The sequence below is a fragment of the Vipera berus genome, assembly GCF_964194415.1.
Source record: "Vipera berus genome assembly, chromosome: W".
Taxonomy (NCBI): domain Eukaryota; kingdom Metazoa; phylum Chordata; class Lepidosauria; order Squamata; family Viperidae; genus Vipera; species Vipera berus.
In genome coordinates, this window is record NC_138210.1 from 55476659 (window position 1) to 55620837 (window position 144179).

Here is a 144179-nt window from a genome sequence, read left to right on the forward strand (position 1 = left end):
CAGTGCCATTGTAACATCAAACGGTCCCTAAATGAACTGTTGTATGACCTGTAATTGGTAGCTCTAGTTCAGGGGGACTCTAACCTTGAAAGCTTTATGACTGGTGGACTTCAACTCCCAGAATTCCTCAGCCAGTTTGGCTGGCTGAGGAAATTGGGGAGTTGAAGTCCACAAGTCTTAAAGTTGCCAAGGTCGGAGACCCCAGCTCTAATTCATCCATAGCCTTCTTCTGCTCCATTCTTTCTCTGCCAGTGGTCAAGCATCCGAATGTAAATCATGTAGCCCTAGGGATGCTGCAACAGTTGTGTGAAAAATGGTCATAAGCCACTTTTTTCAGCGCTCTTGTAACTTCGAAAGGTCACTAAATGAGCTGTTGTAAAGTCGAAGACTACCTGTATCTGGTTTGTCTCTCTCTCTGTAAACTCCAAACAACCTTATGACTTTTTTCCCTCATGAACATCTTAAATTTTATGCCCTTGCTTTCGTCAGACCTCATTTAAATAGACATACATGTAACATGTTTGACTACATGTAACTGGTTTCCTAGGCAAAGAAGGTACTTTTGTCCTGTGCAATCAACTGTTCTCTTGAGTTTTATTTAATATGTTAACTGTAAAACAGAATGCAAACTGAGAATCAAGGTTCTCTCTTTGAGTGAGGGGAATCTTTTTTAATCAGAGTGCTTTGAATAAATCGTAATGAAATGATTTTCCTGTCTCGATCTGTTTCACTGGAAAATATGCATACCAGGGCATGAGGCTAGGAAGTCATATTTGGCCTTCAGCGGCCTCCAAAAATCAAGAACAGCTGTTGTTGGGTGTTGATGTTCACTGGCATGTCACCCAAAATGTTGCACACACGTCATAGGTTCATCATTACGGGCATAAGTTTACAAGAATTAGAACAAACATTGAGTGAAGTAAAGGAGAAATATGGAACAGACTGAAGTTTAAATAACAATAGATGCATATACAATATGCAGTATATACATCTCTACATATCAATTGTATACAGGTACTCTCTTTCTCTTTCTGAAAATAAATTCAATTCTATTTTGTATGATTTTCTGTTAACCTATCACAAATATAAACACTGAGAATAATGATAATAATAAAGATTGGATCCACCCTGCACTGTAACGAAGTTACTGGGTTTAACTGGACTTTTCCTAAGTAACATGGGATAACTAGATTTACTGAACGTCCAGCAAAAGGAGAATATGTCTTCCATTTTGCCTCCATGTCCTCCATCCAGCCGGCATAAATTTAAAATTAAATGTTAGCTCTTTTAGTGTTTTGCTTTTTTAAAATTTTGGAACTATTTTCACAGTTGTAGTCATTCAAACGTTCATGTTTGGTGTCCTTCTAAATTATCTACTGCTTTCTTTCTTTCTGTTGTCCATTGACAGATTTGGCACCCTAGATTTACAGGTACTTTGACTTACAGCCTGTCTCTTGATGGCCATTCAAAATTATGAGAGACCCCAAAAGCTACTTATGCCCCATTTTCAAAGTTACGATGCCCACACAGACACCTACATGTGTGATCACATTTTGGGTGCTTGCAACAAGTTCCCCTTTACAGCCATTTACACTCATGTCCTGCAGTCACGTCGCCACGATTTGTAACGTTTTTTATGGGTTTCTGGCAAAAATGCCCATTGGGGAAAATTGATTTGCTTAACAACTGTGGTATTTGCTTAACAAATGCCGCAAAAGTTATCAAAAAAATCTGGTTGTCATGTGATGGCTTCACTTATAACTGCAATAACTTACAACTGTAATTCCAGGCTCAATTACAGTCATAAGTCAAGGACTACTTATATTTAATTTATTTCCTTCAATCCAACCCTTTTAAATCTAAAATGTGATCAGTTGCGAGTCAGAGGTAGCTTGTAAGCAGTCTGGCAGATAAGTGTCTGCTGCCAGGTTTGGGGTGTGTGTGCTAGGGGTTGCACAAGTACGCAAGGGAGGTGTGGCCTTATGGCTCAGGGAGGGTTCACAGGGGTGTGCAAGCAGCTGCCCTGATGTAAGCACAGAGGGTCTGGGGCAGGGGTAGGCAACCTTGGCTCTTTTATGACTCGTGGACTTCAACTCCCAGAATTCCTGAGCCAGCCATGAAGTCCACGAGTCATAAAAGAGCCAAGGTTGCCTACCCCTGGTCTGGGGGAAGGTATGTGGATAGGGAAGATTTATTGCAGCGATCTGCAGCCTTTCCCTGCTGGCTTCCCCATTTACTTTCTGGAGAAGACAGCTGGGAAATGACAGTCACCTGATCATGGGGCACCGCAACCAATAGTGTGAGCCAGTTGCCAAGTGCCCAGATTGCATTCCCACGACCACTGGGGTGTTGGGATGGCTGGAACTCTGAGGACCAGTCATAACCATCTATCATTTGGCAATCTCCTAACTTCAAATGGTCACTGAATGACCATTTGTTGCTGAGCCAAAGGTGATTTGATGGTGACTAGCATGGAAAGAGATCTTTAAGTTATACCTTCAATTATATATTTCTGTATTTGCATGAATTAAGGCTAATCATTTTTCCCATGCTAGCCGTACACTCCTAAATGAGATCAGTGAGAACCTTGAATCAATTCTCCATCCCTTCATCTATCTATCTATCTATCTATCTATCTATCTATCTATCTATCTATCTATCTATCATCTATCTATCTACCTACCTACCTACCTATCTATCTGTCAAATGTTGCTATATGGTATGTTCAGTTTATAGTTTCAGGTATCTTGAAATCACCCTTTCATGGAACCTCAATTTTTTTCCCTTCCATACACACACACACACACACACACACTTTTCCGTTTACTCTCGTCACCAATATTCTGGGGCTAGAGAGCTTATTGAATTATTCGTGGACCTCTGCTAACCCAGGGTTTATTCAAGCCTGTTAATACCGAACTTTCTTTCTGCATTTGGATGGTGCCACTCTGCAAAAGGTTACCCACCACAAATTAGATGCTAGCGGTGGTGGTTTTATATAGCTGCTTTGCCTTTTTACAGTAGCCGTAACATAACAAACTAAAACACTAAGATAACATAAATAAGATGTTAAAAGTAAAAATCAAGCACTTTTATTAAAGAAAAGCCTGGAACAATGCACAACAAAACAGAATAAATACCTCTGCGGCTTCTTTTCTCTTTTTAAATTCTGGTAGCCAAAACTGTTACAGCGAAAAGGGCAAGGCAAAATAAAAAGAGGATGAAATTAAAAAGTAAAAATTCTTCTCCAAGGAGAAACTTTTTTTAGCGGGTGGAGGGGGGGGGACAGGCACTCTCCCTTACATCCTGTGTTACACATGAGCATTAAGACACATATACAGTATTTGCAACTACAAATAAAGGAACAGGAAAAAGGAAAGATCTGGGAAAGAGGAAAAACAGCAGCTGACATTTGGTGAAAAGATACAATGAACTTTCAAGATGACTGCAAGGCAGAAATACCCCTGTTTTTCTTTTTTTATTTCTCTTTCATCTTTGCACTATTGTTCGATTCAATTCAACCTAAAAATCTAGGCCACCAATTTTACTAAAGTTGCTGGAAGGAAGAACCTCTCTTTTCTTCTTAACGTACAAACATATTTAAATCCAAACACACATGTAATACTGAACTTAAGAATAAGAACAAGTTCCTGAATTTAGAGTTTGGGTACTTAGTATTAGATGCAAAAGCTAGATGTTATGTAGCAAGAAACCTGTATTGGATTGGCTAGGGAAATCAAGAAGCCTGCATTAGATAGTTAGTTTGGTCCAGTGGTTAAGCTACCAGGATAGAAACTGGGAGGCTGTGAGTTTTAGTTCTGCCTTAAACCTGAAAAACCAGCTGAGTGACTTTGGACTAGTCACTGTCTCTCAGCCCAACCCACCTCACAGGGTTGTTGTGAAGCAGGAAACAGGAGGAGGAAGGAGTATTAGGTATGTTTTCCCCTTTGAGTTATTTATAAAAATAACAAAAGGCAGGATAACAAAAACTAAGAAATAAAATACAGTACAAATCCACCGTCTTCGAGATGAGTTATTCACTAATCCAGCTAAATCACTTTCCCCTAATTTGATGCTTTATAAGTATACATTGGACTATCATTGTCATATGATACAAATTTCTGAACTGGGACAACTGGATCAGATGTTAGAAAATGTAAGACATTAGTCTAATAATATTCTGTATTTATGTAGGAATGGAGAATGGAAGAGAACGGAGAAGGATTGTCTCAACATCTTTTTTTACATCGTGGTGACCAAAACTGGGTGCAGTATTCCAAGTGTGGGATTGTAAAGGCATTGTAAAGTGGTATTAACACTTCACGTGATCTTGATTCTATCCCTCTGTTAATGCAGCCTAGCACTGTGTTGGCTTTTTTGGCAGCTGCAGCACACTGCTGGCTCATATTTAAGTGATTGTCCACTAGGACTCCGAGATCCCTCTCACAGTTGCTACTGTTGAGCAAGGTACCCCCTATACTATACCTGTGCATTTGGTTTTTCCTGCCTAAATGTAGAACCTTACTTTTTTCACCATTGAATTTCATTTTGTTAGATAGCACCCAGTGTTCAAGATCCTCCTGTATCTTGTTACTGGAGAACAGTAACAAGAGAGAACCAGCTCCATTAAATGTTGTCTTTCCCCGGAAGTTGGGGTTTGGTTCAAAATTTAATTATATTTGGAAGAGACCAAAGGAAATCAAGAAGAGTTAAGCTTATCCCCATATCTGAAATGATATAGATTGATAATGCTCTTGCTTAATCTTATTTCTGCCACTTTTGGAATAACGAACCTGAATCACGTGTTTTTGGAAATCAGAGGCAGGGGTTGTTTTAAAAAACTAGACATTAATTTAATTATTTTATGAAATACCTTAAGGTGGTCCTCCAGCAGACTCTGGGCAGCTCATAAAATATGAATTTCACATGAATTTCATTTCAATTTAAAATCAAGTTACTACAACTGAAAATGTAGCGGATACCCCAGAAAACATGCAATTATGATTGATTACATTGTCTCACTGTTCGGAATGCAATTCATGAATTGTAATATTAATTCATGTGGTCTCAGTCACCATATTTGGTACCAAACCTGGGAGATGAGTTGGGCTTGAGAGAATGAGTGACTGAACTAACGTTACTCAGCTGGCTTTCATGTCTTAGGTGGGACTAGAACTCACAGTCTCTAAACTGGTGAGTTCTCACAGTTTCTAAACTGGTGCCTTAATCCACTAGACTAGACCAATGGTTCTCAACCTTTTCTTCAATCAATCAAAATAGAGCTGGAAGGGACCCTGGAGATATTCCAGTCCATTCACCCTGCTCTAGCAGGAGACCCTATACAATTTGAGACAAATGGCTGTCCAGTCTCTTCTTAAAAACCTCCAGCGATGGAACTTCCACAATTTCTGGAGGCAAGCTGTTCCACTGGTTAATGGTCCTCACTGTTAGGAAGTTTCTTCTTAATTCCAGGTTGCTTCTCTCCTTGGTTAGTTTCCATTCCTTGATTCTTGTCTTGCCTTCTAGTGCTTTGGAAAATAAGTTGACCCCCTCCTTTTTGTGGCAGCACCATGGATTCCCTTTCAATATTTTTTGTGGCCACAGACCATAGCCACGGACCACCAAGATGTAACTCAAGATTTAAATCATAAAATGTCTTCAAGCCTTCAGGGAGCCCCTGTGACATTGTGCTCCCCCCCAGGGGGGTCCACGGAGTACAGGTGGAGAACCACCGCACTAGACCAAACATGTACAGGGGGGAACTGATTTTCTTCAGCGAGTTACAGGAGTGGAACTGAAATCCTGAAGATTGACCTTCCAACTCTTACTTATGCTTAGGTAAAGGTAAAGGTTCCCCCGCATATGCGTGCTAGTCGTTTCCGACTCTAGGGGCTGGTGCTCATCTCTGTTTCAAAGCCAAAGAGCCAGCACTTGTCCGAGGACGTCTCCGTGGTCATGTGGCTGGCATGACTAGACGCCAAAGGCGCATGGAACTCTGTTACCTTCCCACGGGAGTGGTCCCTATTTTTCTACTTGCATTTTTACGTGCTTTCGAACTGCTAGGTTGGCAGAAGCTGGGATGAGTAACAGGCGCTCACTCTGCTATGCGGCACTCGAGATTCGACCCGCCAAACTGCCGACCAACTGTCCTAACCCACTGAGCCACCGCGTCCCTTTACTTATGCTTACCTCTCTTCTATTAGCTTCCCAGCTTCTTTACAATCTGTGTTATCCCCAAGATCTTCACCCCACGTGAGTGTCTTGGGAACACAGCTGCTATTACCAGTCTTCCCCCACGCAGGCAGGACCACTGTACAGGTTAGGGTTAGGGTTGACTTACAACCACGGTTGGGACCAGAATTTCCATAGCTAAGCAAGATGGCGGCTAAGTGAATCACGCAGTTCTTAAATGCATCTGGCTTCCCCCACTGAGTTTACTTGTCGGAAGCCAACTGGGAAGATCACCTATGCCAGGGGTGTCAAACTCAATTTCATTGAGGGCCGCATCAGCATTGCGGTTGCCCTCAGGGGGCCGGGTGGGTATGGTCTGGGTGGGCGTGGCCTACTGGGTGGGCGTGGCTAGAGTGCGTATGGCCTGCTGGGTGGGCGTGGCCAGCTCTACATCGTTGGCATCAAGGGTGCCTATGGGGGCCTGGGCAGGAGTGGGACAGATCTGAGGGTCTCTGGCAGAAGAAGGGTCTCTGGGCCAGGGCCAAGGCAGTGGGGGCCGTTCCCTCACTCTTTCCAGGATGGCTTTGCGGGCCACATGAAACCACTTCGCGGGCCGGATCTGGCCCCCGGGCCTTGTGTTTGACATGTCTGACCTATGCAATCACATGACCCCAGGATGCCACAACTCTTGTATATATACGCTAGTTGCCAAGCACTCAGATTTTGATCACATGATGGTAGGGATTCTGCAATGGTCACAAGTGTGAGGACTGGTTGTAAGTCACTTTTGTCAACACCATCATGACTTCAAGAAGTCACTAAACAAATGGTTGTAAGTCAAGGACTATCTGTGCTACAGCTAGCTAATATGCCGTGCTTTCTAAACAATACCTGTTGAAGGCTCCCACATTATGGGAAATTTTTTAAAAAATAGCACCAATCAGAGGCAAGATGCTTTTGTCTTAATGTGTTGCAATACTCACCTTGCAAGGGATAGCCATGGAAATCTACATAGCTTCTGGCTTGGGGGCCCAACGAGGCATCAGATCTGGGGAGGGGGGATTGCCAAAGCATAGGGCTCCAATCTATGAGCCAGTTGGACAAATATTAATCAGACTTTATGAGCAGTGGAAATAAGAAATATAAGTTGAAAATAGGAGGAAAAATAAATATTGTGCACATTTGCTGTCGAGTTATTTATAAAAACAATAAAAGGGGGATACATATCTAATAAATATTGTGTTTGCTATGGTACTTATCTTCTAGGGCTGCTTTCAGAAACTGTTATAACACTGTCCTCATGCTCTTTCACTCACACCAAGTAAGTAGGATTTCCAAAATGTGATGAACTCCAATGCTCTCCTGCTTGAGCAGGGGGTTGGACGCGAAGACCTCCAGAATCCCTTCCAACTCTGTTACAGGTAGTCCTCGACTTACGACCACAATTGAGCCCCACATTTCTCTTGCTAAGTGAGAAATCTGTTAAGTGAGTTTTGCCCCATCTTACGACTTTTCTTGCCACAGCTGTCAAGTGACTTGCTGCGGTTGTTAAATTAGTAACCATTAGTAACGGTTAAGTGAATCGGATCTTCCCATTTCCCATTTGCTTGTCAGAAGGTTGGAAAAGAGGACCACGCGACGCGTCATCCATGCAAGTCAGCTGTCAGAACATCCGAAGGTAAATCGTGTGACCACAGGGATGCGGATGTCATCCATGTGAAAAATGGTCACGGGTCACTTTTTTTCCCCCAGTGCTGTTGTAACCGGTCACTAAGCGAACTGCTGTAAGTCGAGGACTCCCTGTATTCTGAAGCTAGTAAAGGTAAAGGTTCCCCCTCTCCGTTTCAAAGCCGAAGAGCCAGCGCTTGTCCGAGGACGTCTCCGTGGCCGGCACGACTAGAGCCAAAGGCACACAGAACGCTGTTACGCGGCACTCGGGATTCGACCCGCCAAACTGCCGACCTTCTGATCAACAAGCTCAGCCTCCTAACCCACTGAGCCACCGCGTCCCATATGCTGAAGCTAAGGAAGCTTTAAAAAAAGCGTCTCAACTCGGGACCCCTTGGAACTTGAGGGACCCCCACCGGGCGCGTCCGCTCACCCTCCGCCTTCTTAGCCTCCGGAGCTCCGGCTTTCCTCGTGGGCGGGAGTCCGCGGAGAGCCTTCGTCACACGCCAGGAGAGCGCCGCTTGCGAAAGCAGAAAGCGGGGGGGGGGGGGCGCGCCTTGGTGTAATCCCCCAAAGCCGCCACTAGGGGCTCCCGAGTCTTTTTTTCCCCCGGCCCAGTCTCCGCCCTTTCCCCTCGCACGTGGTTGCCGATGGCCGCTTGCAGAAGCTGGGCTGGCGAGAGGAGACGCGCGTCCTTTGCAGGGCGAAACGCGGCCAGGGCCGGCGGGAAGGGAGCAGATCGGCGTGGGGAACGGCCATCCCCGAGAGGTACCGGGACAAGGGGAGGGCGGGGCCAAGTAAGACAGGCAGGGGAGGAAGGGCCACCCCTAGAAAAGGGGGGAGGCTTGAAGGAAGGGGGGGGTTGAAAGAGAATGAAGGGAATAGAGAGATGCCCCCCCCAGGAGAAAAGGGGTTCATCGTGGGCTGTAGAAAAGCGAGAAAGAAGGCAGGGAAATTGGGGCCGCCCCGAGCTAAATCCGTCAATTACTTGGAAACCTGTAGCTGGTTGTAACCTATATCTGGCCTTTAGGGAAATGCCAGTCCCGCTTCTCAAAAAGGCAAATCGCCATTCCTCTGTCACACTGCCTTTAGCTTCTCCAGAAAAAAATCATGTAGTCCTCAATTACTTCCTGAAAGCCTCTGCCACCCCACCTGCCCCCCGACCCCCATGCCTGGCTTTAAATGGGTGTCGGCCTTCCCAACGTTCAGAGCGATTATTATCTATTTGTAAACATCACAACAGCCCTGCACTGTAGATCAGTACCGTAATAATAACACGTCGCCTGGGGCAGGAGTAGGCAACCTCGGCTCTTTTGTGACTCGTGGACTTCAACTCCCAGGATTCCTGAGCCAGCCATGCTGAGGGGAAAGGGAGAGGTTTCCAAGCTGAGCCGTGCTGGCTCAGGAATTCTGGGAGTTGAAGTCCATGAGTCATAAAAGAGCTGAGGTTGCCTACCCCTGGCCTAGGCCGCTTTATGACTCGTGGACTTCAACTCCCAGAATTCCTGAGCCAGCCATGCTGAGGTGAAAGGGAGAGGTTTCCAAGCTGAGCCATGCTGGCTCAGGAATTCTGGGAGTTGAAGTCCACGAGTCATAAACGAGCCGAGGTTGCCTACCCCTGGCCTAGGCCACTTTATGACTCGTGGACTTCAACTCCCAGAATTCCTGAGCCAGCCATGCTGAGGGGAAAGGGAGAGGTTTCCAAGCTGAGCCATGCTGGCTCAGGAATTCTGGGAGTTGAAGTCCTACAACATTTGCGGGGCATCAGTACAGGGAGCTTCTGTACAAATGGAAGAAGCTGACCTAAGCTGGGAGCTGCCTAGGCCAGGGGTAGGCAACCTTGGCTCTTTTATGACTCGTGGACTTCAACTCCCAGAATTCCTGAGCCAGCCATGCTGAGGGGAAAGGGAGAGGTTTCCAAGCTGAGCCATGCTGGCTCAGGGATTCTGGGAATTGAAGTCCACGAATCATAAAAGAGCCAAGGTTGCCTACCCCTGGCCTGGGGGAGACGAGGGTAGCAAGGAGAGAAAGGCCTGAGGCCCATCTAGTTATTTCGTAGCAGGTTGGCTCAGAGCTGTGGACTTTTCTGATTTGTGGCTTTTGACTCCTAGAGCTTCAGGAGAGAAAGATTTCTGGAGACTTTTGGAAAAGGGGAGCAAGAACTCGGGAGTCCTTGGTGCTCTCCGAGCTTGCTTGTTTTCTTGCAGACGTTTCATTACCAAACTAGGTAACATCATCAGTGTCAGTATGGAGTGGGGTTAGCTGTCAGTTTATATTCTATAGAACAGAATTATGTTCTATAGAATTAGAATATAAACTGACAGCAAGCTGCACCGGTGAAGTTATCTAGTTTAGGTAACAAAATGTCTGCAAGAAAACAAGCAAGCACAGAGAGCAACAAGGACCCCCTCATGTCAACTCTGAGCTACAAATATTCTCCTTTATTAGGAGCGAGAACTGCGTAGGATGAGTTATTGCTTTTGTTTATTTTTATTTTTTTTCATTAAACAGCCTGCCCTCTTCCGTATGTGGTTCTTCTATTTCCTTATTTCAGCCTTGAAACAACAGTCTTGTAAGGTAGATTAAGCTGAGAGGGAGGGGCATGCCCAAAGTACAGGTAGTCCTGAACTTACAACAGTTCATTTAGTGACCAAAGTTACAACAGCACTGAAAAAAGTGACTTACGACCGTTTTTCAAACTTACAACCGTTGCAGCATGCCCTTGGTCACGTGATCTAAATTCAGACACTAACTCATGCTTATGATTAGTTGGCAGTGTCCTGGGGTTGTGTGATCACCTTTTGACAAGCAGAGTCGATGGGGGAAGCCAGATTCACTTCGCAATGGTATTACTAACTTAGCAACGGCAGTCCTTCACTTAACAACTGTGGCAAGGAAGGTCGTAAGATGGGGCAAAATTCATTTAATAAATTTCTCACTTGGCAACAGAAATGTGGGGCTCAGTTGTGGTCGTAAGTTGAGGACTACCTGTAATTTTGAGATTATGCTACACCAGGTACATAAAATAGTGGCCTTGGCAGGGGTAGGCAACCTTGGCTCTTTTATGACTCATAAAAGAGCCAAGGTTGCCTACCCCTGGCCTTGGGATTCATTGTGGTGATTCTACAATAATTCCCAAATCTTAGTTCAGAGTTTACACTTATTAGGTTGGATCCACGCATGACTTAGGAACCAAAGTAGCATAATTTGTCGGTCTACATTTGGAGACAATTAATATTCCTATTATATGATGCTGTACTGGGGACAGGAACTAGTTTACACTTGACCTGATTTATCCCAGACTTTGGTCTGGTGGTTAAAGCACCAGGCTAGAAACCAAGAAATAGTGAGTTCGAGTCCTGCCCTTAGGTATGAAAGCTGGCTGGGTGACTTTGGGCCCAATCTACCTCACAGGGTTGTTATAGAGAAAAGAGGAAGAGGAAGGAGGATTAGGTATATTTGCTACCTTGAATTATTTATAAAAGAAAGGATAAATAATGAATCAATGGATAGAATAAATGAGCTGAGTTCTTCACTGGTGTTATATACATAAATAGGGTGGAGCTTGTGGGATGGCACATTTTCCAGAACGGGCTTTCTCATCGGTGTTGTGTTCTTCTTCCTATTCTCATATCTTCCAAAGTGTGACTTCTGTGTATGGACAGTATCCTGTTCTCATCCCTTTTCCCATGAAAGAAATCCTAACAATCTTTAGCGAAGTCTGCACAGCTGACATCTAGTGGGGAAAGGCTAGTTACGATTCTCTAAGCAATAGAAAATTAGAGGAGTTAAAGATGTGTAACTTCTGACTCAAAAATCCAGCCAAAAAATGGAGTTGCTACCTATTCAGAGAAGTGGTGGCTTCGTTTCCCTCTTTGGGATTATTTAATTTGGATTCCTGTATTGAGCAGGAAATTGGTCTTCCGTGATCACTTTTGTGTCATAGTTGATTAAGGGCTGAGTTTGTTCAGTGGCCATGAAGTAAGTACTAGGTGTACCATGAGATTGTTGGCAGAGTTGTCTGCAGGGGAAGGTCAAAAAAGTTAAGATGGTGCATCACACAACATACATAAGAAGAGATGGGGCTTTGATTTTATGGCTATGGTTGTGGCTTTTTTGACTCCCTAACACAGGGGTAGGCAACCTCGGCTCTTTTATGACTCAGGGACTTCAACTCCCAGAATTCCTGAGCCAGCTGGCTCAGGAATTCTGGGAGTTGAAGTCCATGAGTCATAAAAGAGCCGAGGTTGCCTACCCCTGCCCTAACACAAGGGTTCCCAATCTTGGCAGCTTTAAGATGCATAGACTTCAGCTTCCAGAATTTTCCAGCCAGCCATGCTGGCTGGGGAATTCTGGAAATTGAAGTCCATGTGTCATTTCTCTCATTTTAAAGTTGCCTAGAGCTTGGGAATCTCTGCCCTAGCTGACAGCTTGGATTGTTGTGTGGGACAAGTAGGAATGGAATTGTGTCTTCTGACTCGAGAGAGAAATTAAGGCTGGTAAATTGGCACTCTGGTGAAGAACACGTGTATTGCAATACTTGGGTGAAGGTTTCACTTATAAAGAGAACAGTGGTATTTCTGAAAAATAAGGACCGGAGCAAAGATATGGCTCATCCTGTAAAAGCGTGGTTGGGCTCCCAGTGTTGTTTTTTTCCCCCCTCCCTTCTACTTACTCTTCTTTCTGTTTGTTTCTTTATAGTTTCTTTACAGTTTTGGTGACTTGCCTCCACGTTCTCCAACCATGGCTGAAGGGGGTGCAGATGGGAACCAGCCACCGCGCGAGCATCCCCGCAATTTGCAGGGGCTGCTACAGATGGCAGTCATGGCGGGCAACGATGAACCCAATGAGATGGAACCCATGTCTGATGAGGTGTGCAGCTGGGCTCATCAAGAGAGGGAATTCAAGTCCAACCTTTAGACATAAGGGATTCCTGATTACCCAAGCAGGAACTGGGGATGTGAGCAACTGAAGCAGAGGTTCTAGATTTCTAGTAGGAAGTTGGACAAGGACAATGGACGCATGGATTCAAGTCCATCCTTAGACAGGGAAGCTTGCTGGAAGGCTTCAGGTAGTTAGCGGAATCTACATCATGTGTTTTGTGTTGTTTGTTGAAAACATAGAGAAGAGAATGTATGAGTTTCTGGAGGAAAGTCTACCTTTTAAATTTAGATCAGTGTCTCCCAACCTTAGCCGTTTTAAGACACGTGGACTTCAACTCCCAGAATTCTGGGAGTTGGAAGTCCACACGTCTTAAAACGGCTAAGGTTGAGAAGCATTTATCTAGATCAGGGATCTTCAAACTTGGCCCTTTTATGACTTGTGGACTTCAACTCCCAGAATTCCTCAGCCAGCATGCCTGGCTGAGGGATTCTGGGAGTTGAAGTCCACAAGTCATAAAAGGGCCAAGTTTGAAGACCCCTGATCTAGATGATGATGGTAATGTTGATTATCAGAGTATATTATTACAGAAAGATTAATTAAAGTATGCATATCTAACAAACCTTGCCTATGCATTAATGGCAGAATTACATTTAATAGAATTCATTGAGGGAAAGGGGAAAGCTAAACATATAAACACTTCTGATGCCCTCAGCAAGGAAATGAGATGTTATCATCCTAAATTAAGCACTGAGACTTCCTAGCAATTAGGAAAAGATGGGTTTAATCTGTTCATAGACATGGTAATTTTGGACCTGTTGGACTCTCTCTCAAATCAAGTTAGATGATAGGATTATTGTTGATTTTTTTCCTGGTTCTTATTTAGTTGTATTATAGTTTCGTTAAAGTTTATTTGGGGTTTGTTTTTGGTTTTTTTTGTAATTTACTGATTAGTTGATTGTGTTGTTATATTGCCTTTGGGATAACTGTTTATGCCACCACCATATTGCATGGTGCTCTGAGGGAAAAAATAAGTTCTAATGTGGCATTTAAGGCATCCTAAGCAGGAAAAGAGAAGATTACTTACCGATTTTCATTCCTCTCCTCTTCTTCTCTCCACTCCATCTAACGGCCAATTTCCCAGAGGAGACAGTGGTTGCAGGAAGCCATGGTTGAGGCGTTTCGTGGGCAGATGGATGAAGTAGAGCGAATGAAGGAATGTTTGCGTATTTTGGAAGTGTTGAGCCCAGGAGCAGAACGTGGAGAAAGTTCCGAGGAGACGCATTCAGACCTTGAGCGAAGGGAAAGTGCCCTCGATGTACTGGCAGAGTTGTGCGAAAACTTGGATAACGCTGCAGGTACAGAAACAACCTCATATATATGTATGTGTGTGTTTGTGTGTGTGTGTGTGTGTAGTGAGAAATGGTTGTTTGAGCATAAGAGGTCCATACTGCAGTACTATTTTCCCGATTCCAACTCAGCTATTTAAGGCAAAGGAAGGATATATCTTTCTAAAAGGTAGTTCACTTAGCACAGGGTTTCCCCAACCTTGGCAACTTTAAGACGTGTAGACTTCAACTCCCAGAATTCCCCCAGCCAGCACTTCTGGCTGAAGAATTCTAGTAGTTGCAATCTACACGTCTTCTTAAAAGTTTGGGAAAGTTTTGACTTAACCTCATGCTTGCAACCAAGCCAAGCTATCACAAGATAAGGAATTCAAAGCCAGCTGAGCTGAAGAAAATTCTTCCCCCCCCCATCCCATCCAATGGTCACTTCTCCAAGAAAAAAAACCTTCCATCAGCATCTCCCAAAGAAAATGTAACAGGAGGCTTCATTCAAAAGGGAGTAACTTTTTGAAAGCCAGCCTCTACACTGATTTTATGGCTACCGGGGGGGGGGGGGGGGCATGACTATGCCGTTAATGCAAATTGAAAAGGCCAGTTTGGGAAAGGTGTTTTTAAAGAGATGTGTTTTTAATAGTTTTGCGCGTATAAAATCAAATCAAAGACTTGCTTTTGTTTTGTTTTGTTTCTGAGAAATTGCACTTTGCAAATGGACAATCTACTGCCAGTTTGGGGCAATATAATCTGGGTGGGCTTCAAAGGACTTTGGGATGGGAAGTACACATGGGTGCTCTTCATTGACTGGCAGATATAATCCTTAATATGCAAAAATATGTTAGTGGACATCACTGGGGAATCACAAAATTATTCCTGTTACTTGAACTTCAGATTCCCAGAATTCTCAGCATGGGCATATTTACTGTGGAATTCTGGGAGTTGAAGTCCACCTATCTGGAGGTCATTCAAGTTGAGAAAGCAGTTGTATCCTTTCTCCTTGTGCTACGACAGAGTGAGTAGGGCCAGGAGAAGTTAGCAGGTATTTTGCTAGTATCACTGTTTTGGTTGGAGGGATTCATTCCTTAGGCCCAGAATTACTGTTATAAGTCATGTTGGTCTTTAAGCGGCTCAGAAAAGTGACTGACCTAATTTTACAACTCTTTTGTTTCAGTTGTTAAGTGAATCACTATGGTCATCCAGCAAATCTGAGGTTAAACAAACCCATTGTCCACAATGGCTGTTTTTTTTTGCTAGAAACTGGAAGAAAACAGCAATTTCTGGCAAAAAAAACGCAAATTTTGAACACATGAGCATCAGATGCTCCAAATGGCCATAAATGCAGTCTGGTTGCCAAGCACCAAAATGCAATCATGTAACCGTGGGGGTGGGGAGGGTGTCAGAACTTTTCATTTAGGTCCTAAGTACTTTTTTTGTGGACCGTCATAATTTTGAACTGTTGCTAAGTGATTGTAAGTCAAGGACCACCTGTCAATCTTTCAATCATCTTCCAGATTTCTGCAAACTGGAGGGCATGCGGCTCTTGGCCCACCGATACTTGGAACACGAAGAGCAGGAATTGCGCTGGCGAGCTGCCCATCTGGTGGGCACCTGTGCCCAGAATGTGCCCAAGGTCCAAGAGCAGGCCCTGGCGCTGGGCTGCATGAGGAAGCTGCTACGGCTGCTGGATCATGATCCCAGCGAGGCTGTTCGGATCAAGGCGCTCTTTGCTATTTCTTGTGAGTGGAAAACGGTGGCTGCTTTAGTCCACGAAGAGCAAAGCTGAGAGCAATACAGGAGATTTCTCCAAGTTAGCTCTACAGCAGGGAAAAACATGGCGGCGGAGACCTAAAGCAAAAAGGGTTTATAAAACTCAGCTGAAGGCCTAGGACTGGGGCGACAGCGCACGTGCCCATAGAGAGGGCTCTGCGTGCCACCTGTGGCACCCATGCCATAGGTTCACCACCATGGGCCTATACCCTACAATGAGCGTCTGTGCATTTGCAGAGCGGCAGAGGTAGAAGACCTGGCTCAATCCTATTTGATAGTTGCCTGTAGATTGGGGTAGATTGCAAGAGGGTGAGAGACAGGTATCTTGGTCTATATATCAAACGAATGACCCATTGGGATCCCCATATCAAAACAACTTACCTTATGTCCAGCCAAAACCTGAAAATAACATTTAACACAGCACAGTACTTAAACAAAATGGTTCAGTTGAGATCTGCATATGTGGGACTGATTGGGGTAGATTGCAAGGGTGACTCCAAAACATAATTTTATCCTATTTTATCTATTATCTTAAATTATTGTACTCTATTCCAATTTCATTTTAGATTGTCTTTTATTCCAATTGCATTTTAAATCATATTTTATGCCAATTCCGTTTTAAATTGTATTTTATCAAATTCCATTTTAAATTGCTTTTAACAAATTTTAGTAATGATTTGTTGCTGGAACTTTGCACTTTGATATGGCCCAAGGGCTAATCAATAAAGACTTATTATTATAAATGAGCCAGTGCCTCTCCACTTCGAGGGCACATCAGGAGTGGACACACCAAAGTTTTGGTTAATTGTATATTGTCGGCAGTTTGGCGGGTCGAATCCCGAGTGCCGTGTAACAGAGTGAGCACCTGTTACTCGTCCCAGCTTCTGCCAACCTAGCAGTTCGAAAGCACGTAAAAATGCAAGTCGAAATATAGGGACCACTACGGTGGGAAGGTAACAGCGTTCCATGCGCCTTTGGCGCCTAGTCGGCCACATGACCATGGAGACGTCCTCGGACAAGCGCTGGCTTTTCGGCTTTGAAACAGAGATGAGCACTGGCCCCTAGAGTCGGAAATGACTAGCACACATGTGCGGGGGAACCTTTACCTTTACCTTTATGGCCATTTTGGTATTTAACGAATAATTGTAAAGGTATAGATATTGAGCCTGATTCTTGAGTAATAGGATTCTTGTTCCGGGTTATACTCTCAGGGGATGAAATAAGTGGATGGGATGTGAATCTTGAGATGAACTGGGAACCGCTTGGGATCATCCACATCTTGCTCCACCGTTGTCCAGTTGACTGTTCAGTCTGCATTTGCTCATTCTCATCCTTTTTCCATATTTCCTTCTGCTCCCAGGCTTAGTAAGAGCCCAAGAAGCTGGCCTACAGCAATTCTTACGCCTTGACGGCTTCTCTGTACTCATGAGGGCCATGCAGAGTAACGTACAGAAACTGAAGGTGAAGTCGGCCTTCCTCCTCCAGAATCTTCTCATAAACCACCCAGAGCAGAAAGGTGAATGTCTTTTTTATTGGGATATGGGTGACAAAGAGCAGGGAGGGAGTAGCTGTCCTTAGCAGGAATCATGTCGATCTAACCGATCTTTAAATATTTAATCCTTCATTGCCTCTTTTGTGATCTCCTTAACCTACCTGTCTGAAAATTCGCATCTTTGGTGCTCTGTTTTGTTTTTTATGGTCATGACTGTTGGAAGTTTCTTGTTCTGATAGCCCATAGTTTCTAATCAGGATTGCTCCCAACAACAAAACCAGCCATCACCAGAAAATCAGTCCTTCGCTCTTGGTGGGACTAAAGTCTGTTTTATTTCCTTTGGAGTGTGTTACCTCTGTTTCTTCCTGGAACAGAGCAGCTTCTTGGAGGTTACAGGCAATCCCCATTTAGTGACTGCCTCATTTAGCAACCGTTCACAGTTGACGACGATGATGAACAAGTGACGACCAATCCTCCCATTTACAACCTTTGCAGTCTGTGAAGCAAAGGAAAGCTGAAGATCGTAAATGCTGTCATAGTTTCACTTAGCAACCACGTCACTTATGGCCCAAGTTACTGGCCATAGTTAAAGGAGGACTACCTTTGTGAAGACCCTCTAGAGCAGACATGTCAAACACAAGGCCCGGGGGCCAGATCCGGCCCGCGAAGTGGTTTCATGTGGCCCCCGAAGCCATCCTGGAAACAGTGAGGGAACGGTCCCCGCTGCCTTGGCCCTGGCCCAGAGACCCTCCTTCTGCCAGAGACCCCCAGATCTGTCCCACTCCTGCCCAGGCCCCCATAGGCACCCTTGATGCCAATGATGTAGAGCTGGCCATGCCCACCCAGTAGGCCATACGCACTCCAGCCGCGCCCACCCAGTAGGCCGCGCCCACCCTGGCCATACCCACCCATCCCCCCGAGGGCAACCACAATGCTGATGTGGCCCTCAATGAAATTGAATTTGACACCCCTGGTTTAGACAATATATTTAACCTGTGCTGAATTAACCCATTTTAAAGTTCACGCAATAAGATGAATACACAAAAACGATGGAGCTTGGCACAACACAGTAGACCACATAGGTACACTTTAAAAAAAACTGATCTGCTTATACGTAAGTGTGGGGAACCAGCTTCTCTTTTCTAATAGGTTTCTATTTTCCAGAAATAAAAATAATCCAGCACAAACATATTCTAGCAACATTCATTTTTTCCTGCCACGTCCCCATGACAGCATCTTTATGTCATCCTCAACGTCTTTACGTCATCCCCAACGCTTGAGGGAGACCTAAGGAGTCTTGACCAGTGTGAAAGCAGCATTTCTCTCCTGATTTTCACACCATCCAAGGGCCACTTCAAGGTGTCCAAAATCCACTGGGCTCAATGACCCATTACCAAACACGAAAGGCTGATCACTGCGGTGATTGGGGACAGAAGCACAAGAAATGGGGCAGGAATTGGCAACCAGAGAAGCACAATGCTTGCTGCCTTACTTTCCCACTCACCAAGGGAAAGCATTTTATTTATTTATTTTGCTCAGAGCTGGGAAAGACCCTCAGCCTCATATTTCAAAACTCTATTTATAAACAAGTTATTCTAGGAACAGCCAAAGATTGATCCAAACATAGTTTCCCCACCCATGTCTTTCTTTATTAACAAGCTCTGTATATGAGAGAGACAAGAGTTGAAAACTACTCAGTCATGAAATTCACGAACTCTCCGACGCTGAGCCTATACTACTCTTACCAATTGCAGTGAGGACACAAAGAAGTATCTGAATCTAATGTGTACTGTGCTTGCTGATATCAGAGCAAAGGAATAAAATATGAAGGAATATTGACAATGATGCTCATTGGTTTGGAGAAGCAGGAGGACTTCCTAATGCATCCAACAACTGCTAACAGGGCTCATTGAGGGCCGCATCAGCATTGCGGTTGCCCTCAGGGGGCCGGGTGGGTATGGCCTGGGTGGGCGTGGCCTACTGGGTGGGCGTGGCTAGAGTGCATATGGCCTACTGGGTGGGCATGGCCAGCTCTACATCGTTCACATCAAGGGTGCCTATGGGGGCCTGGGCAGGAGTGGGACAGATCTGAGGGTCTCTGGCAGAAGGAGGGTCTCTGGGCCAGGGCCAAGGTAGTGGGGGCCATTCCCTCACTGTTTCCAGGATGGCTTCACGGGCCACATGAAACCACTTCATGGGCCAGATCTGGCCCCCGGGCCTTGTGTTTGACATGTCTGGGGTAGCGGAACTGTCATACATACGTGCCAGTCGCCGAGTGCCTGAATTTTGATCACGTGAGCACGATCGACAGTTTGTGTGAAAGACGGCCATAAGTCCCCCCCTTTTTTTTAGTGCCGTTGTAACTTCAAACAATCACTGAGCAAATGGTTCTGTGCCGAGGACTACCTATAAATTGGACCGGGTTTGGCCTAGTTTGCTGTAAAGGAACCTTTACTTTCATTTGAGGAGTTACAGCTTCTGCATTTGTCCCCCTGCAGAGACTCTCTGTTCCATGGGCATGGTTCAGCAGCTGGTGGCTCTGGTCCGATCTGAACACAGTACCTTCCATGAGCACGTCCTGGGAGCCCTGTGCAGGTATCAACAGGAGTGAGGTTCAGCGAACTAGAAGTGGGATTTGGATGTGGGGAAAATGTATTTGGCAGAACCGGTGAAGGACTATCTTGTGTAAAAGAGGTAGCTCAAGGAAGAGGGCCGAAAAAAGCCACAAGGATAAAATTGCCAGAGCTGCAGTTATTAGGGTGATCGTCATCAAGGGGGAACCACTGAGATTTGCCCAAGTCCAGATATTGCTCTAATCGTTGTTTTCAAACTTGGCAACTTTTAAGGTGTGTGGACTTTCAAAACTCCCAGAATTCCACAGCCAGGTTGCTGGTTGGTGCCTTCTGGGAGTTGAGGTCCACACATTTGAAAAGTCGCCAAGTTTGAAAAACGCTGCTCTTAAATAATAAAACCTAAGTGGACTAGAGGGCTGAGAACTAAATTACTGTTTTTATTGTTTTAATAAATGTTTTTAATATATGGAATGGTAATATATTTCTTGTATTGTAAGCCACCCAGAATCATTGACTGAGACTGGGAAGCTATAGAAATAAATTTATTCCATTCATCCATTCATTCATTCATCCATTCATGCATTACGCTTTTATTATTTTTAGAAATAACTCAGCAGCTGACATATCCAACATACTTTTCCTCCTCCCCTTTTCCCCACAACAACAACAACCCTGTGAGGTGGGTTGTGTTGAGAGAGAGTGACTGGCTCAAAATCATCCAGCTGGCTCTCATTGGCCAATGAGGACTTGAATTCACAGTCTCCTGCTTCCTAACCTAGTGCCTTCATCACTAGACCCAATTGGCTCTTTATTTAAATTTATTGTAGCTGCACACGCCAGTGGACACCGGATGGCTTACAAATGCAATACATACATACATACATTTAAAAACATGCAATTGCACAATTATAAAATACTGCTTACCATTTGAGTAGGAGAAAGACTAGAATGGCTGGCAGAAGCATTGAGTGGAAACCGTTCTTTCTCCATTCTTTGAGGCCCTGATTGCGTTTGTTAATTTATTACGTGGATATTAGGCTTTTTTTATCCAAGATTAGCTCACAGGGATCTTTCATCATGTTAACATTATTTTATGAAGAACCTGCTAAATGCAACAGACAATATTGTGAATATGTAGCTTTGTCCTTGGTGTTTTCTTGGGCTCCAGATTTCATTTTAAATAAAACCCAAGATTCGGCTGGCCCAGCCCTGCTAGCTTACAAGCCTTTTGAGTCACCCCGAGATTTGACTGGCCCTGATCCTGTTAAACTTTTAAGAAGACTCTGAAGAAGTGGCTATTCCCTCCGCCATCAGGGCCCAAGATGTTTTAGGAGCTCACCCCGGAAAGTGGAATACACATTGATGAGCTCTGACTGTTTCTTATTTCAAGTTTTGTTTTTATCATTGTATGCCGCCCAGACTCCCATTTTTTGCGAGTCGGCAGGTCATATGAAGCCGTAAACAAATAAATGGCAAAATAAAATAAAAAAAGTTTGGTTATCTCCCAGCCAACAAAAAAAACATGGCTGCTTATCCATGTCTGTACCATATATGTGGTGGCTCAGTGGGTTAGGACGCTGAGCTTGTCGATCGGAAGGTCGGCAGTTTGGCGGGTCAAATCCCTAGTGCCGCATAGCAGAGTGAGCGCCTGTTACTCGTCCCAGCTTCTGCCAACCCAGCAGTTCGAAAGCACGTAAAAATGCAAGTAGAAAAATAGGGACCACTACAATGGGAAGGTAAGCGTTCTGTGCGCCTTTGGCATCTAGTCATCCCGGCCACATGACCATGGAGACGTCCTCGGACAAGCGTTGGCTCTTCGGCTTTGAAACGGAGATGAGCACCGGCCCCTAGAGTCGGAAACGACTAGCACGCATGTGCGGGGGAACCTTTACCTTTTACCTTTTACCATATATGCATATGATCAATATACACCATGATACAGTATGCTGTATTCCTTTCTCTGTTTTTCTTCTATTTCTTTTACTCTTTCCCCCCCCCCTCCTTCGTTAACTTATTAAATGAATAAAGGACACCCGGGGGGGGTTGGTTGTTCTTTTTTTTTTAACAGATTGTTAACTTCCCATTTGCCCACCTCTAAACCTTGCTTATTTCTTTCCCTCTGTTTGACTGGTATCCCACCTCAAACTTTCCAGCCTGGTAACAGATTTCCCCCAAGGTGTGCGAGAGTGCCAAGAGCCGGAATTAGCGCTGGAGGAACTGCTAAGGGAACGATGTCAGCTGCTTAAAAATCAAGAAGAATTCCAGGTAGGCCTGGGTCAAGCTATTCCTACCGTCCCCTCCACTTCTTCAGTTACCTGATGCTGTTCTTATGCTCAAGAAAGACTTTGTCTCTGCTATTTTTTTAGCATCTTGAGGTACGTTTTGATAAAGAGTGGCAAAGCAGGGTAAGGTAACGTGGGCCAGAAAGGTGATTGTTCAAGAAACGGGGAGGGGCTAGCTAGCCTGAAGAAATCTGAGAAAAAGAAATGAGGAGGAAACATAAACATCTATACCAGACTGAAAATTATGAAAACAACAGGTTCCAAGGAAGTATAATGTAGCAAAGACACTGATTTGTAGGGCGTATGTCAGGACCCACCCCAATCCACGTCTTAGGAAGATAAAAACTCTTGGAGTCAGTTCTAGTCCAAAAGGAATCTTTACTAGGACATGTTTGGTTGTGGGAATACAAGACAGGACTTAGTATTGTTTTACAAATTGAAATTTTATAAAGGGTACCCGGTTCAACCCCCCCCCCTTCCCTCAACCCCATTTGGTCAGCCCCCATCCTTCTACTTCGTGTCATCCCTTTTGTGGGGGGGAAAAAGAACTTCAAATCTTTATGGTTATTGCCTTCTTCCTCTCCAGAATTTAAAGAAGACACAAGCCAGATGCCTTCTTCTCTAACCCTCCCTTTTTTTGTTCCCCCCAGTTCAAAAGGTTCCCTTGGTCTTTGAAATAACCTAAGGCAGGCTGAATCCACATCCGCTCCTCCTTCCTCGGGAGATGGCAGAATCCATAGGGGGGGAATAATGTTTTAAACATACATTTATGAATGTGATATAAATGGATTCTGACAGTGTATATGTTTAATATTTTTAAGAAAAAAAATAGACCAAATAATAGGTGAATAGGAACCTTGGAATCTCTTTGGGATAAGGTTAGGACAGGAGCAGAACAGAATAACAGAGTTGGAAAGGATCTTGGAGGTCATCTAGTCCAGCCCCCTGCTCAGGCAGGAAAACCCTATACCATTTCAGACAAATGGCTGTCCAGTCTTTTCTTAAAAAACCTCCAGTGTTGGAGCATCCACCACTTCTGGAGGCAAGTCGTTGACTGATTAATTGTTCTAAATGTCATGAAATTTCTCCTAAGTTCTAGGTTGTTTTTCTCCTTAGTTCTAGGTTGTTTTTCTCCTTGATTACTGTCCACCCGTTGCTTCTTGTCCTGCCTTCAGGTGCTTTGGAGAATAGACAAGTGATTGTCCTCTGAATGGCTGCTTCCGGTGAGGTCACTGCAGAACAGCGGTTTCTGTGGGTTTGAGTGTTGAGAGACAAAGGGATCAGCCATCTTGCTTGCAACTGTTGCACAGCCTTTTAAAGAACACCATATGTGCAAGCCTCACTTTCTAATCACTTTTAGAAATTGGTTATTGACCATTTTAAAGTTATTAGAGATCTTTGGAACAATAGATTTGAAAAGTTATGCGTAAGAGCTTAAAAGACTTTGAAATGAAGAGTAAAAGACCTAAGAATTTGATCTAAGAAAGTTATAAATGGATTAACGATTCAGATAAATTTGGAATATTGCTAAGATTTTGGAATTGACTATAAAAAATTAGTTTCACATGGGAAACTTGACTTATTTTGGCTATTCTGGCTATTGTAAGTCATAACTTACATAAGTTACTTTAGGACAGGGGTCTTCAAACTTGGCCCTTTTATGACTTGTGGACTTCAACTCCCAGAATTCCTTAGCCAGCGTCCAGAAGTCATAAAAGGGCCAAGTTTGAAGACTTCTGCTGTAGGATTTTAGAAGCTGGACATCAGTTTAAAGGGGGCTTACAGATTCTGAACAGAAGGAAAAAAATACCAGCCTGTTACTGATGTCAGTTAATCCTGGAATTTATGAAATGACACAAAATATTATAATATCAAAAACAGTAAAGGAGAGATCTTTGAAGAACAAAGCCAGAAGTTAGTAGCTACAAAATCAACAATGTCAGTAATAATGTCTCATTCTATGGATTATGTCCAAAAGATGTCAGTGAAAAAATGACAGTTGTGGAGCAAATTTTATCTGACAAGACAGAAAAAGTACTGAAAGTGGACCTACAAATAACAGGCCAAGAAAATAATGTGGGAAAAGATGCTTTATTGGGTATACAAAAGAAACTGAGGTTTTAAAACTTAAAAGGGAAGTATAAATAATAAACCAAGAGAATGACCTGGAAAACATTTTCTTATTAAATGAACAAAAGAGGCTTAAAACCCTTGAAGGATTTTTGTGCAATGGGACAAAGAAAAAATGAAGAGAAATTAACAATATTTGATTGCATTAGAATAAGACCATTAGAAGCAAAAGGAAGAAATATAAAGTTGTCTTATTTGATCAAGACCCAGTTTGGTCTCGAGCATGGGCATTCAACCTTTTGGCTTACCTCAGCCACACTGAGTAAAGAGGAATTGTCTTGGGCCACATATAAAATGCATAATAAAGTCTATGTAAATTACATAATAAATAAAAGTTTACAATCTTGTAGGGATGTGCTAGCTGCCCAGGGCTGCATGTGGCTCATGGACCACAAGTTGAACATGCCCGATCTAGTAGTTAAGGCACCAGGCTAGAAAGCAAGAGTCCATGAGTTCAAATCCCTCCCTAGTCGTGAAAGCCATCTGGGTGTCTGGGCCAGTCACTTACAGTTACTAAACTTGTTGATATTTGTTGTGATAAAGATTGGGTGTCACTACAGTACTTCATAGGGACACAGTGGGTTAGGACGCTGAGCTTGTCGATCAGAAAGTTGCTTAGTTGCTTAGTGATGGAAATTTCCAGTCCTGATTACCTTAGGACGACCTGTATAACAAAAGTCGTTTCAGTATTCATATCTCTGGTGTTCAAGTCGGGTCTGCCTTGGGCTGACAGGCTGTTGGTTATTCTCCGCTTCCATGCAGGCTTTGATCAAAGAGGTGCTGCTTTTTTCATGATGGCCCCAGATTTGTATATTTGCTCTTACAAACTGCATTGGCCTCTCCTTTCAAAAACTCTCTGGAAGATGACAAAAGACAGAGCTGTCCTGGAGAGATCACGCCGATGAAGATTAAAAATTAATTATGTAACTAACGAGGATGATAATGTATTCTTACTGGATTAGTTGACAGCTTGCTTAGTAATTTAAGAAGCCTACTAATTAATTTAAGAACATAAACAGTGCCTGCTGGATTGGACTCTCTCCTGTCTAGTCCAGCAGTCAGTTCTCACAGTGGTCAATCAATTGCACAAAACCATCCAGGGAAAAAAATCTTTACTTTTGTCTAAAAATAACAAGTCATTCAGAAATCAAAATTGGAAGGTTTTTTTTGGGGAGGGCAGGTACTATTATTATTAGAATAGAGCTGGAGGTGACCTTAGAGGTCTTCTAGTCCAACCCCCTGTACCATTTCAGACAAGTGGCTGTTCAGTCTCTTCATAAAAACCTCCAGTGATAAAGCACCCACAGCTCTTCAAGGCAAGCCTGGTTTATTGTTCTCACTTTTAGGAAGTTTCTCCTTAATTCCAGGTTGCTTCTCTCCTTGATTAAGTTTCCTCCGTTGCTTCTTGTCTTGTCTGCTGGTGCTTTGGAAAATAAGTTGACCCCCTCCTCTTTGTCACCTCAGATATTGGAATACTGCTATCATGTCTCCCCTGGTTCTTTTTTCTGTAGACGAGTCATAACCAATTCCTGCAATCGTTCTTCATATGTTTTTGTCTCCAGGCCTTTAGTCATCTTAATTTGCACTGTTGGATGATGAATTTTTCACTAAAAATCCACTAATTCACCTCCAAGGCCAGTACGGTAACCCATAGCTAACCATCACCTGAGCAGAAAATGGTTGCCGATTCTCTGCTGTCAGCCCCACAGACTAGTTTTTGTCTTTATGCAGGAATATGACTTTTATGGACTTATGCATCACAGACTATATTAAATGTTTTATAATGCAAACAATATGGTGCTGTTAAGATAAAGGTAGTCCTCGACTTAGACCAGACATGTCAAACACAAGGCCCGGGGGCCAGATCCGGCCCGCGAAGTGGTTTCATGTGGCCCGCGAAGCCATCCTGGAAACAGTGAGGGAACGGCCCCCACTGCCTTGGCCCTGGCCCAGAGACCCTCCTTCTGCCAGAGACCCTCAGATCTGTCCCACTCCTGCCCAGGCCCCCATAGGCACCCTTGATGCGAACGATGTAGAGCTGGCCATGCCCACCGAGTAGGCCATATGCACTCTAGCCACGCCCACCCAGTAGGCCACGCCCACCCTGGCCATACCCACCCGGCCCCCTAAGGGCAACCGCGATGCTGATGCGGCCCTCAATGAAATTGAGTTTGACACCCCTGACTTAGACCATAGAACATAGAATAATAGGGTTGCAAGAAACCTTACAGCCGTGGTGGTGAACTTATGGCACACGTGCCACAGGTGGCACAGAGCCCTCTCTGTGGGCACGCACACTGTCACCCCAGTCCTAGGCCTTCAGCTGGGTTTTATAAAACCTTTTTGCTTTAGGCCTCCACCACCGTGTTCCAAAGAAAAAAACAGAAGGTTCAATCAATTTCAACTTCTTGCAGGGAAAAAAAGATCTCGCAAAGTTGGAATTGACTGATTGAACTTTTTAGTCCCACCTAGTCTGCCATTACTACCACAGCCATGCCCACCCAATGGGCCACGCCTACCCAATGGGCCACACCCACCCAATGGGCCACACCCATTAATGGGCCACGCCCACCAGGCACCCGACGATATATAAGTGGGTTTGGGGTTGCAGTTTGGGCATTCAGTCTCTAAAAGGTTTGCCATCACTGCCTTAGAGCCAAAAGCTGGACAGGGATAGCCGAAGGACCAGATGTGGCTCACGGCTGTAAAATGCCCAAGTCTGGTCAAGATCCTTCTGTATCTTGAGTCTATTTTCTATAGTGTTGCCTTTTTTTTCCCCAAGTTGGTGTCATCTGGAAATGTGATGAGTTCCCCTTCTAACCCCTCATCTAAACCTCATCTAAGTTTTTGAAGAGGTCTGGGCCTAAGACAGAACCTGCATGGTTCCCTCCATTTTGATGTAGTTCCATTGAGAGCTTCACGTTGAGTGCGATTGGTCTGCCATTGTGAAGCCATCTGGCGGTGGCATTATCTATCCCACATTATTCCGTCTTATCAAGAAGTAGGCCATGATCTACTTTGTCAAGTGCCCTACTGAAGTCTAAGTAAAACATGTCTGGATGACAAAGTTATTTGGTAGATTTGTCAGGAACAAATTTGTTTGATATTCCACTTGATGCCCAGTTTGTCTTCCAGTTGATGTCAGAGTAGTTAAAAGTCCCCCCATTACTACGGCGGTGTGCTTCCTCCACACCTCAGCTGATTAGCAAAAAGGTCACCTATTTCCTGTCCACGCTGCTAACATCGAATGTTATTGCTTGACAAGAGATGAAGAAGTAGCCATTTCATATGTTAAACTTGGGTATTGCTTTAAGAGATTGCGTTAAGGTTGGGAGGGGGGAAGAGGAGGACTGTACCTTCAAGGCCATCTGAAATTGGACGGAAGGGAAACTGATTCTTTAAATTAATTGGAGAATATGATTAATGACAACATTAGAAAGGTGGAGAATTGTGTTTTAATATATTGTGCAAAGGGACACGGTGGCTCAGTGGGTTAGGACGCTGAGCTTCTCGATCAAATGGTCAGCAGTTTGGCGGGTCGAATCCCGAGTGCCGCGTAGCAGAGTGAGCGCCTGTTACTCGTCCCAGCTTCTGCCAACCTAGCAGTTCGAAACCAGGAAAAAATGCAAGTAGAAAAATAGGGACCACTACGGTGGGAAGGTAACAGCGTTCTGTGCGCCTTTGACGTCTAGTCATGCCGGCCACATGACCACGGAGATGTCCTCGGACAAGCGCTGGCTCTTCGGCTTTGAAACGGAGATGAGCACCGGCCCCTAGAGTTGGAAACGACTAGCACGCATGTGCGGGGGAACCTTTACCTTTACCTTTTTTATATTGTGCAAGGGGTGGAGATTTCAGATCCCAGCTTCCTTCGAGCAAGTGTATGAGGCTAAATAAAGGACTTTTAAGGTAAACAATGCCTCAGAGTCACTTGAAAAGCCCATACGTCGGAAACTTGACATTTCTTCTGTTTGTTTGGGTGGTAAGTAGTATACATCTATGGCAACATCATTCCTTTTTTTTTCTTTTATATTAGCCTAACTGTATTCAAGAAGGTTTTCATTCTTGGAGTTGTTGGGGTTTTTTTGTTTTTTGTTTTTTGCATTTCTGTAGAGGTGTAGTTATTTCTTACGTATAATGCAATTCCACGTGCTCTTTTATTAGGTCGGTTTCTTTTGAACAATTTAAATCCTTCTAGCAGTACCTTCCAGTGGGTCTCAACCCACCAAGTTTCGTTGATGGCAACAGTATTGTACCTGCCTTTGTATACTAGCACAGGGCTTCCCAACTATGAGCTGTTTGCAACCAGGCTGTGGAAATGGAGAGTGAGTGCACATCTTCATCCCCACTTGCGTGAGCAGCGAACAAGTACATCCATGCGTGTTCCATTTGGGCTCGCGTGTATGCCGCTCATGCAAATGGAGCTGCACACACACACGCTTGCTGGCCACTCGTGTGGAATTATCCCCTCTCCCCCACTCCCTCCAGTCCGCAAACCTGGAAAGGTTGGGTAAATCTGTATTAGAACTTCAGGTTTGCCCTGTTTGTTCCTCATGCTTCGAGTATTAAATGTATAGATATCTGAGTCCTTTTTGACTAACACCAGGGTTAGGCAACCTTGGCTCTTTTATGACTCGTGGACTTCAACTCCCAGATTTCCTGAGCCAGCATGGCTCAGCTTGGAAACCTCTTCCTTTCCCCTCAGCATGGCTGGCTCAGGAATTCTGGGAGTTGAAGTCCACGAGTCATAAAAGAGCCAAGGTTGCCTACCCCTGGATTAACCCTTCATTTACTTCCTACGTCTCCTGTTTTATATTTCCTTATTTCTCATCACCTGATTGGTTGTCTTGAGGTTTGTGCTTGTCTTGAAGTTCATGCTTGGGATTAGATCCCAAAGACTTAGTGCCATTCGTTTAGCAACTGTTCAAAGTTACAGTCGTCCTGAAAAAAGTGATTTATGGCCATCGCAGCATTCCCCAGGGTCTCGTGATCAAAATTTGGGTGCTTGGCAACTGGCATGTATTTATTTCTATAGCTGCAGAGTCCTGGAGTCATGTGATTGCCATCTGCAGTCTTCCCAGCTGGCTTCCACCAGTGGGGAAAGCTGGATTTCATTTAATGACTGGGTGATTCGCTTGACAAGTGCTGTGGTTCGCTTAATAGCTGGCTGAGGAATTCTGGGAGCTGAAGTCCACAAGTCTTTAAAAGTTGTCAAGGTTGCAGATCCCTGCTGTATATGCCAAATGTAGGATCCCATTGTTCAGCACCCAAAAGGGTATGTGGGAGATGGTGCCTTTCCATGCAATACAAGCTGCGTTTGTGAATTTCTTTTTGTAACTGAGACAGGCAGTCTGGTACTCTGTAGATGTTTGGGACTTCAGCTATCATCAGTCCTACCCAGTATGGCCGCCGGCAAAAAAATTCTGGGAGTTGTCATCCAGAGCAACCAGAGGGCACCAGATTGCCAATCATGGTTCTAGCTGCCGTCTCTGCTTTAGCATGAATTGAGGATTGGGGAGGGGGAGGAAGAGAGCGATGTTACTTTGGTGCAAGTGGCTCTCTTGCATTTTCCTGGAACAGACAATTTCCCCACCCCTGCTGTTAGCAGCCGACAGTTTTCAACGAACATAGCAATTAGGTTGCACCGGGCTTGATAATTAAACAATTGGCATAATGGAGTAAGTGGAGGGGATGAGAAAAGCAACTTCACGGTTCTGTCTTTTAACTACCACCTTTCCTATTTCTCTTGCCAGGCCCCATAACGTTGCCAGATGGAAACATGATGGTCCCTTTCTTACGCACAAGTAGCTATGGGGCCATGTTTGCAACAGACTCAGGAAGACTGTTTTGGGTTTTTCTCTGGCCCATCCTTAGTATAAGGGAGGCAGCTGGGCACGTATCGGTCCGAGTCATCATCATCATCATCATCATCATCATCATCATAATAATAATAATAATAATAATAATTTAATTTAATTTAATTTCTATACCACCCTTCTCCCGAAGGACTCAGGGCGGTGTACAGGGCAAATACAATAAAAATACAGTATACAAAAGTTAAGAAAGAATTAAATAATGTCGCCCAATTACAATAAAAATTAATACAATTAATATTAAAATGATTAATATTAAAATACCCCATACGTATGCTTTTGAGTTACTGTGATCAGCTATGTACTAGGATGCCCACCCTGCTTATTTCTAGTACAGATGGAATCATTTATTGCATATTCAGTTCTTTCTTTCTTGGGAAGACAAAAAAAAAGTGGGGTTTGATGTAGTGGTTAAAGCACCAGATTGTTGTTGTTAGCTGCGAAGCCGTGTCTGACCCATCGCGACCCTATGGACAACGTTCCTCCAGGCCTTCTTGTCCTCTACCATCTTCTGGAGTCCATTTAAGCTCATGCCTACTGCTTCAGTGACTCCATCCAGCCGCCTCATTCTCTGTCGTCCCCTTCTTCTCTTGCCCTCCACCTTTCCCAGCATTAGGCTCTTCTCCAGTGAGTCCTTCCTTCTCATTAGGTGGCCAAAGTATTTGAGTTTTAGCTTCAGGATCTGGCCTTCTAAACAGCAGTCAGGGTTGATCTCCTCTAGGACTGACCGGTTTGATTGCCTTGCAGTCCAAGGGATTCACAGGAGTCTTCTCCAGCACCATAGTTCAAAGGCCTCAATTCTTTGGCACTCAGCCTTTTTTATGGTCCAACTTTCACTGCCATACATTGCAACTGGGAAGACCATAGCCTTGACTATACCGCACTTTTGTTGGCAGGGTGATGTCTCTGCTTTTTAGTGTGCTGTCTAGATTTGCCATGGCACCAGATTAGACACTGAGAAAGCATGAGTTCTAGTCCTGTTTTAGGCACAAAGCCATCTGGGAGACTTGGGGGCCAGTCATTATCTGTCAGTCCTGGGAAGAAGAAGGCATGAGAAACCACTTCAAACACCTTGCCAGGGAAACCAGTCCAGACAGTTGCCAGGAGTCAAAACTGACTGGAAGGCATTTAAAACAAAAACACACACAAACAAATAGACAATATTCTACACTTAGAAAACTGCTGTGTTGGCATTCAGCTGACATCTGATTCTCTGCTCATTGCTGTAGGGCAGGGGTAGGCAACCTCGGCTCTTTTATGACTCATGGACTTCAACTCCCAGAATTCCTGAGTCAGCTGACTCAGGAATTCTGGGAGTTGGGAAGTCCATGAGTTATAAAAGAGCCGAGGTTGCCTACCCCTGCTGTAGGGTGATCACTCTTCCACCCATCCAAGCTTCAAACCTCAAAGGCATTCTTAAAAACAACAAGAAGAACAACAACCCAGCCTCTTGAGGCATGTTCCATGGATCTCAGGGACCAGCTTCCTCATTCTTCCTCACCTTTGGGAAATCAGTCTGTCTCTCTGGTTCTGTTTGTTCCGTATCTTGCCCAATTTCTTTCTTCTAAATCAGGGGGTCTTCAAACTTGGCCCTTTTATGACTTGTGGACTTCAACTCCCAGAATTCCTCAGCCGGCATAAATAAACCCTAATTGATTTGTTCTTTTCCGATACCCAGGGAAAACGGTTCCCCAATATATTTGTTCTTTTGATTAGCCGGACAGTCCCTATTCTAGAAGATGTGTTTGTATGCTCATATGTGTGTGTATATATAAATACAAATTTAATGAAACGGTGTAATTGAAATAAGCCTATTTACTTTCTTAATTTACCCCTGCTTTCAATTTCCCCCCCTTTCTTTTGTTGTATCCTGTAGGTCAGTTGTTGAATCGTTAGCTGTTTTGATTCTATAGATTGTGCGGGTTAGATTGTATTGTATATAGACAATATGACATTGATAAAGCCATGGATCAGGGTTTTATGATTCGTCACTAAATTGATTCTGTTTCATTTCATTCCATTCATTGTTTGGTTTTTGGTTTTAATTTTCTCTATATCCTTTCTTTTCAATCACTACCGATGGTAATCTTGCCAGCAGGAAGTATATTGTTTATATTCATTTCAGGCAGGTGACACTGCGAGGACTTTTGACTAAAGAGCTTGGTTAAAACATTTGAGGTATAACACATATCAATCCTGTCTTACTTTCAGCATTTTAAAACAGCAGCCATAGCTTTATATTGTAATGCTTAAATACTTGATTTCTTTTTTTATGCTTACAAGTGCTAGAAGCTAGTTTGAAATGAAATGTTTTTTAAGATACAAGATACTCAAAATTGGTCTTTAATGGATGTTGAAGAGGAAAAAAAAAAGACAGCCAGTACACGTGAGGTAGATTTGATGCTACCTTTATCCTTATAGGTAGTCCTCATTTAGCAACCACAATTGGGACTGGCAACTTGGTTAAGTGAAATGGTGGTTAAGCGAAACCACGACTGTGTTTATGCTTACTTCAGCTCTCCTTTGGTCTACAGACCTGCAAAATGTGAGGCTTGGTCATAAAGATACTTTTTCATAGCCATAAATGGTTGCTGAATGAGGCAGTTGCTAAACGAGGACCGTCTGTAATGGTATGTGGGAATGGCCCTGGGAACAAGGTGACACTGCCTAGGAAACAGAGAAGTGACAATATAGCCTGCAGCTGGATAATGGGCAGGGAAAGAGAAGGGACCCGAGTTTCCCTGGGCTGTAAAACAGATGGTGGGAGAATTATACTCTCATAATTGAGGAGATTCTATTACTGTAGCTTTACGGTGAAGTAGATTTAGCTTATCTGGTCATGTTTCCCACCTGGGTGGCTGACACTACTAGTGTCATGCTTATTAGTCACGCTTCAAAGGATTGCATTCACATTTTTTTGAGTCTGAAGGTCATGGAAATACTTTGGGCAAGGGTGGATAAGGACAGTCACCTGCTCCCCTGCAGAGATTTTGGTCTACTTTCCCACACTTTCCCTAGCTAGACATTGGTCACACCAGTGGGGACTGATGGACGTTAGGGCTTTGCAGGGGGCTGGGGTTGCCTAAGGCTCCTGCAAGTCATTAACTCAGTTCATGTGGACTGCAGCCTAATTGTAAAAGCTTTTCCAGATAGTTATTTTAGATGCCTGGAACAATTTCCCCGTCGCTTTCTCCTGCAGCCTCTTCTGTGAAGGAAGAGAAAATGGGCAACGCGATCCAGGTTTTGTTCCAGTTTACACTAACTGCTGAGTTCTCTCTTTGGCATGGAATGGGTCCTCCCACCCTCAATTAATCCTGCTGGAATACAGCTCTTGGAAGAAGAAAAAGAAGAAGAAATCTTTTTCCACTCACAATTAAGGAAAGCTAATAAATTATGGAGACATATCGTTCATTCTCGTTGGACATGGAAGCTTTCCAAATAAAAATGCCTTACCTTTCTTTCCCCCCTGAAATGCACTCTGAAATGGTCCCGTCAGAGATCTGAGTCGGGACTTGCCTACAAGTAGTCCTTGATTTATGAGTGTAATTGAGAATTATAGCTCAGTTAAAGTTGCACCAGTTGTTAAAAAACAGGTCATCATGGCGTCACAGCCAGTTTTGTGACTTTTTTTTTTTGGGTGGTGGTGGTGGTCATAAAGTGAATGCCGCAGTTGTTAAGCGAATCCATTGCGACAGGCTTTTTTTTTGGGACAGAAACTGGAAGTGCCAGTTCCCAGCAAAAATTGTAAATCATGATCACGTGATTTGGGGATGCTGCAAATGGCCGTAAATGTGGGCCAATTGCCGAGGACCCAAAATGTGATCGCTGCAGGGTGGGTGGGTGGGGGGAAATCTGGATGTCAGAATTTCCCAGGTCATAGGTAGCCCTGGGAAAGTCCATCATAACTTCATTAAGCACCAGTTGTAAGTCAAGGACTGCCTGTATGAGCTGTAGTGGCCTAACGATAGATAACTACAGGAATTAACACAAAAGTCATTTATTGGGCAGAATGGTGGGGGGTGAAGCAACAGTACTGAGACGGAAGGTTTGTCAGCAAGGCAGATGTTCCTGATTGCTGTCTGCAATGCAAGTTGTCATTAGTTGAGCATTTATTAGTAGTTGTATAAAGTTGCACAAATCTCAAGCGTTTGCCTGATCACCTATTCTTTTTTTTCTTTTCTTTTAAATTTGCAAAAAAAAAAAAAAGGAAGAGCTGGATTTCTGTGAGACTTTGCTGCGTCTTTGCTTCCATAGTCAACCTGATGAAAACAACATGGACCGGTAGCTTGGCTGTTTGACACGGTGGAAGTTCACACCCATATCTGGATCTCTGCCGGTTGGCGGCCTCTGACGGAAACGCCCCCATTTGTCCTACGTCCGCTGAACCAGCGGTAAGCTGGAGTAAACAGAAGATCTCTTTGGAAACTGCAATATGCTGCTGTTAAGCTGAATGATCAGCAGGAAGACTTTCGTAAGCTGTTGCTGCATAACTTCCTTTCCATCCTCCTGCAAAACGCATCTATTACTAGTAGCTTTCCCCCATCTCAGTGTAGCTTCCCTAGCCTAAAAAAAACATCGTTTTTAAAGGATTCTTTCGATCTTCAACTTCAACTGGGAAATGAGCCCTATTTTCTATTGCGCTTTCCTTGTCTTCATAGTTGCAGTGCTGAGAAGGGAGAGGCGAGGTTGAGTACCTTTGAATGGCTTGGCCATTAAAGCTTTGGAAGAGAAGTCGGTTGGCAGTTCTTTTTCGTTAGGATAGTATTCACAAGCGTGTGCCTTCCAGATGTTCAAATTCCCATCATCCCTAAGCTATCAGTAATGGTGTATGATGCTTTATCTGAGTTCTCGCAGGTAAGAATTGTAGTCCCAACAGGTACGGAAAACAAAATCTGGCGGAAAACTCTCTTCTAGCTATAACTGAAAGGCAGGAATATTAGCACACTGCTCTTGAACACCGAAGTGCTTTCAACACCTCAGATGTTTTTTTAAAAAAAACATTCAAAATCATTTGGCAATCATTCTCTCTCTCTCTCTCTCTCTCTCTCTCTCTCACACACACACACACACACACACACACACACACGATTACTGCGTTTTTGTGCAGAACGTTGGGCAGTCTGGTGAGAGCCATATTTTAATCACTATTAGTTCAGGATGCTGCTTACAACAATGGCTAAGTCTTGGGGGATGATGGGAAGTAAAGAGAATCCACAACTTTCTTTTCCAAATAAGTAATCCAGTACATTTGTTCAGCAAAATGAGCTTTTTTTTTGCCTGTGTAGGAATGCAGGATCTGTCTGATAATTTATTTTTAAAAGTGTTTCAAATATGGGAAACTGGAAAAAAAGGTATGTCAGATTGGCAAACTTGAAAAGCAGACAGGCTGTTGCTTCAGTAGGGTTGAGGAATGGGTCAGCATACACAGAGGCACGATGAAATTCCATTTTCTTTGCAAGTCTTGGGACCCTGCCTTTTTTTTTCCAGCCTTGGAAATGGCTCTCCTGGTTAGGAATGGTGATTGCAGATCTTTGGATATATTTTTTTCATTGGCTTATGTGATGTACACTATTCAAGCAGTTTGTATCTTCTATTACCATGCCTTGCTATTGCTGTATTCTCAACTTAGTTTATTTTTTTTTAACAAGTTTCTCTTTCAGGTGATAAGTCTGTCATGTTTTTGTTTTTCCTATCAGCAGAAGCTTGCAAAACGCACGTCTCTCTCACCTTTCGACATAAATAAACACAAGAGGGAAGATGCTAGATCCTGCAAGGGAAGGGGCTGCAGACTAGAAGCCCCTCAGTCCTAAATGCCCTCCTTTGTATCGGCTAATGCCTACCTTAGTGCAATCCCAGAGGCAGGACTGGTAGATTATACAGGCAGTCCTCGACTTACTACCGTAATTGAGCCCAAAGTTTCAGTTGCTAAGCCAGACAGCTGTTAAGTGAGCTGTGCCCCGTTTTATGACCTTTTCTCCCAGAGTTGTTAAAACAAATTGCTACAATTTTAAGTGAATCATGTGGTTGTTAAGCGAATCTGGCCTCCCCGTTGACTTTGCTTGTCAGAAGGTTACAAAAGGGGATCACATGACCCTGGGAACACTGCAACCGTCATAAATACATGCCAGTTGCCGAGTGCCCAAATTTTGATCACGTGTCCATGGGGATGCTGCAATGGTCATAAGTGTACAAACCAATCACAACTCACTTTTTCAATGCCATTGTAACTTTGAATGGTCATAAGTTGAGGACTTCATGGATTGGGAAATAAAGCAATGAAATTTGCTCCCACTCACTTACATATAACTTGAGACTAACCAGATTTAAGAATGTATGAAACTGGAAATCAGAGTCAGAACAGCCAAGAACTAAAAAAGTGGACATCAAGTAAACAAGAAGGCTTATTTCTTAGTTTCCAAAATGCTGAGGATGCTCTTGTAGTAACACACATCTTTTTTCTTAGATGTGTGATTATAGGGGTTTGGGTCCAGGGTCCTGAATAAAAACCATTCGCCACATGTAGCATCTCAACTACTGTGAAGATTATGTTAGTGGGTATTTCATATTCCATTACAATCAGCTAAATAAAATTTAAACATCAAAAGAAAACTACATTTCACCAAATAGCTATGATTAAAACAGGTTTTAAAATGGTTAGTAATTCAAAGAATTACCTCAGGCGTTTTAACCAAATCTCTGGTTGAGGTTGGACCTGAACTCTGGTGTAAGCTTGAAACCAAGCTGCTTCGGCTATACCAGGGGTAGGCAACCTTGGCTCTTTTATGACTCATGGACTTCAAGTCCCAGAATGCCTGAGCCAGCTGGCTCAGGAATTCTGGGAGTTGAAGTCCATGAGTCATAAAAGAGCCAAGGTTGCCTACCCCTGGGCTATACAGTATGTGAATTGGTTTATGCTCCAATTCTGATTGCCTTTATCCTTAAAGTAATTCCATGGATTTATTAGGGTGAAAATGTTGCACTTTGAAGTGTTTTATATATATATTCTTTGGTATTATTTCTCAACCTTCCCCAACCAGCATGGATTCTGGGAGTTGCATCTTAAAGTTGCCAAGGTTGAGGAACACCGCTCTATAGGAGTTACTTCTGTAAATTTGTGTATAAAAATATAGATGTCTGTAAACTTAGCTGCGTTGTCAAGAAAGAAGTGCTCTGCCATTATAATATACAGGCAGTCCTTGATTTACCACCACAGTTGGGATCACAAATTCCATTGCTAACCAAGGCAGCTATGGAGTGAGTTGTGCTCAATTTTACAACCTTTTTTTTTGCTATAGTTGTTAAGCGCATCACTGTGAGTGTTAAATGAATCTGGCTTCCCCCTTGGACTTTGCTTGTAGGAAGCTGGCTGGGAAAGTCACAGATGATGACCACATGACCCTGGGATGCTGCAACTGGCATAAATAAATGCCAACTGCAAAGCTGAATTTTAATTATGTGAGGGGGGGTGCTGCAATGGTTGTAAGTGTGAGGACTGATTATAAGGCATTTTTTTCAACGCTGCTGTAACTTTCAAATGTTTGCTAAACAAATGGCTGTGAGTACATGTTTTAAGAAAGGAGACTTATATTAAGAAAGGTTCTGCTTACAGAATTTTAAGAGTACAGTAGTCATTATTTTGTACTTAACAGAGTACTTCGAACACAAAATATGTAAAATTTAACAACAGCAGTTTCAATGAATCTTATGTTCAAAGTCAAGTTGCCATCACATTTGTATATATAGGTCTCAGCCATGATGTCGCTTGTTGGCTTTTAGCTTAGAACAGGGGTTTCAAACTCGCAACATCATGTGACATGTCATGACTTCCCCCCCCCCATTGCTGGCAATGGGGTGGGCATGGTTTCACCATGATGCATCCTGCCCACGAGCCAGCAGTTTGACACCACTAGCTTAGAACAAGTTTTATAAACTTCAGTTATTTTGGTTCCTAAACTTTATGGCATAATACAAAATAATAACTTGTAGAAGTTGCAGGTTTTTAAATCAATAACCATTCCCCCCCCCTTATTCCAAACCACCCTGACAAAAGTACCATTTGGGGGAGGGTTCCTATGCTTAATCCATCAACTCCCAGCTGCCAACTTTGATTATTGCAGCACTATAGGCAGCCATCATACAGTTATGGTAGGGGTTCTACTATCCCAGGTGATTGCAAAACACAGACCTACTTCTCTTTGACAATGAGACCCCTCAGATTCATGAAATCACAGCTGGCACAGCATCCCAGATGCAGTTTTGTGCTAGCCTTAAACCAGGGGTCAGCAACCTGAAACAGTGAAAGAGCCACTCAGAACCGGTTCCCTCACACAAGGAAAAACTGGGAGCCGCAAAAATTGTGTGCACATGCGCATACATGCACACATGCGCAGAACAGGGTTTGACTGAAGAGTGGAGCCAAGGCGAGATATGTGTTCTGAACCAGCCTGCTACCGGCCTTGCAATAAGGCAAACCCCTGTTCAAACAGTAGAGACTGGAGAGCGTCTAAGGCTGGAAAGCGTCTGCCAAGATTTATTACTCAAATAACAGAACAAGAAACAAAAACACTGGAACTTGAATCCTCAAACGGAAGGGTTGCTTTCAGCAACCAGCCCTTCCCCAAACACTCCTTTTATTTAGAGATCAGGGCGTGGCCTCCCTGTGCCTCCTCCCGAGGAGTCCCACAGCCTTTCTCTGTTTGGTCCTGCTCGACTGCCTCCTGCGTCGGGCGTCCTTGAACAGGGCCAGCTGTGGGTCATCATCATCCGCACTATCGGGCTCACGCAGCTGAGAAGAGGGCCCCGGCTGGGGGCTCTGCGAAGCCTCCAAACCATCATCAGCCGGTTCGTCTTCCACACACTCCTCCTCCCCCTCATCTGAGTCATCCGAGACATCTGAGCCGGCTGCCGGACCCACAGGCTGGCCCTGAGTCACAACAATATGCACCTACCCTGCATATTTGAATTGATTGGTTGAACTTTTTTAGTCCCACTTTTTTTTTTTGGACTACACATAGCAGAAGACTGGGAGCCGCAGGAGACAGCTGAAAGAGCTGCATGCGGCTCTGGAGTGGCGGGTTGCAGACCTGTGCCTTAGACCAACAACCACAGAATTGGTTACATTCATGACAGAGTTGTTAGGCTGGTGTAATCCCTGGTAATGTCCCCTTCAACTGGGAGGGAAATAATTTGCAATACATGATCATTTTTTTAAAATGCACCAAGAACCTGGTTTAAGTCGGTACTCATGAGAATCAGATTAATGTGATAGCTCTGGACTGCATAAGAAAAAATATTAGTCCCTGATTAGCAGAGTATGTTGCTGGAAAAAAGAAAAAAGAACACGGTTATGATGGGATCATTTGTTTGTGGAATAGAAATCTCCACCAAATCGCGTGTATAAAATGCGGTACGGACGTGAGAATGGGCATGGGGCAAAAAGACCATGATATGGCAGCGATACAGCAGCCCATGGGGTTGATGGTTAAAATCGCGATTACAGAACACGTAAGCGGAGTACAATGTGAGGTGTGCATATTTTAGTAAAAAAAAATATAGGTTGGAAACATGCGGAAGAAGCCTTCATCCTGCAGCGGATAGGCAATGGCTAAAATGATAAAATGTATTTCAGCGCCTCGTCAATAAAACTTGCTTAAAAGAAATAGCAATAAGAATAAAACAAGTGAAGGCAGGTGTGCCAACTCGGGGAGTCACACTCAAGTCCAACGGGTCTTCAAAAAAACACACAAAAACGCGCAGGTAAAAAACAGCCTCCAGAATCTCGATTCTGCGCATGCGCACTGTCGGCAGGCTCCAGGCGGCGCCTGCGCCGTTCGCGTTTTTCTTCTCCCTTTGAAGCCGAATGGGAGGAGCCGGGGAAGCTTGCTTGCGGGGGGCAAGTTGAGGAATCAGTGAGAAGGGAAGGAGGAGCGCGCGCACGAGAAGGTAGAGAAGAAGAAGCACCAGCAGCAGCAGCAACAACAAAAAGAAGGAAGGAAGGAAGGACCAAGCGGAAGGAAAAGCCGTCCCCGGCTATAAGGGGCGGGGTTTAACCGGAGGAGGAGAAGGCGGAGAAGGAAATGGCAAGTCGGCCGCTGGAGGCGCGCGCGGTGGCTTCTGGGATCGTGGCGGTGAAGGCAAAGGGGGGGGAAAAAAAGAGCGGCGAGGGAGCGAGCTTTCCCATATTTTTTTTCCGCTAGCGAAGATAAGGGCAGGAAGGAGCGCGGTGGACCTTAAGGGTGAGGAGAAGGGAAGGGGGAAGAGGGACTATGTCTAGGACGGGGTGAGGGTGGGGAGTGGAGAGAGAGAGAGAGAGAAGTGGGAGCCCTGTGGGAAAGGAAGCTGCCGCCATTTTAGAGAACCCTGTGGGAGACCCTTTCCCCCCCCATGCCCCCCCTCAGTTATATTCGCCCCCCCGCTCCGTTCGTACGCTGCCTTCCCTCTTCCCGCCTGAGGAGTCCTTGCTGGGCCCTCCTCCCTCGCTCCCTCAGGTAACAATCCGGCTTTCCTTCCGCTGCTTCCTCGCCAGCATCCACCCACACGCTTCCATATCCTCCCCCGCCAGAATCGCGACGCTTCGTCCGGATTCTTCACGCAGTGCTAGGCGGCGAAGGGATTTTTTTTTGGGGGGGAGGGGGGGTCGTCAAGTCTTTTCGGTCCTCAGCGTTGTTAGCGACCTTTTATGACACCTTTAAATTTAAGTAGTTGGAAAGGGAGGGACAGCTTTCCCCTCCAACCCGACTGCCCCCTCCCCTCCGTTTCTTCTGAAAGTTCTGGGGACGCGAGTCTGAAAACCGTAAACTTGAATGTAATTATATATATATATATATATATATATATATATATATATATATATATATATATATATATATATATATATATATATATATATATATATATATATATATATATATATATATATATATATATATATATATATATATATATATATATATATATATATATATATATATATATATATATATGTGTGTGTGTGTGTGTGTGTAAATTTTAAATTGCTAACAAAGAATTAAGGGATTTAAATTGTTAGCAATTTAAAATTTACACAAATATGAGCTGTCACCGGTGTGACTACTGCCTGTCGATGGCCTTCAGGTTAGGCTGAAACAGGAAATAAAGATTTGTCCCATGTTTGGGGCCTAGCAAGGTAATCTAAAATAGTTAACAAGCATTTGACATATATATATATATATATATATATATATATATATATATATATATATATATATACATACATACATACATACATACACACACACACCCCTGCACGAATAGCATATTCCGGTTGGCAGAATTGAAATTGACTTGACCAGAGTGGTAGGATTTACAAAACGGTGGGTTGTTTTTTTTAAAAAACAACAACAACACACAACTAGAAAAGTAATGCCTAAATTGTGTGCTTGTATCTATACTTAAATAAACGAAGCTTGCAACTAAGAGGAGCAGGTGTCAGAAAATTTTGAGCTCCCGGTTTGTTTTGTTTTGTGTGTCTTTGGTGAGAGTGGCAACTTCTGAGTGGGTGGGAAGGTGGTGCTGATATGTATAAATAGCTGCACTGTTTGGGGTTTGATCTTCTCTGAGAAAAAAAGCCTGCTCCTTCGAATTCAGTGCCCAGCATGCACGGTTCACATTTGCATATGCATTTTTCTTCCAAATTCTTTCTCCTTATAATTCCTTTTTTTTTAAAAAAAAGTATAAAGTTTTTTATTGTTATTTTTTCCCTCTACATACATATGTATCTCCTTATAATTCCTAATTAAAATATTCACCAGGACACATTGTAGATAATTGATGCCTTGGGTACTCCTCAAAGTCACTCGCACAGCTTAGAATTGTCACATGCCGGTGCAGAAGGAAACATCCACCCTAACTATATAACATGCTTTAACCACCTTTTGGACACAGCTGAAAAGTTAAAGTGTCTTAATGGATAAATTGAGCTCTGATTAAACTGCATGCACAGTATTTTGCTTGGTGACTCTGAATAATGGCAGTCATTACTTGTGATATGTGGCAAGTAGTATTCAGTACTGTATTTGGTAAGTCAGATAAATAATTCATCTTATTTGTGGATAGAAGCTGTCTTTTGTCCCTTTTAAGAGTTGGGCCTTTTCAATTAAGATTAAAGATAAATGTTTGAAAATTTGTGTAAGTCTAGGCAGTTTCAATAGGTATTCCACTTAAGTTGAAATCTTTAAAAAATCATATTTTAAGGGAATCAGGCAATATATTATTGATTTAATGTGGTTTTTTTAATGATCTCAGTTTCTGAAACAGGTGAATCTGTTTTGCTATTTGGAAGTTGAAAGAATAGATGATAAGAGTATTTTTACATTATGAGAATGAAGAAGGAATTTGTAAATTTGGTGTTTCACTTGGCACATATTGAATCTTTTGATTTGTTAAGCCTTTATGCTCTGTACTTAAAAATAAAATGTAGACTTCTTTAAAAAAATTGAGTTATTGGCAAATGCCTACTTTTTTTGTGAACTTTTAAAGCAAGAGTTCAGAACAGCTGATACTTTTACTAGTATGTACATCTTAATTCAGGTCCACATTTACTATGGACCTGATATTTTCTTAGTTGCATTTTATTGTGGCAATAAAATAATAAAACTAGAAAGTGATGATTCATGGAAGTAGGGCTGTGGAAATGTATATTGACAAGCATATTGACAAGGCCAGATTACAAATGATTTATAAACATGACATATTTTCATGATATCAGGCACTATGTTGAGACAACCTGCTGCAGCTAACTAAATGATTGTACAGTGCTTATATTTTTAATGGTCCTGAACTGAACATTTGATTTCCTAATGCAAAGAACTTGCCCTAAACTGGGAAGTGAACCCAAAAAAGGCTTGCCAGGGGAAAAACTGATTTTCACCAGAAAAACTTTAATCTTCAGAGCTAGCTTGAAAGCAAATTCAGTTCATACTTAGCTTGTTTGTAGAATTCACTAAGGATCCCTAGGTGCCATGTATTTTGTTCTTTTTTCATTGTTTAAAACTGAGAATGAGAGCATTAATTAATGTGCGGTATGTTTTACTTTGGCTACTGTCCATTGGGGACATTAAAATATAGACAAAGTGATCGGTGATGGCAACTCCTCTTTTCCATTGATCTGTCTGCTGTTAAGGAAAAGAAAGGAATCACAGTAGGCTGTCTGATGTGTCTTGTTTAAACTTGAAGAAAGTGTAAATCTTATCTGAAAGAGCGCCAAACAAAAGTGAGCCATAGAGATTGTTATTATGTATAGTTTGTCCTATTCTAATGATTCAAGCTGCTTTGGCTATCCTAGTTAAATCTAGGAAGTATACAGCTGCAGATTGTTTTGACAGTTTTGGCAAGAAGAGGCATAAAGTTAACCCCACTGCTACAATCAGCACATAAGGAAGCAATTGAAATGAAAGACAACATTTGAACAAAGCTTTTCTTCTGATATTTTTTTGACCAGATAGCCAGGTATTTCAATTCCTTTTCTTGTTTTCTATAGAAGCATTGGTTTGAAGGAGTCGTGTGTTTCTTGTACTTGATTGAGCAGAGAGAATATTATCTTTCTGCACACAGACTAGATATGAGGAATTCTGCTACAGTAAATAACCTCAAAGGAAGAGCTTTACTGCTCCATAATAAATTTATATGCAGCTCCAGGGAAAGGAGACCCTGGTTCATATTGCAAAGTTCAAATGACTTTTCCATGACATATGGGGGAAAAATATGGCGTCTATTTTTTTTAATGGAAGATTGAAAGGCTTTTCTCCCAGAGAAAATAGAATTAGCTCACTTGGTAAGAGAGCCTTAGTTTGACTGCATAGCATGGATTTCTCCAAGCTGAAATTACCACTTATCTTTGCCTTGCATTACTATGGGGGCTCAGATTCCTGGCTCTCTGTCTCTCTTTTTTGGCCTTTGAAATTTAGAAAATCTACAGTATAAATATAGACTAAGCTTTGGCTTTCTTGGAAAAGGAATGCATTGCAGAATGTAGGTTACTAGCCATAAAGTACAGCTCTGTAGCAGCAAAGGAAAGCAGAGCTTGAGAGATTAGCGGATTCGTTTTGCTATTCAAAAACTTAAGTACAGTACTTTCCAGGTTAACAAATGGCCTTGGGGGTGGGGGAATACCCTCTGTTCCAAATATAAGAATTGAGTATTCAGGGCTAGACTGATGAATAAATAAGGGTAGTTTTTGAATAAGAGTAAGTTCTTAGTGTGTAACCACTAGGAGTAATGAAATTGACAAACCTGGGGAGTAATAACTTTATGAAGTTACGCATATATCTGAAGAATCAGTAAAGCCTGCATTCCTTTAAAATGTAGTTTGCTAAAAGGTAAAAGTTGATGCAGTAACTTGGTGAACCCAAAGGCTTGCCAATAAATACTAGTCTGGTTGCTACTAGTGACTTAATAGGAATGCACATGTATTAGCTGACCTGTAGAGGTAAAGAAAGCCTGGTAATATTTTTTCCCTGGCAGAAGGAGGGAATGTGTGCTTCATAACCTAATGCTCCCAACAATGTGTGTTTAAGCTATGGTAACCAACATTACCTCCTGTCTGCCTTTCCTCCTTTGAAATTTTCATTTGGCTCTCATTACTCCACTTTGGCCACAGAGAGCTAAATAATTTCCAGACTTCCTGTTAATTTAAAACTGCGAATGGCAGCAACTATGATAGTTTAACAGCTCAAATTATCTCCATTCCTTTCTCTGGAATTGGGATGCAGTCTGCTTGCTCATCATTTCCCTATGGTAAATGGATTTTTTAAAAAAAGTAGGAGTAAAGTTTCCCAACAAACAATCTGGGAAATGTTTTGCAATTTGGAAGAAAACAAGTTTCCTCTTGTAGTGTTGCTAGGGTCCCTAAAGTAGTTAACATAAATATACCAGTATGTTGTAAACAAGTATAAATGTTTGTGATTACTTATTTTGATCTCATTTCTAAAGCTGTTGAATTTTCTCTTGGAAAGGATCTACAACTAGTAGATTTTCTATGCCTCTTAGCATATTTGTTGTACTATGAGGCCCTCTAGGTATTGCCAACACCATTATTTGACCATTTGAGAGGGTAAGATTCTTCCTCCTATATTACTTGTTAAATGCTTTTTTGTTTTGTTTCATATTCTGAAGTATAAGCTTCCTATTAGAGAATTTGGCAAGTTTGTTGCTCTTTTTGAGGGGAAAATGGTGATCTTGGCCCTAGTACACCTTGGGCTATAATTCTCTGATCATACTTGTAAATAGTTTGAGTAAGGACATGACATGTGTGCCCACATCATAGCTGGACTGAAACAGATGGAGTATGCTGGGCAGTATACTGGGTAAAAATAGAGCAGAATAGCATGGCAGTACCTCCCAAAGAGTTGAACCGCCTTTGCACAAGGTCAATAGAGCTGCGCATATCTGTCTTAGATCTTTGGTGTAGGTGTTCAGTTGAACCTTTCAAACACACCAATCTCATTTTTAGCCGTTTTCTCATTGGCTCTTCAATTCTTCTTTTGTTCTGAGAAATCGTTAGTTGCGGCTGGGCAAGAGTTCCTGTTGAAAGGTTATATCCCTCTAGCTCTGAAACTGCTCTCTGGTATTGATATACTGTGTGCATTGCTTGTTATAGCCTTTTAGCATCCTGTGTGTGGTCAATGGTCTTCATGATTTCTTTTTATGTTCACACTACTTTTGTGTGCGTGTGGAATGTCTCAGGTGGAGAGGATAAAAAGTCTTGAAACCAAAATGTAAAATGTTGTAATAGTGTAGGTGAGAAAGGGGGAATTAAATATGGTAATGAGGTAGATATGTTGCTGGCCTAGAAACCAGATGACAGTGACTTCTAGGGCTCCCTTAGACTTGAAGCCCAGTTGGGTGACTTTAGGCCAGGGGTGTCAAACTCAACTTCATTGAGGGCCGCATCAGCATTGCGGTTGCCCTCAGGGGGCCAGGTGGGTGTGGCCTACTGGGTGGGCGTGGCCAGCTCTACATCGTTCGCATCAAGGGTGCCTATGGGGGCCTGGGCAGGAGTGGGACAGATCTGAGGGTCTCTGGCAGAAGGAGGGTCTCTGGGCCAGGGCCAAGGCAGTGGGGGCCGTTCCCTCACTGTTTCCAGGATGGCTTTCCGGGCCGCATGAAACCACTAGGCGGGCCAGATTTGGCCCCCAGGCCTTGTGTTTGACATGTCTGCTTTAGGCATTCTCTCAGTTCAGTGTTTTTGTAAGGAAAATAGGAGTTCACCACCTTGAGTTGACCAAATAAATAAATACATATATCAGTATGAAATAGGATAATACTAATTATAATTGTGATGTGAAAGAAAGAATATCTACTGGTGATAAGTATTCTTGTAGATGATTTGAGATATTGGCCTCAGTAGGCCCTGTAAATGTTTAGCAATAAGTCCTGCCCAGGTTCATTTAGTTAATCTAATGCATCCCTCCTTTTTAACAAATGCCTTGAAGTCCTTCTAAATAAAACGGATTAAAAAGCATTGTGTTAAAAAAATGACAGCTCAGAAAAAGATGAAACAATAAAGTATTGAATTAGAGAGCACCATGGTCAATCCAGGGCAAGGAAATATTATTAAAAATGGATGGGCCTCACTTGATGCCCAGAAGGTATCATAAAAATGCCAGCTGAAAATGGCTGGGAAAGGAGTTTCATAATTTGAGTCCTACCAAGGATGAAACTTTTGTTCTAATGCTGTAGATACTTGTTAGTCCTATTAGTAGACTAAATGCTGTCTTTTCCATTTGCCCTGCCTCTTGTTTTTCTCAGAATTTTGGTCAATATTGACCATTATCTTTATATCACCAGATTTAGCCTACAACCATATGATGAGGAAACCCCACTTCTATGAATGTTTTTTTTAAAAAAAAATCATGGGGAAAATCCCTCCACTGAATGGTGAAATACAGCCAAGTCAGCTGTGGGCAGAGTCAAGCATTGGTACATTTCATTGCACAGAAGAAAACAAAGTTTCCTCTGTGCAGTTCCCAAGAGAATCATCTAAAAAGCAAGGGAAGTCCTTCAGCATCTGGAAGGCAGCATGAAATTAAACCAGAGGCAACAGGTTCCCCACTCTTGTAATCATCCTGATCGTGACAGGGAGTCAAACATGGTAAGAGCCATAGTTTGCCCATTTGTACGTGATCTCAGTTCTTTTTCAATTCTCACTATTCCTTCTGCCTGTTCTACTTTAGAATTCTGCACACATCCTAGTTTTTTGACAGACTATTCAGAGATTTACATATGACCAGTCATATAGTTCTTTAACTGTCATGTTGCATGACTGCTTCAGAGTGTGGTAAATTTGAAACCAGTACAAATTGCTTTCACTTTTACCTCATCTGAACTTTGGTGCCTGTTTTTATGATCATGCTGACAGGCCTTGGGGCCTGTTACTTACAAAGAGCTCATTAAGAGATTGTGACTAAGTGGCCAAGTTCCAATGAAGTTGTGCAAGTGACCCTGACTGATCCTGCTAATAAGAGAGGGAAGGGGATGGAGGATTATTTGGAACTTGTTTAGTTATGGGTGAATATTAGCAAAACCACTGTGAAATTATTAATGGCATTCAAATGAATTCTGAAGAACTGAAGAAGCTTCTTGGATAAGAAGCGAAACGTCTTCAGAGAAAAAGAAAGCCCAGTTGCCTTTTGAAAAAGCACCTTTGGAACTGCTGGACAGGATGGTTGTGGTTTATGGAGAGTATCTGGAGATATCAGGTTGCTTATTGCAGTATTAAGTGTAATTGTGCATACATGTATATATTTTAAGACCATGTTGCCCATCATGCAGTTTTGTGAGTCATGATTTGCTTCTATTTCTTGTAAATAAAGTTTTAAAAAATAGAAGCTTTTAAGTTCATTATTTGGTTTTCCAAAATCTTGAACATATTTGATTTTAAAAGGCATTATCTGGCTACTGTAGCTGGAAAAAGTCTTTTGAAAAATGCTAATCAATTCAGCAAAGCTTTTAAACTAGCTCAGTTCTCTACCATGCCACACCTTAGACACTACTGCTTTGCTTTCTTTTTCAGAATGAAACATGCAGTTGGAGAATGACTACAAAACTTAAGCTTGTACAAAAGCTCTTTTGCTTGCATAGTGTATTTTAGTATTTCTGATTGAGTTAGTTTTGTTGGCTGATACCTAGACACTGTAGGATAGTATTCAAACTCCATCTTGTACAAAACAGAAAAATATAAAATGCTTTTTAGCACTGAGGTATAATGACAGAAGCTTGAATCTAAATCTCAGCACATAATATAGTACATTTTAAACCGAATACTATGTCAGTTTGATTAAATATGTTTTATTTATTTTTTTATATTTATTAGTGGATAATATAAAATACAAAAAATATAAAAGCAAATAATAGGAGGAAAGGGGAAGGGAAAAGTATAGAAAAGAAGGTGAAAAGAAAAGGTGTTGACTTCCGACTCTGGTTTTAGTAGACTAAGATAACATCAAACCTCAACTTTTTACTTAATAGTATAAACTAGCCATTTCTATAACAAATCTATCTAATCAGTAAAAGCCAAAACCAAAATTTCATTTTTTCCACCTCAAGCACAAAGTGCAGAAGTAGAAACAAAAGTAGTTGTGTTTTTTTTCTTTAATCAAAGAAGTCAATTTAGCCATCTCTGGGTTTGATTAAATGTATTTTGAAGATCAGAGAGTTACTAGTGAGATTAGAATTCTAATCAAACTTTGGGACAATTTTTATTGGCAACGTATTTGGACAACTGTCTTATTTGCTTGCATTTATTTGTTGCATTGCTGTGTATATCCCAAAATTGATTAGTTTAATAGAGAAGTCATTTGTATCAGTAGCATGTGGATCTTTTCTCAAAATCTTGAGAGTTCACACATTGCAGCAGGCAAACTACTGTACTTAAAGCTGAACGCAGGGAATGAACCCAGGCAAGTGAAGATTAAGGATTTGTGCTGTTCTCCAGAAACAGAGAAGTTACTAACATTCTAAACTGGAGTTTTCTCTTGCCTTTTTCCCTGTAAGCATATGCAGAAGAATTACAGAAGCTCTCCATAATTCCTAAACTGCAGTTTTTATTATTTTTATCAAGTTTTTTTTTAAAAAAAAATTTAAGTTCTTTGAAAAGAAGTTAAAGTTATAACAGTAAGTAGCACTTACAATAAAAAGAGTTGAATTGAGAAAAATATAGTACAGACTTTTCTATTAAAATGCATGACTATTTGCATTATCTGTAACAAACAATGCCTTAGTTTAAAATTCTTTATTCTCGCTCTTTATCCCAATTCTGCCATTTTTTTAGGTTTTGCTGATTCCTCAGATGTATTGAAAAAGATCCTTAGTTTAACCCAGTGTTTCTCAAACTTGATAAGTTTTTAAATATAGTGACTTCAGTTCCCAGAATCCTCAGCAATAGCTATATTGATTGGAGAATTCTAGGATTTGAAATCCATACATTCGGAAGATGCCAAGATTGAGAAACAGTAGTCTGACCTCTCAATTTACTGCATTCCTGTGACTGACTGATGCAGTGAAGCTTTAAATGATGTCAGTACTTCAGCACTATGTTGTTGCTTCAGGTAAGTTCTAGCTGTTATCTTGAAATCTTGCAAAATGATAATCTGAGCCTTGCCTGGTGGTTAAGATGTTTAAAGAGTTGTCTTGCCTCTCTTTACATGAAGTAATACTGGTAGCTGTATCAGAGAGGAGTAATGATAGAACATTCTTTCCTGTTTGCATAATGACCAGACTAGCTGGTTTCTTTGGTTCTAATGAGTTTTAAATTTATACTGGTAGTCTTGCCTTTTTGCTTTGAAAGGACATTTGACATTTGATGATCTTGTGGTTGCAGTTAAACATGAACTTGTAAGCCACCAAAGAACTGCTGGGGTATAAAATATTTTAGATAACTGTTTTCTTTCAATGGCATTGATAAAGAAGCTGAACACATTTTCAAATGAAAATGCTACTGTCTTTTTAACTGTTATCAATCAGAACATCAAGAAAATAAGTCTGTAGAACGGACAGGAATAATTATTTGAACTTGTCTTAAATGTTGGTCTTGCGTGTTTTCTAATTTAGACCATTTCTTGCGTTTGTAAACATGAGTTCATATTTTATTTAAATATTCCCTAAATTAGAGCCCTTGCAAATGCCTGAAATGCTCCAAGCTGGTTTAGAATCATTCAGAGTGGATTTATCACATTTTCTTTCAATTGAAAACTATTTGCAGAGTTTTGTTTTTGTACTTCTACCGGTAGTACCTCCATGGATAGAGCTTGTCTTTGTGATGTTCTATATAATATGGCAGTGGGAGATATTTATTTTGAACCCTGCCATTCATAAAAAAGTAAAGATTCCTTCTAGATGAGCTGAAGACCTGCTAACAAGACCTGCTAACATCTCCTGTAGTTTTATTCACAGTAATTAGAAATTGATTTGTCATTGTCTTCTTCTAGCATATGTTTTGACATCTCATTCCATTTCCTGGTGGACTTCCTCTTAAGTACTATTCAGATTCAGCCTCCCCAAGTTAACTAAATGCCACTTACCTGCTGTGACATATCCCCAATCGCATCAATAAGATTTAAAATCATATAATAAAAAATCTATTATTTAATTATTAAATGTATATGCTGCTTGTCTCGCAGTCAAACAACTCTATTAGGTGTTTATAATTTTTGCTTAGAAATTAAATACAAAGTTGGAAATTTAATTTGGCAATTTGTAAACTAATAAGCTGTGCATGTCATCTGTTATACAATTGGATCTAGATTGATTAACCCTAAACCCTTTGAGACCATCATTAAAATATTGCTGTTTTCAGTGAGAAAGTAGTCTGAATTTCAATTTGAGTTCATCAAATTACTCATGTGTATGCATTTAAATAATTGAAGGGAAATGTGCCGATTATAACTACGAATGTTAATGGTATATATTAGTGTAGCAACATTATTGTTGCTACAGATTTTGTTTTACTGTAATATAATCACTTTGGTTGTGGAAACTACTTTGGTGGTACAGAAGCAGCCTTGGTTGCACTTATGGATGATCTTTGGCAAGAGCAGAATGTGGGTGGTGCATCCATCCATCCTTGCTGTCCTTGACCTCTCAGTGTCCCAAAGGTGCTTTTTCATGAGGCAACTGGATTTTCTTGTTTTTCTTTGAAGACACTGCGCTTCTCATCCAAGAAGCTTCTTCAGCTCTGACTGGGTGGTGGGGAATGGAAAGATTTATACTCCTGCAGACAGCTATTCATTTGCATTCTTTTAGTGAGCTACCTGGAGGCTTATCTGTGTCTTAAGGTCACCTGAGTGGTGCAAATGGGTGTGGAGCCGCCTTGGAACTGCTGAAAGGACTGTGTTGTAGACTGGAGATAGATGATGTCGGGTCCCTCCCCCTCTGTGGAGAGAGGGCTGTTCAGTTTTGACCTAGATGGCCCCTTGGACCCCTCTTTCAAGCCAGCGGTCCTCTCTGTCCAAAATGTGGACTTTGCTGTCTTTGAAAGGGTGGCCTTTGTCTTTTAGATGCAGATCGGATTGCTGACTCTTGTCAGCCATTCCTCACCATCCAGTCAGAGCTGAAGAAGCTCCTTGGATGAGAAGCGAAACATCTTCAAAGAAAAACAAGGAAGTCCAGTTGCCTTGTGAAAAAGCATCTTTGGGATAACTATGACCTGGATGACTAAGAATCTCCATAGACATTGAACTCTTTCAGTACCATTGACCATGGTATCCTTTGGGGGACATCTGCGGGGTTTGGGGACGGGTGGCACAGTATGGTGCTGGGTTCAGCTCTTTTCTCCAAGGCCAGTCCCAATCGGTGTTAATAGACAAGGAGAGGTCCAATCCACAGCCACTCCTTTGTGGGCTGCCAAAGGGTTAGTACTCTTTTCTGCTCCTTTTTAGCATCTACGTGAAAGCACTGTGCAAGATCATCTGACACCGTGGGATGAGATGTCATCAATAGGCTTTACATCTCCATCCTGGTGATCCAAGCAATGCTGTGGCTGCCTTTTCTCAGTGCCGGGGCAGCTGTAGGTGTCTGGATGGGGGCCAACAGGCTTCAGCTGAACCCCCTGGCAAGACAGAAATCATGAAGCTGCAGAGAAAAAAAAATCTGAGTCTGAATTTGGATCTAATGGCCTATATAAAACCTGGAGTGTTAGAAAGATAATTTAAGAATATAGTTGTTCAGACTGAACTGAAAATAATTCCAAATATTTCTCCTGGAAATCCTGGAGATTAGCATTTTCAGTCGGAATAAACTGTTGTGTCAAGAGATGTTAATCCAGGGGTAGGCAACCTTGGCTCTTTTACGACTTGTGGACTTCAACTCCCAGAATTCCTGAGCCAGCGTGGCTCAGCTTGGACACACTCTCTTTCCCCTCAGCATGGCTGGCTCAGGAATTCTGGGAGTTGAAGTCCACGAGTCGCAAAAGAGCCAAGGTTGCCTATCCCTGTGTTAATCCAATAAAATACAGCACTGTATTCCTTGAGACATAGTGAGGTAGTTTCAGTAGTAGAAGGTTCTCTGCTCCACTGTTTTCCTTGCATTCCTAATCTTTAATTTGGGGTCCTCCTTGCTATTACTGTTTAGTAGGAAGAATTAAATACCAGCTTCCGTTTGATGGTTTTCATGCCACTGCCAGTGTACGTGGAACAGCCCAGGACATATAGAAAAATTTAGATAATTTATTGTGCCGCCTCCTCAAAGGATATTAAAATTATACAAAAAGTATGGGATAGTACTAGCCACGTTGGAGATAACTTTGAAAGCACACCAAGTTAACAGTGCATTTATATCAGATCTAATAATGTTAAACTCCACAGCTTTCTAGCAATTCAGTGGGTTGAATAAAAGTGGGTTGTTAACCTCATAACAACAGAAAGGTTTCTACACCATTGTGATGCTTTTCCTGCTCTAAATATCTTTTAAGGATTTGAATTGCATAAAATGTATATTAATCTTTTGCTCTTCAACTGTGCAGTTGCTTCTAATCTCCTCCCTGGTGTCAAAGGACATTTTGTTTGCAATCACTGGGGATTTTTCAAAACCATTTTGCAAATCACTAGGGATTTCTGAAAACCATTAAATCAATTTTTGCAAAAAGATTTATTTTTAAACATTTGCTTTTATTTTCAAGTAAGCCTGTGATGAAGTGGGAATTAAGAGAGCAAATCTCTTATTCGTTAAGTTACATGTGAGGCTTGCATATACCGTATATACTTGAGTATAAGCCGACTCGAGTATAAGCCGAGACCCCCCAATTTTACCCCCAAAAACTGGAAAAAGTTATTGACTCGAGTATAAGCCGATCCGCCGTTCTGCAAGCCTGAATACACAGGAATACCCTGTGTGGCCGCGGCTCGTCGGCAGGTCTCCGTTCCTCCTGCCGACCTTTGGGGAGGTTTGGGCGCCTCCCCAAACCTCCCCAAACCTCGGCAGGTCTCCGTTCCTCCTGCCGACCTTTGGGGAGGTTTGGGCGCCTCCCCAAACCTCCCCAAACCTCGGCAGGTCTCCGTTCCTCCTGCCGACCTTTGGGGAGGTTTGGGCGCCTCCCCAAACCTCGGCAGGTCTCCGTTCCTCCTGCCGACCTTTGGGGAGGTTTGGGCGCCTCCCCAAACCTCTGCAGGTCTCCGTTCCTCCGCGCAGACCTGCCGACCTTTGGGGAGGTTTGGGCGCCTCCCCAAACCTCGGCAGGTCTCCGTTCCTCCTGCCGACCTTTGGGGAGGTTTGGGCGCCTCCCCAAACCTCGGCAGGTCTCCGTTCCTCCTGCCGACCTTTGGGGAGGTTTGGGCGCCTCCCCAAACCTCGGCAGGTCTCCGTTCCTCCTGCCGACCTTTGGGGAGGTTTGGGCGCCTCCCCAAACCTCGGCAGGTCTCCGTTCCTCCTGCCGACCTTTGGGGAGGTTTGGGCGCCTCCCCAAACCTCGGCAGGTCTCCGTTCCTCCTGCCGACCTTTGGGGAGGTTTGGGCGCCTCCCCAAACCTCCCCAAACCTCGGCAGGTCTCCGTTCCTCCTGCCGACCTTTGGGGAGGTTTGGGCGCCTCCCCAAACCTCGGCAGGTCTCCGTTCCTCCGCGCAGACCTGCCGACCTTTGGGGAGGTTTGGGCGCCTCCCCAAACGTCCCCAAACCTCGGCAGGTCTCCGTTCCTGTTTGGGGAGGTTTGGGCGCCTCCCCAAACCTCCCCAAACCTCGGCAGGTCTCCGTTCCTCCGCGCAGACCTGCCGACGTTTGGGGAGGTTTGGGCGCCTCCCCAAACCTCCCCAAACCTCGGCAGGTCTCCGTTCCTGTTTGGGGAGGTTTGGGCGCCTCCCCAAACCTCCCCAAACCTCGGCAGGTCTCCGTTCCTCCGCGCAGACCTGCCGACCTTTGGGGAGGTTTGGGCGCCTCCCCAAACCTCCCCAAACCTCGGCAGGTCTCCGTTCCTGTTTGGGGAGGTTTGGGCGCCTCCCCAAACCTCCCCAAACCTCGGCAGGTCTCCGTTCCTCCGCGCAGACCTGCCGACCTTTGGGGAGGTTTGGGCGCCTCCCCAAACGTCCCCAAACCTCGGCAGGTCTCCGTTCCTGTTTGGGGAGGTTTGGGCGCCTCCCCAAACCTCCCCAAACCTCGGCAGGTCTCCGTTCCTCCGCGCAGACCTGCCGACCTTTGGGGAGGTTTGGGCGCCTCCCCAAACCTCCCCAAACCTCGGCAGGTCTCCGTTCCTGTTTGGGGAGGTTTGGGCGCCTCCCCAAACCTCGGCAGGTCTCCGTTCCTCCGCGCAGACCTGCCGACCTTTGGGGAGGTTTGGGGAGGCGCCCAAACCTCCCCAAAGGTCGGCAGGAAGAACGGAGACCTGCCGAGGTTTGGGGAGGTTTGGGGAGGCGCCCAAACCTCCCCAAAGGTCGGCAGGTCTGCGCGGAGGAACGGAGACCTGCCGAGGTTTGGGGAGGTTTGGGGAGGCGCCCAAACCTCCCCAAACAGGAACGGAGACCTGCCGAGGTTTGGGGAGGTTTGGGGAGGCGCCCAAACCTCCCCAAAGGTCGGCAGGTCTGCGCGGAGGAACGGAGACCTGCCGAGGTTTGGGGAGGTTTGGGGAGGCGCCCAAACCTCCCCAAACAGGAACGGAGACCTGCCGAGGTTTGGGGACGTTTGGGGAGGCGCCCAAACCTCCCCAAAGGTCGGCAGGTCTGCGCGGAGGAACGGAGACCTGCCGAGGTTTGGGGAGGCGCCCAAACCTCCCCAAACAGGAACGGAGACCTGCCGAGGTTTGGGGACGTTTGGGGAGGCGCCCAAACCTCCCCAAAGGTCGGCAGGTCTGCGCGGAGGAACGGAGACCTGCCGAGGTTTGGGGAGGCGCCCAAACCTCCCCAAACAGGAACGGAGACCTGCCGAGGTTTGGGGAGGTTTGGGGAGGCGCCCAAACCTCCCCAAACGTCGGCAGGTCTGCGCGGAGGAACGGAGACCTGCCGAGGTTTGGGGAGGTTTGGGGAGGCGCCCAAACCTCCCCAAACAGGAACGGAGACCTGCCGAGGTTTGGGGACGTTTGGGGAGGCGCCCAAACCTCCCCAAAGGTCGGCAGGTCTGCGCGGAGGAACGGAGACCTGCCGAGGTTTGGGGAGGCGCCCAAACCTCCCCAAAGGTCGGCAGGAGGAACGGAGACCTGCCGAGGTTTGGGGAGGTTTGGGGAGGCGCCCAAACCTCCCCAAAGGTCGGCAGGAGGAATGGAGACCTGCCGAGGTTTGGGGAGGTTTGGGGAGGCGCCCAAACCTCCCCAAAGGTCGGCAGGAGGAACGGAGACCTGCCGAGGTTTGGGGAGGCGCCCAAACCTCCCCAAAGGTCGGCAGGAGGAACGGAGACCTGGGGAGGTTTGGGGAGGCGCCCAAACCTCCCCAAAGGTCGGCAGGAGGAACGGAGACCTGCCGAGGTTTGGGGAGGCGCCCAAACCTCCCCAAAGGTCGGCAGGAGGAACGGAGACCTGGGGAGGTTTGGGGAGGCGCCCAAACCTCCCCAAAGGTCGGCAGGAGGAACGGAGACCTGCCGAGGTTTGGGGAGGCGCCCAAACCTCCCCAAAGGTCGGCAGGAGGAACGGAGACCTGCCGAGGTTTGGGGAGGTTTGGGGAGGCGCCCAAACCTCCCCAAAGGTCGGCAGGAGGAACGGAGACCTGCCGAGGTTTGGGGAGGCGCCCAAACCTCCCCAAACGTCGGCAGGTCTGCGCGGAGGAACGGAGACCTGCCGAGGTTTGGGGAGGCGCCCAAACCTCCCCAAACGTCGGCAAGTCTCCGTTCCTCCGCGCCCTGCCTGCCTGCTTCTTTCCGCTGCGGAAAGAAGCAGGCAGGCAAGGCGCGGAGTTTGGGGAGGTGCGCGCGCACCTCCCCAAACCTCCCCAAACTTCGGCAGGTCTCGGACGGCGGTGGCTTGGGAGAGGTGCGGGCGATCCCGGAAGCACCAAAGCCTCGGCCGCGCACAAGTCCTCGGTAAGTTTTTTTGTTGACTGGAGTATAAGCCGAAGTGGAATTTTTCAGCCCAAAAAGTGGGCTGAAAAATTCGGCTTATACTCAAGTATATACGGTAAGCAGCTTTGGCCTTAAATTAATGGAGCTCCTTTCCAGCTCCTCTGAGCAAGTATCAAATTTGGCCTTTTAGAATTACTACATTTTCAGGACCAGAATATTCCCTTTGATACAAGAGTTTGGGCTACTGATTTCAGAACTTTTTTTTTTGCACTGCTGTTTAAAAAATCATTGGTTTAGGGTTCCTGGTAGATAATATGTTTTCTCTGCTATTCAAACTAGGAATTGTAACAAATTGGGGAGAACCTGGGTTTTTACAAGCATGAGCCGGCTGCTTGGAAATTCAAACTACTACACTCTGTCCTCTTTAAGTCTGGCATCAAAATGCCCTGTATAATTGAATACCTTGCCTCTTGGGATCCAGATGGTGCATCTCTTGCAGTTTTCTAGAGGGCAACCCAATATAAACAGAGTAAAAGCAATTACACACACACACACACACACACACACACACACACACACACGCAAGTAAACTTGATGAGCTCCATCCCACTCTGGGTTCCCCAGGCTCATTGGCAAAACCAGGTCTTCAGGGCCTTGTGAAAGAGTGTTAAAATTGTTTTATATTTTCTGGGTTTTACATGAATCTGAATCTATATGAAGATGATAGTGTAAATCACTAAATACATGCTTAAGAAAATCAAAACGCCATGCATAAAGTGGTCCTAACTGGGAGCAGAATTTTGATCACTAAGCAATGTGGTCATTAAGCGAATCATGACATGACCGGATCCAAACTTAAAACCAGTTTCCCTGCGGTCACTAAGCAAACCACTCTGTCTGTTAAACAAATCATGTAGTTGTGAAATGAATCGCGCAGTTGTTTCCCAGTTGACACTGCTTGTCGGAAACTGGCTGGGAAGGTCGCAAGCTGCAATTCCACGACTGCAAGATGCTGCAGCAGTAGTAAAAGTGAGCTGGTTACCAAGCGGGCAGATTTGCAACCAGATGACCGTAGAGGTACTGCAATGATTGTAACTTCTAGGGCAGTTTTTTTCCAAGGCTGTCATAACTTTGAACCACTGTTAAGTGTATGCTTATAAGTTAAGGACTGCCTGTACGTAAGATTGCCTTGCAAAGCTGTTTTTGCTGTTTTCATTATCGTTCTAATCTGGACAATGTTTTTATTTGTATATCAGCCATTTGCTTAGCTTGTGTGTTTATTCTAAGCTAAAGCAAATCTTTTTAAACAGTATCAGAAAAACGGTTTCTCTGGGTGCGAAAATGCCGAAGCTTAGGCGCGGTAAAATACAGCACACACCACTTCACAGATCCCGTCTTTACTTTTTTCCTCCCTCCTTTCATTTCCTGCCCTTCTACATTCGTACTTTCTGAAAACTGCTCTGCTGTATTGCACAAGTCTTGTATAGAGGTTGCCTGGATACCAGATGAAAACGTCTGGCCTTTACAGTTGTGGTGGCAACAAGGTTGAAAAGGGAAGCGGGGCGTCACCAAGTTACTGTTTGTTTTTCTCTAGGTTTCTTTCCTTCTCTTCCCCACCTCAGCGGTACAGAGAACCTTTGCCACTTCGAATTACAGCGGTGGCTAGGGAACCTTGCAAACATAAATGTGATCTATCTCACTCACCAAAGTTTACCCAATGCAGGGGAGGGGAGTGGAGTGGAGAAGAGAGAGAAGACCGATGCCTTACTTATAGGCAAATTCAGTTGTACTGTTGTTCTGCCACATTTATTCTCATCTTCTTGATTAAGCTTGCAGTTTGTAATGCGACTGAGGATCCACTTTTCTCCTAAGCATGGTTTGAGAAGAAGGGAGAAAAATTGCCCAGTCGGCTGTTCTTTAACATTATGGATTGCAATAATGGATTGCAGTAATTCTGCAGAGAGAGTGACATGTCAAAAAGCGCCAAGCCCCGAGGCAAGTAGTTCTTTCAACAAAAAACAACAGCTAAGTTCTGAGTAGACTGATCAGTTCCTGGGAACGTCAAGAATGAACTGGTTTCCCAGTGTGATTTGGGAACAGTAGCTCTCAAAAAATCACAGCTGCATGATTTATATGCCCCTGCTTGTGACTTTAAACAACTCTATTTACTTCGATGCCCATATGAGATTGCTACACCAATCTATATATCTTCACACATGAACCGTGCAGATATTCCACCTACCTTGCATATTATAAGACAGGCATTGTTGAGAGTTTGGAAGAAGTATAGACATAAGTTAGATTGTAAGATACCATTGTGGGCAATCCCAAAACACGCAATAGAAAATATAAATGTTGGTTTTAAACATGATGTGACTACGTATAAGGAGATTTTAAGTTTGGAAAGAAATGTCTGGTGTCTGAAACCGTACAGCCTTTTGCGAGATGAGGAGATTGTTCAAACTTGGTTTCAATATATACAGCTACGGGCCAGGTGGAAAGAAGATCAGAAAACTGGTTTTACAATGACTGATGAAAATTTGATAAAGCAAATTAGAAATCAGGGTCCAGCACATATCAAACGGATATATCTTGCATTGATAGAAATTGACTCAGAAACAGAACTTGTTAAAGATTGCATGATAAAATGGGCCCAAAATATCCAAGAAGTTATTACAATGGATACGTGGGAAAAGATTTGGGTGAGGAACGTAAAGTTTACACAAGCTCAAAACTTAAGAGAGAACTTTTATAAAATGTTTTATAGATGGCATTTAGATCCTAAAAAGCTTGCAAGTATGTATCCGAATTATCAGCCTAAATGCTGGAGGTGTGGTGATGAAGATGCAACATATTTTCACATATGGTGGACATGTAAAAAGGTTAAGGCATTTTGGATAAAAATTTGGTGGAACATGCAGAAGATTTTCAAGCAAAGGATAAAGTTTTGTCCGCAACTGTTTTTGTTGGGTATAATTACAGATGCTACGGTTGTGGACACTAAGTTGATGTTGAACCTAATTACGGCAGCAAGACTCTTAATAGGTCAATATTGGAAGAAGGAGGAACTGCTGACTATAGAAGAATGGACTTTAAAGGTTTCTGACCTGGCAGAGATGGCAAAGATCTCGGCTTACTTGAAAGATCACTCGCAAGAACGTTATATTATGGAGTGGAGAAAATGGATTGAGTATATCCAGAACAAATATGGGACTAAAAAGTTTCATGTAGCGTTTGAATAAGTCTTCCCTTCTTTTTTCTTTTTTCTTTTTTTCCTCACATTTAATATTAATAATGCTTGTAGTTATCCTATATGAGCTAGAGAGCGATAGATTTTAGAGTTTATGATTGTTAGCATATGGGTGTTTATGATTGTTTTTTTTTTGTTTTTATACCTTGTACTTAGCTCTGGGAAGTGGGGGGGGAGGGGGGGAGGGTTAGGGAGGGATGGGTAGGGGAGGGGGAGGGGGAGGGGGGATTGTTAAAGATAAAATGTATGTTAAAACTTTTCAATAAAAAAAAATATATTGGAACCTCTGTAGATTCTCTTGTGGAAAGGCACCAAATGAACAGTATCCTAACGCAAAATCAAACTATACCAACTGCAAGAGGTACATTGTTGTATAAATTCCAGTGTGTTTTGTATACTAAATTCTTCTAATTAAAAAGGTAAAGGTTCCCCTGCACATGCGTGCTAGTCATTTCTGACTCTAGGGGCTGGTGCTCATCTCCGTTTCAAAGCCGAAGAGCCAGCGTTTGTCCGAGGACGTCTCCGTGGCCATGTGGCCGGCATGATTAGACGCCAAAGGTGCATGGAACGCTGTTACCTTCCCACCGGAGTGGTCCCTATTTTTCTACTAGCATTTTTATGTGCTTTCGAACTGCTGGGTTGTCAGAAGCTGGGACGAGTAACAGGCGCTCACTCTGCTACGCGGCACTCGGGATTCGACCCGCCAAACTGCCGATCTTCTGATCGACAAGCTCAGCGTCCTAACCCACTGAGCCATCGTGTCCCTAAATTCTTCTAATTAGGAGCATATTATTTGGATTAGAACACATTGGAATTTTTGCTACTGGAGTTAATGCATTTCTTGTAATCTCCTTAGGATAGTTGTTTTGTTGAGGTTAAGGAGGTTACTTACGTTAGTGTACGTTTTGGAGCATTGAACTAAGTTGGACAACTCAATTGTAGAATAATTGGTACAAACAACCATATAATTAATCTGTACAAATAGCCTCTCTAGAATGATCAGTCTCAATAAAGTCATTTCACATTGATTGGAAACTCGATTACACATTTCTGATAATAGCTTTCCATACCAGTTCTACCTAACTTTACTAACATCCTTGTTAAAATACTCAGATTACAACTCTCCAAAAGCTTGCAATTGCTCCAATACATCCTATTGATCCTGCTCCACTGACAGTAATCTGCAGGATTGTTTTCATCACTCTTGGCAGGATTGCCTTCCTTCTTGTATAACTGATTTTTTGTTTCATGTGTGGATTATATTAGTATTTAATCAAACGTGGATTTGATGCTACTTTGTTGGGGTCTACTAAGTTTGTGAAACTCCTAAAATTGTTATTATGTACCTTTACACCCTTAAATCTGGATATGCTCACCATTTATTTCATGTCTTAATTTTTCCTAAATAAGCCTAAACTTCCCCCTCCCTCCCCCTTTATAGCAAGCTCATAATTCCTCAATATTAGCTAGTATTTTCAGCTGTGGCCTTTGTTTCTTCCTCCTAGTCTGGATCCATAATGTAGTTTTTAAACAGAAGAAGCTTTGTGCTTTGGCCCTTCATACAGAAATACTCTTTGTAGTTGAAAAAGCTCTTGTACAATTTTATTTGGAAAGACTCGTTTAATGTGGATGAAAATGTATGTATTTTGGAACAATTATAACGTGTGCACACATCCACCTACTCTTCTCCTTTTAGTGATGGCTTTTATTCTTCCTTCACTTTCTTTAGGAAGCCATGTTCTGGAAGTTTGATCTCCACACAACTTCTCATATTGACACACTTTTGGAGCGTGGGAATGTGACCCTCTTTGAACTTTTGGATGAGGAAGATGTGTTGCAAGAATGCAAGGTGGTCAACCGAAAGCTTGTGGACTTCCTGGTACAGCCAGAACATATGGAAACTCTAGTCACCTGTGTGACTGAGGAACCCCCTGGAGATGTGGATGAAAGAGTGCGCTATAAGTAAGTAGATCTTCAGACCTCAAGGAGAGGCATGAATACATGAGACTTCTGCTGATAGAATTCAGTTCTTCAAAGTGTCCAGAACCAGGGAGATTTGTGTGTCAGACTCTTCCCCAGTTCTACTGCGGAGAGTCATATTTTTGCATCCTCTCCACACAAATACTTAGCTAGTGGGCACGGAGGGGGAGGTAGCGTGTTTAACTGGAGTATTGTCCTCAAAGCTGCCTGTAAAAATGGGGCTGTTCTAAGTACTAGATGTTCTGGTTTTCACCCCCACATCGTGATTGCGCAAGAAGGTATAAAAGAGCATAAATGAGTGGGGATGGGTATGTCCCTGTCTTCCTGTCCATAGCAGCCTTGCGCTCAATGATGCTACTCTAGACTCCTCCCCTCCCACCTGTAACATGCCATGAAGTGGGCAATGAAATGATAGCTGGAAAAACAGAATATATTTCTACTGAACTCATCGAATTACCCGCTGTCATGTGCTACTAGCATACAGAGATTGGTTAGTTGTCTGGAGGGGCAGATTATTCATTCAGCTGTAATTTGTGAACAAAGCCAGTGTGGAAAATAATAGGTCAGTGGTCAAACCTTCTGCTTAACGATGTTCTGTGTGTAAATTGGGGGGGGGAATGCTGTGTGCAACAGTTAACAAACCAAAGCAATGGGGTTCAATATGTACAGAAGGAGAGTAATGTAGCAGCAATCTGGAAAACATAATTTGAATTTAAACTGAATTGGTCTGAGTGAGAAAAAGATCCCAGATGCCACAGATCCAACATGTCAAACTTGCGACATCACGTGATGTTGTGCAACGTATCAAAGCTTTTTCTCCATTGCCGGCGATGGGGTGGGCGCAGTTTCCTGATGATGAGTCCCGCCCAAAGACTGGCAGTTTGACACCCCTGCCATAGATGGTTACTGAATCACCAACTCAGTGATCCTAGCAGAAGTACAGTATACAGAATAACTAGATAATTCTAGAAATTATGGACAGTTGCCTGGGTTGTGTAGGACCTCCATCAGCCTTTCTACCCATGGTTGTTCTAATCATGCCTTGAATGAGTAAGCACTAAAATAGCACAGCAGCAGAAAATAAGCATAGCTCCTTAATTCAACAGCAAAATTATGTATGAATCCTCTATTGTGTACTCTTTGGATTTTCATGACAGAGTCTTTCAGAATTGGGTGGCATACAAGTTTAATGTGTATGGTTGCACAGTCAGACAGATGTTTAGATTGGATTTCTCATTTTTATCCACCTAGCAATTATTATATACATAAACATGTAAAGCCACAGTTGCCAGTTCTTTAACTGGTGTTGGCTTTTATATGCATTAAGTTTTTCTCAAGATCCTAGGACCGTGGTGGCGAACCTATTGCACGCATGCCACAGGTGGCATGCAGAGCCCTCTCTGTGAGCATGCACGCCATCGCCCCAGTCCTAGCTGGGTTTTATAAAACCTTTTTGCTTTAGGCCTCCACTGCCGTGTGCAAAAAAAAAAAGTTCAATCAATCAATTTCATCTTATCATGGGGGAAAAAAAAAGATCTCGCAAAGTTGAAATTGTTTGATTGAACTTTGGTGGAACAGTGGGCTAATGCCTCCTTAAGTAACACCAGCTGCCTGCAATTAGTGCAGGTTCGAGTCCCACCAGGCTCAAGGTTGACTCAGCCTTCCATCCTTCCGAGGTAGGTAAAATGAGGACCCAGATTGTTGGGGGCAATTAAGCTGACTTTGTAATAATGCCGCTTGGGGTGTGTGTGAAAGCCCTAATAAGCAGGCATATACATAGAATGAAGGCTACTGCTAAGCTTGTAAGCCGCCCTGAGTCTTCGGAGAAGGGCGGGATATAAATGGAATTAAAAAAAAACTTTTTAGTCCCACCCAGTCTGCCGTTACCACTGTAGCCACGCCCACCCAATTGGCCACACCCATCCAACGGGCCATGCCCACCCGGCACCCAACGATACATAAATGGGTTTTGGGTTGCAGGTTGGGCACTCGGTCTCTAAAAGGTTCGCCATCGCTATCCTAGGATGTTGTAATGTGTTGGCATAGTATATATATATGGAGCCAAGCAGCCTTTTGCAATTGACAGATGGAAGTTTTGTCAACACGCAGGTTTTCCAAGTGCCAAACAAGAATTCTTGGTATGGCATCCGTTATTGTGATTGATCGCACAGCCAGATGATTAGACTGGTATTTTTATCCAGCTATTGGAGTCCTTCCCAAGGACCTGAGATAGGTAGGCGTTGCAGTTTAATAATATTAAAAGTGTTGTCACAGAATGCAGGCAGTTCCACGTAAAGCTGCCTTTCGCAATTGACGGATGGAGAATTTGCCAGTGCTGATGGTGTTCAAGTGATGCTCTCATTGTTCTGGGATTCCACCCAAAGCAAATATTACAAACTTTTTACTATTGGTACTATTTTTGCTTTCTTTTGCCACAGCCGTCCTTCTTCTCCTTTGTATTTTGCTATGCTCCTTAGTTCTTTCTCTTCTATTCTGCTTTCTCCAGATACTGCATTGTCCACTATCCAGACTTTTTTTGTCTTATTTTATCAACAATTGTTAAGTTTGGGGGTGTTATGTGGCAGGCACTTATTTGTTTGAATTCTAAAATCCCAGAGCACTTTAGTTTCTTCATTTTCTATTCCTTTGTCTATTTTGTAATCCCACCAATTCTTGCTTGCAGACAAATGGTATTTCTTTCAAATATTCCAACGCAAGATTGTTGCTACTTGTCCTGCTGTTGTTTTTGTCAGACTGTGTGATCTTCTTGCAGCAGCTAATCAGGTGGTCCTGATTAGCAGTTGTAGAGGCGGCATTTCCTTCCTGTTGCTGTCTTCTCAATTCTGGCTTTGTATATAGGTAATTCTCAATTTACAACCACAGTTGAGCCCAAAATTTCTGTTGCTAAGTGAGAGATATCTGTTAAATGGGTTTTGCCCCAATTTGCAACTTTTCTTGCTACAGTTGTTAAGCGAGTCACTGCAGTTGTTAAATTAATTAACACGACTGTAAAGTGAATCTGGCTTCCCCATTGACTTTGGTTGTCAGAAGGTCACAAAAGGTGATCACATGACCCCAGGAACTCTGCAACCGTCATAAATATAAAGAGCCTTGGTGGAGCAGTGGGCTAATGCCTCCTTAAGTATCACCAGCTGCCTGCAATTAGTGCAGGTTCGAGTCCCACCAGGCTCAAGGTTGACTCAGCCTTCCATCCTTCCGAGGTAGGTAAAATGAGGACCCAGATTGTTGGGGGCAATAAGCTGACTTTGTAATAATGCCGCTTGGGGTTTGTGTGAAAGCCCTAATAAGCAGGCATATACATAGAATGAAGGCTACTGCTAAGCTTGTAAGCCGCCCTGAGTCTTCAGAGAAGGGCGGGATATAAATGGAATTAAAATAAAAAATAAAATAAAATAAATATGAGTCAGTAGCCAAGCATCTGACGTGTGATCATGTCTCCATGGGAGTGCTGCCATGGTCCTGTGAAAAATGCTCATAGGTTACTTTTTTCCAGTGCTGTTGCAACTTTGCAGGGTCACTAAACAAACTGTTGTTAGTCAAAAACTACCTGTACATTTTTTCTTAAGGTTTGGTCTTGTGCAGCCTGAATTAGAACCTCTTGTCTCTTTCTTCTCTTTCCTGCTTTTGGTCATTGCCAGGTCTGGTTGTTATTTGCTTTGCCTTGTTTTTTTTTTAATTAACACTTTGCCTTGCCCTGTCTCATTTCTACTGTATTTTGCATTTGGAATTATTATTATTATTATTATTATTATTATTATTATTATTATTATTATTATTATTATTATTATTATTATTATTATTCTTCACACAGTCAGCCAAATGTACAGATTGGATTTGGCATTTTTATCTACCCGTTGCCCATCCCAGGGACCTGGGATAGGCAAATGAGGATTTTTGATGGTGTTAAAAGATATTGTAGCAGGACATAAGCTGTTCTGAGTAAAGCTGCCTTTTCTAATTAACTGATGGTGATTTTGTCAGTGCCTCAGGTGTTAAAAGTGGTGCTCCAGTTATTTTGAAATTACACCCCAAGCGCTGTTACTATTGATACTACCTTTGTTTTCTTTTGCCACAGTTGTTCTGTTTCTGTTTGCAGGTTCTATCTTGTTGTCTTCTGTAGTTCTTTGGCTTGTATTCTGCTGTCTTTGGGTACTACCATGCCCCCTATCCAGACTTTTTTGTCTTTCTTCTGCACAATTGCTACGTCTAGGACAGGGATAGGCAACCTTGGCTCTTTGATGACTCATAGACTTCAACTCCCAGAATTCCTGAGCCAGCCATGCTGACTCAGGAATTCTGGGAGTTGAAGTCCACAAGTCATCAAAGAGCCAAGGTTGCCTACCCCTGGTCTAGGATGTTATGTGGCAGGTGCCTATCAGTTTGAATTGCAAAGTCCCAGAACAATTTAGCTTCTTTTATTATTTTTTCTTATATATGCACATATGTGGGGATTATTATTTTATTTTTATCTTTTATTCTTTTTCATTTTTTTTCTTTTATATTGAGCTTTTATGTCCTGTAAGCCGCCTTGAGTCGCCATATGTGAGGAGGTAGCAGTATAAATTTTCTAAATAAATACATAAATGTGAAATCATAGCTGCAAATTCTTTAGCTGGTGTTGGCATTCATATGTATCAAGTTCTTCTGAACAATCTAGGATGTTATAATCTATCAGTGTAGTAGATGTGCAGATCCAAACAACATAGCCTTTGTAATTAACAGGTGGAAATTTTGTCAATGTGCATTTCTTCTAAGTGCCATCCAAAAACTTTTGATATAGTACCCAGTGTTCCAGTAACCAGAATCCTCCTGGCGAGATGGACAGCAGTTAAATTTTATAAATAAACAAAACAAGCTCTGGGACTACCATGATTGGATTATGCCATAATCTTTCAACTTTGATTTTCAGATTTTGTTACTTTGTGAATTTCCCCATTTTTTTTGTTTTTTATTATACTATCCCCTGATATTGTCACATCAATTATCCACACTTCTTTTTTTCAACCACAATTAAATTTGGTATGTTATGGACCAAGACTTCATCAGTTGATGTTTTGATATCTCACAATATATTATCCTCCTTTACGACTACTTTTTCAACTATATGTTCCTACCATTTTTTTATTACTGGCACATAATAATTTTTACAGATTATAATTATATAATTTTTATTATTCAAAGGTTCACACTAGTTTCTTACTATAATTTCACATCATTAGAATTCAAAGAAAAGTGGTGACACTTGCATTGGGCAATTGATGAATATATAGTGTTCTGGAAATATCCCACTGCTATAATCAATGCAATGAGCTGGACAAATTAAGGAAATACCAATATCCACTCAGAGCAGAATGTAAATTAGAAGCACAGAACTTCAGATTCTGAATAAATTCTGTTAACATTTTACTGTGCAGATCATTTTTCTTCATCTTCTTAATTTTGAGTCAGTAGTCAAGCTTGGGAGAGATATTTGTGCTGTGCACCAGGGTTGGGCTACATCTGCTTTTAACAATCGCCCGTTTTTAGATATCCAAGTGTTTCTTGCGAGATCTTGACATCAGACGTCACACAGATAAATGACGCACTGGGTGAGGATGAATCTCTCCTGCGACGTCTCTATGGCTTCCTTCAGACTGGTGGAATCCTCAATCCTCTGTTGGCCAGCTTCTTCAGCAAGGTTATGGGGATTCTTATCAACCGTAAGACTGATCAGGTAATGTCTTAAAGCTTTTTTGGACTGCTAAAGAAAGAAATAAAGCTTCATCATAAATTGATAATTCCCTTCCTCACTAATCATATGGTTCGTCTCAAAGGATTTCTATCATTTTCCTTTCTAGTTTGCTCATTCATACACACAAATAGCAAAGACTCAATTGAAATAGCATCAGCTCATGGTGACTTTGTGGGTGTGTTCACCTAGCTTTGTTGACACAGTATGGTAGCAGTTTCTTACTTCCTTCTTCCAGGATATATTTTTAACTTCTCGGCCTGGTTGGTTCTTCTTGTATTCTCCCATCAAATGCTAACCGGGTTACAGTGGATTAGCTTTTCAAGTTCATTGAAGGTCAGCTAGGGGCAGCTACCTAGCCAAGCTGGTGTAGTCACATAGAGCTTTGAAAAAAACTTGTAGAAGACCTAGAATATAGCTTGTCATGAATGTAATTGAACCAATTATTTAGTGGATCTTCAGTAGGGTAAATACTATAGCACCTACATGAAAACATCCTAAAATATTGATTATCACATACAAATAATATACGTTTCAGTAATAAATATTTTATTGAGAATAATTAAAGGTAAAGATTCCCCCACACATGCGTGCTAGTCGTTTCCGACTCTAGGGGCCGGTGCTCATCTCCGTTTCAAAGCCGAAGAGCCAGCGCTTGTCCGAGGACGTCTCCGTGGTCATGTGGCCGGCATGACTAGACGCCAAAGGCGCACAGAACGCTGTTACCTTCCCACTGTAGTGGTCCCTATTTTTCTACTTGCATTTTTACGTGCTTTCGAACTGCTAGGTTGGCAGAAGCTGGGACGAGTAACAGGCGCTTACTGTGCTACGCGGCACTCGGGATTCGACCTGCCAAACTGCCGATCTTCTGATCGACAAGCTCAGCGTCCTAACCCACTGAGCCACCGCGTCCCTTTTGAGAATAATTATTGCTTATCAAATGACCAAGTTCCTTAAAGCACATGATTGACTAATTTGTAAAACAAGGTAATGTTCAAAATGGAGATTCTCTGTAATCTAGCTGCTACGGTATTTGTTTTATCCTGCCCATCCTTTAAGGAACTATATCCCTTTTATCTTTATAACATTCCTGCATGCTAAGCTAAACAGTGGTGACTCATTTGAACTTCATGACTGAGTAGGAATTTGAACCTGGGGATACCTAATCACAGTTACATGGTCTAACTATTATATTGCCCAAGGATTGCAAAAAAAATGTGTACTTCACGATTAGGCTGATATGCGGGATGGCCCATTTCTGTGCAAGATTGTTAACAAATGAACTATAGACTCAGCTATATAGAATACATATTATTTTCCCCTGGTGTGGGAGTTGTCCATTCTACTCCCATATTCAGGATGGAACTTTGTAGGGCCATTTGTTTCCAGAGTGGCTTTTACCCGCTTTCCCTCAACCCTAATTTGTTTTTTTTTGTCCAGATAGTTGCCTTCTTGCGTAAGAAGGATGACTTTGTCAATCTGCTGCTACATCACATTGGTACCTCAGCCATCATGGACCTCCTGCTGCGACTCCTAACCTGTGTAGAGCAATCACAGCTCAGGCAAGATGTATTCAATGTAAGGATCCAGCTGCAGGCATTCTTGCCTACTCCCCTTTGCTTCCTTGGAAGAGCAAACAATATAGGTTTCTATACAGCCTTTGTTATTTTGGTCAGTTTGTCTAGAAATACAATAACCAGTTTTGAAATGGTATTATTTCCTTGTTCTGTGGAGATACATAATTAAGTAAAAGATCTGATGTGTTAGTCAAGCCAAACCATACTATAACTCTGTCATGCCCCAGTTTTCTTTCTTATGAGCAATAGCCATTTAAAAGACTTAAATGGATTAAATGGATTATTATAGGTATCACAATGTTCTGCTGCATCTTTGCCAAGCAAGAACCATTTCCTGCCCATCAAGGATTAGGGATAAAAGCTCTAAAGTCAGTGAATACCTTATTAACCTATTTATTCTAGAATAACCACCACTTGAATCTTCTGAAATCTTGATAATTATTTTTTACATGTATGTTCCATTTCTTTTGACCCTTTTCACTGGTCAAATGTTATTATGAAGTTGTTGTTTTTTACTGTTACACTAGTAAACATAGCTCAGTGATGGACTTTGGGGAAAAGGTGACGCATCACTGGAACTGCATTTATTTGTCCCTGAATTAGTTTCAATGTATAAGTGGGGTAGATCTGAGACATCTTTCTTTAGTCTTACCATTGTTTTCTTTTCATTATCCAAAGTGGCTTAATGAGGAAAAAATTGTGCAGAGGCTTATTGGGATGATCCACCCTTCAAAAGATGACAATGTAAGTAGCAATTACAACTATGGAGGTACCTGTTTGTATATACTTGTGTGCAGTGTTGGACATGCCGTTGGATTGCTTTCTTCTGATCGATAACAGCCAATGGAAACTAAAACAAGCAGTTGCTTTGCTGTAGTTCTGGTGCATTCAGGTGCTGTTCCAACTAGAAGAGATTTTTTTAAAAATAATAATGAAGTTGGAAGGGACCGTGGAGGTCGTCTAGTCCAGGGCTTTTCAACCAGTGGCACGGGTACCACCTGTGGTACATTGGCACCTGGCAGGTGGTACATGACCATCCTAGAAAAGTGGTAGCGGGGGAGGGGAATGAGCTGAACCGGTGGCAGCACCGCACAAGCCTGAGCAAGAAATGGCTGGAGCTGCAGGGCTGTCAGGGCTCAGCGGAAGCACCAGGATCAGCGTTTCTTCGGGGCTGTCAGGGCTCAGCGGAAACGCCAGCATCAGCGCCAGGCTCCAGCTGGAGCTCAGCACTGATCCTGGCGCTTCTGCTGAGCCCAGAAGAAACGCCGGTCAACTGGAATGTACGGTCACAGTGTCCCAGGATCATGTGAAGTGACCAAAACCTGCTGCGACCACCCAGCAGCGGGGGGAATAAAAACCAAACACCCACCCCCACCTCACCCCGGTGCCAATCCTCAACAGAAATGCTGACAAAAATGAAAACCTCAGACAGGAGGAAGAGCGCCACCGGGCGGACAGGCAGGTGTCTTGCTCGGCTGTGGCTTGGGGGTGGGGGGCACTTTTTTCAGTGCCATTTTAACTTCGAACAGTCACTAAGAGAACTGTTGTAAGTCGAAGACTACCTGTACTTCATCACTTTTTTCCTTTTTTTTTTTTTTTGGTCATCACATTTTTGACACCTTGCTAGGTGTCATTTTTGACACCTTGCAAGGTACTGGTGGTACTCGGATGTTGCCATATCCTAAAAGTGGTGCAATGGGTGAAAAGGTTGAAAAGCCCGGTTCTAGTCCAACCCCCTGCTCAGGCAGGAAACCCTATACCATTTCAGACAAATGGCTGTCCGATCTCTTCTTAAAAACTTCCAGTGTTGGAGCATTCACAGCTTCTGGAGGCAGGTTGTTCCACTGGTTAATTGTTCTAACTGTCAGGAAGTTTCTCCTTAGTTCTAGGTTGCTTCTCTCCTTGACTATTTTCCATCCGTTGCTTCTTGTCCTGCCTTCGGGTGCTTTGGAGAATAGCTTGACTGCCTCTTTTTTGTGGCAGCCCCTGAGATACTGGAACACTGCTATTGTTGTGACTCAGGGCCAGCCGGTGGGTCCGGCAGCCGGCTCAGATGTATCGGATGACTCAGATGAGGGGGAGGAGGAGGGTGTGGAAGACGAACCGGCTGATGATGGCTTGGAGGCTTCGCAGAGCCCTCAGCCGGGGCCCTCTTCTCAGCTGCGTGAGCCCGATAGTGCGGAGGATGATGACCCACAGCTGGCCCTGTTCAAGGACGCCCGACGCAGGAGGCAGTCGAGCAGGAACAAACAAAGAAAGGCTGTGGGACTCCTCGGGAGGAGGCACAGGGAGACCACGCCCTGAACTCTAAATAAAAGGAGTGTTTGGGGAGGGGCTGGTTGCTGAAAGCAACCCTTCCGCTTGAGGATTCAAGTTCCTGTGTTTCTTGTTCTGTTGTTTTGCTTGTGAATTAAACTTGGCAGACGCTTTGCAGCCTCAGACGCTCTCCAGTCTCTACTGCTTGAACAGGGGTTTGCCTTATTACAAGGCCGGTAGTTGGCTGGTTCAGAACAGCTATCATGTCCCCCCTCGTCCTTCTCTTCATTAAACTAGGTAAAGGTAGTGCTAGTCGTTTCCGACTCTAGGGGCCGGTGCTCATCTCCGTTTCAGAGCCGAAAAGCCAGCGCTTGTCCGAAGACATCTCCGTGGTCATGTGGCCAGCATGACTAGACGCCAAAGGCGCACGGAACGCTGTTACCTTCCCACCGTAGTGGTCCCTATTTTTCTACTTGCATTTTTACGTGCTTTCGAAATGCTAGGTTGGCAGAAGCTGGGACGAGTAACAGGCGCTCACTCTGTTACACGGCACTCGGGATTCGACCCGCCAAACTGCCGACCATCTGATCAACAAGCTCAGCGTCCTAACCCACTGAGCCACTGCGTCCCTCTTCATTAAACTAGACATACCTAATTACAGCAACCGTTCCTTATATGTTTTAGCCTCCAGTCCCCTGATCCTCTTTGTTGCTCTTCTCTGCCTTCTTTCTAGATGTTTCTTTTTTTTACATCTGGGCGACCAAAACTGGATGGAGTATTCCATTATGCTTTTATCTTTATAAAGCTTCTTTTTTTTCTCATTCCCTCTTCCCAGCAACATTCCAATGCTTCGCAATCTTTATGTGACATTATCCGGCTGAGCCGTGAACAGATGATCCAAATCCAGGATAGTCCTGAGCCGGACCAGTTACTGGCCACGCTTGAGAAGTGAGTGCTAAGCACCGGCAGCAGGGAACAAAAGAGGCACCATTGCCCTTAGGTTAGAAATAAGCGTCACTCTCTAACGCTGAAATGAATTTGAAAGAGGAAATGCCTGTTTTATCAAAAATCCACCTCATTTTTTTTTAATATGACTGCTGTCTATATAGTACTAAGCTCTTGTGGTCGTGACCTTTGATTGGGCGAAACGGTGCGTCGTAGGGCAACGGTTTTTGAGCCAGGATACCTTGAATAGGCTAATGTGCAGAGTATGTCCAAAATGTCCAGAAGCCTTGGTGGAGCAGTGGGCTAATGCCTCCTTAAGTAACACCAGCTGCCTGCAATTAGTGCAGGTTCGCATCCCACCAGGCTCAAGGTTGACTCAGCCTTCCATCCTTCCGAGGTAGGTAAAATGAGGACCCAGATTGTTGGGGGCAATAAGCTGACTTTGTAATAATGCCGCTTGGGGGGGGTGTGTGAAAGCCCTAATAAGCAGGCATGTGCATAGAATGAAGGCTATTGCTAAGCACATTGATTTGTGCTTCTTAGATTGTAAGCCGCCCTGAGTCTTCGGAGAAGGGCGGGATATAAATGGGATTAAAAAAAAATCCTGGAGCCCTGGCTCCCGAGGGAATGTAATTTGGGAAAGTTGTGGCTGTTTCGATGCTCCTGTACTACTACTACTACTACTACTACTACTACTACTACTACTACTACTATTACTACTACTAGTACTGAAGTCATATGATCTTCATTTTTAACTTTCTCACAATCCCTTGCTTCTTCCCCCACCCAGCAGCGGTCACTTACTTACCTGCCTGCCTGCTGGGAGGGGAAGGGAAGGGAAGATTTCCCATGCTCCCTGCCAGATTCCCTGAAAAAAAAACTTAATGGAGAAGCAGGCAGGAAGTCAGAAGTTGCTCCTGCTCCCACTTCTTTTTTTTTTTTGCCCTTGATCGTTCTGTTTCTCTGTTTAGGTAATTATTAAGGAAATCTCTCTGAAATGATTACCCAACAATGCACAGGTTGCCTAGTTTCAATTGTAAGCGAAAGAGGGAACCTCTTTTCGGTGGTCTGCCTCCTTTTTTGAGTTTGTTTATTTATTTATTTGATTGATTTTATATACCGCCCTATTCCCAAAGGACTCAGGGCGGTTTACAGGGCGAATTAAAACAATACAAATAAATACAATTAAAATAGAATTAAATTAAGACTAGCCCACAATTAAAACAAATTAAAGTTTAAAATTTAAAGTTAAATTAAAACCCTCTCAGTCCAGGCCAGCAAGATCAAATAACCAAGTTTTCAGGTCCCAGCGAAACGAGCGAAGGTCCGGGGCAGTCCGAAGTTTCAGCGGCAGTTCATTCCACAGGGCAGGCGCGCCCACAGAGAATGCCCTCCCCCTTGGAATCACCCGCCGGCATTCCCTAACCGGCGGTACCCTAAGGAGGCCCTCCCTGTGGGAGCGCACAGGACGATGGGAGGCTGATGCTGGCAGCAGGTGCTCCCTGAGATAATCTGGACCCATGCCATTTTGGGCTTTATAGGTCATCACCAGCACCTTGAATCTCACCCGGAGGGCAACTGGAAGCCAATGCAGCTCGCGGAGAAGAGGTGTTACATGAGAGTATCGGGAAACTCCCATTACTACTCACGTGGCTGCATTCTGCACCAGCTGAAGCCTCCGATTGGTCCTCAAGGGCAGCCCCATGTAGAGAGCGTTGCAGTACTCTAACCGGGAGGTCACGAGCGCATGAGTGACTGTGCGTAGGGCATCTCGGTCCAAATAGGGGCACACCAGGAGAACCTGGGCAAAAGCCCCCCTGGTCACGGTTCAAGGCTGTAATGGGGCTGAGCAGTCAGTTTTATCTTTCACTGGGTTGCTAGGGCTTCAGTCCCCAAAGCGGACAGAGTCTACACAACTAGATTTGATTTAATTTAATGGTATTCCATTAAATATAGTTAATACGATTACCTCCCCTGTATTTAATAACTTCCCCCTTCTGTCACATTAACACTTTTAGCTTATTGGCAACTGCATGAAGGACTGGGAATTATACACAAGGCTTTTTTTAAAAAACAACACATGTGGTATATTCAGGCTTTGAACTAACTCAGAAGAGTTCAATACCATTGTATTTGTCAAATGAAAACTGAGTGGTGTTGCTTTACTCAGCCAGTGTCATTTCTTAATGAAATGTTCCCTGCTTTGTTTTTTTGACTCTGTGTGATGTGCCCCTCTGGTGTTCTTAAAATGCCTCCACTGGCATAAAAATGCAACATATCTTGCTCTTATACTGACAGGCCCCAGCAGCTGGCTTCCATGTTTGGCTGTTAATATTCGAGATCTCTCCTTAAAAGTTCCTGGTTTCTTTAATGTACTTGAAAAACACTGCTCACCTTCTGAGATAATGAAGCAAGCTATATAGAACAATGTCAAATGTTAATAAAGGGCAGAAATAGTCAAAATTACATGAAATAATCAGATGCAACAAATTTAATAAATACTGTGAGTTTAAAAATGGTTAATGCTAGAGAAATGGATTTTGTAGTTGGTCTGGTGGCAAAAAAGAGAGAGAGAGAGAGAGAGAGAGAGAGAGAGAATGGTGCTAGGTCAAGCTTCAACAGGAACATGTTTTCATAATTATGACATAGCAATTTCATCACATAATACCCCGAGAAATGTCTTGAAGAAGCTTTCCCCAGCCCATTAAAGCTTGGCTTGAAATTAAACCTTCAGAGTCATTCTGCAGTTTTGGAGGACTTGTATTGCTGAATGACCCTCCAAAATTCTTTGCTTCATATCTCTCAATAAAAAAGTACCATTTGGAACATTATAGAGCAGCTAAGTGCACAGCCTTTTTTCAAGTTGAAGCTCATATATGGCTTTTTACTGGCCACATTCCAAAGAGGGAGTAAAATTAGGCTAAAGAAAGGGACAAGGCCAAGACAAAAGCTAGATTTAAAGCAACTAATTTTCACAAATTATGTTCAGTTAATTAGATCCATTCCCCTATATTTAAAAATGTCAGATTAGCAGCAAGACACAACAAAGCTTTAATTATAGGGCAGTGCTGCAAGCTTCTAGTTTGTTAGCCTTTTGAGTATGCCTGGGAGGGGGAGCACGGCTGGGGGGGGGAAGAGAGATGAGTGTCAGTTACCAGGAATATCATTTGACAGGATCAGCAGACCTTTTCCCATTAGATTTTTCCTTTGCTTACAGTTACGCTCAAGTATAAAGGATCTGCACAGAATACTGTTTCAGAATCTTGAAGCTCAAAAGGGTTTGAAGGTCCTCCCCTTAATTGTGAAAGTTCATGTTGCTGCATAGTTCAGAGTCAGATCCAAGGATTACTAGTTGACTGCTCTCTCTTGAGCTTCCTCTATTTATTTATTTTTTTTTTTGGGGGGGGGGAGGAATGAATTCCTAAGTTAAAAAAAAATCTCATTTTTGTTCCTTTTTTATTCTCCCTCTTTTTATGGGGTATGCCTATGTCATTGTGGCATATCCAAAGATGAAAAATTAAATAGCCAGGTCTAAGCTCATGGGACAATCTAGTAAAAGCAATTTCCATTCCCCTGCATCCAGACAGGAGACAATTGAGCAGCTGCTAAGCAATATGCTGGATGGAGAACAGAACGAATCTGTCATAGTCAATGGGATCCAGGTCTTGCTGACCCTGCTGGAACCACGAAGACCCAGGTATGCAGCAAACGAGGACTGAGAGCAACAAAATACTTGTTACGTTCGGGGGAGCAATTAACAGAATTGTATGAAATATTTCTCAGCAAATGTATACAGTTTGTAGCAGTGTTGTATCCTGACTGTCACGTTTTTTCATTTTAAAAACTATTACTACTAATATCTGGTGATTACTATCAGCAGAAATCCTCTGACGGTACCTTGCGAAGACTGTAGTAACTGGAATAGGGCTCTACAAACAACCTTGACTTTAGAGTTAGGGCAGTGGTGCTGAACCTTTTGGAGACTGAGTGCCCAAACTGCAACCCAAATCCCACTTATGTATTGTCAGGTGCCGGGTGGTCGTGGCCCACTGACTAGGCGTGGCCCATTGGGTGGGTGTGGCCCATTGGGTGGGCGTGGCTGCGGTGGTAACGGCAGACTGGGTGGGACTAAAGTTCAATCAATTCCAACTTTGCGAGATCTTTTTTTCCCCCGCGAGAAGTTGTGATTGATTGATTGAACTTTTTTCTTTTTTCTTTTTGCCCACGGCGGCGGAGGCCTAAAGCAAAAAAGTTTTATAAAACCCAGCTGAAGGCCTAGGACTGGGCCGACGGTGTGCGTGCCCACAGGGAGGGCTCTGTGTGCCACCTGTGGCACCCATGCCATAGGTTCGCCACCACGGAGTTAGGGCCTTAGTTATTCTGGTATTTTCCCTTCAAGGAGACTCTCGAACAGGAGGGCAGAATAGCTCCCTTGGTGCATTTGATTTGCATCAAAGAGTTTAAATTTCCTTAGCCAGAGAGGTGGACTGGTGAGAGTGCATCCCTGTAACGTGTGCCTCCTTTGATCCTTCCTTGCAGGAGCGACTTGGGTGGCATAGGGGGCTTTTATTGCAACCTGGAGGGGCAGATGGAGATGACTGGTCCCAACTGTGAAGTGGCTTCCAGCCAGGCCAGTTTGGGCACTCTGCATGCCATCAAACAGCGTCTCAGGGAGCTTCATCGGCTGCTCCTTGATCCACCAAAGGTTAGTAGGCGTGCGTGTGTATAGGCCAGATCAGAGGACAATTGAAACAGCAGGGAAGGAAGTAGCAGTGCCAATGGCCTTTGAAGCGTTCCAGACTGTTGGTTTGCAGAACCAACATTTATGGAACCTCCAGTGCATTAACACAGAAAAGGACTACACAGCGCAAGGGGCTGGGGAGTTTAGTTTCCTCAAGACATTTGAGAATACAGGCCTGGGAATTAGTAAATTTAGCGCTTGCCATACGAAAGGAACATCTGGCCAAGCAATGAAAAATGCTGGAAATGGATTTTTTATCTTTAAAAATAAAAATAAAAAAAATCCGTATATATGTTCTTAGGGTAGAGTTATTAGTTTGGAGATAGGGAGAAACGTTGAAAGTTAGCGGTGGAGCTGGAATTCTTTAAAGGTGGGGGGAGCAAGATTTTAAATTGTGCAAGGCTCCTCTGTTTTACATCTTAATTGCCCCTGCCTGTTTTTTCCAAGAGAAGAATTTTGGCCTCCTCCCCTCAAGCTTTGGAACATTAGGGATGGGGAGGGGGTGGTGGCTCTAGATGTGAAATGTTGGTTTAAAAAAATAAACTTTTCTTCTAACAGAAAGAAGCCCTGCAGACTACCTGGGGGGTCCTGGACCCCCCTTTAGGAAACACTCGTCTGCATGTAGTGAAGCTGCTGGCCAGCTCATTGGGTACAAACAACACAGCACTGCAAGATGAGATCATTGAACTTGGGGCCCTTGACACTATGTTGGTGAGTATCAATACTGCCTCTGTTTGCTGGGATTTCTCTCTGATCTGTGGGCGAAGCATTTGGCTGCGTCTTAAAAGCTACAGTGCAGTAGTATCTATCAGTAGCTTGCTACGCTCTTCCTTTGTGAGCAGGAGGCAAAAGGGAAAAGGTGTGTAACATTTTGTAGCTTAAGGGTCATGCTTGGCTTGCAAGTGACATTTCAGGACTCATACAGAAAAATGAGCCAGCTTAGAATCGGTCCCAGTACCGACAACCACTCATTCAACAACTCTTCAAAGTTAACGAAAGCAGTGAAAAATTGAGACAACTGGTTCTCAAAGTTGCAATCATTGCAACATGCTCACAGTCACTTGATTGTGATTTAGTCACTTGGCAACTGGCACATGTTGGATGGTTGCAGCGGCCCACAATCATACGGTCCCTATTCGTGACTCTCACAGCCGGCTTCAGTGGGGAGGCAGCAGGAAGTAGCAAAGAGCTTCCTTCTCAGTTTTATTTTTTGAGTAGGAATCCTGAGTCCAAGCATCTCCCTAGATTGCACCTAAGTTCTGATAGGTAGGAAGGTTGGTAGGTAGGTCTGCCTGCCTGTCTGTCTTGTCTGTCTGTCTCTATCTGTCTGTCTGCCTGCCTGTCTTGTCTGTCTGTCTGTCTGTCTGTCTGTCTGTCTGTCTCTATCTATCTATCTATCTACCTACCTACCTACCTACCTACCTATATCTACCTACCTACCTACAGTAGTGGCCAAAATTGTGGAAGCCTTTTGGGAAAAGTGTACAGTAGAAATGCCACCTTTGGTTAAGTTTCCACCAATTTTTCTTCTAATTTCTTTATAACTGTAGCCTTGTTCACATAATAATACTATTTTACATCGCTTTCTGGGCAACCAGTCAACTCTTTGCACCCAACCAACTTGATAGCGATCACTGACAAATGTCGTCCTCTCAGCTTCAATACATGACATCAATAACTGTGATCTGATTGGCTCATTGCCAAAACCAGATGACACCTTATTGGCTACAATCAGATGAGGGAAAGCAACCTGATATCAACCTAAGCGAGTTGTGCATCCTTTTTCTGGTTATTTGGCTATAACTTTTCATAGAATACAGTACAGATAATTAAACTTCATTACATTACATTCTTGATTAAATTATTTTTCCATTGAGATATAATTCTATGGTAATACTACTACAAAAAAGTGGTGTTATTAGCTATCAAACCTCAAAAATATACTTTCCCCAAAAGGTTTCCACCATTTTGGCCACTACTGTGTCTGTCTGTCTGTCTTTTCAGGATCCTGTGGTTCCCAAATCCACAGTTTTTCAGTCTTCCTAGGTAGAACCTCAGCCTCTTTAACCTCACAAATACAATATCTAGACACTAAGTCAGTACTCCAGCAGCATCATTTGGGCAACCAGGAGCTAAAATAAACAGTTGGATATCATCAACTTACTGTTGATACCTAAACCCATATGGCTGGATTTTTGTAATGCATTTTTTAAAAATATACAGCATCAGAAGCATTTTTTTTAAAAAAAATAGTTGTAATATATACCCATCCAACAGATTATCTAATTGCTAAAATAATATTGCCTAAGACAGCAAAAGAGAGACAGCAAGCCAATTTGACTAATGGTTAAAGTGTTGGCCTAGGAATCAGGAGACTCTGAGTTCTAGTCCTTAGGCATGAAAAACCATCTGGGTGACTTTGGGCCAGGCACACACACACACAGCCCACCTCGTAGGTTTGTTTTTGTGGGAAAAATAGGAGGAAGAAAGAATATTGGTATGTTTGCCTTCTTGAATTGTATGTGAAAAAAATGGGTTTAAAAAAACCTTTTAAAAAAGCCAAACCAAAATAACTATCTTAAAAGGTAAAGGTAAATGTTCCCTCGCACATGCGTGCTAGTCGCTTCCGACTCTAGGGGCCGGTGCTCATCTCCGTTTCAAAGCCGAAGAGCCAGCGCTTGTCCGAGGACGTCTCCGTGGTCATGTGGCCGGCATGACTAGACGCCAAAGGCGCACGGAACGCCGTTACCTTCCCACCGTAGTAGTCCCTATTTTTCTACTTGCATTTTTACGTGCTTTCGAACTGCTAGGTTGGCAGAAGCTGGGACGAGTAACAGGCGCTCACTCTGCTACATGGCACTCGGGAATCGACCTGCCAAACTGCCAACCTTCTGATTGACAAGCTCAGCGTCCTAACCCACTGAGCCACCGCGTCCCTATTGAACTATCTTAAGAACAACATATTAATATAAATCTCCAAAATGTATATTTGATAAGGGAAAAAAAATCAAATTATGCATATATTTGTCTATATGTTTCTGATACGGCTACATAATCAGTTATATTTCAGGAGCTGCCTCCGTTAAAACTAAGAGCATCTCTTGGAAACTGCTACGTTTCTGGACCATATTGTGTACCCACGTTACAAGATAATTTAAAACTGCATCACGGCTCAATAAAAAATACAAACCAGGGAATACATACACCTACCATGTTTTCCCAAAAATAAGACCTACCCCATTAATAAGCCCTAGCTTGATTTTTTGGGGGTGGGCCTAATATAAGCCCTATCCCCAAAGTAAGCCCTGGTTTTGGGGTGAGGTGCATGCCTAAAAATCAAGTTGGGGGAGGTGGAGCTGTCCCACCCGCCCCGTATCCGCTTAACCGTTGCAGCCAGGCCTCCCATGAATTGACCTCTAACATTGGGCACTTCTTCTGCAGCCCATGAATCGACACCTAACATTGGCCACTTCTTCTGCGGCCTTCAGGAAATGCCTCTGCAGCTGAGAATGGCGCTCTGGATTGATGCGCACAGCGCCCCCTGGCCTGCATTTCACCCTCAGAGGCCTTCCAGAAAGGCCTCTGAAGCCAAGAACCGAGCTATCCAGAGCTCCATTCTCACTTGCAGAGGCATTTCCTGAAGGCCTCTGACAGCAAAATGGAGGCTGGGGGCGACGCGTGTGAGCAGCGATGAGTGGCAGCAGAAGAAGTGGGCCAGCTAGGCAGGGCTGCCAGTGCCGTTGCTACGAGGTGAGACTGTGGAAAAGTCACCCCCTCAAAAAACAAGACCTGGTGCCTCTCTTGGAGGCAAAAACAAAAAAAACACCCGGCCTTATTTTCTGGGAAACACGGTATTGCCAGTGCTCCGTGCTATACCGTGTCTGAGGGAAAATCTGGTGCTACAGTCATTGGGAGTATTGGTTGAAAGGCATAAGTAAAGGCCCGCTATTCTATTCTTTTGTCTCTCACTGTCAGAACCTCTACTTCAAGTACACCTACAACAACTTCTTGCACGCCCAGGTGGAGGCCTGCCTTAGCAACATTTTCAGCCCCCTTGTTGGAGACGAAACGATAGAGAACCACTCGGAGCCCCGCCCAGAAAGTCCAGTCATCCAACATGTAAGTTACGTAGGGTTGTCTGTGGGGGGTCAACAACCTCCTTTTGTCGTTGACGAGAGAAGCAGCACTCTTGCTTTGATCCTGAATCCCGATGTTGGGAAATTGAAAGGAGATTAAACTGAAGGTCAAGATTATTTCAGAGACTCTGAAAAGGAACCACATACTGTAAGTACAAAGGGGAGTGAGACAACTTTGAAATAACAAGAGGAAGAGGAGGGGGTTGTGGTGTCCTTGGTGCTCTCTGAGCTTGGTTGTTGTTGTTGTTTTACAGATGTTTCATTACCCAACTAAGTAGTATCGTCAGCGATGCAAATCTCACTCCTTTCTAGCACTGATGATGTTACCTAGTTGGTAATGAAACACCTGCAAGAAAACAACCAAGCTCAGAGAGCACCAAGGACACCACAGTTCAACTCTTGAGTTACAAATATTCTTCTTCTGTTGGAGAAGTGAATGCCTGGCTTATTAACAAGCTGGAGGAGGTATCTAAGGAAGTGGTTAACAATTGGTCTCAGGAGTCTTCCTTTTTGTCTTTGGGCAGAAGCCATCACCATCACTCTCGGCTTAGACTTTTGTGTTCAACTGATGAGGCCTGCAAACTTTTCAAAATAGCCATATAAAACCCCGCTAGCCTTTTAATTGAGGTGTAGGCATTGGTGCCCTTATAATTAGCAGGTATCATCATATCAATTGTCTCATGTTTTCTCCTTGTAGTTGCTACAGAAATGTCGCTTAATCCAAAGAATTTTATCTGCCTGGGAGGAGAATGAGCAGTCTCAGTAAGTAGTTAACGGCGAAACTTTTAGTCTCCCGGTTAGATATTTCTCCTCTCTTCCTCCTCTTCCTTCAGAAAGAGTCCCAAGGGGTTCTTCCGTTATCTTGATCCTTCTTTGCTCCTTCCCTCATGCTTCAGGCCCCTGTTGCTTAAGTCTCTTCTACTCAGTGGTTTTCATGGAGGTATTTACTGGCTTCTTTTCTTTCTTCACAAAAACAGTTTGATTTGTTCTTCTCCAGAAAGAGCTGAGCTGCACTTTCCAGCATCTTTCAAATTGGCCCTGTTGGCTGGAGTTGCTGGGCGTTGGAAGGATTATCTGGAGATCCTTTTCTTTTCCCTGCATGCAGACCAATCGGAATAGCTTCGACTTACGAGCTCCGTAGAAGCACTAAAGTCTCCTTCCCTCTTGTCGTTTGTTTAATTTCTTCTTTTTCAAACTGTGTGCAAGTCGTAGCCCCAGCCACCCCCAGCCTCCATTCTCTCTTGTCATCTCCTACAGATTGGACGGGGGAAGACGCAAGGGCTACATGGGGCACCTCACCCGGATTGCCAATGCCTTAGCTCAAGGTTCTGAGAAGTGGCCTCATTCAAATTTCATCAAGCAGCTCTTACAAGGTAATGCGAGGGGCAGCTTCAGGGAGTGAAGATTATGTATGTCTCTCGTTCAGGATTGGCTAAAGCCAGGGGTAGGCAACCTTGGCTCTTTTAATGACTCGTGGACTTCAACTCCCAGAATTCCTGAGCCAGCATGGCTCAGCATGGAAACCTTTCCCTTCCCCTCAGCGTGGCTGGCTCAGGAATTCTGGGAGTTGAAGTCCATGAGTCATAAAAGAGGCCAAGGTTGCCTACCCCTGGGCTAAAGTATCTTTTTAGCTGCTGAAACTAGCCGTTTTTTGGAAACTGTATAGGAGTTTGTTTCCTGTCTTTTAGGAGACGAAAAATATGGGTTGCCATTGAATATTTGAGGTGTGTCGGGCAGGGAAATAAGATCTACTGCTAAAAGAGGATATTTTTAGCTAAGGTAGAGACACGAATAGGCCAAAATAGGGTTAATATCCTGTGCTCTGTGGTTTTACATCTTGAAAGGCTAGTTTAAATTACTGAATGCATACAATTCTGCAAATGTTCTGTGTGTTTATAAATGCGCAGTTTTAAAGTTGGGAAAATAGCTTGTAATCTTGTTAGAGATTGAGAAAGAGGATTTGACCAAAAAATTTAGAGGGGAGATATGCATCAGTTAACCCAAATAAATTTTCCTGAACTTTATAGGAAGGACTACAACTCCAGAATCCTCCAATAGTGGGCTAAATTAATGGTTACTTTTCATACTTACACTTGCTATGAACTTGCAAATTGCCACACAATTATTTACTAAATGTGGCTAGAGTTAGGACCTAAATGCTTCTTGGTAGCCAAAAAAAAAAAAACAACCCACCTTACACAATGTAGCCGGAACAGCTGCTAACCACAGGTGGCTGCCTTCACACAAAGATGACTTGATTTGGGCTTCTGCATGAACTAAGGCACAAAAGGTTTTGCCAACAAACCAAGGTTAAAATGTGTCATAATTTTATGGAAGGACCTGTCTGTGTTCTTCAAACAAGGAAAAGGTTACCTCCTTGATTTCTTTGAAGCTGTCTGGCTCCTAATTACTACGGGCTACTATTTTTTCTGACACCTGAATTCTGTTGCATCCTGTGGACTAGCTCAGGTGTTCCCAACTACTGGGCCGTGAGCCATTTGGAACTGGATCGCAGAAGCAGTAGGCATGCATGTGCACTCCATTTGTCAGTTTGCGTGCTTGTTGGCCACTCACATGGAAACACACCACACACACACACACAGACCAGGCAGCTCCCAGAGACAGAAAGGTTGGGCAACTAGCTCATTCTTCAGTGTATTTATTTGCCTTCTTCCATCCCCCAGCTATAGGCTACTTACATTTTCTGATTTTCAGAGATGCCTGAAGAAGACCAAGAACAGTGGGGAAAATTTGTCTCGGGACCTTTATCAGAAACCAATAAGAAGAACACTGTGGATCTAGTTAGTTTTTTTCTTTTTCTTTTTTATACTTTATTATAGTGTTGTAGACTTGGTCCTATATAAAATCTCTGGCAGAGTTGTGGAAACCATTCCACCAGAGATGGATATCTATCTTCTCTTAATTGAGGGAAGCACTTCCTAGTAATTTCACACTCTCCATGCTTCATGTCTAAACTTCAATCACATCGCCAATTTTAGAAATGGATTTCTCCAGATGGCTCAGCTTGGCTAGTGACCTGGGGAATTTACAGGTGAACGCTATATTGCTATTTCTAAGAATGCATCACATTTCCTATATAGCCAGAGGTTCAGTAATTTTAAGTCAGCTGCAGCTACCCACTTCAGCCCTGGGTTCCTGGCCTCTTTGTCATACTGTCCCTTTCAAAGTAGCCCATAATGATTGCAAAGCTAGAACCCCCGTGTCAAAGACACAGCAAACCAGGGGTAGGGAAGCCCTGTTTAGGAAACGGGAGCTCGTTCAGCTAATCTGAGCACTTGAGTCTCTGCTGAAATTTCAAGATGTACAGAATTTGAGCCTCTGGGCAAATAATCTTCGCTGTATATTCACTACGGCTACGCTTTCAGAAGGAACCCTGTAACTTAACGATTATTTGTCGTCTTCAGGTCAACCTGCACAATCTCCACTCATCAAGCGACGATGATGAGAATGACCTCAAGGAGTTCAGCTTCCCTCAGGAAGCTGTCCTACAGCAGGCAAGTGGCCTTGTCCATTCCTATTGGGAGGCATTTGTACTCCATAGCCCTTATCACCTGCCTGCCACGTGCTTGTTTATTTAAGAGCCAAGGGCAATATTTTTAGCTCTGTGGGCTTTGTGCCTAAAAACATATTGCTTGCTCCAAAAGTCCTTTTAGTCACTTCCCACTCCCTCTTTCTCTTCCTCTACAGACATGTGCTGCAATTAAGTAAATAATCCACACATCAAAAAACACCTCACCTTTAATCTGAGAGTTCACGACTCCTTGAGGGGGGGTGTCTAGATTCTATATTTTAGTATGTCCCTTTCTGGCTGGTGGCCATGCAGAAACCTTGATTCCTCCGACAAATAGCCTCTCCTCTTTCAGAGGAATGTTCCATCTGCGTTACGAAAGTAGAATGCTTACATAAGCAGCAGGGCCCACCTTGGGAGACAGCAATATGCGCGGAGCGTTTCTGGAAAAGATATTTATCCTGCTCTCCACCTTTCTCAGCATAATCACCACCTCTATTTGGAGGCAGTGGATATAGAACCTTGGTATTCTTTTCTTTAAGGTAGTCATTGTATATGGTCAGATTCTGGGCATGTAGGAAATCATAGTAACAAGCCATACAATAAAATATTATAAAGCCAACTCTCAAATAAAATGCCACCCACCCACCCCAATATAAAACCATACAGAAGGAAGAAGAGCCAGCAGTAGCCCAGTCATTATGTTTCATTTTTATTTTTATTACATCTTGTGCTCAGGATTGGATTGATGCTACTTGGAATGAATCCAAGCCAGGTCTTATCTGTTAAGATCTATTGGAAAGCACATAGATTTATTCAGACAAAAGAATTTCCGTGCGTTCCTAGATGCATCCGATCTAATTAATCATCTGTTTTGACTTGCAACTGGCGATATAAATTTAGTTAATAAATAAAACTCTCACTCCACCATCCCCTTTTGAGCTATTTATCATTCATGCTTGTTTTCCTATTATTACTTTTTTTCCCCATAGGCTTTCGTAGGTTATCAAATGCAACAGATGACTTCATTTATTGACCACTTTGGTTTTCATGACGAAGAATTTGGCGAGCAAGAAGAGAATGTCAAGTTAGTGATGTGTTCACATTCCCCCTTGCCTTTCTCCATGTCCTGTTTCTAGGCCTCTTTTAATGTGCTCTTTGGTGGCTGAAAATTGCCTTGCCTCCTGTGAGGACAGTAGCATAGCACAGCTGATTTTTGTCTGCTCTGGAAAGGAAGCATGATTTTAAGCAGGATCCAGAAGCAAGACTAAGCGTTTCTAAAGCCCCACCTATTAAATTATGTTCCTTTGGTCTGTGTATGCAAAGGGACATCTGCCTTTCACTGGTCTTAATCTCTGCTGATTATAGTTTCCTATAATTCAGTTGTAAATTCATTAATGAGAATTAGATTATTCACTGAATACATTTCAGGAGCGTTTGATTTGCATGTGCTTGTGCCTAGCAGTTTGTCATAGAGGTACAAAGATGCATAGTCTTGCAACTTGCAGATTTGGTTATTGGTCCCAGTAAAATATAACACATCGGAGATGTTAGATCAGCAATCCTCATCTGGATCATCCTTACATTTTGAGCTATAACTGGATCCCCAGCCTTTTTGGACTTGTGAATTCGATTTTCAGGAAGTGTTAGGGACACTGCAAGAATGCAACTTGTCATCCCATTCCCAAAATAGTTACTGGGGGGCATAATTACTTAGAAAATACAGATTTAAGTTATGGAATCAGTTTGTGACCCAGAGGCATTCATGGAGCTAGTGAAGACTCACAACTGGCGCTTTGCTTTGCAACATTTTTGTCATGAAATGAATTCTTTAAAATTCCTTTTAAAAGCCTGACGGAGCAAAGAGCTTGTTTTATGTCAAAGAAGGTGCCTTTCTTGGGACCTGTATCCCAACTGGCATGCTAGGGACCATAGAGCCTATAATTTCATTTTAGTTAAGGATAGTTTTTTTTAAAAAAAAAGTAAAGGAGAGTTCCTGCATATTTTACTACGCTAGTTTTTACTCTGCTAGTCGCCGGCTCATCTCCATTTTGAGGCCATTGAGCCAGCCAGCACTGTCCTCAGTCATGTGGCCTCGGCATGATGTCACAGAATATTGTTAACCTTCCTTCCGAAGTGGTAGCTGTCGATCACATTTGCATGCTTTCAAACTGGTAGGTTGGCAGGAGCTGAGGTGAGGACAGGAGCTCAACCTGTCCCAGGGCTCCTGGATCTCAAACCTGGGCTGCCGACTTTTCAACCACCCGCTTGAGCCTCCCTGCCACCCTAAGGATGATAGCAGTCAGATAAAAAAAAAATAGCTGGGAAAACCTTATCTGGCTAGGTGTTCATTCCATCTCATTGAGACCTAATGAGCTAGTATTTGCTTGGCTTCTTTTGAGAACGCGAGAGGATTAGACGTGTGGTGATGCTTCCATCTTTGCCTTTGCACAGCCAGGACTCCACTTCATGAAATCTTTTGTGTTTCTGGACCTCTCGGGAAAGAGGGAATGTTTTGGTTTTTTAAAAAAAACTTACGTTTTATAAGAACATTAAAAAAATGAGCTTTATTTGATCAGATCAAAGACTCTCCTCGTCCATCAACCTGTGGATAATTGCTCTGAGAAAGTCCAGAAGCAGAGTGGTTTCCTTTCAAATTTTGGAAGCCGGAATGATTTGATACTTGGAAATTGGATTTTTATTGAATTAAAAGCTCCCATCCCAGAGGCGCTCTGGCTTCTAGCTTGCTCTGCTCAGCTTGCCAAATGACAGAGCCTTGCCTGAAAGAAAAAGACAAAAAAAGGGGGGGGGTGTCTTAATTTTTCAAGTCACGTTAGCCACTAAAGATTTGATGTTCTTAGTCAAGACTGTCCAGTCGTTCCTATTTTGCCAGTCTTGTTTTGTTGTGGCAGTTCCAGCATGACGTTTGACCTGGGTGACCTAATGATTGAAAGAGGGGGAGCTGGAGACCTTATTGGCAGGCACCTCATTCCATGCCCAGGCGGGTTGCTTTTTTTTCCTCTCCCTTTCTCCAAGTCTGCTGACCCTCATGTGTCTGCCTCTCTTTCTTTCTCTCCTTTTTCTTTCTCTTTTTCTGCCTATGTGGCCCACAGCGCTCACTTCCAACGGTTGAAAAGGTAAATGCTAATGCGCTGCTCTTCTTTTTTTAAAAAATAAAATAAAATACAAAGATGAGGCCAACAGCACACGTATCTCCTTTCCATCTCTCCATACGTGCACCCTTTTCAAATAAATACAAAGATTTCATCTAGGGAAATATGCGTAGGTGAAAGCTCAGAGGTATTTTACCCAGGTCCCATTCTCAGCCCAGTCTTTGCATTATCTTAAAATGGGGCTTTGCTGTCTGCTTCTGGAGAATTAAAATTAATCGGGACTGATCTGACGCTATAGCAATGGTTGGCGGGTGACCTGGAAAGCTGGTTCAAATGCTTGTCAGACAAGACAGAACACGGTTTGGGCTCTGCAGCCACTTTCTTCGGGCTTGGATACGAATCTGTTCTGTGACATCTATTGAACAACTTTCCTTTTGATGGCAGGTGGCCACACTAAGCTAAACTTGGCTTCTCTCAATAAGCTAAGCAGGGTCAGACCTGATTAAATGAGAGACCGTGAGGAAATTCCAGAATTTAGACTTAAGTTGCAAAGTAAAAAAAAAAAGAGTTTCCAGAAGAATGTAATGGTAAATTATATCCATACCTCAACTCAAAGGGGACTTCATCTTTATTTTATTAAAATATTTCTTAATATAAGCAGTAGCCTTCACAAATCAATGCGCAGTTCTAAAATAAAGCTAATACAACTCTTATATATATATATATATATATATATATATATATATATATATATATATATATATATATATATATATATATATATATATATATATGTCTAAAATAAAGAATAAAAATTGAGCTAGTGCAAGGGATTTTGGTAAACAGAGTTTGAAACACATTGCGTAGCGTTGAAAATTCCATATAGAAAAGAAAAAAAATTAAACACACACCTGTAAATGTGTGGCCCGTATAGAAAAGTTTAAATTAGTTGCAGAAAGACAGATACTATATTAACAAGAGTTTTCTGAAAAAAAGTTGACAGTGAAGTATTTAAGAACTAAGAACTCTGCATAGGAGGGAGAGAGTGTCTGTTGAATGATGATATTGGGAGTAGTGTTACATTTATTAAATGGCGGAAAGAATCCCCGTAGCAGTAATGTAACTAAGATGAAATCATAAAGTAAACTAAAAGCTATCCTTTCTCTATTAACTTAATTGTTTTAGTAACCTTGGGCAGGATACCCTGACTCCTGTCTGCATTAAGAGATAACTACTGATTCATGTAGAATGTTTTCAACTCTTCCTAAAGTACTTTGGAAATGGGAATTTTATTAAAAGAGTTTAGGAAAAAGAAGGGGAATAAATTCCCATTTTAGCACAGCACAGTACATGCTTCTTTCTTTCACTGTTTCCCCCCCCCCCCCCAAAATAAAAAAACTAGGCTTGTACTGTTCCCATCTAAGAATACAATCCTGATTTCTGGTCTTCACCATAGTTTCCTTTTTTATTTTTTATTTATTTCAGTGCTCCTTTTGACAAAACGGCCAACATCACCTTCTCACTGAATGCAGATGATGACAGCGTAAGTGTCATTCCTTGACCCATCTCAAAAGGGTTGTTGTTGAGGCAGAAAACAGGAAGAATGAATATTAGACCTGCTTGCCACTTTGTGCCGATTGTCCTCCCTTAACGACCCTAATTTGGATTGGGATTTCCATTGCTAAACAGAAGCAGTGGCGAGGCGAAATATCGCGCCGATTGGGATTTCCATTGCTAAACGGAAGCAGTGGCGAGGCGAAATATCGTGTGGATTGGGATTTCCATTGCTAAACAAAAGCAGTGGCGAGGCGAAATATCGCACGGATTGGGATTTCCATTGCTAAACGGAAGCAATGGTGAGGCGAAATATCGCCCGGATTGGGATTTCCATTGCTAAACGGAAGCAGGGGCGAGGCGAAATATCGGCCGGATTGGGATTTGCATTGCTAAACCGAAGCAGTGGCGAGGCGAAATATCGCGCGGATTGGGATTTCCATTGCTAAACGGAAGCAGTGGCGAGGCGAAATATCGCGCGGATTGGGATTTCCATTGCTAAACGGAAGCAGTGGCGAGGCGAAATATCGCGCGACTTCGCTGCTCAGCAACAACAGTCCCGATTGCAGTCATGAGGCAAAGACCTCACAGTTCTCTTGCCCTGCACAAATTTTGCTGAGTCTGCTCCCCAGCTGGTTCTGGGTAGCTCCCTTTGGCAGGTGAGACTGCACTATCCAGCTGCGCTCACCTCCTGTTGAACTCCCCTCACCTGCCTGCCTCCCCCTTATCTCTTCCCTTTTGGCCACCTTGCACTCCTGCGCCAGAGCTTTTCAACCTTTTCAGCCATTGTAGCACTTTTAGGATATTTTTTTTATTTTTTTATTTTTTATTATATTTATATACCGCCCTTTCCCGAAGGACTCAGGGCGGTTTACAGGGTGATTAAAACAAAAAATACAAAAGTTAAAAACAATTTTAAAAAATTATATCCGTCCCTGAACAAATAAAACCCCAGTTAAAAATTAAAATTAAAATTAAAATTCTCAGCCTGGGCCAGAGAGCTCGAAGAGCCAGGTCTTCAGGTCCCGGCGGAATGAACAGAGGTCGGGGGCAGTCCTGAGCTCCACTGGCAGCTGGTTCCAAAGGGCAGGCGCACCCACAGAGAAGGCCCTATCCCTGGGTGTCGCCCGCCGGCAATCTCTTACTAGTGGCACCCTGAGAAGACTCTCCCTGTGGGAGCGCACTGGACGAAGGGAGCTTGATGCCGGCAGCAGGTGTTCCCTCAGATATCCCGGACCCAAGCCATTTAGGGCTTTATAGGTCATCACCAGCACCTTGAATCTCACCCGGAGGGCAACCGGGAGCCAATGCAGCTCGCGGAGTAGAGGTGTTACATGGGAGTATCGGGAAACCCCCATCACAACTCGCGCGGCCGCATTCTGCACCAGCTGAAGCCTCCGAGTGGTCCTCAAGGGCAGCCCCATGTAGAGAGCGTTGCAGTAGTATAAACGGGAGGTCACGAGCGCGTGAGTGACTGTGCGTAGGGCATCTTGGTCCAGATAGGGTCGCAACTGGCGCACCAGGCGAACCTGGGCAAAAGCCCCACTGGTCACGGCTCCTATATGGTCTTCAAAATTGAGTCGTGAATCCAGGAGGACGCCCAAGTTGTGAGCCCTATCAACGGGGGGTAACACCTCACCCCCCATCGTTAGAGGTGGAATAGTCTGGTTAGCCCGAGATGCCGATATGCACAGCCACTCAGTCTTGGCGGGATTGAGACGAAGCCTGATTTGGCAACATCCGAGTACCATCAGCCGCCTAGCAAGGTGTCAAAAATTTTATGACCAAAAAAAAAGGGGGGGGGGGGAAAGTGATGAAGTACAGGTAGTCCTCGACTTACAACAGTTCGCTTAGTGACTGTTCAAAGTTACAATGGCACTGAAAAAAGTGCCCCCCCCCCAAGCCACAGCTGAACAAGACACCTGCCTGCCCGCCCGGCGGCGCTCTTCCTCCTGTCCGAGGTTTTCATAGTTGTGAGCATTTCTGTTGAGGATTGGCAGCAGGGGTGGGGTGGAGGGTGTTTGGTTTTTATTCCCCCCCCTCTGCTGGGTGGTTGCAGCAGGTTTTGGTCACTTCACATGACCCTGGGACACTGACCGTCATAAATATGAATCAGTTGCCAAGCATCTGAATGTAAATCACAAGACCCTGGAGATGCTGCAACATTCCAGCCGATCGGCGCTTCTTCTGGGCTCAGCAAAAGCGCCAGGATCAGCGCCGAGCTCCAGCTGGAGCCTGGCGCTGATCCTGGCGCTTCCGCTCAGCCCTGACAGCCCTGCAGCTCCAGCCGTCTCTCACTCAGGCTTGTGTGGTGCTGCTACCGGTTCAGCTCCTTCCCCTCCTCCGCTACCACTTTTCTAGGATGGTCGCGTACCACCTGCCAGGTGCCAATGTACCACAGGTGGTACCCGTACCACTGGTTGAAAAGTCCTGTCCAATGCCTGCCATCCTCGGATGACCTGTGCTCTCTCGTTCCTCCCACTGCTAGTCCAGGATTCGGTCACCATGTGAGCTTATGATCTCAGGACATGTCTGGTCCTGAGGCAGCAGAGCCTCACCTGCTGAAGAAGGTTGCTCACTGGGGCCACCTGGGGAAGAGAGAGCAGGACTAAGGGGCAGCGCAGGCAGCAGCTCCACAGGCGAAGGTGGTGGCTATCTCCACCGCGCAGGGCCTCACCAGCAGCGGGAGGAAGAGGATGGCAAACATCAGCAGAGGGTGGCAGAAATAGGCTGCAATCATTCAGTGACGGGTGGGGTGAGGTGGGGGATTTGCCACGACTGTAACTGCCATTTGTTCAGCGCTGTCGTAATTTTGAATAGTCATTTAAGAGAGAGTCATTAAAGGGCAACTTGTGATAACAACAAGTGTTAGAGATTAAACTTGATTTGGGTGACAATATTATATAATGGAGTAAAAGCACCTTTAAGGAGTTAAACGGTCTAAGGGTGTGGCTGTAATTATTCCACATAAAAGAGAGTTAGATGTTACACGTAGTTGCTCTTGTATATGTGTTTGATGTTAGTGTTTGGATACCTCTTGTTCTCTTGTTTGCTAACTTGATATTTATTCTCTCAAGAATCAACTGCTTGCTACAGTGTATATTGTTTTTGATATTGGTAAGCAGCTTTTGTATTTTGATACTATGTTTTTTATGGACTGACTTTTATGTGCATGATACTGGATTGATACTTGGACTATTTCTTACTGTGTTTCTTTTTGTTGTCTGAGTAAAAATAAGTTATAAAACTCGTGTTAGTGCATTACTGTTTGCCTAAAAGTCCCAGTACAACTTCCACTGTGTATTAATAATACTCTGTTAAACAAACCATTTTTTCAACAACATATTCTAACAATGGTTATGGGCCCAGATCCAGTGTGGTGCTGAGGACAGGCACAGTATTGTATTTATATTTCCTAACTGAGTTTTCAAATTCAGACAATGGCACAAGGACTATTCAATCCATTCTGCATTACCCGGCTTAATGGGTCAAACTACGTATCCTGGTCTACACAATGTAGTTTGCTATTACAAAATCAAGGTCTTTGGAAAATAGTCCATAATCCTCCTGATGTAACTGCCTGGGATCCAACTAATGAAGAAGATAACAAGAAGATTGTAGATTTCAATAAAGACAATGATAAGGCTTTATCTATTATTGGGCTAACATTAGGAGACCAACAGCTAGTCCATGTGCGTGGAGAAGAGTCTGCTGCTAAATGTTGGGCTAAGTTGAAAAAGATTTTTGTTCGGGACAGTGTTGGTGCTCATATAAATCTTACCAGAAAGCTATTTAGAGCTAGACTGGAAAAGAATGGCGATATGTTAGCTCACCTTAACTTTATAAAAGCAACTTTGTTGGAACTGCAAGAAAAAGAACTTATTTTCTCAGAGCTTCACCAGGTTTACATCATTTTATCATCATTGGATGAGAGCTACGATGCCTTTGTATCGTCCTTGGAGGTTTTGTCCAAAGAAGACCTAACTTTCTTCAATAACTGGAAGGTTGTTGGAAGAATCAAGATGTCGTATGGAGAGAAAACAGTTGAGAGAGCCATTGCAACAAGAAATAAAGAAGACTGAATCTGCTTATATTTTAAGGAAATGCTTTAATTGTGGGTTAAAGGGACATATTGCTAAGTTTTGTCAGAATAGTAATTGTCAGAGAAAGGAAAGCCATAGAAAGAATAAAAAGCTGATTAATGTAGCTGTAGCTAATAGAACTACTAATAACCACAATTGGTGGGTGGTAGATAGTGGAGCTACACACTGTATTTCAAAAATAAAAAGGGATTTTGAGAATATAAGGTCTAGTAAAAATATATTTCTATGGCTAATGGCTGGAGAGTCAAGGTCTCTGGAGAGGGTAAGGTTTACTGTTCATTTTTAAAACAAAATTTGGAAATGCTATATGTTCCCAGATGTGATTATAATCTATTATCAGTTAAGGCATTATTGGAAGCAGGTTTTAAAGTTACTTTCCAAGGGGAGGAATGTCTTATTCAAAAGAATGAAGTGAACTTAATAGCTAATATGAAAGACGGTTTGTTTGTAATTAGCAATGATCCTATTATAATGGCTACTACTTGTACAAATCAAAAACCACATGATGAATGTATTCATTTATTACATAGAAGATTGGGTCATGTGAATTTTAATACACTAAAAAGAACTGTAGCTTTGTCTAATGGGTTTAAGTTAAAGGCTTGTAAGAAATATCTGCAGTGTAACGTATGTGGTAGAGAAAAGAGCAGGGCAGCACCAGCTAATAGGTTAGATGGATTTAAAACCACAACTCCATTAGAACTGGTATTTATGGATTTGATAGGTCCTATGAAACCCAGTTTAGGGGGTGCTTGCTACATATTAAATATTCTAGACCATTATAGCAGATATGGGTTCTGTTATCTCCTTACGTCAAAAACTGAAACTATACAAACAATATCTAATTGGCTCAAGTTTGTACAAAGGAAAACTCAGTTAAATGTAAAAACCATAATAACAGACAATGGAACTGAGTTTGTTAATAAACAGTTCAATGAGCTGTTAGTTTCAGAGGGAATAGAGCATAGACGTACAGCTCCTTATAGACCTCAGCATAATGCATTTGTTGAACGGAGGGGCCAAACATTGCAAGCTATGATTAGATCTATGATTGAAGATTCTGGTTTACCTGATAGCTTATGGGGAGAAGCAGCAAAATGTGCTAATCATATTTTAAACAATGTGGTTAGTTCAGCTACAGGTAAAATTCCTTATACCTTATGGTATAAGAGAAAACCAAATCTTAATTATATTCACACATTTGGGACACCTGCTTGGGTACATATTCCAAGTTCAATAAGAAATAAAGGAGAACATAGAGCTAAACAATTATTTTTTGTTGGCTATGAGTTAAACCATAAGTCTTATCGGTTCTGGGAGAAAGGTACTAAAAACATTTATTGTAGTTCTAGCGCTGTTTTTCAAGAACAGTCAGGCTGGGAAAGGGTAGAAGATATTGTATATATTCCTCAACAAGATTTAACTAACTCCTCAAATGAAAGTGATAAAGAAGAGGAGGAACCTGCTAGAGAGATCAAACAAGAACCACTGATAGTGGAGACAGGAGAGGAAGAAGATAATAATGTAAATGTACCTATAAGTCCAATAATTCTCAGAAGGTCTAACAGGGAAAGACGACAGCCTGATCGTTTCGAGGCAGGTTTAATTTGTCAAATAGACATTGAACCTTCTAATGTTGAAGAAATAAAAATGTATCCTGAGAATGAAAGAAAGAATTGGAAAGTAGCTATGGATAAAGAAATAAAGTCTTTGCAAGATCTTAATGTTTATCAAGAGGTTAAAATACCTAAAACAGAAAAGTTAATTGGATGTAAATGGGTTTTTAAACTGAAAGAAAGTGTTACAGGAGAGGTAATACATAAAGCAAGATTAGTTGCTCAAGGATTTGCACAGAATAATAGTGATTATGATGAAGTATTTTCCCCAACGTTAAGAGCTTCCACTCTCAGGGCTGCTTTAGTTTGGGCAGCAAATAAGAATTATAGTATAAAACATGTAGATATTGAAACTGCTTATTTGCATGCAACATTAAACCATAATATATATATGAAAGTTCCATCAGGAATAGAAAGTAAGGTAGGGTACTGTTGGAAACTGAATAAGAGTTTGTATGGTTTAAAACAGTCAGGTTATGAGTGGAATAGATGTTTAGTAAAAGAGTTAAATAGTTTGGGATTTAAAGCAGATCCTTGTTTATTTATAAAACAGCAAAATAGTGAATTATCATTGTTATTATTATTCACTGATGATATTGCTATTATAGCAAAAGATGAAACAGAAACTGAAAGAATAATTTCAGGGTTAAAAAGAAAATTTAGAGTAAAAGATCTAGGAGCTATTAGTCATTATCTAGGGCTGGATATTGTCAGGACTAGTAAAGGATTTAAATTGTCTCAAGCTAAGAAAATTAATGGTTTGCTGAAACGTTATAATATGGAAAACTGTAAACCAGTAAAAACACCTATGGTTCAAGGTTTTGAGAGTTCAGCAGATAACAGCAATGTCTTTGATAAAAAGATATATCAATCATTAATAGGCAGCTTGATGTATTTATGTAACTGGTCAAGACCTGATATAGCATTTACAGTTAATCATTTAGCTAGATATTGTGAGAATCCTACAACCAGATGTTGGCAAGATGCGAAAAGAGTTTTAAGATATTTGAAGCACACCATACATTATTCTCTATATCTAGAGCCAACAAAGGAATTGGAACTAAAAGCATTTGCAGATGCTAGTTTTGCATCTGATACTGTAACCAGGAAATCCACTTCAGGATTGGTTGTATTATTGGGAAACGCTTTAGTAGGATGGAGGTCTAACAGACAGAAGCATATAAGCTTATCAACAACTGAATCCGAATTTTCTTGTTTATTATGTACTGAGCTATTGGTATGGAAACAATTATTGTTTGATATGGGTTTAAATTGTAATGAACCAATAAAAGTGTATGAAGACAATCAAGCAGCTATAAAATTAGCAACTAATGCTGCAGTGAAAACTAGATCAAAACATACGGATCTACGGTATCTAAATGTCAGACAATGTGTTAAAGATAATTTGATTAAACTGGAATATTGTGCAACTGAAGATAATATTGCTGACCAGTTTACTAAAGCTCAGGGTGCTATAAAGCATAAATCTGTTTGTGATATGTGTAATTTGAGATTGTAAAAATATATGTATAATATGCCACCCAAAAGGGGAGATTGTTAGAGATTAAACTTGATTTGGGTGACAATATTACATAATGGAGTAAAAGCACCTTTAAGGAGTTAAACGGTCTAAGGGTGTGGCTGTAATTATTCCACATAAAAGAGAGTTAGATGTTACACGTAGTTGCTCTTGTATATGTGTTTGATGTTAGTGTTTGGATACCTCTTGTTCTCTTGTTTGCTAACTTGATATTTATTCTCTCAAGAATCAACTGCTTGCTACAGTGTATATTGTTTTTGATATTGGTAAGCAGCTTTTGTATTTTGATACTATGTTTTTTATGGACTGACTTTTATGTGCATGATACTGGATTGATACTTGGACTATTTCTTACTGTGTTTCTTTTTGTTGTCTGAGTAAAAATAAGTTATAAAACTCGTGTTAGTGCATTACTGTTTGCCTAAAAGTCCCAGTACAACTTCCACTGTGTATTAATAATACTCTGTTAAACAAACCATTTTTTCAACAACATATTCTAACAACAAGGACAGCAACTATTACCTGTTTCCTTTCTAAATCTGGCCACTGTTCTAATCTTGTCTCTGCTCTCCACTTTTCCTGCAGCCCAACGCCAACCTTTTCGACATCTGCTACAAGGAGCGAATTCAGCAATTTGATGACGACGAAGAGGCTGATGGCTCTGATGGGGAGGACATCTGGCAGGAGAAGGAGAGGACTATCACTTCGGGTACTGCACAGTCTATGACGGTTAGGTAGGGAAGAATCCATTGTATTAGCTTCTGGAGGATTCCATCACCACCCTTTGGGCTAAGGATTGATTTCTCTTGCTGATCTCCCCCCCCTCCCCCCGCCGCCCTCTTTTTCTTTTCTTAAATGCATATCGTCGTGCATTTAAATAATTCACGCTTTTATTTCCAGAGAGTAACAATTATGCTTGGTTTATTAGGGTTAAATCTTCTCCCTTGTTTGTGTCTTAAGCTAGCTCATGCTTCTCCTGCACGAAGTACATGTGTGTGTGTGTGTGTGTGTGTGTGTGCGCGCACACACACACACACACATGCCTTGACAGTTTCTGCCCTGTTGTTCCGTGGCCTTTGCATGCCCCACATCTCATTTTTTATGAATATGTTCTGCTTCTTTAGATCAATCCTGTCATCATCAGCTTTTGACTAGACTCGGGTGAAGAATTATGCAAAATGAAACCAAACAGAGATGCAAACTGGATCAAAATAGTGTGCTAAGATAAGAAATTTTAGACTTGCTGGGAAGATTTTTCTTTTTTTGTTTTTTCCCCCCTTGCTGGGGGTGTTGAAGGCACATGCAGGCAGCCGCCTTCCCAGGATTCTTGAAGGTTTTCCACAAGAGGTTTCCATTTTACAGGGGTGTTCTTCCCGTTCTGTCTCCCTGTCCCCCTTATTAATCAAGCCGAGGGAAAACTTCCTTTATCGTGTTTACCAATAAACTGTGGGTCGTATTTAGACCAAGCCCAAAGAGAACTTCTCGGGTCCTGTCACACATTCTTGCACGGTGGAGCTTTGTCAGCTACCCGCTTCTGCAAAATGGGAACGAGCGAATGAAGCTAGAGCGGATGGCATGAAGAGTGTTTAGCATAGCTTAAAAGTGCTTAATAATACATAAGACAATTCTTAGTAGCCATGAAATTGAAGCTGAAGATGATTCAGTGTGCAGTATCAGCTTCTCTGTTCAAGATCCAGACTTTTAGCTCTTATTACTCCCAACTGCATATCATTCCTCCCCACTCAAAAAAGCAAAAGCAAAAGCAAAAATAGATGTTCAGTTTTGGAAGCCCTTTCCCCCCCCCCCTTCTCAAGTATGTCTAATCTGATAAATGTAGCACTTGTTGCTTCCTATTTTCAAGTGCAATTTGTATCACTGAAGGAAGATAATTTTTAAACTCTTTTTCTGAGCTTTTTCCTACATTGGATAATATTTCCTCTCTTGCCCCTATTGTCACATGCATTAATCTTTTGGGACCACTTTTTGCTGTCCCTCACAATTTTGTGGTGCTTGGCTCCAGAATTTCATGTTGTTGCTGTTTTCTTGAATTTCGTCAGTTAATTCTTTAGACCAGGGGTCTTCAAACCCGGCTCTTTGATGACTCATGGACTTCAACTCCCAGAATTCCTCAGCTAGCATGCCTGGCTGAGGAATTCTGGGATGAGTCATCAAAGGGGCGGGTTTGAAGACCCCTGCTTTAGACCTTCTGAAATAGTCTGAAACAGTTATTACCCATGTTTTCCTCAAAATAAGACCAGGTCTTATATTCATTTTTGCTCCAAAAGATGCATTAGGGCTTATTTTCCTGTTAGGTCTTATTTTTTTGGGAAAATACGATACTAAATGCATCCGTCTAGCTGACGATCTTAACTGGAGCTTATTTTTGGGGGGGTGGGGGGGGTAGGGCTTATATTAAAGAGTATCGTGAAAAATCATGCTAGGGCTTATTTTCCAGTTAGAACTTGATTTTGGGTTGAAACACGGTATCTTTGTGTTAGATTCTTTCTTCTTTGTTAGCAGTAGCAGGGACATGCAACCTGCTGCCGCCATGGGAGTGGGGATGGGGGGGCATCTGGGTTTTTATTTTATTTTTAATGTTGTAGGCAGCCCGAAGTCACCTGCTTCAGTGACTTTGGGTGACCATTCAAATTGGTTTAATAAATAAATAAATATATTTTATGTTTATATCTAGGGAGGTGCATTTTCATTTTCGAAATCAAATTTGGGCTCCCGAGCGTCATAAAGACTAGGACTGATAGTGTGACGATGCTATCAGACCGGCAGGCCTGAATTGCTTATAGAGTTCAGCCATTCTAATTGCTGAAAGGCTCTCTTAGTGGAATTTAGAGGAGGAAATTGGTACGTTACAGTTGGGTGGACCAGTAGCTTGATTCTGTGGCTATATTTATACATGGAATTAAGCCATGACTGCTTAAGCAAGCCTTAGCAGACTAGCCCACATAGATTAAACCAACACCAAACTGAATGCACATTGTGATGTACAGCTGCAGAAAAAAGGAGTCCACTGGAATGGAAACTGCTTATATAGGCAAGTGGGTAATAACTCTACTTTATTCCATTTTCTCTCCCTTTTGCAGAAGACTTGGTAGCACAGATAGTGAAGATAGCGAAGACTCAGAAGGTGAAGGGGGCGAGGAAGAAGATCCTGGCGGGGGAGATGGAGAGGCCGTCCCTGTCAGCAATGGCTGTGGCGAACAAACAGAAGCGGAAAGAACATTAGGAGGTCAGAACTCAAGAGGCTGGGTTGGTGGGGTTGGTGGACGAGTGGCGAAACAGATCCAAGCTGCTGTCTGCTTGTTTGGGCATCCTTTAATAATGGGCAATAAATTCCCCTAGGAAGCAAGGTGGCATTGTTCCTGATGCTGCTGCCGCCGGCGATTCTCTTCCTGATTTGAAACTGTTCTGCTTATTTTGGTAATGAGGCCTAATGGAGTAGAGCAGTGGTAGGCAACCTTGGCTCTTTTATGACTTGTGGACTTCAACTCCCAGAATTCCTGAGCCAGCACGGAATAGAGGAAAAGATCTAAATAGGAGCAGTCCATGGTAGGAACAAGAATGAAATAGCCTTTGTCCCCTTTAAAAGTGAATTCTGAAATAAGCGTTACTCTACACTGAATAAAATAACATGCTTGTCATTAATAAACAGTGTTTCAGCTTGGCTAAGGCTCGCCTTGTAGGAAAGATGAGTGGCGTAGAAATTTAATAAATAAATTAGGTTTTGAAATATTTTTTGCCAGATAATTTTATAGAAAACACCTAGGTTTGATTTTTTTTTAATAGTTGTTCACTTTTGCTAAGAGTTACAATTTTATGTTATTTTCAAGGAGTATTATCCTAGCCAAACTAGCTACTTGGTTTTTACAATTTCAGTGATTCTTCTGTCAATCACTTTCTTTGGCTGACTGAAGATGCTGTTATTTAAGTCATAAGACATATACTTGACAGTGGCAGAGAGCGTCATTCTCGCATGTTCTTCCACACAACTCTGCTGATTTGCAGTGTTCTAGCTGAATCCTTAGGACTGTCACCCTCTCTCTTTTAATCTCTTTCCTCAGGAATGTAGCTTAATTCTGGTTTAAAACTCTTGGGAGTGAAACTTCTAAGTTTACCAGCTATAGCCACCTGCTTCTTATACAATACTCATTACAGATGAGTGCATGATGAGTATATTACAAATGAAAAAAAGGAGGGACAACTGGATCTAATAACACTAGTGTTAGAGGAAAAGTGACATTATGGCGCAATAAAGGAAAAATTATAACATTCCTTTGAAAACTACCAAAGTGAGGCTTTCACCATAGTATATTGTCAAATCACCCCATTTATGAAGTTTCCCCCCTGAAATCCTCCTCACCTTTGGTCATGTTTCCCAGGGTTGCTGGGAATTGATATTTAGCAACCACAGGAGTACCACATTTTTTCACCTTTATTTATTTCATGGCTAGGAAATAATTTTTTTGAAAGTAAAAGTCTTTTGCCATAAAAATAATTGGCTCTTTTCTTGGGAAAAGCTGATCTGGATTAGGTCTGAACATCTTTTTCTCAATCTCTGGACATTATTAGTATAATTGAAGAAAGAATAACAATGTAAGGAAATGCTGAATTAAAAAAATGCCTCTTTTCCCACATTGCATCAAGATTTGATTTATACCAAGATCTTGCCAAATAGCCCAGTTTGTTAAATTATTTGCACAGAATTGTGTGTCTTGGAACTCTTCTTTCGAAATACACCTGTTTTTGCTATTTTGTGATAAAAGAAACCATAATAGCACAGAAATTCATGATTAAAGGATCAAGACAAAATTGGACTTTAGAGCAAACTTGGTGTGATTTGGGCTTTCATCCTACTCTGTATCCATATACTTTGACTTACATTTGATCAATTGAGGAAACCTTCATTTTCCTTATGCCAAAGAGAAATGGGCAATTATGTTAGGATTACACCCAGCTTTCCCCAACCATCTGCTCTCCTGATGTGTTAAGACTTCCAAGTCCCAACATATTCATCCAATAATCATGGTAAGTTCAGAATATTGAGTCGTGTCATCCCAGCACATATGGTGAGCCATAGATTGGGGGAGACTATTAATAACAGTTACAGGAACAATAGAGCTAATTATCTCCTGTAGTATGTTCTAGCACCGGATAAATATCTCCTGTGCAAATATGGTCTTCCCTAGATCCTACCTGGGCCGACAGGTCTGATCTGTCCGCAAAGTCTACAAAATCCTCACAACTGGTGGTAGCTGATACAGGAGCAGCAGTGTGGGACCAACCTAACTCAGGTGCCTCCTGCTCTGGCAAAGATGAGAATTGGGCCTCTTTTCCAGAACCCGCTGTACAGCAAGAGAGGTGAGGCTTTGGAATACTTAAATGTTTAGTCATTTGGGGGGGGGCTGAAGAGAACATCAATTAGACTTTTAGGATCATGTATTTCAGGGACTGGGGCTTTCAGGCCCTTTTGTGTGCATGTGTTGGAAGCATAATGGATATTAAGGGGTAAAATGGATAAATCTTACAGGGGCTTAATTATCCTGTTTCTTATCCCCCTACACCCAGTGGTGGCGAACCTGTGGGCACGCTCGCCATGCCCCGGAGATGGCAACCGTCCCTCTTCAGCCGCCTGCTAACTTGCCAAGGTCCCACGTGGCCGGATGCATCCCGGCACGGCTGGTTTCCCTCTCCCCCCGTCCCGTCCCTCCTGGCCTCGCATGCTCTCCTTTTCCTGGGCACGATTCACTGCATCGCCTCCTCAGCTGTTGGCCAGACATCCATCTCAGAGGCGGCTTCTTTGAACTGCTGGCGACGGGCTGCGGAGCCCCAGAGTGCGCTGGTAGAGGGGCTGGCAGGATGTGGCTGCTGATGGACACCGTTGGCCCCTATGCGCTCGCTGGCCTCTGTGTGCGGGGGCCGATGGTGTCAGGCAGCAGCCACCCCAGCCCTTGCCTTGCCCCGTGGCCATGGCACCCCTGCCCTACCTCGCCGCACCCCGCAGGACGAGCCTCCTGCCTACCATCCCGCCTGCCAGAGACCCCCTGGATTTCCTCCATCCCTGCCCACCCCCCACAGGTGTCCCTCCCCAAGAGCAACATTGAGGTGACCACGCCCACCTGGGACACACCCGCCCAATCTGCCATGACCACCACAGCCATGCCCACCCAGTGGGCCATGCCCACCTGGCACCCGGCAATAAATAAGTGGGTTTTGGGTTGCAGTTCGGGCACTCAGTCTCTAAAAGATTCGCCATCACTGCCCTGCACGTACACACATGCACACACACATGCACGCACACAAGCACACACACACACACTATAGTTGCATTGCTGGGCAACATCATTTTGCCATCAAGTTTTATGATAGAATCAAGAAGTGTGCTGGAAGCTGAATGTCATTGATCAGAGTTTGCTCATTTCTGCTAGTGGGTGTCGGGCAAACAGAATTGGATGTGATGAGAAGAGGAGCTTGGAGGAGAAACAAATTCAGTGGCTCACACTAGAGCCTACACAATCATTTTAAAGCATCAAAAGAGGGAATTTGGGGACTTTTTTCTTCTTGTTTGGTTGCAAAGTCAGCTAGATATTTAGATCTGGCATTTTTATATCCACCTATCAAGTCCTTCTCAAGGACAGCGGATAGGCAGATGTTGTGGTTAATAATATTAAAGACATCATCTTAGGATATATAAGCTGTTCCAAGGAAAACATTTTGCAATTGACATAGTAATTTTGTCAATTATTATTTTGTTTTGCTAGTTCTAAAGTGCTCACAGAGCTAGCCATCCTCTCTCAGGAAGTGGCACAAAACAATGGGTCCCAAGCAGAAGGTGAGCATCACTGATTCTTCAGAAACAGTTTTATTGTGTCCAGAAATCAATGTGCTTTATTCATACAAAATTATGTCATAGAATACCCTAGGGAAAAGTACATACTGGGACAAAAATCAGTGCATGTGAATTTTCACCGGAGGGATAAATATAAAGGCTGGTGATCAATGCTAACAGTCCCAGGAGAATAAGAATCTGAACAAAACCAACAGTGACATTCAGTCAACCTATCGTATTATTTTTCTACAAATCAGCAGTTTACAGGGTTTTTGTTATCCTTCTGTCAACTGAGCTGGAAAACACACACAAAAAATAAAAATAGAGAAATACTCAGGAAGATTTTAGTTTGGAGACTTTTAGTTTATGAAAAATTGTCTCCAGGGAGGGCATTCTAAAGGTGTATTGAGAAAATTGATGTCGTTTTCCATAATACTAAAACTATGGGATAATCCAACAAAGCTGAATGTTGGGAAGATCTGAGCAAATATTAACAAATATTATTATTGTCTTCACATGCACCATAATGACAGTATGGAATTTGCTATCACAAATGTAGCCTTAGTTGGCAATTTAGACTGCTACCGTGTATAAAGTTCCCAACAGTTCCTAATCATAATATTACCTCCAGCATCAAATACTATATATTGCATTTTAGTTGTGATGAAAGATAAAAATGTCCACTATATGTTCAAAATGGACAGTGATGTGTGTGTGTGTGTGTTAAGTGTTAAGTATTTAGAATACCTTGCTAGACCCCAAACATGGGACAAATCTTATTTCCTGTTTCAGCCTAACCCAAGGCCATCCACAGGCAGTAGTCACAGCAGTGACAGCTCAAATTAGAGGGCCTCCTCAGGGTGCCTCCGATCAGAGAATGTCGACTGGTGGCCCCCAGGGGGAGGGCGTTCTCTGTGGGCGCGCCACACACACCTGTGGAACCGCTTGCCGGTTGAGCTCCAGATGGCCCCCGACCTTCGCTCCTTCCGACGCGATCTAAAAACCTATTTATTTGAACAAGCCGGCCTGGTCTGATGGGTTTGGGGTTTGGGTTTGGGTTTTAACATAGCTTTTAACTATTGTATTATATCGGGCATAATTATTTAATCTTTTTAAACGTTTGTATTTTGTATTTTGATATTTATTGCCCTGTACACCGCCCTGAGTCCTTCGGGAGAAGGGCAGTATAAAAATTTAATAAATATCTATAATATATATATATATATATGTGTAAATTTTTTGGGGGGATTGCTAACAAAGAATTAAAGGGAAACTGATATGATCATTTCAAACTTATTTGTTCTCATCAGTCAGCCAGGTTCGAATCTCAGAAGGGTATGGCTGGCTGATGAGAACAAATAAGTTTGAAATGATCATATCAGTTTCCCTTTAATTCTTTGTTAGCAATCAAAAAAAAAATTACACAAATACGAGCTGTCACTACTGTGACCACTGCCTGGGGGAACCTTTACCTTTGTGTGTGTGTGTGTGTGTGTATACATATATATATATATATATATATATATATATATATATATATATATATATATATATATATATATATATATATATATATATATATATATATATATATATATATATATATATATATATATATATATATATATATATATATATATACATACATATATATATATATACATACATACATACATACATATATATATATATATATATATATATATAATGTGTAGAGAATAGAATAAGGAAAATGACTTTGTCAGAAATATTCAGGAACTATTATCTAGGCTGAAAGAATTTTTAAGTCTAGAACAGCAAGTTAACAATCAGAAGTGGCTCAATAGATGCCTCCCTATTGACATACAACAAAGAGGGGGGATGTACAGCACAATCAGACTCACAAGATTTTGTGGTTATAATTGATCCCAGTAAAAGTAGCTTTAGCTTTCCTAGAGTTGATTTTCTGGTCTATGGCTTACTTGTGGGCTTCCATTGAGGGCTGTGAAAACTGAATCCTGGATTAAATACTCTCATTCAGCATAGCTCTTTGTGTGCTCTAATGAAAATTGCACTTGTAATTTCTGCAAGTTAATGCAGTAATTAGCATAATACATATTATAATAGAAACTGAATCAGATTTGCTAAGTCCTAGGTATGGTAGCCCAGAGGCGATGTCTTAATATAAAACGACTCCTATAATTTCCTATCCTGTGGATAAAAAAGTGTTATCAACCATAATGGTTGTGTACCTCCTGGCTTATACTCCCCAGTGCTGAGTGGAATCCTTGCTTCCTGGCAGTGGTACAGAGTAGTGTGGCATCCCGAACAGTTGCCATATAGCAGCCTGTCAGAAGGAACTTTTTTTTTTCCCCGTCAAGGCTCGGACCCAAAAACATGGGGTCTGTTTCTTCCTCTTTCCTCTTTGCCTTGTTCGTCCTTCCATTCCAGCAGCTACCACAGGAGGGCCATCTTGCCCTTGCCAATAGTCTTGTCTTCCCTAAGACCGTCTCGGCTTTTTCCGGACTTTGTGGTCCACCACTTCTTCCCTTTTCACTCCTGCACACATACAGACCCACATACTTATTTACATTCAACACTGCCAGATGTCTGTCCCCTCTGAAAGCGGTCTCCACAAATACTATAAGGGAGCAGCAACATGCCACATCAAAATAAAATCAATTCAGCAATAAAGGAACAGTGCTTGAGAGTAGTGGATCCATTTTGTAGAAACTCCTACGACCCATGTGAGAACTTTGATTTTTGAGGTGGTTAATCTGGGGACCCTGGAGCCTTCGGGAGTCTGTGGGCAACAGCTAGTTTAGCTGTAAGAGCAACATACCTATCCGGTGGAATACCGTTCATTCTGTATCTGGGTAAGGAGTTCAGCCTATTTTATTCAAGCCCATCATTCTGATCCTGTACACAAAGCCTGTATTACCTGCCTCTCTCACCTCTCCCACTTACCTCTTCTCCTACATCTTTGCATGGCCAATTCCCCGTGGAGTTCACAAGCATGACTGGGAGGAGTCTCCTGCCTTGTGTTCCCAAAAGCTTCCTTGAATAGTCAACCTGTACAGTCCATCCACCTGTGATTATGGCATGTTTAGATCATCCTTGGTTCTCTCCTCCCTCCCACCCCCATGTTGGATGTTCTGGATGCCCCATGCTGGACTGCTATTCAGCATCCACTATCTTTGTAGCTGACAGGAATTGGAACCCGATCACTTTTGAAGAGCCACTGGCTCCCCTTCCCTGGGCTGACCATATTAATAGGAGAGGGAGCAAGTGGGGGTTGGGCAGACAGTTACTGTGTCCTCAATGCCTCAGAAATAATAACACTGTGGAAAGGAAGGTTTGGTATAGAGCAGGGGTAGGCAACCTTGGCTCTTTTATGACTGGTGGACTTCAACTCCCAGAATTCCTGAGCCGGCCACGCTGAGGGGAAAGGGAGAGGTTTCCAAGCTGAGCCATGCTGGCTCAGGAATTCTGGGAGTTGAAGTCCACGAGTCATAAAAGAGCCAAGATTGCCTACACCTGGCAAAGATGGGAGCTGGGTAAGTCTTAGCTTTCCCTCTAGAACTGTCATTTTCCTCTGTACAGATCATGTGTTTCCCACCCCATATCTAGATCTGATCGCTTGGTCTTCCCCCCACCCCCACCCCACCCCTCTTTTCTAGCAGTCTCTAGTGTTCCACAGGATCCTCCCACCCCAGACACAGGCCCTCCAGAAGAGGGGAATCCACCGAACTCTTCTACAATGACAACAGCAGCCAGGTAAAATGCTGAAATGTGAATCTGTGATGCCACTGACGTGTGTGTTCGTCTGAGGGATTGTTAAAAGATGAATTATCTGGTCTGCAAGTATGCACTGGCTGTAATGAAAACTCCTTCCGATATGGCCAGGTGTATAATAAGAAGAGGGCCCAACTAGTGGGCAGCACCTGACTAACCTTGGCTGAACTCAAAAACCTAAGCAGAGTCAGACTTGATGAATACTTGGAATCAGAAAGGAAATCCTGTTGGTGGGGAAAAAAACGGAAGACCGAAAACGGCCCTGAAAAGCAGAACCGATGACCGTGGCAAAATGAAGAGCTGGGGAATGGGCAACTTGAGAGAGACTTGATTTGAAAAATAAAAATGTGAAATGTGAAATCGTAGCCATTAAAAAGGGACGCGGTGGCTCAGTGGGTTAGGACGCTGAGCTTGTCGATCAGAAGGTCGGCAGTTTGGCGGGTCGAATCCCAAGTGCCGCGTAACAGAGTGAGCGCCTGTTACTCATCCCAGCTTCTGCCAACCTAGCAGTTCGAAAGCACGTAAAAATGCAAGTAGAAAAATAGGGACCACTACGGTGGGAAGGTAACAGCGTTCTGTGCGCCTTTGGCGTCTAGTCATGCCGGCCACATGACCACGGAGACGTCCTCGGACAAGCGCTGGCTCTTCGGCTTTGAAACGGAGATGAGCAACGGCCCCTAGAGTCGGAAACGACTAGCACGCAAGTGCGGGGGAACCTTTACCTTTACTTAGCCATTAAAAAACTAAAATAAGAAAAAATGGCCGCTTCTTCTCTCTAGGGTGCCTTCTGCAGATCCATTGTTTAATCATTGTTTGGATAAATCCAATACTGTATAATCATAGTTTGCTACTGTGAATATAAAAGCAATCCATACCACAGTGCTAAGATGAGTTTTTCTTTCCCTGCCTTCCCCCGCCTTCTTCAACAGCACAAAAAAGCCTCCCCCATCTACCTCTGATTCCAGCCAGACCCAGCCACTTCAGGGGACAAAAGAGACTCCACAACCTGAGCACAGCAACCCACAGATAGAGCAACAGCAGCCATCGACAGCCAGGTAAAACATTGTAGGGATTAGTATGTCACAGAAGAAGGATTAGTATGTCACAGAAGAAGGATTTGATGGTTGCAAGAAGGCAATCTCAAATTATTCATTAGAAAGCAGCAAGGGTGGAAGTTAGCTGTAGTTGGAAACAGGCTGTCGGGCAAAGGTTTTCTGGAAGTCTTCAATCACAGAATACTGTAGTGTGGACACAAACCGTTTCCTGTCTCTTCCCCCTAATCCTCCTATTTTTATTTTCTTCTTCTGCTTTTGAAGCTTAAAGAAAAACAAACCCCAGTAATTATTCTGAACCAGAAATTCTGCCCATTTTAGTGCTGGTTTTGCAGCAGATAGCAAGCGATGAGGAGAAAAGCAGCCTTTTCACATGCCCTATAATCAACAAACTCTGGGACATCTGAACAGAGTTTTCTGCATGAAATATTCATTGCATATTGCATCTCAGATCAGCGAATGGATAAAGAAATTGAAAAATACAAAGCTCTTAGTATCGTATTCCCAGTCACTTGCAGAGACACTAATCACATTGGGAAATGCAAAACTAGGAGGATTGGAGAGAGCAGTGTCTAATTATGTCGCAATGAGTTGCAGAATCACTTACATAAGTGGAGCCAGAGTCTCAAACCTGATAGTTCTGCAGAATGATGAAAATAGGATTTTCTCAGTAGAACCTTTTTTTAAAAAAATAAAGTTAACCCATTGGACACAGCTGCAACCCATGGTTTTTATTTTGACAAACGTAAAGCAATAGTATTACAAAGGAATGCATACCAAAGTATTATTCAGTACCAACCTAAGCATGCAAATATTGACATTTGCGGGGGGAAATGATCAATATATAACAAGAATCCTTACTATTAGGCCGAACAGATTGTGTCTAGTATCATCTCATAGTGACGTGCCCAACTTTTTTTTTTCTTCTGGAGATTGGGTCATTGCTTATTTGGTCAGAAAATAATTTAGTCATAAAAAGTTGTCTGAGCAGGATAAACACATTTTTATATAATTGAGATAGGTAATTTTTAGCGGCATTTCTTTCCTAGCAGTGTTTTACTAGCAGTAAAACTAGTCATTTACATTTTCCTTTTGGAAACTACCTGTTGTAACAATCAAATGCTTTTCTTTCTGTCTTTTAAAATCCCACTGCAAATTATTTCATTGGATGATGCTTCCAAAGCTTTGGATCTCTTCACGACCAAAATGTTATGTTTCTCTTTTCACTTGTTTATATTTTTCTTAAAATAATAATTACAAAATTAAGATTTTTTTTAATCTGTTAGAGACATATTCCCTTCCTGGTCATTATAGTTCTTTTATGACTTGTCTCCACAACTGTATATAGTTGTGCAGTCCTCAACTTACGGCCACAATTGGGATGAGAACCCATGTCACTAAGCACTATTGCTTAGTTATGAAATAACTACTATTATCACATGATAGTACCCAGTTTTATAACCTTTTTTGCCCCAGTTATTCAGTGAATCTGGCTTCCCTCATTGACTTTGCTTGTCAGAAGCTAGCTGGAAAGATTACAAATGGTGATCCCATTGACCCTGGAATGGTGTGACTGTCATTAGTACAAGGACTGATTGTAAGTCACTTTTTTGGCACTATCATAACTTCAAACAGTTGCTACATGAATGGTCTAGTTGAGGACTACCTATGCAGTATTTTACAGCTTCCATGTTGTTAGAGAAATTACTACTAGTTTAAGTGTCTTCTTTAATAGTTGGTTAACTTGACTTTAAAAGGGAAAAAAATGTAGCCATTAAAGGTTATAAAGAACAACTGGGAGTTACCTAGGTTGCCATGCTTAGCAGGGTCTTTGAAGTCAAAGAGGAAAATTCCACGAAGACCCCATTAATCAGGATGGGACTTCCATTGCCCTACATAACTCTTTTATCTTACTTTCTAATAATTAAAACAAAACGCTGTCTGTGCCGTTTGATTCTGTTTTCCAACCTTGCGTGATGTCAGCCATCTTTTGTGTTGATCGGCAGGCCTCTTAGTTCACCCATCTTGTCTGCACCTAGGGCAGTGATGGCGAACCTTTTAAAGACCGAGTGCCCAAACTGCAACCCAAAACCCACTTCTTTATCGCAAAGTGCCAACATGGCAATTTGATCTGAATACTGAGGTTTTAGTTTAGAAAAAAAACCTCATACATTAACATCTTTTGTCTTAAAAGAAAAACACAATAACAAAGCTTTGAATGATACCAACAACTTTTTACTGAAAGGTAAAAGTTTGCACTTGGCATGCTTTTGAACAGTTAATGTGATTTTTGCTGTTGTATGCATGCTGATAATTTGTCTAACCTTGGCTTATACTTTGTAAGTTTGAGAGCAACACATGCAGCACTCAGGTCATTTATTAGTCTGTTTCTGGTGTCAGATTTGAGATAATTCAAAGCTGAAAACAGCAGGCTCGCTCCGGAAGCTTGTTTTGGCTAGGAAGGGGCTTGAGAAATGGCTTTTTCCTGCGAAAACTTAGCCAAAGAGCAAGGCGCACGTGCCCACAAAGAGGGCTCTGAGTGCCTCCCCCGGCACGCGTGCCATAGGTTCGCCACCACTGACCTAGGGGCTGCTGGCTTTACAAAAAGATGCTGAAGTCACTTGGGCTAGAAGCTTGTTTTGTAGAACGCAAGTTGACATTCAGATGCAAAACGTTTGGATTATGTCGCCCAATACCTGCACGACACGCTATGAAACCGAGAGGCAAAAAAAAAAAAGCTAACCATTCTCTTTTCATTCCTCCCCAGATAAAGGCACTCGGTGGGTCTCGTCACTGGGAAAGAACCACAGCTGCTTGCTCAATCGGTCTATTTGCCAGGGACTGTCCCCAGTCCTTCCGGTGCCTTCACCCCTATGGGCAGGCGGGGGGGCAGAAGAGAAAGCAGCAAGGGGCAACGAAAGGGCCCTGCCCTCTCTCCTCTCCCCTCCCCCCCCAGCAATCACAGAAGAGTGGTTCCAACAAGCACCTGTGAGAGAAACGGATGTGTGTACGAGGGTCGCAACATCATCCCCCTTCTGGCACATCGTTTGGGAATCTCAGCAACTGTGTTTTCCCCCCTCCTTCCCCCCTTACTCTGGCAAGGGGCAGCAACCTTTGGCCCAAGGCCTCTCCCCCTGCATTCCCTTTCCTCGATATGCATTCATACACACTGCTGCACTGAGTAAACCTGTCTTTGATGCAATTAAAATTGATGCTTGAATCATATCAGAAGTCTTCTGATGGAGGGTGGGGGGGGAGTGCCAGGTGGGCGGGGAGCGAACCCTTTCTCACGACCGTGGAATTTCCCACTTGCAAGCACGCTTCCCTGCTTCCCTCCATCCACATGTTTGATCCACGGGGAGGTAGACGTGACTACTAGAAGCATCGCACAGGGTGGTTAAAATGGGCTTGCTTCAAACAGGCACCATGGGCTTTGCTAACTGTAAAGGTTAGGACAGGAGCATGTGAGGTGGAATTTGTGAGATGCACAGTCTCTTTTTTTTTTCCTGTCGGGATGGAACCCTGTTTTGCATTTTATCAAGTGCCGGATCTACTTCCCTCCCCCCCCAATGACTTTTTTTAGCTAATCCCCTCAAGAGAACTTAACTGGGTAGTCCACATGAAAAAGCAGAAAAGGCTTTTGCGATCCGTTGGCCAATCCATGTTTGCATCACCTCGCCAGAACCGCCCATGGTTAATTTGGAATCTTCCACCAATTTGTTCAATAAGACTTTAAACCTCTTGATTAGAATTTGGTACATGCCAGCGTGAATCCTGGATTGGCCCTTCTAAAAGTTTTCACCTTGATTCTTCTTATTCCATCCCCTCCCTGTGCACAGTCACCGCTCACTTGGTTGTCAGGTCTCTCCTCGTTCTCTTCCCATTGGATTCTGCCCTTTCTAGCCATTTTTCCCTAGGGTGTTTAAACACCATTTTGCAACCTGTGGAAAGAGGAGATCTTTCTCACAGGCCCGAGCACCAGCTGCATTGGTAGAATTAGAAACAGCTAGATTCTATCATCACTTGTAAGCTTGTAAGCCGCCCTGAGTCTTCGGAGAAGGGCGGGATATAAATGGAATTAAAATAAATAAAAATAAAAATAAAATACTTCCTTTCAGTTAAGAAGTGGGAGAATCTACAGCTTAGGGGGTCAGCCTAAGCCTAAGCTGTCCTTAGAGAAGCCATTTTTTAAAGAGACATAGGGAATTCTGTATCACTGCTTTGTTTTCCTATTGACAGTTTCTCCCCCCCCCCCCTCATTTCAGCATTGTGGATAAATCACCAGCCATGCTGTAACAGATAAGCCTTAATCTTTGAATGTTGGCCTACTCTGTGTCCACCCTGCAGCAATTGCCTACCATATCTCCCCACCAGAATCCATATTAGAGGAGTTTTCTTATATATCTACAGCGTATTCCCAAAACGTAATTTAAATTTCCTCCTCTTCCTCTCGCACTAAGAAAAAAAAAAGAAAGTTCCAAGTTGTGTGGGTGCAGTTTTTTCACTCTTGGAAAAACTATGCTGCCATTTCTTGAGTTCCTTCTGAGAATTCTACAATTTGTAATACGCAAGACTCAAACTGCCCTTGTAAGACCTGAATTGCAGGCTCTCGTTCCTGTAAGATTTGCTCCAAAGTGTCCTCGTCACACCACCTATTTTTTCTTTTGACGATCAAGGGTCTCCATTTACAGTCCTCACCCACTCAATTATTATTCTCTCATGTGCCTCCTAGAAAACAGAATTTTTCCACCCACCCCCCCAATCCCAAAATGGGTTGGGGGTTTTTTTTTGTCTCTCCTCTGGTCTGGACTTTTCTGTAATTTTTTTTAAAGCAACCAAGCAACCACAATCACTATGCCATCTTTGCCCCCTATCTACCAAGTTGGGCAAGAGCATGGCAAAACTCAAACCAAGAAATGGAGGGGGGTTTAATGTCAGCCTGTTCTCTTGATGGGGGGGAGGAAGCAAGACAAAGATTGAAAACCAGGTCAGTGTGGTTATGCAGAGGTCAGTGTCTGAACATCTGGCGTAGGACGAGAAGTTGTGATGGGAAATATTCTTGTATAAGAAGTAAACACACACACACCCCTTCTGCCCTCTGTAGTTGCAGATGGTCAGTAGATTCGTACCCCACCTGTCTTCCTCTTCTCTCGTCCTGTCAATATAAGTGGCAATATTTCTTGAAGCTCTTAAAATCACAAAAGGAGAGAAGTGGCCTTTCGCGTTGTCTATGTCATGCCATTTTGTTTTCTTTTTCCCCATGTGTGTGCGTGCGTATGTATGTATGTATGTATGTATGTGTTTCTGTTTGAATAAAGAGATTCTATGGCCATAATTGTTTCTTCGTTTTGTTTTTTCTACATAGCACGTGTTTGGCTTCTGGGTCTACTGTCTCATCTTGAGTTTTTCCTCTCTATTTTTCGTGTGCTTTTTTTATGTGTTCCACGACATGATGGCTGTACCCACTTTGCACTTAGTGGAGGTGTCACATGTTGTACTGTGAAAGCTTGGCTTTTGTTACATTGTAGCTTCTCAAGGATAGAAGTGATATAGAGACTGGCAAAGGGTCCATTTTGTTCCATTCTACAGTATATGAGCTTGGTCAACCTTCCCCTGCATAATGCTCCCTGGAAGTGTTGGGATTTTAAGAATTGCAGCCCAATGGTGTATCTGGATGGTGGCTAGTCTGGAAAGCTGCTCAACAGTAACTACTGAGTTTGGACAAGAGTCTTTCATCTATCTGGAAAGGCTGAGGAATACGATGGTACCTCAGTACTCATTGTTAATTGGTTCCAGGAGGCACAATGAGTACCAAAACCCGAGTAGCAAACAATTTTTTCCCATAAGGAAAAACGTGAGTCACAAGGCAGCTGACTCCACATCCTAATTTGTGCATGGAGTAGCAAACAAACGAGTACTGGGACAAATTTTTCACATCGAAATGTGTTAAGTACCACATTTGATGAGTTTCGAAGCAGCTGAGTACCAAGGTACCACTACTAAGTCTTTACCCACAGTATGCAGCCTTTCCCCAAAGATCCGATCTGGGGAAAAGAAAAGATTGTTCTTAATGAAAAGATTGTTTTCCCCAACAGGGTGTAGTGGCAAGGAGTCATGTGTAGTGCACAAACATCAAATATGCTTTTTTTTTAAAAAAAAGTATTTTAAAAATCTATGGTTGCTAGAAACAGAATTGGAGCCAGACTTAAATTTGGAAGAGTCCTGAAATAGATGGAGAGTGTATTGAGCCAATTTCAAGAGTTTTTACAGTCTGGAGGGAACATTTACTAGTAGAAAATACTGAGATTTGGAGCTAGCTATTCTTCCATGTTACCCATTCCAGGTCCATCTCAGTCAACTGGAGCTGTTTCTGGGTGTGAAGTGGATATACTGTAAGATGGATAAGGTTGTGCCAATTCTGCCGAAAAGAATAGGATGGGGTTTGTGTTAACATCAACTTTCTCCAATTTGGGGACATGATAAGTCTGAACCTCAACACTGAAAGAAGTGATGGAGACAGAAAGAAAATACTATCGACCAGTAAGCAACTATTAAAGCTGATTTTAGCTGCTGGGAAGGTGGGGGCGGGAATGAACTGCCGAGCCTCCAGGCTTCATTATCCCCAAGTAAGTGACAAATACGATAAATTGGTTTCTTCCCATTTTGTTGCATAATCAAACTTCTCTTCCCCCCCCCCCGCTTTTCCAATTCATCCTGAAACAAATAACAATTTGCTCAGAAGGGGGGAAAGGTGCCTCCGTCTTGGAGAACTGCTTTTATTTCTTTGATTCCGAAGGAAGAACAAGATGCTACTCAAGTAAAAAACTATAGACCGATATCACTTTTAAATACAGACTACAAGATATTTGCCAAGGTGTTAGCTAATAGACTGATGAGGGTTCTGCAACAGGTGATTCATGGGGATCAAACTGGGTTTATTAGTGGCAGACAAATGAAAAATAATGTGAGGCATATAGTTGATGTGGTGGAGTTCTTGGAAAGGAACAACCAGATCCCTGCGGCGCTAATTTTTCTAGATGCTGAAAAAGCTTTTGATCAATTGAATTGGCAATTTTTGATGAAAGTTTTAGCTAAAATGAATTTTGGGGATAAATTTTTGCAACCAATTAGGGCATTATATCAAAAACAAACTGCCCGAATAATAGTTAACAGTTTGACTGAAGTATGCAATATTGAAAAGGGCACAAGACAAGGGTGTCCGTTATCACCTTTATTATTTGTTTTAACATTGGAGATATTATTGGTAAAAATACGGAATTCGGAAAAAATTAAGGGTATTCAAATTAGAGATCAGGATTATAGACTGAGGGCGTTTGCAGACGATCTGGTCGTTACGGTGACACAGCCAGAAAATTCTGTTGTGGACCTGATGGAGATGATAATGCAATATGGGAAGGTTTCTGGATTTAAGGTTAATGCACAAAAAACTAAAATTTTGGCCAAAAATATGACAGTAACGCAAAAGGCCCTTTTAGAAGGATTAACTGGATTTGAGATTGTTAAAAGGGTCAAATATTTGGGGGTGTATTTGTCACCCTCTAATACAAAGTTATATAAAAATAACTATGAAAAGTTATGGGGAAAAATTCAAAAAGAATTGGAGAGCTGGGAAAAACTGCAATTGTCTTTGTTGGGAAGAATTGCAGCAGTGAAAATGAATGTCCTGCCTAAATTTTTATTTTTATTTCAAATGATACCGGTTCTTAAAAAAGATTCTAATTTGGAAGAATGGCAACGGGGTATCTATAAATTTGTCTGGGCAGGGAAAAGGCCACGAGTTAAACTTAAGATTATGCAGGATACTTGTGAAAGAGGTGGTCTTAAAATGCCTAATCTTAAATTATATTATGAAGCTGCTGCGTTATCAGGAATAAGTGACTGGATTAATTTGACACAAGAGAGATTATTAAATCTTGAGGGCCACGACTTGTTATTTGGCTGGCATGCATATTTGTTGTATGATAAGAAGGTAGATAATGTGTTTAAAGTGCATATTTTAAGACAGGCATTGTTGAGAGTTTGGAAGAAGTATAGACATAAGCTAGATTACAAGATGCCGTTGTGGGCAATCCCAAAACACGCAATAGAAAACATAAATGTTGGCTTCAAACATGATGTGACTACGTATAAGGAGATTTTAAGTTTGGAAAGAAATGTCTGGTGTTTGAAGCCGTACAATCTCTTGCGAGATGAGAAGATCGTTCAAACTTGGTTTCAATATACTCAGTTACGGGCCAGGTGGAAAGAAGATCAGAAAACTGGTTTTGCAATGATTGATGAAAATTTGATAAAGCAAATTAGAAACCAGGGTCCAGCACATATTAAACGGATATATCTTGCATTGATAGAAATTGATTCAGAAACAGAACTTGTTAAAGACTGTATGATAAAATGGGCCCAAAATATTCAAGAAGTTATTACAATGGACACGTGGGAAAAGATCTGGGTGAGGAACGTAAAATTCACGCAAGCCCAAAACCTAAGAGAGAACTTTTATAAAATGTTTTATAGATGGCATCTAGACCCTAAAAAGCTTGCAAGTATGTATCCGAATTATCAGCCTAAATGTTGGAGGTGTGGAGGCGAAGATGCAACGTATTTTCATATATGGTGGACCTGCAAAAAGTTAAGGCTTTTTGGATAAAAATTTGGTGGAATATGCAGAAGATCTTTAAGCAAAGGATAAAGTTTTGTCCGCAACTGTTTTTGTTGGGCATAATTACAGAAGCTACTGTGGTGGACGTTAAGTTGATGCTGAATTTAATCACAGCAGCAAGACTTTTAATAGGTCAATATTGGAAAAAGGAGGAGCTGCCGACTATAGAAGAATGGACTCTAAAAGTTTCTGACCTGGCAGAAATGGCAAAGATTTCGGCTTACCTGAAAGATCATTCGCAAGAACGTTATATTATGGAGTGGAAAAAGTGGATTGATTATATCCAGAACAAATATGGGACTAAGAAATTTCATTTAGCATTTGAGTAAGTTTCCTTTTCTGTTTTTTTTCTTTTTATATGTTGATTGTAATCATTCTATATGAGCTAGAGGGGGATAGAATTAATAGTTTATTGTTGTTAGCATATGGATGCTTATGATTGTTCTTTGTTTTTATACCCTGTATTTAGCTCTGGGAAGTCGGGGGGGGGGGAGGGGGGAATGGGTGGGAGGGATAGGGAGGGTTAGGTAGGTGGTGGGGGAGGGGGGATTGTTAAAGTTAAAATGTACTGTAAAACTTTTCAATAAAAAAAAACAATTTGCTTAATAACTGAAGTAAAAGAAGTTTAACCTTAAATGAATAATATGGGTCTAGTGCAGGGGTCGGCAACCTAAAAAAGAAAAAGAGCCACTGGGAACCGGTTCCATCACAAATTAAAAAAAGAGGGAGCCGCGTGCGTGTGTCCATGCACGCGCATGCGCAAAAAGGTTTTTTTGCGCATGCGCGGACGCACGCGGCTGCCATTTTTTAAAAAATGAGATGGAACCGGTTCCCGGTTGCCCGATGGCGACGGCCCGTCTGCAAAGCTGCCGCTTTCGGCAGCTTTGCAGACGGGCCGTGGCAGCTTCCTCAAAGAGCGGCGCCCCTGCCCATTCCGAGAGGTGCGCGCGCACCTCTCCGAACGACCGGAGGTGCGCGCGTACCTCCGCGCGAATGGGCAGCGGTGCCGCTCTTTCAGGAAGCCCGCCGCGGCCCGTCTGTGAAGCTGCCGAAAGCGGCAGCTTAGCAGACGGGCCGCGGCAGCTTCCTCAAAGAGCGGCGCCCCTGCCCATTCCGAGAGGTGCGCGCGCACCTCTCCGAACGACCGGAGTTGCGCGCGCACCTCCCCAAACCTTTGGGGAGGTGCGCGCGTACCTCCGTGCGAAGGGGCAGCGGCGCCGCTCTTTGAGGAAGCTGCCGAAAGCGGCAGCTTCCTCAAAGAGCGGCACCGCTGCCCGTTCGCGCGGAGGTACGCGCGCACCTCCGGTCGTTCGGAGAGGTGCGCGCGCACCTCTCGGAATGAGCAGGGGCGCCGCTCTTTGAGGAAGCTGCCGCGGCCCGTCTGCTAAGCTGCCGCTTTCGGCAGCTTCACAGACGGGCCGCGGCAGCTTCCTCAAAGAGCGGCACCGCTGCCCGTTTGGGGAGGTGCGCGCGCACCTCCGCCCATTCGGGGAGGTGCGCGTGCACCTCTCCAAACGGGCGGTGCCACTCTCCATTTGGAGAGGTGCGCGCGCACCACTGCCCGTTGGAAGAGGTGCGCGCGCACCGGGCGGCTGGGAGCCGCAAGAGACGGCTCAAAGAGCCGCATGCGGCTCCGGAGCCGCAGGTTGCCGACCTGTGGTCTAGTGTGTACCCTCACTACAACTCTGCTTATGTTTTAGCCACAGATTCAAGTGTTTGCTATTGCCAATCTGTGGGAAAGCTTTCATTTACAAATGAAATTGACTCTATTTACTTCGTCCATATGAATAATTTTCAGAAAGTAGTGAAAGAGCAAGTATGGTCAAATTAAGGTCTTAAACTGGGGGCAGAAGATTGTAGGAAATTTATGGATCACATTATTAATAATGTATTTACATGTCATAGCAAGGTAAGTGACAACAATAGTCTAATTTCCATATAATTGAGAACAAAATGGCAATTTCTGCCAGGCAGTTGTTTTTGATCTAAGTTTAAATTTGAAATATTTAATGGAAATGAATTCAGACATTTATGCCTTTCCACTCCAGAATATTCTTGCTTGCTGTTTTAGATTTAGACCATACTTCTGCTAAGGACTACACGGGCTTGGGCATAACAGCAGAAGCAGCAACAACAACAAAAATAATACAACTCTGAAAATAATTTAAAAATCCAAATATAAAAGATGCATTTTCTTAACCATGTTTAAAATCCAAATAGCATTAAATTATGCAGCTGAATCCCCTTCATGGATTACTGCCTTGTCGTGGCAAAGGGGCTTGCGTAATTCAATGAAACTATGAGCTATGCCGTGCAGGGCCACCCAAGACGGAAAGGTCATAGCAGAGAGTTCTGACAAAACGTGATCCACTGGAGAAGGAAATGGCAACCCACTCCAGTATCTTTGCCATGAAAACCCCATGGACAGTACCAAAAGGCAAAACGATATGACACTGGAAGATGAGCCCCTCAGGTCGGAAGGGGTCCAATATGCTACTGGGGAAGAGCAGAGGGCTAGTACTAGTAGCGCCAGAAAGAATGAAGCGACTGGGCCAAAGCCGAAAGGACGCTCAGCTGTGGATGTGTCTGGTGGTGAAAAGAAAGTCCGATGCTGTAAAGATTTTTTCTCCATAGGAACCTGGAATGTAAGATCCATGAATCAAGGAAAGCTGGACGTGGTCAAACAAGATGACAAGACTGAACATCGACATCTTAGGTATCAGCGAACTAAAATGGACGGAATGGGTGAATTTAATTCAGATGACCATCAGGTATACTACTGCGGGCAAGAATCCCTCAGAAGAAATGGAGTAGCCTTCATAGTCAATAAAAGAGTAAGAAACGCAATACTGGGATACAATCCTCAAAATGACAGAATGATCTCAGTTCGAATCCAAGGCAAAGCATTCAATATCACAGTAGTCCAGGTCTATGCCCCAACCACCAGTGCTGAAGAGGATGAAATTGACCGCTTCTATGAAGCCCTACAGCACCTTATAGAACTAACACCAAAAAATGATGTCCTTATCATCATGGGGGATTGGAATGCTAAAGTAGGAAGCCAAAAGATAACTGGAATAACAGGCAAGTTTGGCCTTGGAGTACAAAATGAAGCAGGGCACAGGCTGATAGAAATTTGTCAAGAGAATACGATGGTCATAGCAAACACACTTTTCCAACAAGCCAAGAGACAGCTCTACACATGGACATCACCAGATGGTCAACACAGAAATCAGATTGACTATATGCTCTGCAGCCAAAGATGGAGAAGCTCTATACAGTCAGTAAAAACAAGACCAGGAGCTGACTGTGGCTCAGACCATGAGCTTCTTGTTGCAAAGTTTAGGCTTAAACTGAAGAAAGTAGGAAAAAGCACTAGGCCACTCAGGTATGAATTAAATCATATCCCTGTTGAATATACAGTAGAGGTGACAAATAGATTTAAGGAATTAGATCTGATAGAGAGCCTGAAGAACTATGGACAGAGGTTCGCAACATTGTACAACAGGTAGCAACCAAAACCATCCCAAAGAAAAAGAAATGCAAGAAAGCAAAATGGCTGTCTGAGGAAGCTTTGCAAATAGCTGAGGAAAGGAGGGAAGCGAAAGGCAAGGGAGAAAAAGAAAGATACGCCCAATTGAATGCAGAATTCCAGAGAATAGCTAGAAGAGATAAGAATGCCTTCTTAAATGAACAGTGCAAAGAAATAGAAGAAAACAATAGAATAGGGAGGACTAGAGATCTTTTCAAGAAAATTGGAGAGATGAAGGGAACGTTTAATGCAAAAATGGGCATGATAAAGGACCAAAATGGCAGGGACCTAACAGAGGCAGAAGAGATTAAGAAGAGGTGGCAAAATTACACAGAAGAGCTATACAAGAATGAGCTTAATGTCCCTGATAATCACAATGAGGTGGTCACTGACCTTGAGCCAGACATCCTAGAATGTGAAATGAAGTGGGCCTTAGAGAAACTGAGCAACAACAAAGCTAGTGGAGGTGACAGTATTCCAGCTGAGCTATTCAAATTCTTAAAAGACGCAGTAAAAGTGCTACACTCAATTTGCCAGCAAATTTGGAAAACTCAACAGTGGCCACAGGATTGGAAAAGATCAGTTTACATTCCAATTCCAAAAAAAGGCAGTGCCAAAGAATGTTCAAACTATCGCACCATTGCACTCATTTCTCATGCCAGTAAAGTTATGCTTAAAATTCTGCAAGCTAGACTCCAGCAGTATGTGGATCAAGAACTACCAGAAGTCCAGGCAGGATTTCGAAGAGGCAGAGGAACTAGAGATCAAATTGCCAACATACCCTGGATCATGGAGAAAGCTAGGGAATTCCAGAAAAACATCTACTTCTGCTTCATTGACTATGCTAAAAGCCTTTGATTGTGTGGATCATAACAAACTGTGGCAAGTTCTTAAAGAGATGGGCGTACCAGACCATCTTATCTGTCTGTTGAGAAACCTATATGTGGGCCAAGAAGCAACAGTGAGAACTGGACACGGAACCACTTATTGGTTCAAAATTGGGAAAGGAGTCCGGCAAGGCTGTATACTGTCGCCCTGCCTATTTAACTTATATGCAGAGCACATCATGAGAAAGGCAGGGCTAGATGAATCAAAAGTTGGAATTAAGATTGCCGGAAGAAATATCAACAACCTAAGATATGCAGATGATACCACTCTAATGGCAGAAAGTGAAGAAGAACTAAAGAGCCTCCTGAGTCCTTCGGGAGAAGGGCGGTATACAAATTAAATTATTAAAATTATTAAATTAAATTGTTGCAGGTGAAGAAGGAGAGTGCAAAACTTGGGTTGAAACTTAACATTAAGAAAACCAAGATCATGGCATCCGGCCCTCTCAGTTCCTGGCAAATAGATGGGGAAGAAATGGAGGAAGTGACAGATTTTATTTTCTTGGGCTCCAAGATCACTGCAGATGGGGACTGTAGCCAAGAAATTAAAAGACGCTTGCTCCTGGGGAGGAAAGCCATGGCAAATCTAGACAGCACACTAAAAAGCAGAGACATCACCCTGTCAACAAAAGTGCGTATAGTCAAGGCTATGGTCTTCCCAGTTGCAATGTACGGCAGTGAAAGTTGTACCATAAAAAAGGCTGAGCGCCAAAGAATTGAGGCGTTTGAACTGTGGTGCTGGAGAAGACTCCTGCGAGTCCCTTGGACTGCAAGGCGATCAAACCGGTCAGTCCTAGAGGAGATCAACCCTGACTGCTCTTTAGAAGGCCAGATCCTGAAGCTAAAACTCAAATACTTTGGCCACCTAATGAGAAGGAAGGACTCACTGGAGAAGAGCCTAATGCTAGGAAAGATTGAGGGCAGTAGAAGAAGGGGACGACAGAGAATGAGGTGGCTGGATGGAGTCACTGAAGCAGTAGGCGTGAGCTTAAATGGACTCCAGAAGATGGTAGAGGACAGAAAGGCCTGGAGGAACATTGTCCATAGGGTCACGATGGGTTGGACACAACTTCGCAGCTAACAAATGCAGCAGAATACAAAGGCTTGCTTTTTTTTAAAAAAAAACCCATTTACAACAGCAAAATTAGAGCAATTATTTATCTTGTATCAGTTGGAAGGTTTTTAATTTTACCTTGGAGACATTCTTCCCTGGTATTTTGACCCAATGATGGTTTGATACGCTTGAGCACATTTTGCCAGAGTTTCAACCCTGCGTCCTTTTTTCAGTCAATCACGATTTTTAAATCCCATTATAAAAGATACAAAAATGCCTTGTAAGTAATTTGACTTTCCTTCTGGAGGCAAAGATAAATGGCAAGATCTGTTGGAAAGCCAGCTTAGTTATAAACTTCAGCTCAGTGGAAGTCATTTTACTGTGATCCAAGATGGAGGTTGAAAGAATTTAAAATTACTTGAGTGGGTTGAAGGCTGGGCTTAGAGATGCAATCTATAGCTAACGGGGAATGAAGTTCCATCCATATATATGTTTTCAGCATTTTCCTCTCTCTCAAAAAGGTCTTTCTAGATTGTGCACCTGTCCTAAATGTACAGAAAGCTTTGCATCTTTTTCTTGTTCTGTATGATCATGGATCTATCGTATTCCTCCAGTTCTTAAGATCTATTGGCTGGGTGTCATTGTTTTTATTACTGAGAACATTTATGAGATAAATAATTCTCCTGCGCTTGCAACAGAAACTTAGTGATGCAACATAGCTTATTTGCCAGTATTATCAGAATCAAACCCTGTGGCTTTTGAAATAAATACCTGTGATAGAGGATTGTGCAATTTAACCCTTGTTCCCCTTAATTTATTGGATTGGTCTTTATCTTTCCATCTCATTATACTTTGGTAAAAGGCTAAGACAGATTCATGAGCCTATCCTTTGTAAGAACAAATGCTTCGAGTTGTTGCAAGGGAGGCAGTTATGAACCTGATTCTTGAAATAGGCTTCCCTAGATTCAGAGCTTAGAGACTGAACTCGGTCAGAAATATAGAGAAAGCTCTTAATGAACTAACAGTGAGGCTGCTATTTCCTTACTCTGAAAGACCTAAGAGTAATAATTATGCCTTTGTCGTTGGCATGACGATATCTTTGTGCAAGTGACACAAATCATAGTGGAATTTATTCTGTTGCATACGAAGTCTGTTCAGTAGAAGTCCAGAAAATCGAGAGTTCATTGTATATGAAACTTGTAAGTAACTCAAATGAAAACTGAAAAGGAACTTTCAAAGTACTTGAACAGTTAGTAGCTGGGCGCTTGTAGACACCAGTTGTCTGCAGTTTTCAGTTTAGTCAGCAAGTTTTCCTCCCAGCTATCCTTGTACAAGTAGTCCTTAAGTTGTAAATAGTAAATCGGTCGTAAGTTCCAACGGTCATAAAATGGATCAGTCAGTTTTACAACCTTTTATGCAGCAGTCAGTAAACAAACGCAGTGGTAGCAATGTGGCTGCCAAAGTTGTTAAGTGAACACTATGGTTGTTGAAAAGTTGGAATTAAGATTGCCGGAAGAAACATCAACAACCTAAGATATGCAGATGATACCACTCTAATGGCAGAAAGTGAAGAGGAACTAAAGAGCCTCTTATTGCGAGTGAAGAAGGAGAGTGCAAAACTTGGGTTGAAACTAAACATTAAGAAAACCAAGATCATGGCATCTGGCCCTCTCAATTCCTGGCAAATAGATGGGGAAGAAATGGAGGTAGTGACAGATTTTATTTTCCTGGGCTCCAAGATCACTGCAGATGGGGACTGTAGCCAAGAAATTAAAAGACGCTTGCTCCTTAGGAGGAAAGCCATGGCAAATCAAGACAGCACACTAAAAAGCAGAGATATCACCCTGTCAACAAAAGTGCGTATAGTCAAGGCTATGGTCTTCCCAGTTGCAATGTATGGCAGTGAAAGTTGGACCATAAGAAAGGCTGAGCGCCAAAGAATTGAAGCCTTTGAACTATGGTGCTGGAGAAGACTCCTGCGAGTCCCTTGGACTGCAAGGCAATCAAACCGGTCAGTCCTAGAGGAGATCAACCCTGACTGCTCTTTAGAAGGCCAGATCCTGAAGCTAAAACTCAAATACTTTGGCCACCTAATGAGAAGGAAGGACTCACTGGAGAAGAGCCTAATGCTGGGAAAGATTGAGGGCAAGAGAAGAAGGGGACGACAGAGAATGAGGTGGCTGGATGGAGTCACTGAAGCAGTAGGCGTGAGCTTAAATGGACTCCAGAAGATGGTAGAGGACAGGAAGGCCTGGAGGAACGTTGTCCATAGGGTCGCGATGGGTCGGACACGACTTCGCAACTAACAACAAATGGTTGTTGAGCAAAGCAATGGTTGTAAAAGTGGCTGTGCAGTCCCATGGTTGCGGGATGAGGTAGAGTGACCACTGGACCTTAGAATCTGGGTTGGAAATCCCCATTTTTGGGTTGGTCATAACTTTGAACCATTGCTAAGTGTTAAGTCGAGGACTACCTTAATCCCTTAATCTCCAAAGAGCGCAGCCTTCCAGTTCTGCAACTGGCCAGATTTCTGCAACTGGATGCAGTTCAATGCAACATTGAGATGACTGTTCCTAGAATTGTACAGAATGGTGGTTTTCTACTGTAATATTGTTCACTGTTCCTTTCCCAACCATTGGCTCTCCGGATGTCTTAAAGGCCGTATTCCTGGACAACATGGTTTTAGGAAATCCTATCTTGAGAGTCCCTGTTTGCCATAGTCCTACCAAATCTCAAAAGTGCATGGTTGGAGACAACTGGTGTGTCACATAGTTTCATTTGTCTAATTTGATCATCAAATTTATAGTGCTTCAATGGTTCTACACCTATCTGGACAGCAATTTTCAGAAAACTATGCTTTTCCCCATGGCAGTTGATACCCCATGAAGCTTTCATATTATTTAGAGTCAACATTAAATTATCAAATGAAAGAATCTTGGAATTTAAGATACGATGTCATCTATGTTTTGATATTGCAAATTGAATAATGGAAATGTTGATATTTGAAATTACTACAGTGGTTCACTACCAATAAACTGAAATTTAATCCGGACAAGAATAACAGCCTGGCAGGTAAAAGAATAGATTAACTAGGAAGTAGGATATGGAGGGAATCATTTAGCTTGCATTTTTAAGAAAATGTATTTAATTTATATTCCTTGATCAGCTCCGTGAACATTGTAGCCCTAAGATCTGAGCTGCTTTGCAGCAGCACCAGGTGTAAATGCTTCATACCAGGGGTCTCAGACTGCCGGCCCGCAGATCAGTTGCATCATGAGGAGGCCGCACCCACTCCGACAATGCGAAAAAAGCCATGATGCATTGTGACACATCACGCAACGTGCCGATTTTGACACCCGTGCTTTATACTAAAGGAGAAAACACTTGGGAAAAGTACAGGTAGTCCTCGACTTACAACAGTCCATTTAGCGTCTGATCAAAGTTACAATGGCAAGGAAAAAGATGGCTTCTGACCGTTTTTCACAGACCCTTTGTAGCAAACCCACAGTCATGTGATCAAAATTCAGATGCTTGGCAACTGGTTCATATTTATGACCATTGCTGAGTCTTTAGGTCATGTGATCACCTTTTGCGACCGTCTGACAGGTAAAGTTAATGGGGGGAGCGGAGCCAGATCCACTTAACAACCCTGTTACTAACCTATCAAATGCAGTAATTCATTTAACACTGAGGCAAGAAAGGTCGTAAAATAGGGCAGAGCTCACTTAACTAATGTCCTACTTAACAACAGAAATGTTGGGCTCAGTTGTGGTCGTAAGTCGAGGACTACCTGTATATGCTAGGAAAGTGCACTCGGTAGCGCATGCATGCGGTATTAAAATACATGTGAATTTCCGAACTGTTTATTTAGAAGAGATGGACAGATTGAAGCAGAGGAAATGAGAAACATCAGAATGGGGATAAAGCAAAATCAACAATGGCACCCGTCTTCCAAGAGAGTTGGGGCTCAAGTAGTTTTGCTGAAGATGCATGCTTCCTTTACAAAACAGACTACCAATTGATTGAAATATATTTCACCCTTAAGATGCTTAAAGTACTTTTTAAATAAAGTTTAAATTGAGGTGTGTCTTGGATCAACATTCATCTCAATATGTCGTGCCTGGATTTCTGTTGGAACTTAACTTGTAACAACATTTCAATACCACTCTGCTTGAATTACCTAAGTTTTGACAAACATTTCTCAACCACATTCAACTTTATAGAGTTGTGTTAGTGCCAAACACAGGATTTTGAAATGTACAGCATCGGTTCTGAAGCCTGCTTTTTTTCAAGACACCAACCAAAGTATTGGAGACCGGTGAGGAGTATAATTGTTTCTTCATTATCCAGGAGGATCCACTTGGATTGTGGTAAGTTTTTTCATTAGAATGTTTGTCCTTAGTTAATTTATTTTTAGAGCTGGGTGATAAACCAAGACAGAGCTTGCAGAATTACTTTAAATAAATATTTAATATTTTATTTATTATTTTTTACTTATATTCCGCCCTATCCCATAGGACTCAAGTTTACAGGGCAATTAAAACCATACAATACAAAAGTTAAAATAAATTTAAAACAATGAATTAAATGTAAAGCCCAAAAGTTAAAACTTTGAAACCCAATTAAAAACCCCTCAGTCTAGGCCAGACAGCTCAAAGAGCCAAGTTTTTAGGTCCCGGCGAAATGAACAGAGGTCGGGGGCAGTCCTAAGTTCCATAGGAAGTTGGTTCTAAAGGGCAGGCGCACCCACAGAGAAGGCCCTCTCTCTGGGAGTCACCCGTCGGCAATCCTTCACCGGCAGTACCCTAAGAAGGCCCTCCCTGTGGGAGCGCACAGGACGATGGGGAGTTGGTGTCAGCAGCAGGTGTTCCCTCAGATAATCCGGCCCCAAGCCATTTAGGGCTTTATAGGTCATCACCAGCACCTTGAATATTCCCCGGACAAATCTAGTTTTGGGGAGAATTGTGAAGGTTGGTCAATGAAGGTGGGGAAGGCCTAGTTTGGGAAAGGGTAGAATCCAAAGATTTTGATGAAAAGAACTGGCACTTTGAACATTTGAAAAGCTGAAGGAAAGTTGTGACTTAGCCTTTAAATGCAAATAAAACACACAGTAGGTTTTTCAGTGGATCTTCTAAGCTTGCCTTAGCAGAAATCAGCCTGCTCTATTGACTGAGGTCATGAGCCTTCTTCTCAATATTGGTTGAGCAATGAGTGGGTTTTTTTTCCTCTTTGGCAGGACAAAGGCAATCCTTTACTACCAGTTTGATGTAAACTGTTTCTTTAATAAAAGATGGAGGCCAATGATTTGTTGGCTAACCCATACAGTATGATTTAGAACACGGGTCGGCAACCCGCGGCTCCGGAGCCGCATGCGGCTCTTTGAGCCGTCTCCTGCGGCTCCCAGCCGCCCGGTGCGCACGCACCTCTTCGAACGGGCAGTGGTGTGCGCGCACCTCTCCAAATGGAGAGTGGCACCGCCCGTTTGGAGAGGTGTGCGCGCACCTCTCCGAACGGGCGGAGGTGCGCGCGCACCTCCCCAAACCTTTGGAGAGGTGCACGCGTACCTCCGCGTGAACGGGCAGCGGTGCCGCTTCTTGGGAAAGCTGCCGTGGCCCATCTGCAAAGCTGCCGCCTCCGCTCCCTTCCTTCGCCCGGCCTGCTTTTCCAACCTCACTTCCCTCCCTGCCAAAGCTCCTCCTTTTCTACTCAAACCGATTTTCGGGGTTCCTCGGCTTACACCCCTTGGCGAGAGACCCCAAACGTCCCTTTCTCGCCGCTCCTCCCTCCCTGCCCGCAGAGGCTCTTGCCCTCCCCTGGCTTGTTCAATGGGGGGGGAATAGGTCGGGTACCCCTTTCCCCCCGAGAACGACACGTGTAAATCTCAAAACGACCCCGGCAAGCTTCGTGCAAAGCCACCAGGCAGACCCGCGAGCTGGGGCTCAGAGCCAGCAGCTGGAGGGGAAGAAAAAGACGGCGCCGTCTGAGGAGTCTCTTCTTCGGCTATCTTGCTCTGCCCGTCTCCCGCTTGAAAGAACCTCCTCAGCGGATCGGTGCGGTGAAGAGGCCGGGCTTCCTTCGGGGGGCCTTTCATTCCTGTACAAGGGGGAAGGGGAACTCTCTGTGCTTTTGTGTGTGCGTGTGTGTGTGTGCGTGTGTGTGTGTGTGTAAAGCACGAGAGAGGGAGGAAGGGGGGGGAAGCGAGATCTCAAGCCCCGATGTTTCCTGCCTTCCACTGCCGGCGGCCGCCCCGCATTCTTAGCATTCCTAGGCTGTGACTCCGAGGTCGTTGTCGCCGTCTCCGCTGAGCAGCGCCGCTTGGAAGAGAAAGGGAGCAGGACAGGCACGCTCGCCCCAGCGGAGTGGCCGGCCCTCATTTTAGTAGCGAGACAGTAATCGCTCCCCTCCGCCCCCCCAATGCTCCCGGTTCTCCCGTTCACCCGCCACCCCGCTTTCCTTCCTGAATTTTGCGCTTCCTTACCCAACTCCAAACTTTCTCTAGCGCCCCCGTGCTTTAGGAAGGGGAACCAAAGGCGGAGCCGTTTCTCTCTCTCTCCCCCCCCCGCTTTTGCCGCTCCCCCACCCAACCAGTATCCTGCTTCTCCTTCCTCGGCAGCTTTGCAGACGGGCCGTCGCCATCGCGCAACCGGGAACCGGTTCCATCACACATAAAAAAAATGGCAACCACGCGCGTCCGCAAGAAAAAACTGTTTTGCGCATGCGCAAAATGGTTTTTGCGCATGCGCGTGCATGGACGCACGCACGCGGCTCCCACTTTTTTTTATGTGTGATGGAACCGGTTCCCAGTGGCTCTTTTCCTTTTTCAGGTTGCCAACCCCTGATTTAGAACGTCAATGTGATTGTTATTGTCTTAGTTGTTCTCATTTAGGACTTCTCTGGTCCATTCTGTACCCCAAAACACTCTAGCATCCTCCCCAGGTTTGAAAATTATAGGTAGAGCCCAAGTCACATTCCTATATGTGGTGAAACAAAACAATATTTTGCCTATCCTGCTCAGCAGATCGGCATCTTCAGAAGTGTTTGAATTATATGGGAACCTGACCAGAAACATGTCATAAACCGCTCCAGCAAGAAATAGAAATAACACCTCTTGCAATCTGAATAACCAAGTCTTAGCTGTGACTAGATGCTCCAGGTTACCTCAATTTAATGGGATCTACCAGCATCCTGCTTTGAACAGTGTCTCCATTCAGGCAATCTTCTCACTTGCAGCATATTGAAAAAGGACAGAAAGAGCCATTTCCCCCTATTGAATATGTTTCCAAGAGACCACTTCCATGGGAGAAATGCCCTCGCTACTCCAAACAGGAGAATGCTCAAGGTACGTCCCAAGATGCATCTACTTGAAAGGTTAGAGAGCCCCTTCTAATTTCTTTCCACTGTTTGTTATTTCTTTCTCTTACCTTTGGTATGGTGGGAACTTAAAAGCTCCCTTTCCTTTTTGAGCAGGTGTCAGAATCCATTTATATCACATTTCATAAATGTATATTGGGCCTATCCTAGGGATTCTGCCATTCTGCCATCTCTCCGAGGCGGTGGGGGGAAGAGGATGTTTATTCAGATTGCCGTAGGCTGTTTTCAAAGACCAGGAAAGCTTTTGATCTGGGGGGAACAGAGGGGGAGAGAGAGATCTGGTTTGTATCTCCATTTGAAACTGAAAGGAAGAAGACAATAACAATAAAACGCAAGAAGTTTTCCCTTTCCCACGAAAGGGCCTGACACCTAAGTAACTGATGTGAGCCTGACCAAATGGACTCGAGGGGGAGGGTGTTTGAAACGGGAATGCTTTATATAATATTGAAATGTAACTTAATGTCAGATCCCGTCTTGTATTGCCACAACCGATCTCATCCTAGTAAACTTTTCCTTTTGGACAAACTTGGATCCAGGAGTTCTTATTTCCTAAGATGTGGATTGGGGTGGGTCCTGACAGCAGGGTCCCAATTTCAGGCAAAGTTTCAGTGCTTCTTGACAGGTGCAAGGATGCAGGGATTTAGCAAAGCGTTGGTGCCAGGCGAAGTGCAGAATTTCACGGTGTCCTGGATGACCAAGAGTGGGGAAAAAATGTAAGTCCCGTGCCCTGTTCTAGCTAAGACGGTGTGGGTGCTCTCTTGATGCTCTCTGAGCTTGGTTGTTTTCTTGCAGATGTTTCGTTATCAAACTAGGTAACATCGTCGATGCTAGAAAGGAGTGGGATTTGCTCTCCTTTTATGCACTAGTGGTTTGCCCTGTCAGTGTTGATGTGAGGAGTCTTAGTGTTTCCTTGATTAGGCTGTTGTATGTTGTTACCTTGTTTATCTACGCTGGTAGTTCCTTGGTTAATTAAAGTCTAATCAAGACCACTTTCCAACACTGCCACTGACAGGGCAATCCACTAATATATAAACTGATTACAAACCCCACTCCTCGACATCTTGCCCGGGTTGGCGATTGAGTTCCCCAGGCTTATAGTTCTGGGGGATTTCAATCTGCCTTCCGTGGGTGAGGTGTCTGAGTTGGCCCCGGAGTTCATGGCTTCCATGATGGCCATGGACCTGACTCAAATAATTCAAGACCTGACCCATAATGGAGGGCACACACTTGACCTGGTTTTTATCTCTGGGCAGTGGATTAATGATCTGGGTAGGGGGGATTTAATCATCCAACCCCTGTCATGGTCCGATCATTTCCTTCTCCGGCTAGACTTTCAGTACGCCACCCCCTGCTGCTGGGAGGTGGAACCGACCAGGTGGTTCCGCCCCAGGCACCTGATGGACCCTGAGAGGTTCCAGATGGAGCTTGGGACATTTCCTGCTTCCCTTGCCCACGACTCTGCCGAGGCCCTAGTAGTAGCCTGGGAGAGGGCTGCTGCTGGGGCCTTGGATTGAGTTGTGCCTTTGCGGCCTCTGACCCAGCACAGATCCCGAGTGGCCCCCTGGTTTACCAAGGGACTCCGAGAGATGAAGCGCTGGAAAAGATGCCTAGAGAGCTGTTGGAGGTCCAGCAGATCCGAATCTGATCAAACACGGCTAAGAACTTATCTTAAGTCTTACCTAGTGGCGATGGAAGCGGCAAAGCATGTTTACTTTTCCGCTGTCATTGCGTCCGCAGATAATCGCCCAGCCGCCCTGTTTAGAGTGACCCGCTCACTGCTTAACCAGCGACCGAGGGATGACCCCTTGCTGGGTAGGGCTGAGGAATTTGTTCAGTATCTGCAGGACAAAATCGCTCAGATCCGGACTGGTTTGGACTCCGACTGGGCGGTGTTCTGAACCAGCCCTCTTCTGGCCTTGTAATAAGGCAAACCCCTATTCAGAAAGAAGAGACTGGAGAGCGTCCAAGGCTAAAAGGCATCTGCCAAGATTTATTACGCAGTTAACAAAAACACTAGAGCTTGTCTTCTCAAGCGGAAAAGTTGCTTTCAGCAACCAGCCCCTCCCCAAACACTCCTTTTATAGAGAGCTCAGGGCGTGGTCTCCCTGTGCCTCCTCCCGAGGAGTCCCGCAGCCTTTCTTTGTTTGTTCCTGCTCGACTGCCTCCTGCGTCGGGCGTCCTTGAACAGGGCCAGCTGTGGGTCATCTTCCTCCGCACTCTCGGGCTCACGCAGCTGAGAAGAGGTCCCCGGCTGAGGGCTCTGCAAAGCCTCCAAACCGTCATCAGCCGGTTCGTTTCCCTCCTCCCCCTCATCTGAGTCATCCGATACATCGGAGCCGGCTGTCGGACCCACAGGCTGGCCCTGAGTCACAACACTATCCCGCACCGCAGGGCCCTTCCCCCGGGTCTGCCGATCCGGATGCGGTCGGGATGGGAACTGTTCGTGAAAAGCAGTCACCAACGCAGGGGCATGAACGGCGGTCGCGTCTTCCCATGTGAAGTCCTCCGGCCCGTACCCTTTCCACTCGATCAGGTACTGGAAGCGACCTTTCAGCCAGCGGGAATCCCTGATGCTGGCGACCTCGTACTCGGGGGTGCTGTCGCCATCACCAGGTCCTGATGGGGGAGGTTCCGCTTGGCGAAGTGGACAAGCCGGTTGTTCGGGGACCAACAAGGACCGATGGAAGACGGGGTGCACGCGCAGGGAACGTGGCAGAGTTAAACGATAGGCGACCGGGTTGATGACGGCCTCGACTGGGAACGGTCCAAGGTAACGGTGGTCCAGCTTCCTCGCCGGCCGAGTGGATGGTAGGTTCCTGGTGGACAGCCAGACCCGATCCCCCACCGATAATGGAGGCGTATCCCTTCTCGACCGATCGGCGAACCTCTTGTAGTCGGCCTTGGCCTTCTCCAGCTGCCGTCGCACCAACCGATGGATCGCCTGTAATTCCGCCATGAATTCGTTCGCTGCCGGCTCCGGTGAGTCCACGGGAGAAAGGGGGAAAAACCTGGGGTGATAACCCACGTTGGCCAAGAACGGTGTCATCTGCGTGGAGGTGTGCTGCGAGTTGTTAAAGGCAAACTCGGCTATGGCCAAATAGTCCACCCAATTGTCCTGCTGCAGGTTAACATAGCAGCGCAGATACTGCTCTAAGATGCCGATGACCTTCTCGGTACCCCCGTCGGTCTGAGGATGATGCGCGGACGAGAGGCAAACCTTAATGTCCAACGCCCGCATCAACTCCTGCCAGAAGCGGGCTGTAAACTGGGCCCCCCTATCGGAGACGACCCTATCGGGAAGGCCGTGCAGCCGGAACACCTGTTGGATGAACATGCGACTAGTGGCGCGAGCTGACGGTAAGCCGCGACAGGGGATGAAGTGCGCCATCTTGGTCAACATGTCCACCACCACAAACACTGTCGTGAAGCCGGAGGATGGCGGTAGATCCGTCAGAAAGTCCATGGACACAGCCCCCCAGGGTCTCTTGGGCGTTGGCAAAGGCTGCAGTAAACCAGGCGGGGCCCCTGTCGCTGACTTGGCCTGCCTGCATGGGACGCAGGAGGTGACATAAGACTGGACATCGTGTCGGACTCGGGGCCACCAGAAGGTACGGGAGACCAGGTTCAGAGTCTTGAACAGGCCAAAATGCCCCGCAGCCGGGTTATCATGACATTGGCTGAGGACGAGTCCCCTGAGTGGCCCTCCTGGAACATAGAGCCGGTCACGATAATACAGGAGTCCATCCGTGACCGACCAAGGCGAATCTGGCCCCACCTCTTCCTTCCGCTGAGCCACCCACGCCTCCTGCTGCTGCGCCTCCCGGATCCGAGCCCGTATATCCACCGGCTCCCGCACCGCAGCAAAAGACTCGACGGGGATCACTGTCCTGGGCGGAAGCTTGTCTTCCACTCGGGTGTACTCGGGCTTCCTGGACAGAGCATCCGCTCTCTGGTTGTGCCCGCTTGGTATGTACCGCACCCGGAAGTCAAACCTCGCAAAGAAGAGGGACCACCGGATCTGGCGTTGGTTCAAATTCCGAGCGGTCTGCAGGCTTTCCAGATTCTTGTGGTCCGTCCGGACCTCGATTTGATGCCGCGCCCCCTCCAGATGATGCCTCCAAGCCTCGAACGCCGCCTTAATGGCCAGCAGCTCCTTCTCCCAGATGGTATAGTTGCGCTCCGAGGGGTTCAATTTCCGAGAGTGATACGCGCAAGGGAAAAGGGTACCGCTGGGCGTCATTGCCTGGAGTAACACGGCCCCAATGGCAATGTCGGAGGCGTCCGCCTCCACGACAAACGGCCGTTGCGGGTCAGGATGCTTCAAGATGGGCTCCTTCATGAAGGCGTCCTTCAAAGCTTGGAACGCCTGTTGTTCGGGGGCGTTCCACTGGAACCGAGTCTTCTTCTGCAGGAGCCGGGTAAGGGGGGCTGTCAAGGCAGCAAAGCCAGGAATGAATGTTCGATAGTAGTTGGCAAATCCAAGAAGTCGCTGAACATCCTTCACGCGACGTGGGGGTTGCCAACTCTGCAACGACTCAACTTTACTCGGTTCCATGGCGATGCCCTCAGGAGAAATGCGGTGACCCAAGAAATCGATGGTCACCTGGTAAAACTGGCACTTCTCCAACTTGGCAAACAGCCGATGTTTCCGGAGGCGCTGCAGGACCTGACGGAGATGCTGATGATGCGCTTCACGCGACGGGGAGTAAATCAGGATGTCGTCCAGGTAAATCACGACAAACTGGTCCAACAGATCTCGAAAGATGTCGTTCATAAAATGCTGAAACACAGCGGGGGCGTTGGTCAGGCCAAACGGCATCACCGTGTACTCGAAATGTCCATAGCGAGTACCAAACGCCGTCTTCCACTCATCACCCGGCCGAACCCTGACGAGGTTGTAAGCTCCACGCAGGTCCAGTTTCGTGAAGATCTTAGCCTCCCGGAGTCGGTCCAAGAGCTCGGGGATGAGGGGCAGCGGGTAGCGGTTACGCACCGTGATGGCGTTGAGTTTCCGGTAGTCACAGCAGAGCCGTAACTCGCCCGACTTCTTTTTGACGAAGAGCACGGGCGCAGACACTGGCGAGGACGAGGGCCGGATGAAACCACGAGCCAAATTCTTTGTCAAGAAGTCCCGCAATGCAGCCAACTCGGGCTCCGACATGGAATACAAACGCCCCACTGGGAGAGGCGCATCAGGAACTAGTTCAATGGAACAGTCATAGGGCCTGTGCGGGGGTAATTGGTCCGCCTCTGACTCGCTGAACACATCAGCAAAGTCGGACAGTTCGGGAGGCAAAGAAACTCCTGAGGAGCCCTCCACCTGGCCGGCACAGATATGGCGGGTGTGGTCCACGCACTGCAAACTTGGGAAGGTGACCAAGTTCTGAGACCAATAGATCTGTGGATCATGCGCCCGGAGCCACGCCAGTCCCAGGACCACGGGGAAGTGCAGATCCGAAGTGATGTAGAACTGAATGGCCTCCACATGGGTACTGATAGCCATACACACTGGTTGCGTGGCGGCCGTAATAGGCCCGGACAGGAGCACTCGACCATCAATAGTCTCCACTAGCATGGGCGGATCCACCGGACACTGAGGAACAGCCCATTTGGCCACGAAGGCCGAGTCCATAAAGTTAGTGGTAGCCCCAGAGTCAATTAAGGCATGGACCGGAATCCCCTCTGGCTTGCCAGGAAGGATCAGTCGTGCCTCCAAAATCAAATGCCGTGGAGGTTCACAGGCACCATCGGAATGGCGTCGCTCGGCGTGGTCGTGGTGGGTCGTCCGATCTATCACACCGTCTAGATCTGGCTCGGGCCGTTTCCCGACAGCAAAGCAGGGGACTTTCTCGGGGCCGGCTTGGTCACTGACGCCCGCTGACGCTTCTTTGGACAAGAAGCAGCCAAATGTCCAGGGTCCCCACAGTAAAAACACAACCCCTCCGATCGTCGTCTGTCCATTTCCGTCACCGATAGACGGGACCTGGCGGCACCCAGCTCCATTGGCTCCTCCCTCTGGACTGGGGGCTCACGCACAACAGGGGCGGCAGGGGTCTGTGGGGTGGCACGGCGACTCTTTCGCTGCTGCAGCCGGGCATCGATCCGCAGACAAAGATGGATCAGCCCATTCAGATCTGAGGGAATGTCCACGCGGGCCAGCTCATCCAACATCTCCTCTGACAAGCCATCCTGAAAGGCATCCACGAGCGCAGCCTCATTCCAGGCGGAATCCTGGCTAAGCAGCCGGAAATCGCTGATATAGGCCTGTAGAGGGCGCTGACCCTGCCTCAAAGCTTTCAGGCGTCGGGTGGCAGTCTGCGCCTTAATCGGGTCCTCGTACATGAGGCGCATATGGTCACAAAACCCCCCAAAGTTATCCAACAAAGGGCTAGGCTGTGCCAACAGAGGCGTGCCCCAACGAGCTGCATCTCCCGACAGAAGGCTCAACACGAATCCCACCTTATCTCGGTCAGTGGGGAAATCAGCTGCTCTCACGCTGATAAAAAGCTGGCATTGTCCCAGGAAGGCAGGAAACAGTTCTGGCTTACCAGCAAATTTATCCGGCATAGCTATCTGACATTTCCTCCTGGGTGGGGGTGCAGCATGTACCTGAGCTTGCAGTTGAGCCACCTGAGCTGCCAGCAAAGTGAGTTGCTGGGTGAGCTGGGCATTCTCGGCAAGAAGCTGCTCCATCGTAGTAATAAGGGGTGGGTGGCTGAAAGCAAACTGTTCTGAACCAGCCCTCTTCTGGCCTTGTAATAAGGCAAACCCCTATTCAGAAAGAAGAGACTGGAGAGCGTCCAAGGCTAAAAGGCATCTGCCAAGATTTATTACGCAGTTAACAAAAACACTAGAGCTTGTCTTCTCAAGCGGAAAAGTTGCTTTCAGCAACCAGCCCCTCCCCAAACACTCCTTTTATAGAGAGCTCAGGGCGTGGTCTCCCTGTGCCTCCTCCCGAGGAGTCCCGCAGCCTATCTTTGTTTGTTCCTGCTCGACTGCCTCCTGCGTCGGGCGTCCTTGAACAGGGCCAGCTGTGGGTCATCTTCCTCCGCACTCTCGGGCTCACGCAGCTGAGAAGAGGTCCCCGGCTGAGGGCTCTGCAAAGCCTCCAAACCGTCATCAGCCGGTTCGTTTCCCTCCTCCCCCTCATCTGAGTCATCCGATACATCGGAGCCGGCTGTCGGACCCACAGGCTGGCCCTGAGTCACAACAGGCGGAATCTGATGGAGTGGAGAGGGCAGGTCTTGGTCATACCATTTGGGGTGAGTTTGACCCTGTGACTTTGGATGATGTGGACAGGATTATGCGTAAGCTGAGCGCTGCAACTTGTTTATTGGACCCATGTCCCTCCTGGCTGGTTTTGGCCGCTAGGGAGGTGACAGGAGGCTGGCTCCAGGCAGTTGTCAACGCTTCATTGACAGAGGGTGTCTTCCCCTCCGCCTTAAAAGAGGTGGTGGTAAGGCCCCTCCTCAAGAAGCCTGCCCTGGACCCAGCCTCGTTGAATAACTATCGTCCTGTCTCCAACCTTCGCTTTGTAGCGAAGGTTGTCGAGAGTGTTGTGGCGCATCAGCTTCCGCAATTCCTGGATGAAGCGGACTATCTGGACCCATACCAGTCCGGTTTCAGACCCAGTTACAGCACGGAAACGGCATTGGTTGCACTGGTAGATGATCTCTGGCGGGCCCGGGACAGGGGTTGCTCCTCTGTCCTGGTCCTACTTGACCTCTCAGCAGCTTTTCATACCATCGACCATGGTATCCTGCTGTGACGGCTCGAGGGGTTGGGAGTGGGAGGCACTGTTTTACAGTGGTTCTCCTCCTACCTCTCTGGCCGTTCACAGTTTGTAGTGGCAGGGAGGCAGAGATCTACCCCGAGGCCCCTTTCTTGTGGGGTACCTCAGGGGTCAGTTCTCTCCCCCCCTCCTGTTCAACATCTATATGAAGCCGCTGGGTGAGATCATCCGTGGCTTTGGGGTGAGGTATCACCAATATACCAATGATACCCAGTTGTTTATCTCCACCCTGAGCCAACCCAGTGATGCCCTTGACATGATGTCCTGGTGCCTGGAGGCGGTGCAGGTCTGGATGGGAAGGAACAGGCTCAGGCTGAACCCCTCCAAGACCGAGTGGCTGTGGATATCGACATCTCGTACTGTCCAACAGGTTCCATCTCTTCTGATGGGGGGAGCTATTGCCCCCCTCAGAAAGGGCCCGCAACTTGGGTGCCCTCCTGGATTCACGGCTTAATTTGGAAGATCATCTAACTGCCATGACCAGGGGGGCTTTTGCACAGGTTCGCCTGGTACGTCAGTTGTGCCCCTTTTTGGACTGAGATGCCCTATGCACGGTCACCCATGCCCTTGTCACCTCTCGCCTGGATTACTGCAATGCTCTCTACATGGGGCTGCCCTTGAAGTGCTCCCGGAGGCTTCAACTGGTGTAAAATGCAGCCGCGCGGGTGCTTATGGGAGTATCTCGATACTCCCATGTTACACCACTCCTGCGCGAGCTACATTGGCTTCTGGTTGCCCTCCGGGTGCGATTCAAGGTGCTGATAATCACCTTTAAAGCCCTACATGGCTTAGGCCCGGGGTACTTGTGAGACCACCTGCTGCCAATGTCAACCTCCCATCGCCCAGTTCACTCCCACAGAGTCGGCCTCCTCAGGGTGCCGTCGGCCAGGCAATGCCGGCTGGCGACCCCCAGGGGGAGAGCCTTCTCTGTGGGCACACCGACCCTCTGGAACGAACTGCCCCCGGAGCTGTGGTTGGCCCCTGACCTTTGGTCCTTCCGCTGTGACCTAAAGACCTGGTTATTCCAACAAGCGGGCCTGGACTGATCATAGTTTTTAAATTTTGTTTTTAATTGGTTTAAATTGTTCTTATTTCTTATATTGTTTAATCCTCTTTTAATTTTTGTATTTATATCTTTTAATTTTTTATTGTTGTGAGCTGCCCTGAGTCCTCAGGGAGAAGGGTGACATATAAATTTAATAAACCTTAACCTTAACCTTAGCACTGATGATGTTACCCAGGTGGGTAATGAAACATCTGCAAGCTCTGAGAGCATCAAAGACCCCACAATTCAACCCTGAGCGACAAATATCCTGTAAGAGTAGATTTGTATTCTAATTTAAATTTTCTGTTGTTTTGGGCAAAGGTCTATAGGGCATCTTAGTTAGCGAAGGCTGAGTCCTCTGACAAGATTTGATCATTGTACACTACCCGGAGTTGGGAAGCCATATAAATGTGATTAATAAAATAAAAAATAAAAGATCCCAGATCAATTGCTGGGTTGTAGTCCAGTCTATCACTGGCAGAGGCATCCTTGGGTAACTTTTTAGCAAGAGAAGCAGAGACAGTGTTAAGCAATTCTCTACCCACTTGGGGAATCTCTTAATGTGAAATCCCACATTTTTCAAAAGTTTCTTTCCTTCCTAGTGTTCTTCCCCCCCCCTTTTTTTTAAAAAAAAAAATCAGCTGAGTGTTGATCCATTGGCTGCAACAGGAATTGGCCAACCTGCCTATTGCTCAAATCTGGCATTGTGGGCTGAGAGAGAGTAACCAGCCCAAAATCACCCAGCTGGTTTTCCTGCCTAAAGCAGGACTAGAATTCACAATCTCCTGGTTTCAAGCCTGGTGTCTTAACCACGACTAGTCCAACTGGCTCGCAGTGTGAAATCCCACCTGTCTGGAATTAAGCTGGTGTTTGAATCTGGAGCTTCGGAAAGATATTCTTAATGAATCCGAGCTGGGGTGGAATCTTTTGAAATAGGGGTCCTATTTGGGGAGCTACAGAACAGTATTAAAGGGAGCAATTGTGGTGATCATCTCTTACCCTGCAGAAATCCAAAGGATGATAAGAAAGAGATACTGAAAATATCAGCAATTTAAACTGCCCTCTATGGACGCGGTGGCTCAGTGGGTTAGGACACTGAGCTTGTCGATCAGGTCGGCAGTTTGGCGGGTCGAATCCCGAGTGCCGCGTAACAGAGTGAGCGCCTGTTACTTGTCCCAGCTTCTGCCAACCTAGCAGTTCAAAAGCACGTAAAAATGCAAGTAGAAAAATAGGGACCACTACGATGGGAAGGTAACAGCGTTCCATGCGCCTTTGGCGTCTAGTCATGCCGGCCACATGACCACGGAGACGTCCTCGGACAAGCGCTGGCTCTTCGGTTTTGAAACGGAGATGAGCACCGGCCCCTAGAGTCGGAAATGACTAGCACGCATGTGCGGTGGAAACTTTACCTTTACGGACACTAGATTTTGGCACCCTGGAGCTGGTATCAAGGAAAGATAGCCTGGCATTCTGTTCTAGCGGTCCCAGAATTCCTTTCTATTGTCCATGCGGGCTGGGACTATTGAGAATTGATACCCAAATTGATACAGAAAAGCACTAATGTCTCCCTTTTGCAACTACTGTACCTAAAACCGATGCTCTTGACATAAGAAGCCGGAGACACAGTTGATTATGTTCTTCGTTACAGTCCCTTTTATCACAATGGTTATGATAAAAGTCAGTTTGCTAAGTCTTCTTTAGTATTTTATCAGGTTATCAAAATACAAAATAAAGGAGTACAAAGAAAAATGAAAACAATGGGACAGTAAGGGAGGAAAGGGTGGGAAGAGAAAAGGGTAGAGTAAATGGGAAAACAACAACAATGATGATGATGATGGAAGGGACCTTGGAGGTCTTCTAGTCGAACCCCCCTGCTAAGGCAGGAAACCCTATACCATTTCAGACAAATGGCTGTCCAGTCTCTTCTTAAAAACTTCCAGTGTTGGAGCATTCACAGCTTCTGGAGGCAGGTTGTTCCACTGGTTAGTTGTTCTAACAGTCAGGAAGTTTCTCCTTAGTTCTAGGTTGCTTCTCTCCTTGACTAGTTTCCATCCATGGCTTCTTGTCCTGCCTTCAGGTGCTTTGGAGAAGAGCTTGGCTCCCTCTTCTTTGTGGCAGCCCCTGAGATATTGGAACACTGCTATCATGTCCCCCCCTCGTCCTTCTCTGCATTAAACTAGACATACCCAATTCCAGCAACCGTTCCTTATATGTTTTAGCCTCCAGTCCCCCAATCATCTTTGTTGCTCTTCTCTGCACCCTTTCTAGAGTCTCAACATCTTTTTTTTGGTGCAGTAGAATAAGGCAGTAATATAAAACCTAAAGTTTACTTTTATATGATAATACATACTAGCTATTTCTATAGCAAGCCTATCTAATCAGCAAAATCCAAAATCAAAGATTCTTTTTCCCCCCACCTCAAGTACAAAGTCCAAAAGCAGTTTCCAAGTAGAAACAAAATTAATTGTGTTCATTTCTTTAATCAAAGCAGTCGATTTAGCCACCTCTACTAACTCCATCCTCTTTAGCAGCCTTTTGCCCAGGGTGGGACTCAAAGGTACCCTTCCACATTCTGCTGATGTCACTCTGCTGTTCTCCATTTGGAACCCCAGCATCTCAAATAGCGTCGCTCCATTCTGTTGAGCAGTTTTCAGCATACAAAAACAAGATCATTAAGGATAAATAATTAATTTGAATAACTGAGATTTAAGTAACTAGCAACGGAAAGAAAAAGAGGAAATCACAATTTTTCAATGTTAGATTATTGTGTTTTATTAGTTAGCTCCCTCCTTCACTTTTCCCTTTTATTTTCTTATATTTAAATACATGCTATTTAAATACATGCATTATAAAATCCTCTCTCTGTGTGTGTCTCTGTGTGTGTGTGTGTGTGTGTGTGCGCGCAGATAGATCGATCTAGATCTAGATCTAATATAGATCTAGATCTAGATATAATGTAGATGTAGATATAGATATAGACATAGATATAACAAACTCTTTGGGGTATGATTGGTAATAAACTATAATAAATATTGATGCCCCCAAAGTTGCCGTAAGAAGTTTCCACTCTACTCAGCACTTTGAACGTGAAGTAGAAATAAGCTTATTTACTACACTGCATGCAGTTTGATTTAAAAGGTCTTTTTTTGGGAGATAAAATAGAGATAAGACACTAAGTTATTTTTTTAAAAAATAACAATAAACATCCGTTACAGTCAATCAACCAATCAAGGGAAATTCAAGAGCACAAATATGAAGACCTGAATAAGAACACATTATTTCATAGTTAGCAACTAGCAACGTAGATCAAAGTGATACAGCATTTACCACCCAATATTACTCATTTGTTTATTATTTCAGCTCCTCAGCTCCACCCCCATTCAGTTATCATCAATCATCATCTGTTTATAACTTAGCAGCTCCTCCCCACTCAGTCTTCATCAAAAGTTCCATAGAGATCAGGTGACTCCGCTTGATGCTCTTCAGAAGAGTTGGGAGTTCATCTTCCAGAATGGCCTGGAGTGTTGGCTTAGGGCAGCAGGTGAGCGGAGAATACTGGGAATATTCTCAGGGAACACGAGATTGAGAAGACCGCCTTGCCCTGAGGTGTGTCTCCTCCTGGAGATGGAACACAGCCCTCTGCTGTGCACATGCAGAGAAGCTGTTAAGACTGGACCACTGGGTAAAAATCCAGGAGTTTGGAGGTCCCCAATTGGCCTTTTGTCTCCACCATCTGGGGAAAGAAAAATACCGAGTTCAAATATAGCTGAATTCTGGAATTCATTCAGATACTTTGAAAAGTTAAAGGAAAGAGAGAACTAAGACTGTACAGTAGAATTTGGATGGAAGACAAATCCGGGGGTGGGGAGCACGGAAGACCCACTTGAGTTCCTTCAGTGCTGGCAATCCCATTCTCTGGAAAGTCCCTAAAACTTTCCTCCATTTGTAAGTAAATAACAAGTAAATTATCTGCCTGCCTGCCTGCCTGCCTGCCTGCCTGCCTGTCTGTCTGCCTGCCTGTCTGTCTGCCTGCCTGCCTGCCTGCCTGTCTGTCTTCCCCTGGAATCACTTGTGCCTGTCTTCTTTTCAGATACCTACAGAGTGGTGAGCCCAAACACCATCAAAATATCATTTGCCAAGACACAACCCCCCCCTTCTGCTTGTAGCTAGAGAAAATGCTGAGGACACCCCAGTTTCATTCAAGCCAACTCCTTTTATCCCCCTTAGTTTCTCAAAAAAAAAGAACACCAAGTTCGCACTATACCAAAGAAAGAGCCACCTGGCCCATGTGGCACCAAGCACAGAGAAGGGCGAGGAGAATCAAGTGTCTTGCTATCAGTTTGGGGCCTTGCAGGGTGGAGGATGAAAGTCCACCAGTGCAAGGTGCAACTGTAATTGGCCTCTGAAAGTCAGCGGCATTTCTGAACATCAAGGAGGCCATGGATATCCTGGAGTTAGATGCCCAATACAAGAGGAAAGTTGCTGGCAATGTAAGAAGCTGTTTTTGTGTCTCTCACAATGGAGGAAAGGGGAACTGGGGTACACGATGCCAGGCAGTTATCTGCATGGAATTGCGAGAAGGCTGGGAATCCTTTCCCATCTCAGGTAGCTTTTCTTCTGCTCCATACCTTTTGTTCAAGGAGAATTTGGTCACTGCTCTCTCTTGGTTTGGATAAGAAGAATCTGCCCCAAACACTTTGCATCCATCTGAACTCCACACTGAGAGAATGAGTGTGGATTTCTCGGAATGTCCTTGATCCAATTTTATTTCCCATGAAAAGTTGATATGGAGGTCTCAGCCTTCTAGCTGTCTTAATGCTGGGGAGACTTGGATGCTTGGTATGTGTTTTCTATTTGTCCGGGAGGAACAACATTTCCTGTTATTAAAGGCATTTTTCAGAAAATGGGTGCAAAACAATGCAAGCAAGTAGAGAATTAGATTTTGCAGTTTTGCAATTTGAAGGTAATATTGTTTTTTAGATTTCCTAGTTTTCTGCAGATGTTCCCCTGTTTTCCCAATCTTCTCAATAATAATGTAAAGGATGACCCTGACCCTATTGGCTTTTTGTAAGCTTATGAAGAACTGGTTATAGACCTGTTTGGAACGTGGCTCAAGATCCAAAACAAAACAAACTCACTTGGAATTCCAGCAACAAAGTTTTATTTCAAAAGAAGCGTTTGCAAAGGCTTGGTGGACTGAAACACACACAGGAGTTCAGCCACACCTTACAGAGCTGTTTGACACATTTTTTTTTATTGAAAAGTTTTAACATACAGTTTATCTTTAACAGACCCCCCTCCCCCTCCCCTCTCCCTCCCTCCCTACCCCTCCCCCCCTCCCCCCCCCCGACTTCCCAGAGCTAAATACAAGGTATAGAAAAAAAACCAATCATAAACAACCATATACTAACAACCATAAACTCTAAAATCTATCACTCTCTAACTT

General features: G+C 43.8%; 2 protein-coding genes across 8 annotated transcripts; both read left to right on the forward strand.

Moving 5' to 3' along the window:
• Window positions 1–8478: 8478 nt before the first annotated feature.
• On the forward strand, window positions 8479–35906 carry LOC308676728 (hsp70-binding protein 1-like). Of its 3 annotated transcripts, none has more exons than XM_081342734.1 (8): window positions 8479–8607; window positions 12541–12711; window positions 13865–14078; window positions 15572–15796; window positions 17188–17343; window positions 19818–19914; window positions 22046–22157; window positions 34385–35906. In XM_081342734.1, the coding sequence occupies exons 2-8, from the start codon at window positions 12583–12585 to the stop codon at window positions 34460–34462; spliced, it is 1011 nt and encodes a 336-aa protein (XP_081198860.1). In that variant the 5' UTR covers window positions 8479–8607; window positions 12541–12582; the 3' UTR covers window positions 34463–35906. The 3 variants fall into 3 exon arrangements, with proteins under 3 accessions (XP_081198860.1, XP_081198859.1, XP_081198861.1); XM_081342733.1 differs by having other exon boundaries at window positions 34389–35906; XM_081342735.1 differs by lacking the exon at window positions 8479–8607 and having other exon boundaries at window positions 12598–12910; window positions 34389–35906.
• A 4380-nt stretch (window positions 35907–40286) lies between these two features.
• LOC308676226 (serine/threonine-protein phosphatase 6 regulatory subunit 1-like) lies at window positions 40287–111600 on the forward strand (the record flags this gene model as incomplete). Of its 5 annotated transcripts, none has more annotated exons than XM_081342028.1 (25): window positions 40287–40412; window positions 61599–61831; window positions 67397–67583; window positions 69039–69176; window positions 69854–69919; window positions 72267–72379; window positions 75960–76073; window positions 76916–77081; window positions 77676–77828; window positions 81093–81236; window positions 81951–82015; window positions 82511–82626; window positions 83969–84054; window positions 84679–84768; window positions 85775–85869; window positions 89381–89438; window positions 97294–97417; window positions 97833–97869; window positions 99807–99952; window positions 101910–102081; window positions 103482–103552; window positions 107209–107305; window positions 108253–108378; window positions 109852–109972; window positions 111143–111600. In XM_081342028.1, exons 2-24 carry the CDS (start codon window positions 61605–61607, stop codon window positions 109946–109948), a joined length of 2688 nt encoding a protein of 895 aa, XP_081198154.1. In that variant the 5' UTR covers window positions 40287–40412; window positions 61599–61604. The 5 variants fall into 5 exon arrangements, with proteins under 5 accessions (XP_081198154.1, XP_081198155.1, XP_081198156.1 ...); XM_081342029.1 differs by lacking the exon at window positions 40287–40412 and adding an exon at window positions 40649–40664; XM_081342030.1 differs by lacking the exons at window positions 40287–40412; window positions 109852–109972; window positions 111143–111600 and adding an exon at window positions 49731–49760 and having other exon boundaries at window positions 108253–108382.
• Between the last annotated feature and the right edge of the window lie 32579 nt (window positions 111601–144179).

Excerpts from the sequence above, each read along its gene's own strand:
- LOC308676728 (XM_081342733.1), top strand. The coding sequence starts at position 12,583 with ATGGCTGAAGGGGGTGCAGATGGGAACCAGCCACCGCGCGAGCATCCC. Across the intron at positions 15,797-17,187 it reads GGCGCTCTTTGCTATTTCTT|GCTTAGTAAGAGCCCAAGAA; the intron begins GTGAGTGGAAAA and ends TTCTGCTCCCAG. Across the intron at positions 22,158-34,388 it reads AAAATCAAGAAGAATTCCAG|AGCTGGATTTCTGTGAGACT; the intron begins GTAGGCCTGGGT and ends AAAAAAAGGAAG.